Raw genomic sequence first — 144,179 nt, 5'->3', positions numbered from 1 at the left:
GGAAGGTGTTGTTTCACTGAGTAATGGCTTTACTGAGTTTATTTATTTATTTTTTTGGCCAGTCCTGGGCCTTGAACTCAGGGCCTGAGCATTATCCCTGGCTTCTTTTTTAAATTTTTTTTTTTTTGCTCAAGGCTAGCACTCTGTCACTTGAGCCACAGTGCCACTTCTGGCATATATATATATATATGGTGCTGGAGAATCGAACCCAGGGTTCATGTATACGAGGCAAGCACTCTTGCCACTAGGCCATAATCCCAGCCCCTTTACTGAGTTTAATACAACATCTACATATACAGTTCATTTCCCAATGAGGCAAATCGGTCTCATTCTGTGACCACATTGCCCTAAAGTCTAGGAACTCTGAGTCATATATGCTTGCCTCTTAGTGAGGGAGAAATGGGGCTCTTCGTAGTCTTTTTTTTTTTTTTTTTTTTTTTTTTTTTTTGCCAGTCCTGGGCCTTGGACTCAGGGCCTGAGCACTGTCCCTGGCTTCTTCCTGCTCAAGGCTAGCACTCTGCCACTTGAGCCACAGCGCCGCTTCTGGCCGTTTTCTGTATATGTGGTGCTGGGGAATCGAACCTAGGGCCTCGTGTATCCGAGGCAGGCACTCTTGCCACTAGGCTATATCCCCAGCCCCTCTTCGTAGTCTTGAAAAAAAACAAACCACAAAACAAAAATTTATCTAAATTTGATTCCATGGCAGTGAAATACTTTTTGGTTGGTCTACAAATGTGAGGAAGCAATCTTGCTTGTGTATTGTATTCCAGGACCACACTGCTTCAGCCACCGACTTCTTATTGGTCCCATTATAGAGCCGGAGTATTTCCTTAGGCTTGAACAAAAAGAAAGAAAGAAAGAGAATTATTTCTAAGTTGGTTGTACAATTCCCTTCAGATCTCAACTGGATTTTTGCTGGGTTTATACCTGGGGATTTCATAGATTCCAACACCAGAGATCTTACCCTGCCTTGCAGTTTGTCTCTTAGCAACAGATCTCTGCTTTGCCCATTACTCTCATAATAGCAAATGTGTGTGCCCTTAGCTGTATCTCAGTGGGTAGTGTCTTGCCATAGACATGAATTTCAATTATGTTTAGTAAGAAACAACAGAAATTAGAGGAGGAGGCAAAGTAGTGTTCTTTATTTTGTAGGTTCTTACCAAGTCTCCAGTGCATTTCTTTTGTATTACCTTCATGTTGGGGCCCAAAAGTCAGCTCTTTCAGAGGTTAGGAGGAAGAATTATTTGAACTTCGTGGTCCTGAGCTGTTGGCTAGAGGCAGAAAGGGACTTTCCTGTGTGCTATTGCTTTTCTGCTTTCAGACACGTGAGCTGTGATTCAACTTTGTACTTCCAAGCTTAGCAGGGCTTTCTCCTCGCGTATGGTTGCATCATTCTACTCTGGCAATATGTTCAGAGAAAAAGATGTTGTGCTATGACCTGATCATATGTCCATTTCTTAGTAGGCAAAGTTTACTGAAGAAAGAGGGGTGGTAATACACGGTAAAGTAGACTGTAAGCAACAAGTTATCCTTTATTTTAAAAATAATTTAGGACTTTTCAATAAAAAATCTTCAAGACTATGAATGTATGAATTGAAAAATATTATTTGGCTTACAACTTAATCTTTAAAAATTACAAAGCTGGGGCTGGGGATATAGCCTAGCGGCAAGAGTGCCTGCCTCGGATACACGAGGCCCTAGGTTCGATTCCCCAGCACCACATATACAGAAAATGGCCAGAAGCGGCGCTGTGGCTCAAGTGGCAGAGTGCTAGCCTTGAGCGGGAAGAAGCCAGGGACAGTGCTCAGGCCCTGAGTCCAAGGCCCAGGACTGGCAAAAAAAAAAAAAAAAAAAATTACAAAGCGATTGCCAGCAGAATAAGAGTCAGAACAGGAAAACAGTGGAAGAATTTGTTACCATATTCACACTATCAGAAATCCTGTAATACTTAACAAGTTCTAAGCTTTCATCTATGATAGCTTCCAAATATTTAACATATAATGTCTAAATTTCAAAAGTACTTTTAGAGGAATTGAACTCCCTCAGTGTTATATCCATCATTTTCATTTATACATACATTTTCTTCTTATAACAATATGATTTTAAAGTCTAATTTAAAGGTTTATACTATCATTTAGTACATACTCATATTCCCAATCTAGAGAATTCCACTCCAGTCAAGATCTTTTCTGCTAGTTTTGAATTTTCTCATATGAAAGTACTCTGGATTCCCATTATTTTTTTACTTTTAACTACCTTCACCCCACCCTGGCCCTGAACCTCAAATCCAACCCAGATCCTTAAAATAGTCAATATTGGATATTAACTTGAAAGTGTGACTTCAACATACTGCTAAGTTCTTTTTAAAAGAAGTGTTTTATTTCAGAATAATTTTAGGTCTGCAGAATGTTATAAAGACAGCACAGAAGGTCCCTGCATAATTGTTACCCAGTGTCCCCTCATGGTAACAGCAACCTGGGTACATCTGTCAAAACCAGACAATTAACATTGGTATATTGTTATTAACTAAATGCCAGACTCTATGGATTACCAGGTTTCCGCTGATGTTCTTTTTCTATTCTAGGATCCAGTCCAAGATAGCACAGTGCATTTACTTGCTAAATTTTGAAACAAATTATTTTTCAAGTTGTTTCTAGACAAGTTATGACAATTATGAAGACTGTGGGATTTTAATATTTGAGATGAAGTGTTTATTAACAAAAACAACACAAGTTATCAAGAAGCTACAGCGATTATGAGCTTCTCCAGAAAGTCTGTTATTTGTTTGGCATATTTTCGCTATGTACAGATAATTTTATTATATTCTCTACAGGATATAGTTTTCACAGCAATAAGAGTGGAAAGAAGCGCAAGAAATTAAAAGCATTTTAGCTTTCAGTGGAAAACAGTTTAATTCTTCCTAAAATAATTAGTAGTGATAGGAATTTATTCCTATATTATGTGAACATAACTTATTAATTCATTACAAGCTGGATCTAATCATCACAGTCAGAGCCACAAAAACCACGAGAGATCTCACAATCAGATGCTCTAACCAACTTCTCTAAGGGGGAAGGATACTTGCCAACAAAACCCTCTAGGAGGGGCTGGGGATATAGCCTAGTGGCAAGAGTGCCTGCCTCGGATACACGAGGCCCTAGGTTCGATTCCCCAGCACCACATATACAGAAAACGGCCAGAAGCGGCGTTGTGGCTCAAGTGGCAGAGTGCTAGCCTTGAGCGGGAAGAAGCCAGGGACAGTGCTCAGGCCCTGAGTCCAAGGCCCACGACTGGCCAAAAAAAAAAAAAAAAAAAAACCCTCTAGGAGTAATTTGGGAGAAAGTAAAATTTACTTTTCAGTTTTACCTCAAGAAATTTTCAGATCTATGAGGTTATATTTAAGACTTAAAAAAAAGCCAGTTTTGAGTGAAAGCTAAAGGACAGCACCCAGATTCTGAGTTCAAGCCTCAGTATTGGCACAATAAAAAAAAATCATGTACAGGTAGGGAAAGATGGTGGATTAAAAGCCAGACTGGGAAGAAGTCTGTGAGACTTTTATCTCTAATTAAGCAACAAAAAGCCAGGACGTAGGTCTGTGGCTCAACTGGGAGAGCACCAGCCTTGAATAAAAAAGGAAAAGCTTGAGACCTTGAGCTCAAATACTGGCATGCACACACACACACACACACACACACACACACACACACACACACACACAAACACATTTATGTCTGGGAGGCAGGGCAGGATGGCGGATTAGAGGCATCCACTGTTTCAACTTCATGAATGGGAAGAGTCAGCACAGGAAAGACTGCATTGTGAACACAGAAAGAGAAGAAAAGCAGTAGAATCATGTAAGAGGGAGTAGATGGCAGAAAAGCACAGAGAAACTAAGCAAGACAGAAAAAAAGCTGCTGTTATGCCAAGTCACGAAACGACCACCAAGAAGGCCACCGAGACTCAGACATTCCGAAATGCAAAAGCAAGGCTTTATTCAGGCGGGCTGCAACTCGGGCCTCATCCTACCCACCCACACAGGGGAGGTTAGGAGGAAGCCCCGAGCTGCGATTGCACAGGGCTTTTAAAGGCAAAAAACAAAGTTACAGCCATCAGGTGTTCAAGCAAGCAAGATTAGGACACAGGTACAAATCTGGCTTAGGGCTCAAGGCACTCTGGGGGCGGTTAGAGTTAAGCATTCCCAGTGGTTAGAGTTCTCGACTGGCTGGACCCTAATAAGCTTGTCCTGAGTTTGCTCACAGGGCCTGTTCATCTCAGGTTCACGTGGTAAAGTGGGGTTCGCGTGGTAAAGTGGGGCCTGACTTCAAAGTCTGGCCCTTCACTGCAAAGCGTTTCAAGTCTGTCCCCAGCTTCCCAGGAGAGGGAAGCTGAAGTATGAAGATACCATCACAAGACAAAACCAATGGCCCTGGTGACAGCCAATTCTAGCTGCAAGATAATCCAATACCTCCTGCAAGCCTTAAACCCAATGTGGGGATTTGTGAGACTGCCACTCTGGTGTGGAAGGCTAGCCTCAGTGAAAAAAGATATTCTTTCACTCTCCTTATATACCAGAGAGTAACAGGAAGGTCATTTTGGAAGAGGGTCTTTGGTTTTGAAATGGAGATACTCAGGGGCCTAAAAAAATAAGAAAAACACACATGGGTCAGACTTTCTTGGGATATTTTGCCTCCGAGTGGGTGGCAGCCAGTCATGAGAAGTGGTTGAAAAAAGAGAGAGAGTGAGGCATGGACCCTACAGAGAAGTTCAGGCTGCAGGGCTTGGTGCCGACAATGTCAAGTGCTGCCAATGATTGGAGGCCTTATTCTCCTTGGCCAGGAGTGAGTCCCATCACTGGAGGCTCAGAGAAAACAAACCACCAAGCTTAACATTCAGCCTTCAGACCTGCCTCCTGGCTGCATGTGGTGACTGGGTGAATCAGAGCTCTAAAGAAAGATCTTCCAAATTACATGCTTACCTATAGACTCCCTATACCCCCATCTGGCAGGGTCTGAAAGCACTGAGACCTCTCTCTGGAAGCTGCATCCTGGTGTGTATTTGCTGACAGGGCTGAGGTCCCAAGTCTAGACCTTATGAAACATGAAACTTCACAGCCTCCTCTTCCACAAAGGGAGGTGAAATGCTGGACAGGATCTGCAATCATGGAACCCAAAAGGTATAGTAACTCTCTCAGTTCTCTTCCATCCAGTGCAGAATACAGGGCTCTGTTTGCTTCCTCCCACTTTCTGATGCATCCATGGGTCACCCTGGGGCTTGGACACTTTTCCCTGGGGCACAAAGCAGAGGACATGTGAAGGAAGTGGAAACCTGCCCAGCCCATAAGCTATAAAGTTACTTGCAGCCAATAGCAGCTCCTAGTATACATAAAGGGGAAGCCTTTATAGGAAAAGCAACCCAGAAACTGGCAACTGACTTTTCCACAAGAGATTCCAGCTATTTGAGCATTTATCCTCAATATTGCTCCTTGACTTGAGCAATGATGAGGACAAGGCCTGAAGCCCTGAGCACTGGGTGAATACTTGACTACTGAATCATATCTCTCAGTCCAGTTGTGAGAAATAGCATCTCAACACAGCTTTACATGGTCCTGCATGAATACTGAGACTATTTCAACAGCAAGAATACAGGTGAATAAACTTCCAATCAAAGACTTGGCCTTGATTGCATAAGTCCCAATACAGAAACAAGTGATATGAAAAAAACAATGCAAAAGTTAACAACTCTACAATAAAGTACTTGAATGACAGTGATATGGGTGAAATTTCAAGCAATAAACTTCAAATAACAGTAAGAATAATAAGCAAAATATGGGGACATGTAGAAGCACCTGAATGAATTAAAAAAAGATATAGATAAACAACGGAACTCAAATAGATTAAAATAATTATAATCATTAAGTTAAATTAACTTTAATTTGAATAGAATTAAAATAAATAGCTGAATGAAATCAGGAAGATATCACTCTTGGGCATATATCTAAAGGAATGTAAATCAACACAAACGATATATAACTGCATTGTTCACAAAAGTCAAGATGTAGTACAGAATATGAGAGAGGAATTTAATAAATACACAAAAATCCTGAAAAACACCAAATCAAAATCCTGGAAATGAAAGTTTCAATAATCCGAATAAAAACTCAATTGAAAGTCATATTAATAGAATAGAACAAGTTGAAAACAGAGTATCATGGATCAACAAATAAAGTAGAGGTATTTTTTTTAATTTTATTTATTTATTTATTTTTTGGCCAGTCCTGGGCCTTGGACTCAGGGCCTGAGCACTGTCCCTGGCTTCTTCCTGCTCAAGGCTAGCACTCTGTCACCTGAGCCACAGCGCCCCTTCTGGCCGTTTTCCATATATGTGGTGCTGGGGAATCAAACCAAGAGCTTCATGTGTAGGAGGCAAGCACTCTTGCCACTAGGCCATATTCCCAGCCCCAAGTAGAGGTATTTTAATATAGATTAAGTTATCCAGGAGAGATCTACTGAAGGAGAAATAAAAGCCTTTCATGATAAGTAAAAGCTAAAGGAATTCATAACTATTAAATTAACACTGCAGAAGATACTTAAAGGACTTGTATACATAGAGAAAGGTATGTATGACATGAAAGACGAATCCTATTAGACAAGTAGATTAACAAATAAGGATTAGAGGAAAACAAACATCACAAACAAACCCAAAATGTTTCAGTGAATAATATTTATTTATATTATTTTAATAATGTCAATGTTCTCCATTCTACAATCCAAGACCTAGAATGGTGGGCTAGATTAAAAAGCAAGATGTGACCATTTGTTGCCTACAATAAGTTAATGCAATCAAACTCTGGAAATTAGTATGGAAGATTCTCCAAAACCTAAAGATAGACCTACTTTATGACCCTTCTGTAGGCACTTTTTTTTTTCTTTGTAGGTAGTGGGGCTTGAACTCTGGGCCTGGGTGCTGTTCCTGAGCTCTTCAGCTCAAGGCTAGCATTCCACCACTTGAGCCACAGCACCCTTCCGGTTTTCTGGTAGTTAATTGGCCATAGGAGTCTCACGGACTTTCCTGCCTGGCCTGGCATTGAGCCATGATCCTCAGATATCAGCTTCCTAAGTATCTACGATTACAAGTATGAACCACCAGCGACTGGCTTGTTATTTTATTCTTGTTTTGTTTATTCATCTGTATTTTTGTTTTACACCAGTACTTGCACTTGTATTCAGGGCCTCAGAACTTTTTCACTCACAGCTTTCACTCTACCAATTTGAGCCATGCCTTCACCTCCAGATTTCTGCTAGTTGATGGGAGATAAGAGCATCTCAAATTTGTTGTCTCAAGATAATTTCAAATTGTAAACCTCAGACCTAATCCCCTAAGGACCTAGGTTTATAGGCATGAGCCACAAGTGCCCAGTTTGCTATATACCATTTTTGGGCTTATATCTGAAGGGATGTAAATCAACATAGAAGATATATAACTACATGGTTCATAATAGCCAAGCTTTAGGATCAAACTCAGTGCCTAGCAACTGATGAATTGTAAAGAAAATTTTACACACACATGTTGGGGTCTCTCTGGGACCCCTCTCCCCTCTTCTCCAGGGGAGATGCTTGAATTCTAAACTATGAAAGAAGACTCGGCTTTGTCCCTCTGCCAGCGGAAGGCAAAACGTGTTCTAATGGATTGCGCTAAGTGGAGGAGAAATGCCGAGGCCCCCCCCTCCCCAGTCCCCTTACGTGTGGAATGGCAGCGGAGAGAGAGACATCGGGGAGTCAATTCGATGGTCCATGCGCCTCAGCCTCCCTGAGGGCAGGCAGAAGAATTTATTACGGTGACAAAGGCGGAAGGGGAGGGACTTGGGGTGACCAACTGATTAGCTGAGCTGGGCTGCCCATCAGGTGATGTCATGAAACTTCCTCTGTGGGCGGGGGTTACAGCCCCCCAAGAGCTGGGTCTCTATAGAAGTCCCCGCCATGATGGCACGCACGTGTTTGCCCCAGGGGCTGGGGGCTTCTCTTCCTGTTAAGGCCGGAAGGTGGGAGGGGCTCCCTCTCACACTGCCCAGGGCTGGGAGAAGGGCAGCATGAATCCCCAACATCTGCCCTTTTTTTGTTTTTTAAATTATCAGGGGGTGCTGTAAACACATAGCATATGTGGGCATGAGGCAAATGCTGACATAAGATATGTGGGGCCCCTTCCATAAAAGGGGTGAGGGGTAGGTAAGGAGCCATCCATCTGGCTTTGTCCAGAGAAGTCGGAGTCCTTAGCTGGTTTTCGTGCCAAGTGCAGGCATTCCTCTTTTGGCGGTGAGGTAGAGACAGGCTTAAGTTCTGGCATCTCTGGTAGTTCAGAGTAGCTGATAACTTAAACATAAGTGATTAGTAAAACATTTCTTTTTCTCTATAAACATTGAAGCAAAGGTGCTAAACCTTTGCTCTTACTTTTTGAAAACATCTCTATCATGAAACATTGGGGTTGAGTGTCAAAACTCTCAGCTCTGATTTTCTTTCCAACGGGACTCCCCAAGTCTAGCAGCAGGGGGAGAGGAAAGGAAGAAACACGGTGCAAAATTTCTTTAGTTTTTGTGTGACGCTGTGGGCAGTATCGCCATGGCAAAACATTGCGCCATGAGATGCTCAAGAAAGAATCTAGAAAGCAAACAAGGAAAGGAAGCTTGGTTGCCTCCTACCGGCCTCCTGCCGTATGCAGTCAGGCTTTCCATATTCCCATGGAAGAGCAGAAGAAGTCCAACATGGTCCTCATTTTCCTGGAGAGAACAAGAAGAGACATTTCTCCAGAGTGGGTGCTCTGGGTTTAATTTTTCAATCTGGACAAGCATATGCAAGGCTCCATCCCACACTGATTTGGGGATGATTTAAAATTTTTTGATATTTAATATAAGCATAACTATCCTTAATTAATCCTGGGGGCTACCCCCCCTTTTGTTTTTTAAAATTATGACACCAGCGGGCACCAGGCAGGGAGTATGGGTGGAGGTCTCTTCTTCTGTAGCTACTTCCTGCTGAAAGGGGTGGCGTAATCAAGGGCCCCTGATCAGCCTGGCACCATCCAGTGTGGCTGGAAAAAGTTCCCATCATTACCACGAGAATGGTCACTAGGGCCAGAGAGTGCTATGGTCTCCTCTGGCCAACTCCTGCATCTTGGGCATACACAGAAGTTTCCAGGGCTGGGGCCTCCAGGGTTCAGGTCTGTGTTAGGGTCACGGCTATGAACAGCAAATTCCCAGGTGGTGATCTCAGCAAGAGATTTTATTCTGTTAAAAGAAGCTTTTGAAAAGGTCAGGCAAAGTATTGACAAGTTCTCAGAGCTGGTTGGCATGTATGACATAAAATATATCCTGGGCATAAGCCAGAAAAGTTCCATTTGGAGCATAAATCCAATTGTAAAATGAACAGGTAAGGAGGAATGACTGTAAGAAGTGTTTAGTGATAGAAAACCGATTTGGAATAGCCAGTCAAAGGCAAAAAAATTAATATATATACATATATACAACTGGCAGAAAAATGAAAATGGACAGGTATTACCTCTCTCGATTTCCCGGCTCTGATCTGTTTTGAAAGGGCGAGACAAGGCAGCTCCATTTAGGATATGACACCATTCTCCTCTCCATTCCACATTCCCGTCTCCTGGACTGGCTAAGTCCCAGGACTTCCAGCACTTGTTGCGGGGATGGCATTCTCCCATCCGCATTTATGGGTTTTGAACTTGGGGCCTGAGCACTGTCCCTGAGCACTTCTGTTTGAGGCTAGTGCTCTACCACTTGAGCCACGGTGCCGCTTTCAGCATTTTGCTGGTCCTCTTGAGCCAAGCTCTCAATCTGGCTCTTTGCTGGTTAACTTGGTGGTGGAATTTTAGAGAGATTTTTCTTTTGCCTGGGCTGGCTTTGAACTGTATCCAGGGAGTCTTAGTCATATAAGCTCCTTTTTATTTCCAATTGAGCCACAAGGAAAACAACAGAGATAATCCATTTGTTACTTGTTGAGAGCTGACCCAAAACTCCTTGTTAAGGTTTTGTTGTAACACTTAAGAGAACATGAGATTTATCTATGTGCCATAAATCAAATCATATCATTTTAACCTTACTGGCAGGTGGAAGAGAGCATAAATGAATAACAATTAAGAGGGCAAAGGGTCAGGATAATGTAAAAGTCTCAGCTTCCGCGGATCCAAAGTGGCCGTGTCTTCCATCCCGAATCAGCAGGCTTTGTTAGACATGTATGATGGAGGCAGGCAGGAGAGATGGGTTGGATCTGGGCAGGCTGCAGTGGCATCTCTCAGAATCTGGATAGATTGTCACACCTCCTGCTGGGTTGCCTGCAAAATTTCTATACAGACTTGTTGATATTTGAAACTTCCTCAGAATTTTTGGCTTTTATGGGTTGATGCCCTTCTGGTTTAAGCAGGGTAAAAGGATTTTCTTAATCACACAATCCCACATGGTTATCTCTGTGGCCACCAACATAACTATGGTGATTTAACCTGGAGTAACTGTTAGGATAGGACTATTCACATCCTTACAAGGCTCATAAATCATTTGAGCAGCTTCCAATGCAAGGGAGAGAGGGAGAGAGAGAGAGAGAGAGGGAGAGAGAGAGAGAGAGAGAGAGAGAGAGAGAGAGAGAGAGAGAGAGAGACCAAAGGTTCGTTACTAGTGAAATCAGGCAGCTTGGGAACAGACAGCTAGCACACACATTGGACCTGCATCCTAGGAAGCAAAATGTTTAATTTTGGGTCAGGACAATTTAGGTTAATAGTCACATTTGTATGAAACGATTCCAATTTTTTGATCCTGTGAGTTTACGAGAACACAGGAGATCAAAATGGGAAGGTAAAATCTTAATTTATGCCAAAGAATTGTCAGGACTAGATATACACTTGACTTTCAACACACTGAATATAAAGAATAACATACTGGTTTTATATCATTGTACTTATACCACATGCTGTATTATTTGAACCTTTGAGTTTTTCTTAGACATATTTGCTCGCCCCCGAACATTGGGCTGCAAACCTATTGTTCTGCTTTTAAATCTTACCAACAGACAGACATACAGACACACATATATGAACCTTGAGCGCTCTTAAAATTGCTTTTCTGATTGGCCATTTAAGTTTTCTGGAATTCCAGTGGCAAATGGTATTAATTTGCCCATAATAGAACCACGTTGAATTAAAAAAACAAAAAGGAAACCTCTCCTAGTCACCCAATCCCAAGACAAATCTGTGACTCCCAACATGACTATTTTTCAAATCACACCAGATAAGCAAACTTCCATCCATCCAGAAAAAAACTCCTCCAGTTTTTGGTATCTTTGAAGTGGTAATTATAGGAAATCCAACCAAATTACTTATTAAGGTATCAAAACTCTTTGTTTCCCTTTTTAATATTCCGTTTTAGTTTATAATTTGAGGCGTCTCCTTGTTTTAACTTTTACCCATAAGCTATTTGTCAGGAGGGAGAGAAATGCAGCAGCTGCATGGTGGTGGTGGTGGTGGGGGGTTTGAGCTCACAGGCGCAGACTCTAGCCCCGCCCAGCTGTGGCGAAACTGGCAGCTCGGCCCAAAAGCAGTTTTCCGCCGCCGCCGCCTGCACCCACCTTCCCCGATGATGGCCCGCCATTTCCCAAGCACCACTGCGGAACCCAAGCCATCTGCCTCGGGTCCCCAAGCGTGTAGCACCGCCACTTGTGAACCCCAACGGGGGCACCGGTCCAGGTGGCCACAAGCGCCCAGAGCGCTGCCGCCACCCGAGGCCACACAGACCCCAGATCATTCTTCGCACCCATCTGTGACCCATTCGTGACCCGTTTGCAGATGGGGACCCGGAAACGCCAGGTGGGCGGTGACTCCCGGGCGACATGACGGCACCTGATCCGGGTACCCCAGTCGCCAGCGTCACTGCCCTTCCCAGCGCTCCCCCACTCCCCACACCCCCCCACCCCCCGCCTGGCGCAAAGCTGCCATGGCAGGACAACTCTTTCCGGCGTTGCGTCCTGGGACTCACGAAGCCCCGCGAGCCCATGCCTGTTTTCTCTCTATGCGTTTGCCCCCTCTCTGGGCGGGCACTTCCTCCTCTGAAAACCTACTCACTAAGCATAATCTGTGGGGTTGCTGAACCCCAAAATTCCCGGCCGTGCATTCCCGCCTGTGCCCCACATTCGGGTGCCAGATGTTGGGGTCTCTCTGGGACCCCTCTCCCCACTTCTCCAGGGGGAGATGCTTGAATTCTAAACTATGAAAGAAGACTCGGCTTTGTCCCCCTGCCAGCAGAAGGCAAAACGTGTTCTAATGGATTGCGCTAAGTTGGAGAAATGCCGAGGCCCCCCTCCCCGGTCCCCTTATGTGTGGAATGGCAGCGGAGAGAGAGAGACATTGGGGAGGCGATTCGATGGTCCATGTGCCTCAGCCTCCCAGAGGGCGGGCAGAAGAATTTATTACGGTGACAAAGGCGGAAGGGGAGGGACTTGGGGTGACTAACTGATTAGCTGAGCTGGGCTGCCCATCAGGTGATGTCATGAAACTTCCTCTGTGCCCCCCGCAAGAGCTGGGTCTCTGTAGAAGTCCCTGCCATGATGGCACGCACGTGTTCGCCCCAGGGGCTGGGGGCTTCTCTTCCTGTTAAGGCCGGAAGGTGGGAGGAGCTCCCTCCCACACTGCCCAGGGCTGGGGGAAGGGCAGCATGAATCCCCACACACACACACACACACACACACACACACACACACACACACACACACACTGGAATATTATATAGCTATAAAGAAAACAAGTCATGTCATTTTCAGGAAACTGAATGGAAATGGAGATCATTATGTCAAACAAGATAATCCAAACTTAAAATACCAAATATTGCATCTTTTCATTTGTATGTGTAATAAAGATCTAAACACCAAAGATGGACATGCTTATAAAAGGACAACAATATGAGGGATATCAGTGGAAGAATGGAGGGGAAGAGAGGACCTAGAGAACTGAGAGGACTGAAACATGTCATATAAATGATATATACATTATATATGGCACATGTAGTGTGATATATATGTTATATATGGGTATGTACATATAAATGTGTGTATATATATATATATATATATATATATAGTGTATGTGAAGATAAAATTAGGAAACCCACTAGACACTGTTTGAAAAAGAGAGGGAGTGCCAGGCACTGGTGGCTCACACCTTTAACCCTAGCCACTCAGGAGGCTAAGATCTTAGGGTTCCAGTTCAAAGCCAGCCCAGCCAAGAAAGTCTGTGAGGCTCTCATCTCCAATTAACCATGGAAAACTGAAAGTGGAGCTGTGGCTCAAAGTGGTAGAACACTAGCCTTGAGCAAGAAAGGCTCAGTGATAGCACCCAGACTATGAGTTAAAGCCCTACAACCCCCCCCCCCAAAGAGAGAGAAGCAGAGAGAAAGGGCTTCAGAGAATAAAATAGAGGTGTAAACTTATTCAACATACAGTATATACCTCTAAGGAGTTATCACAAAGAACTCCTGTACTAATAATGTATGCTAATAAAAATATAAAAAACTGGTTATGGGAAAAATTTCTTATATGAAGTATTGCATAGGAATCAAACATATTAAGGTAATGATAAAGTAATGATAATTTTTAAAATTATAATAAAAACAAAATCTAAAAAGGTCATTCATTTGAGAATAATACTTTAGGTATTAAAACAAAAGAATTATGAAGAATTTTACATGAAGCCAATTCAATACTTACTCCACCTGGAGAATTATAGGATTTTCTTAAGTATATATTCCTTCTAGTCCCTGCCACAATAATATTTATCTTCAGGTGCTACCATCAATTACAATATAATAGGTAAGATTATCATTAAAGATATACTCTTGTCTTTCTTTCTCCCCATCCCCTCCACCCCCAAATCAAGATTTACCTGTTATTTTATGAACCCTAAAAATGTCAGGGACAGAAAGTAGTGAAGAAGAAATGACAAAATATTTTGCTAGTATTAAAGAGGGAAAAATGTGTTGTCAGCCTAGGTGCCTAACAATCAATGAAAATTTTATATACTGAGTTTTTCATTTAGTAATTTGTTTTCTGGAAAAATAAATATAGTAATTTAGCTTATTAACTGGAAACAAAATAAATATTAATTTAGCACATTATTGCTCCCTGATCACTTGCTCATATATGATAACTTGATTAGTTCACTTTATATATAATTTAAGCATCTTGTTGCCACAGAGTAAATTATGTCAGCCTGTTCTCTGGACCCATGTCAAATGAAATCTCTGCGAAGCTTTTTGACACCATCTAGATCCTTCCCAAAGCAAAGTCTGTCCTCTTTTCTATGTACTCTCAAAATACTTCACTAGTTAATCATTCATATTTCCACATTAATACTTATCGCATCATTTTAAGGATTCCATCCTACTTAACCTATTTAAAAAGTTAGTGCTGTGGGCTGAATTGTGCCCCCATAGGTCATTTTTTTGAAACCTTAACCCCTGCATCTCAGAACGTGACTGTAGCTGGAAAGAGGGCCTGAAAGGGGTCATTCGGTTAAAAATAATGCTGTTAAGGTGGGCTCTAATTAGTAGACTAGGAATCAGAACTGTGAGGCAATAAATTTCTGTTGTTTAAGCCAACCAATCTGGTATTTTGTTTTGACAGTCCTAGCAAGTCTATATAAGTAGGTGAACTTTGATAAGTACTTAAAAAGTGGTAGTAATTGCCAGGTTCCAATAGCTCACACATGTAATTCTACCTACTCAGGAGGCTGAGATCTGAGGATCTCAGTTTGAAAACAACCCCACACAGGAAAGTCCATGAGACTCTCATTTCCAATTATCCACAAAAAGTCCTGGAAGTAGAGCTGTGGCTCAAGTGGTAGAGCACTAGCCTTGATCAAAAAAGCTCAGAGACTGTGCCCAGACCTTCAATTTAAGTCCCAAGACCAACACACACACATCATAGTTATTATGTATAATTGATACTTAACATGTATACACATTTTATATACTAGTACTGGGGCTTGCACTCAGGGCCTCTAGCCCTTGTTGGTTAATTGGGGTTGGAATCTTGCAGACTTTTCTATCCAGAATGGCTTTGAACTGTGATCCCTCAGATCTCAGCTTCCTGAGTAGCTTGGATTATATTTGTTTGTTTGTTTGTTTGTTTTGCCAGTCCTGGGGCTTGGACTCAGGGCCTGAGCACTGTCCCTGGCTTCTTGCGCAAGGCTATCACTCTGCCACTTGAGCCACAGCGCCACTTCTGGCCATTTTCTGTATATGTGGTGCTGGGGAATCGAACCCAGGGCCTCATGTATACGAGGCAAGCACTCTTGCCACTAGGCCATATCCCCAGCCCTGTAGTAGCTTGGATTATAGATGTGAGTCACTGGCCCCTGACTTTATTCAAGAAACTTTGAAATTTTTTTTTATTGATTACAAAGAATTTTATCATGAATGTAATTGATACTCTTGGCTAAGTAATTGTGTTTTACAATTCAACTTTATGAACATTTTATTCAGATAAACAGCATTAGAAAAAACTTTGGATTCAACTAAGTTTAGAAGACAAACATCTCCGAATTTACTTTTTCAATTAATTTTTCATATGTTTCAATTATTTTTCATAATTAATTTGTTTCTCATAAAATAAAGTGAGCTAATAACTATAAGATAAAAGTAACTATATATGTACATATATGTATATATATGTATATATATATATTATTATTTTTTTTACATTCCAGCTGAGTGCTACTGGCTCACACCTGTAATCCTAGCTACTCAGGAGGCTGAGATCTGAGGATCACAGTTGAAAGCCAGCCCAGGCAGAAAAGTCTGTAAGACTTATTTTTTGGGTGGGGGGCTACTAATACAAATGCTTTATCTTTCTCAGGAATGGAAAATACATTCTGACAGCACTTCTCTGAGAAAAGCATTTGTATAAGGAAGCAAGCAAATTTAGAGATACATATTTTTCTACTTGCTACTTTTGCTATTTTCTGAGCTCATGACCATCCCCCGACCTTGGGTAAACTGACCTTTCTGAGTTTCATTATATTATCTCCAATTAACCACCAGAAAACTGGAAGTGGTGCTATGGCTCAAATTGGCAGAGTGCTAGCCTTGACCTAAAGAGTTCAAGGACAGTGCCCAGGCCGAGTTCAAAGCCCACAACAGATAAAAAAAAAAGTCCCCAAAAAATTGAGTCATGAAGTTTTAGGTCTTAAGTCGATGATTTATGGAATGATGGTAAAATACGTAAAATGGAGGCCCTTACAAATGAAAAAAGACAAAAGACCTATGAGAAAGCATTCTTGGTTATGAGAGAAACCCGCTTTGGCTGATTTAAGCAACAAGGAGACTGATAGATGGGAGAATCAGGCTCAGAGGTCTCCTGGGCACCAAACTAGCCAAAAATCATTAACATAACTAGTCAGATAGGAAGCACAGATTTCTAAAACCCCAGCCTACACTGCCCAGCGGGACCCATGGCCTGGCACCAGAAGCGGAGGCCATTACCTGCTTGTTCAGCTGCTGTAGCTTTCCTAAGCAAGGCTCTGTCTCTGATCCAGAATGCAGGGTCTGTAGTAGGAATACCTGGCAGCACTAATATCAAATGGGGATATACAGGAAGCAAAGTAATCTAGGAAACAAAATTCAGGAGGCTTTTGCTTTTATAGTGGGTGGCAGTTCTGCCTCCACATAACTCCAGAGGACAGCATGCCTCTGAAATATGGAACAGGGTGAAGACAGAGGCAGCTGAAGCAACATTGTCAGTAGCAACAGCATCCCAAGGGAAGTGTTGCTTCTCTCATTCTGCTCTCAACAATGCAAAGACTTCCATTCATATTTACCTACTTTTGAAGGCCCTCAAAGCTCTGACTTAATTTTCTACTTTTCTCCCTTTTGTGTGCTTTGTTACAGAACCTTTTGTGGTCCCATCTGCCTGAAGATTTGCTTTTCCTGAGAGTCACATTTACATTTCTCCAATCTCTACCCCAGTGGCATCTAATCAGGCCAGAAAAAGAGCATCTCCTGTCATTTTCTTTCTCCTTATTTAATTTTTTTCAGCACATTTGTCAATACCTGAACATATGGCTTATCTATTATTTTCTCACTACTACATTTCCAGCTTCCCAAGGACAGAGCTTTCTATGTCAATACATGTTATATGAATATTAAGAGCATAAAATGTTAAAAGTCTGAGATGCCAGCGTTCAATAGCCCTTAGTGATATAATGAATGCATTATATTATATTGACCCAGAAACCTTTGCACTTTTTGGTACTGAATAGGAAAATCTCAACACTCAGGAGGTTGAGGCAGGGGGATAAGATGTTTGAGACCAGTCTGGGTTACAACCAAAAGTAAATAAAGTAAAATATGGCTATTAATATTTTACCATGTTATTTCCAAACTATCCTCCAAATTCAACAGATAGTATACAGTGACAGTACATCTTATCCAGATGATAATTTTTTCTCATTTCTTTATTGTTAAAGTGATGTATAGAGGGGTTAATTTCAAATCTCAGTACTACTCAGAATAATAGAATAATAACCTCAAGTGCTGGCTTGAACCACCTGCCCATAAATAATATTTCTAATGCTTACATGTTAATGAGATAAGATTTTAAAATATTATTTTAAATTTAAAAATAAGATTTTACTCATTCTTTACTTCAAAAGTATAGCTACCATTACAACAGAAACATTGCTATTATTAGGAAAATTAAGGTATATATGTTGCACATTCCATATTTCTCTTAGTGTTGCTTTTATAGCCACTGAGGGTTTGTTCCTCAGTAAATAATAAAGTGGTTGTATAATGGAAAAACATTTTGCATGACTGAAATTTTAAAATTAATCAAAAGGAAATAAGAGAAAAAAAATCAACTGGTCAATAATTCTAGCCCCATTTCCAGTGATCCATAGTTACATATGGCTGGTGGCGACTACATTGAGTAGTGCATGGGACATAGTCTCCAGGCCACACCTGACTGTGCAACAGAAGTCTTCTACCCATGGCCATACCCATCCCACACATCCCGTCTCCATTTTGTATTTGAACTGCTATGCAGAGACTGGAGAAGTTTAGTGCTGGATCATGTCATTGGCAGAATTCCAAAGGGAAGGTTTGTGCGCAGCTGTTTCCAGGGTCTCCAGAGTTTCCTTGGCTTTTGCCCTTTGTGGTTGATTGTTCAAGTCATTTAGATTCCATGAGAGAGACTAATGTGTTTGGCGTTTTATTTTTCTGTTGCCTATAATAACATTAAATAAATAAATGGAAGAAAAATCTTAACAAAAAGCTTTCCTTAAAAGGAAGTAGATAAAAGGACATAAGTATGCAGCAGTATTTATGCAAAACAGTGTTGGTTACCTAAAAAAAAAAACGAAATTGTTCAGGACGATATCAACTCTCAACAGAATGGAGCACATTCATATTACAGAACATTCAAATCAGCAAATTAATATAAAAAGAGTATTTATTTGATTGTGGAATGCATTTATGTGAATTGGGGGTGGGGATGAGGGCAGAGCAAAAAACAAGATAGAGGTTCCTAATTGTTTTACGGAGAATTTAATCAGCATGAATTCTCCCAGAATGACATTGATCACACAGCAGGTGTTTGATAAATGCATGTTGATTAATTGATTTAGAATACACCAGCTGTCGTTGAAAGAATGTAATCCACAATCAAACTGCTTGACAGAAGAAAGCCAGGATGGCTTTTAAAATTAGTAACAACATGAAATTCTACAATGCAAATGATCTGGAGATGGTGTTGCTGTTCTTGTTTTCCTTCTTAGATAAGAAGGAAGGGCTTCAGCATTTAAGGCCTAAACATAGGCAATGCATTCTTAAGTCATTTGTTCCCAGTCCTGGGTTAAGTGGAAGAATTTTGGGTTATAGATATCATCTGTGCGGTGATTGTGATGGAGGGAGTAGGGGCTCATATCATCATAAGTACTCTCCCTTGATTCTGGGGACTTTGGCCATTTACCTCTTCTTAGCATCAGTCACTCAATAGTTAAGTTTCACAGGGCTGAAGAGAAAAGTAAAAGAGGACTTCAGAATGTCAGCCTTATTTGAGGTGAAGCTGAATCTATCACTTTACAGAAAGTAGCATATAAAGAATACAAACAGGGATATCATCAGATTACTGTAGGTTATAGAAAAATCTACAGATCAAATGACCTATTTAAAAAAAACAAATAATAAAATCTAGAATGATTTTGTAAATTGCACCATTACAATAGAGGACAGTTCCTCCTCTGGTGGAACAGTGTTTAAAAGATTAATTCCCAGGGCTGGGAATATGGCCAAATGGTAAAGTGCTCATCTCTTATACATGAAGCCCTGGGTTTGATTCCTCAGCACCACATTAAAAAAAAAAGCCCGAAGTGGCACTGTGGCTCAAGTGGTAGAGTGCTAGCCTTGAGCAAAAGGAATCCAGGGACAGTGCTCAGGCCCTGAGTTCAAGCCTCAGGACTAGCAAAGATTAATTCCCTACATAAAACTTCTCAGGTGGAGAGTGTCATCGGAGAGGTGCGTATGTGAGGAAAGGAGGAAGGTGGAAGCAACACTGGAGTGGCTGATCCCAGGGAGGTTCTCTCCAGGCCCCAGTCATCCTAGGGGTGAGTTTTGGAGTGCAGATGACCTTTGAAAGTTAACTCAAATTGAGGTAACATGGCCAGGCTATGTATTCCTGCCCCCAGCCTGTCATTTGATATGAATGAGGGCTGCATCCTGGTAGGGATGTAACTTTAGGAGGGACATTTCCTTGCAGTGCTCCATGGGGGAGCACAGCTGCGAGACAACAGCTGATATTCCAAGCAACAAGAAGATTAAAGCACTGGCCCTGAAGAGAGACTGATGGAGAACAATAGTATGCAGCATAGTAATATAAATCAAATTTTAAACTGGAGATGACTTAGAGACATTTATTATTCCAATCAAAACTTGCAGTCTATCTGATAGTTTATTTTAAAGATTCTAAAACATTACCATAAACTTGTAACATTCTATATCAGTTATCTCCAGTTACATATTTTGGCATAGGAATATAAGTGATTGTGTTGTAGTCATTGTGTAGGGATTTTAATTACAGAACCATTTCTGGAACTCTGGGCTATTGCTTGGCTCGTGGGCTGCTCACTGGCCATTTCTTCCTCATCTTTTCTCATGTCTTCTCCCCATCTCTGGCTTCTGAACTGTACAGTGCTTTGGAAGGCTAGGTCCTCAGAACTTTCTTCTCTTTAAAAAAAAAAAACTTTCATCTTCTAAATATTCTCATCCAGGCTCATAGCTCTAAATATCATGTATACCTTGATGTTTATCTCTTCCCTGAACTCCAGACTGGTATACCCAAATGCTTACTCAACGTCTCTACTAAGCTATCTATATATGCCTCAAACTTACCATGTGCAAACCAAACCCATTATTTCCTCCTACTCTCATCCTTGGCAAAACTACCTCTTCTTACAGTCATCAAAATCTCTGCAAATAGCAGCTCTATGCTCAAGCCAAAAAGCTTGGACTCATTCCTGAGTAAAGAAAATTACAGACATTATGTTAATTTACTAACAAGTACTTAATTATGCAGCTCCACTTTACAGAGCCTTTTAATTTTTCACATAGACATCATGCCTAAAAAAATGAATGTCATTCTTCAGTAATATCAAATACCTAGGCTATCTCAACTGTTTTGTTCAAATAAGAAATAAGGGAGAACACCAATCATTAAGCAAGTAAGTTTAAAACGTATCAGATGGTAATTAATATTGCAGAGTTGGGGGTGAATAGATAGCTCTAAGTAGAAGGGACCAGTTGGTATTTAATCCAGAATGCTCAGGGAAATCCTCTCTGATACAGTGACATATAAACAGAGATTGAAATAAAATGTTTTGTAGAACAAGAATACTTGTGAAATGCTGCAAATGGGTTAAATACTTGTGAAATGCTGCATATGGCCATAGGCAATGCATGGCCTATATGTTTTTGGGTTGTACTGGAGTTTGAACACAGACCACACATGTTAGCCAAGGGATACCACTAGAGCCACAAGCCCAGTCCATTTGCAGTAGTTATTTTCAATTATTTTGGGGACACGTGTTTTTGCCTGGGCCAGCATGGGTTTTGATCCTCCTGTTTATCCTTCTGGTACAGCTTGGATGTGAGTGCACACCACCATACCCAGATGTTGGTTGAGATGGTGTCTCACTTTTCTTTTCTTTTTTTTTTGGCCTGGGCAGGCTTGAACCATGAACCTCTTCATCTCTCTGAGTTGATGGAACCACAGGTGTGAGCCTCTATGTCCTGCTGTTCATGTCTTGACTAAAGCTATTTTTTTTCCAATGCTGGGGCTTGAACTCAGGGCCTGGGCAGTCACTGAGCTTTTTGCTCAAGACTAGCACTCTACTACTTGAGCCACAGCACCTCCTGTGGCCTTTTCTGTTTATGTGGTACTGAGGAATCAAACCCAGGGCTTCCTGCATGCTAGGCAAGCACTCTACCACTAAGGCACATACATTCCCAGCCCTAAAGGTGCTTTTGTGAATAAAGGATAAATACCTGATTGGAGTGGGTTGAGGAGAGATTAGAGAAAGATAAAATGGAAACATAAATATAGATAACTTCTCAGAGACCTTTTGCTGTATCTGAGTGTTTACAAGTGTGGCTGTGAATTTTTTTTGTTTGTTTTTCAAACAGGAAATACAGCAGCATACTTGATAGTAATAAGAATGGCTTAGTATGTAGCACATATAATTTTCTTAGCCTGTTTTGTATTCTTATAACAGAATACTCAAGACTGAGTGCTGTATAAAAGGAAGAGGTTTACTAAGTTTATAGTTTGAGTTGCTGACAGTCAGAGACCAGGTGGCCTTATATCCCGGTCAGCTTCTGATGGGAGAAGGGGCTTCTAGCTACATCAGTCTCTCCCCTCTTTCCCCCTCTTTCCAAGGATTAAATTCAGGACTTCACAGATGCTAGACAAACAATCACTGGGTTATAGTCCCAGCCCTATTTTTTTTACTATTATAGTCCACAGTAGTAAGGCCTGATATGACATATAGAAACATAATCAGTGCAGCTGATTTTATAACAAAAGCATTAAGGAGGCACAGAGCATTATACTACAATTAGAGAAGCATTTAAAAATGAAAAGAAAAAGGATATATTAAGTCTCAAATATAATCCAACACTAATATAGTTTGAATTGGTAGCAGTGCAAGGATAAGCAATTGTGGTTATAGCAGCATTATGTGGGATTACATGGGTAGATTATATGATCAAATTGTTGCCCATAAAAGGGTAATTAATGTTCACTAACTCATTCCACTTAAGTTTTGCATCAGACGTGCTTTGTCCTATAACATATTTGTAGAAGTGATATATACCCCACATAGGAAGACAAGCTTTTTATTTTTTCATTTTATTTATTTACTTATTTATTTTGCCAGTCCTGGGGCTTGAACTCTGGGCCTGGGCACTGTCTCTGGGCTCCTTTTGCTCAAGGCCGGCACTCTACCACTTGAGCCACAGTACCACTTCTCGCTTTTTCTGTGATTAATTGGCAATAAGAGTCTTATGGACTTTCCTGCCAGGGCTGGCTTCAAACTGCAGTTCTCAGATCTCAGCCTCTGGAGTAGCTAGGAGTATAGGTATAAACTACCAGCACCATGAAAGGCAAGATTTTTTTTTTAAAGGATCTGTGGTTTAAGCCTGAGGTTGGCATGTCCTGCAAAAGGGCTGTCCCTTCAGCCTATATTCTGGAAAGAGTGTCCTGGAACAGAATTGTAACCAACATGTACAGTGAATGACTAGTTAATATTTGTTGTCAATCCACAGTAATTTTGGGAGAGATGCTTGTTTTAAAGCATAATATAAAGCCTGATGCCAGTGACTCATGCTTGTAATTCTTGCTATTCAAGAGGCTGAGATCTGAGGTTTGAGGTTCAAAGTCAGCCTGGGCAGGAAAGTCCATGAGACTCTTATCTCCATCTCCAATTAATAACTAAAAAGCCAGAAATATGGCTCAAGTTATAAAGTGCCAGCCTTGAGCAAGAAGCTTGTGATACTACCCAGACCCCAAGTTCATGTCCTAATGGTGGCACAAACAAGACAAAACAAAGCATTATGAAATCTAGCTGTTGTACTGCATAATTTAAAGCCTGTTAACCAACTCCTAAGTAGGCTAAATTGTAGCAGGCATCATTCTAAATGCATAAATTCATTAGAAAGTAAGGTACTCTTGAGGACCTGTAAATTAAAAGAATAATGAAACAAAGTACAAGTTCTTAAAGTGATGCTTTGGCTATAAATAGTAACAAGTAAAAAAATCAATGCAATAAACAAACCTAAAAAATGTAGAAAAGAAAATGGGTAATTACTTAAAGATGGTAAGGAAAACGGAAATACTGAAAAAGCAAAAATTAACTAAGCAATTGAAAAGCAGATATATATATATACACATAATGTTTATATTTATTTGTTTTAAAATATTTCCAAGTTGAGTATAGTGGTTCATGCCTATACTAGTTATTCAGGAGGCTGCAATCAGGAGGACTGTGGTTCCAGGCCAGCACAGGCAAAAAATTTGCCAGACCCCATTTCAACCAACAAGGTAGACATAGTGGTGCATGCCTATTAGCCCAACTTTATTTTTTTATTATTAAATTTTATTGATAAGGTGATGTGCAGAGAGGGTATAGTTACATAATAAGGTAGTGAGTACATTTATTGTCATATTTGTTACACTCTCCATTTTTCTTTCCCTTCCCCAGTTCAGATAAGCATATATACAATATCCAGTGTACCAGAATCATATACAGTGACCACAGGGGGTATGTCAAAGAAAATTCACCTAGTACTTTAAACATTGATGACAGTAAAATCCTCCTGTTTCCATCTCTTGGAGTTCATTTTGCTTAGCTTCATACAATAATCATATGTATGTAGTGGTTGAGCTATTGTGCTCCTGGCAGGTCTATCCTAGACCTTTTTATGTTTATTTAGTAATTGTTTGGTTTTAGAGAGATGATGTAAAGCCGCTGACCAAAACATGTAGAAATACCATTTGAAAAGAACTTTGTTATTTTACAGACATGATCTCTAGTGTTCTCCCCTCCCCCTCCAACAACCACATATCAGGGAGACCATGCGCCTTTGTCCTCTGTGCTCTAGGCTTGTCTCGCTCAATATTATTCGTTCAAGATCTGACCATTTCTCTGTGAATGCCATTATTTTATCATTTCTTTTTTTTGCCGTTAAGATTACCTTTATTTTAAGTACACATTAAACAAGAGATTGATTATCTAAAATCAAATGTAACACTTTTGAAAGAGACATATTCTAAAATAACTGATTTCAATGACAAATTAAAAATTTACTGGGTAGTCTGATTTCTAAGTTTATCTTGCTATTAATTTCATTAAACATATTGACTATTTTTTCAGTAGGCAGAAAATTATGTTTACTTAGAAACTATTTTTTGTTATTATTCAGTAGAATTCATTATGTTACCTAATATGCACAGAATGGACTTTTCTATGAAATTATGTAGGATGTCATGTTATCTTCTCCATATTAATAAACTAATTGTATTTTCATATGTGCAAGTAAACTTTATGAGCAATATTCTTTGTTAGCTCTCTCTACTCTAGTTGCTGCTCACCACACAATCTGAGCCTGTTTCAAGAGTTCTTTTAAAAAAAATGGATTTATATTCACAAGGCTTTTATCCTGTTTGGGTTCTCCAATGCAAACTGAATTTTCTTCCAGGTGAAAGATGTTCCACATCTATTACATTCCTAACGTTTCTCACATGTGTGAATTCTCTTAGGCCTGCTAAAGTGAGTTTTGGTTGAAAGACTTTCTATGTTTACAAGGTTTCTCACCTGTGTGAATTCTATTATCTATGCCAAAGTCTGTCCACATTTGTTGTATTCATAAGGTTTCTCTCCTGTGTGTTCTCTGATGAACATGAAGGTCTGTCCCACTTCTAGGTGAAAGAATTTCCTCATTTGTTACATTCGACCTTGCGGCCCGTGGTCCATCGTTCCTCCTCCAGGCTGGGAATCAGCTGAAATGATCCCAGGGTATCGCAGACACCAGAAATCTAGGCCATACCAGTAATGATATTATTCTCCCATGAGCTCCGCATGCACCTTGGACATGCCATAAATGGTCCTGGGTCTCTGAATACAGAGATCTGGGGTTGGGTTCCGGGGAGACTTCCTCAGATCACCAGTTGGGCTCCTCAAATGACCTGCGGGCACAGCCAACCAGGACACAGAGCCGGGACGCGGAGCCAGGGCGCAGGTGCCGGAACTTGGGAGCCAGGGCGTGGAGCCTGGGCACGGGAGCTGGAGCTCGGGAGCCAGGATGCGGGAGCCAGGAAACAGAGCAAGGACACGGAGCCGGGCCATGAGGTTTGTTTTCATGCGTTCCAGTCATAGGTTTGAACTTGAGGTGTTTTTCTAATGGCTACAGCTCTATTAGTTTTGGCTTGCTGGTGGTTAATTAGAGATAAGAGTCTCATGAACTTTCCTGCCCAGGCTGGTTTTGTTGTGCCAAGTTGCGAGACCACCACCAAGAAGACCACCGAGACTCAGACATTCCGAAATGCAATAGCAAGGCAAGGCTTTATTCAAGCAGGGCCGTGGCCCAGGCCTTGTTCTACCCACCGACACAGCGGAGGTTAGGAGGCAGCCTCGAGCTGTGATTATACAGAGCTTATAAAGGCAAAAGACAAAGTTACAGCAATCAGGTGTTTAAGCAAGCAAGATTACGGGTACAAATCTGATTGGCTCAGGGCTCGAGGTATTCTAGGGGCGGTTAGAGTTAAGCATTCCCAGTCGTTAGAGTTCTCGACTGGCTGGGCCCTAATAAGCTTGTCCTGGGTTTGCTCACAGGGCCTGCTTATCTCAGGTTTACGTGGTAAAGTGGGGTTCGCGTGGTAAAGTGGGGCCTGACTTCAGAGTCTGGCTCTTCTTTTCCCCCCTTCAGTTTGCACCAGGATGCTCCAATTTCAAGCTTTTTGTGTAATACTCTCAGTTTTCCATGGGACATTTATCTCCTGGATTGAGTAGATAGGCCATTACAAGGCAGAGGATCTGAACTGGAAGAGAGAAAAAGAGAGAGAGAGGGAGAGGGCGAGGAAGAGAAAGAGAGAGAGAGGGAGAGGGAGAGGGAGAGGGAGAGAGGGAGAGGGAGAGGGAGAGGGGGAGAGAGGGAGAGAGGGAGAGAGGGAGAGAGAGAGAGCAAGAGAGAGAGCTATTAGCTCAACTTTATGAGAGGCAAAGTTAGGAAGATCACAGTCGAAGGTTAGACCCAGGGGGGAAAAAATCAATATCCTATCTAAACAATACCTAAATCAAAGCTAGGCATTGGTGGCTCACACCTGTAATCCTAGCTACTCAGGCCGAGATCTAAAGATTGCTGTTTGAAGACAGCTGGGGCAGAAAAGTCCCAGTAAGACTATTATCTCCAGTTAACCACTCAAACTAGATGTGGGTGACTTCTCAAAGTGATGGAACACTAGCCTTAAGCAAAAGAGCTCAGGGACAATGCCTAGGCCCTGAGTTCAACTTCCATGACTAACAAAAACAAGAACCTAAGTTAAAAAAAATGTCAGGAAGCTATTCCGATTTTCATAATTTTAAACCATTTCATAATTCTAGAGAAGTCTCTGAAGCAGCATTTCAGAGTACTATCCCACATCAGATTTTAATAAAAGAAGAAAACAATGATATTCCATGACATTTAAGGTGTCTATATATACATATACCTTGGCAAGGAGCAAAGTTCACTTTATTTTTATTATTTTATTTTATTTTTTGCCAGTCCTGGGGCTTGAACTCAAAGTCTAGGTACTATCTCTGAGCTTCTTTTGTTCAAGGCTAGCACTCTACCACTTCAGCCACATTCCCAGCCTCCAAAGTTCACTTTAAAAGTTAATAGTTAGGGGCTAGGAATGTGGTCTATTGGTAGAATGCTCGCCTTGTATGCATGAAGCCCTGGGTTCGATTCCTCAGCTCAACAAGCAGGAAAAGCCAGAAGTGGTGCTGTAGCCTTGAGCAAAAAGGCAGCCATGGACAGTGCTCAGGCCCTGAGTCCCAAGCCCCAGGACTGGCAAAAAAAAAAAAGTTAATATTTATATATACAAGGACTTTTAAAATGAAATGTGCTTTATAGTAGAATTTTCAAAGGAATCTTTGAAGTCATTTTTGCATGTTTATCATTATAGCAATTGTTCTGATCAGCATTTCTGTTGAATGTTTAATATGCCACAGGAATTAACTCATTTTTGAGTCATATAATCCAGCCACAAAACCCTAGTGAGTGCTAACAAAGCACTGCAAGAATCAGAGCACTGGTGGAGGAAATAGGAGTCTAAAGATTGCATATCAGGTATCAGATGACAGTAATGTGAATCCTTCACAATGCTTGTGGGTAGGCCTCAGTGGTATAAGAAGGGAAGTTAATTTGGTGACATAACTATTATGCCATTTCACTGAGTTGTCTAAAGATGTTAAAGGATGATAATTTATGTGGCTTTGCAGTTTTGGTGACTCATCTTCAATTACAAAGAAGATTTTACATATAATTATTAAGCTAGATTTTTTCCTCATTAAAAATCCCATTGACTATTCTCTTAGATAAAAGGAAAAGCTTTTATTGTGGTACCCTTTCTTCCAATTTTAAAGAAAATTCCCTCCCTTCCTTCGTTCCTTCGTTCCTTCCTTCCTTCCTTCCTTCGTTCCTCCTTTCCTCCCTCCTTCCTTTACTCCCTTACTTTCTCTTATGTATCCCAGATTGCCTTTGATCTTGTAACACTCTTACCTCAACCTCCCAGTGTTAGAATTACAGGAGTATATCACCACATCTAGCCTGGAAATACATTTTCTGTCAGAAAAATGAGTTATTGCTTTTTAAACTATATGCTGGCCTTTTTCCAAATTGATTAGCAGTACTTCTGCCCTAGACCTTCCCATCATGACCACTTGGCCCTTTCTCAGCTATCCTTGACTCTCTGTCTCCATCTGGTGCTACTCATCCTAATAAGTCTCAGCAGAAAGATTTCCCTAGACACAGGTAGAAAGACATTGCTGCTAAGACACAACTAGAAAGAAACTGGTGCTATACATTCATACACTCCATGGTAATTTTGTTATCAGATGTACTTTATTTAAAATTAGTTAATACCTATATAATTAACTAGCAATGTAACTGTATCAGTTCTTTTTCTTTCTTTCTTTTGTTGGTGCTGAGGTTTGGATTAAGTGAGTTGGTATTACTTTGATTAAACAACAACAACAAACAAACAAGATGGCTATCAGTGGCTCAGGATTGTAGTTCAAACACTCAGGAGGCTGAGATCTGAGTATCCTGGTTCAAAGTGAACCTGAGCAAGAAAGTCTGAGATTCTTATCTTCCAGAAAACCAGAAGTGGAGCTATGGCTCAAAGTGGTAGAGCATTAGCTTTGAGCAATAAAGCTCAGGAACAGTACCCAAGCCCTGAGTTCAAGCCTCATGATTGACAAAAAAAAAAAAAAAGAAAGAAAGAAAGAAAGAAAGAAAAGTAAGAAAAAACCAAGAAATCTCTTATTTGGGGGAAAAATAAAGAATTTAGTAAAATGATTGAAATTTAAATGAACATATTGTATATGTGTGTGTATATATATATTACATGAAATAACATCTGTAGGTACCAATTATATTGTTTGAAACATGTAATCAAAAGGACTCCTGCTAGGTGCTGGGGGTCCATGTTTATAATCCCAGCTACTCAGGAGGCTGAGATCTGAAGGACTGAAATTTGAACTAGCTGGGGAAGAAAGTCTATGAGACTCCATCTCCAGTTAATTAGCAAAACACAGAGCTGTAAGCCATAATACTGTCCCCTACCTACAAAAACTAATTTACAGTAGTAGCAGGCATAGGAGAACGTGGCCTAGTGGTAGAGTGCTTGCCTAGCATCCATGAAGCCCTGGGTTCCATTCCTCAGTATCACATACACAAAAAAGCCAGAAATGGTACTGTTGGCTCAAGTGATAGAGTGCTAGCCTTGAGCAAAAGAAGCTCAGGAACAGTGCTCAAGTCCTGAGTTCAAGCCCCAGAACTGGAAAAAAAAAAAAAGAAATAGTAGCAGATGTAAACACGTTGGGGACTTTAAATGAAATATATCACCAGAGCTGGTATTGTAGCTTAGTGGTGGAATATTTACCTAGTATGCAAAAGCCCTGGATTTAATACCAGCGATAACATAAAATGACATATATATGAGAAAGGTAGATTTTTCTGAAAGATGATAACTACAAAAAATGATGCAGTAGTTTTAGACTAATATTTTAAGGATGCCATTTTTCTATCAATTAAAGAAATTAGAAAAAATAACAATAAATACAAGTTGGGAGAACTTGACAAAATAATTCTATAATTTCTGATATAATAAACATATAAAAACTGGATATTATATTAATTTAAAAATTAGATAATTGTCAGTTGCTGGTGGCTCATGTTTATGATCCTAGCTATTCCAGAGGCTGAGATCTGAGGATCCCTATATGAAGCCAGCCCAAGCAAGAAAGTCCATGAGACTCTTACCTCCAGTTAACCACAAGAGCCAGAGGTGGAGCGACAGCTCAAGTGGTAGAGTGCTAGCCTTGAGCACAATTCAAGAACAGTGCTGGGGCTGGGAATATGGCCTAGTGGTAGAGTGCTTGCCTTGCATGCATGAAGCCCTGGGTTGGATTCCTCAGTACCACGTACACAGAAAAAGCCGAAACTGGCACTGTGGCTCAAGAGGTAGAGTGCTAGCCTTGATCAAAAAGAAGCCAGGGACAATGCTCAGGCCCTGAGTCCAAGCCCCAGGACTGACAAAAAACAAAACAAAACAATCAAGAACAGTGCTCATGCTAGTTCAAGCCCCAGGGCTGGAAAGAAAGAAAGAAAGAAAGAAAAAGATAATCATTCAAAATAAAGGGTTAGGGTTGTATTCTATATTGTTTTCTATATTCACATTATTTTGTTAGTAAATATTTAAGCAAAATATTTACTTAATATTGCACTTAAGAAAAGTGCAAATTGTGTAGTCTCAGATGGCAAAGGTAATAAAGTTGTTATACTTGGTGAAGCATACTGACTGCTTAGTTACTGATGTGAGTGAAATGGTGTATCTGGCCTGCTCCGTCCAGAGGGTTAATGAGTTACTCTGTCAGACCTTTTGGTCTGCACAAGCATTATTTTTTCATGATAGGAAAATATATTTTAAAACTTGAGTTGAAGTTTTTCAGTATTCAGACTCATATATGTCAATGCTTTTAGTATTTGGGTTCCAGTTACAATTTCATTTAAAACTTTTTGACTTTTTATAATTAGGCAGTTGTCATTTTTCTATCTACTGACAATTATGATTTAGAAGATGAATTAATAAGTGATAAGGCTTTAGCTTCAAGTGAATGGTTGTTCTGACCTCTAAAAGTAGTTGTGAGATCTGCTAAAGATAAGTCATTGAAAAAGTTTCTTGGGAGGAGAGAAGATGGCGCCGTCATGATAGGGAGGCACCCCAACTCGCTCCAACTGAATAGTGAGTTGGGAACTCCAGCACCCAACACCCCATCAAGAATCCAGCAAACTCAACAACCAGAAGCAACAGAGAAACACAGGAAACAAAAAAGAACAAAAAAAGAAGAGCCTATAACCTACACAGAGCTGGAAAATCTCCAGGTACCCTCCCCCACCCGCCGACCCCACCCCGAGCAGGGCCAGGCTAGGAAAGGGGACCTGGTGCCGGCAAACCAACAGCTGAAAAGTCACACCAGGAGCACAGAGTCCAGGCAGCAGGAGCTCCACGGACCCCAGACAGAGTGCAGACCAACCGAGACAGACGACAGCGGCACTGGACTGAACGGCCAGGATCAGACGTAAGCAGCAGGGGAACCCGAGGTGCAGGCGGGGAGAGCTGGGGCTGCCATCACCAAATGACCGATCGCCACATCCCAGCACCACAGCCCCGAAAAGCCCACAGCAGCGTTGGACACACACTCAACCCAGGACCAGTAAGTTCCCCATAACCCCCCTCCAAATGGGAGACCAGCTTTACAGAGACCCAAACCCTACAAAGAAGCTAGAGCTCCCTCCCTCCCCTTCCCTACCCCAAGGGAATAAAGAAGCTCCATAGCTGGCAGCACTAAGACCTCTGGGAGGACGCAGGAACTAACAGAGGCAGAGCAGCGCCAAGGCATTCCCCCCAAAGCCCCAGCAGAGCCACCTGAACCTGGCTGCACCGGCCCCACCTGCTCCCCAGCAGGGGCCCGGGGACCGGTAGGCATTGGAAGCCCCAGGCTAGCTGGTGAGCAACACCAGCACGGCAGGGTCACTTGGGCCAGAACACACGACCCCTCACAGCGGAGGCACAGAGAGTCTGCAGGCACCAACCCGTGCCCGGATACTTGATCCTGCCGGGGCCCACACATACTGCCCCCAGCAAATTCATGAGAGGACACAAGCACCCTCCTACAACTCGGGGCAACACAACCCCAAAGGAAGCACTAGAGTACACACACACTTGCCCCCTGGAGGGCGAGGGTGGGCCAGCATGCTAGCCCTCCAGCAGGAGGACCTCTTGCCCAAACCCCCACGGGAGCGCACAAGTGGGCACAAGTGAGGGTGACCACCTCAGCAACAATTGAGAAGGTCACGCTCACCCATTCAGCAGTAAGGTTCAACAGCCAACTCAAACCCAGAGGCAGGACACAAACAAGTCTTCCACTGACGGACCAGTGGGAACCAGAACAAAGCCAACCCAGGGAAGCTACCCACAGATCTCCAGATGCACAAATCACAAAGAAATATAACAAATTTCATCAAAAGGCAAGCCAACTCGCCAGCTCCAAAAAGCAGTACGACCGAAGAGGAGATGGAGAATAAAAAAACAACTGAGGCTACGATAGCAGAAATGATGGAAAGCCTCAGAAACAAAATCAGAAAACAATTCCAGGACTTTAGAGTGGAAGTCTGGAAGGACCTCCAGGAAGCCAAGAAAGAAATGGAAGCAAAAATGGATACAATGCAAACCTCCATTAAAGAAGACCTTAACATCCTGAGAAGTGAAATGCATGAAAAAATAGATTTAAAATACAACTTTTTAAAGGAAGTAATTTCCATGATCAGAGCTGATCTGGCAACTATAAATAGCTCTCTGACATCCATAAACTCCACACTTGAATCCACAGCACAAAGAATTGACAATATTGAATCCAGAATCTCTCTCTTGAACGATGATGCAGCCTAAAAGGACCAGAAAATTACCACAATCCAAGAAACAGTAAAGCTCCAGGGCAGACTAATTCAGGAGCTAATCCAGTGGACAAAGACAAGAGATATAATCTGTGCATAATTGGAATAGAAGAAGGAGCCGAATACCAGAGCAGAGAGCTTCAACATATTTTCAATAAAGTGATTGAAGAAAGCTTCCCCAATCTCACAAGGGACCCCATCCAGGTAACTGAAGCCTATAGGACGCCGGGCAGACCAGACCCTAGAAAAGCCATGCCCAGGCACATAATAATCAAGACTTCAGATCTCAAGAATAAAGAGCAAATTCTGAATGCAGCCAAAGCAAAGAAAGAAATTTATTTCAATGGGAAGAGGATTCGAATAATAGCAGACCTCTCCACACAAACCTACCACGCGCGAAGAGAATGGAAGAACACCATCCAAGTCCTACAGGCCAACAACTGCCAACCTAGAATAAAATATCCAGCGAAGCTGGAGTTCATATTCGAGGGGAAAACAAGATCTTTCCATAGCAAAGAGGATCTAAAGGAGTATGTGAATAAAAAACCAGCCCTGCAGAGAATTCCAAGAGGGGAACCCCACCCAACAGAAATCGTACAGGACACACAGACAGAAACAGAAAGAAACTACAATAGCCAGAGTCCAACAGAAAGAGCAGCTCACTAAAGACAAAAAAAAAAAAAAGAGGAAACAGCCTAAAAGGAAAATGGAAGGAGAAAAAACACTCTTATCCTTGATCTCTTTGAATATAAATGGTATAAACTCTCCAATAAAGAGGAGCAGAATGGCAGAATGGATCTGCAAACAAAAAGTCACCATCTGTTGTCTACAAGAGACACATCTTACAGCAACTGACAAAAACAGGCTCCGAATGAAAGGATGGAGCAAGATCTTCCAAGCAAACGCACCTACCAAAACGGCAGGAGTAGCCATCCTGATCTCAGACAAGCTGGACTTCTCATTAAAATCAACTCAAAAAGACAAAGAAGGACACTACATTTTAATACAAGGAAAAATCCAGAATCAAGACATCACGGTGATAAATGTATATTCACTGAACATAAGAGGCCCTACATATGTCAAGCAAATTCTCACAGAACTACAGAACAAGATAGACCCAAACACAGTCATAGTGGGTGACTTTAATACCCCACTCTCTCCAAGAGACAGATCCAACACCCAGAGGATTAGAAGGGGAGCTGAGGACCTAAGTAACACCATATCCCAAATGGATCTGACAGATCTATGCAGAATCTTCCACCCTACAGAGACCCAATACACCTTCTTCTCAGCAGCCCATGGATCATACTCTGTGTGGAATGGCTATGCCTTTAAGAGGGACGGTCCAGTTAGCAGGTCCCACCTCCTTTCCGGCTTCAACCGGAAGAGACGCAAACCAGCCCCACCTTCCGTCTCAGCCACGTGTGCCACCATGGCGGCTGGAGACCCCAAAGACCTGGTCCCTGGGGGGCTGTGGTCTCTGCCCATAGAGGAAGTTCTGTGACATCATCCTGATGGACAGTTCACTAGCCAATCCTTAATACCCAGTTAGTCCCTCCTCTTCCTGCCCACCATTACTGTTATATAAACCCCTCCCTTGAATAAAATCCTTTGAGGCTGGTAGTCCATCGGACCAGCTCCCTGAGCTCTTTATGTTTGGCATCTGCTCTTAAACATAAGAGGGATTGGGACCGGGGGTTTCGGCAGCCCTGCCTCAGCTCAGCTTAGCCCGACAGGGACACACTCCACCCCTCCTCCTGGCAGGAGAAGCAGAGCGACTGTCCCTCACAATTGGAGGCTCAGCATCTCCCAGGGGAGACGTGGAGATTGAGCTCAACATAATTGGCGCCCAGTCGCAGGGCGAAAGAACGCACAACCAGTGAATTCGGGGATTTAATAACCCCACAGGCTACGCTGAGTAAGTTGTGTCTCAGGGGTAGGACATGCTCATCCAGATGGGGCAACCGCATAGTCAGTGGAGCGAACCGACTGTTAAGATATTACGGTTCATGCTCCAAAATACCTGATCGAACTTTTGGGATGTTCAACCCGAGGGCTGACAGCGCCAGGTGGGGTGGGACTGCACGGCTTTGCCCGTCCCATGGGAAACCCGCCGTGACACCTGCGCGGTAGAAAAGCACAGAGGGCACAAAAGACAGGCTGGCGATCCAGGTCCCGCAGCGGGCGCGGCAGGGGGGCGCTGGGGATGGCGGCACCCATGGCGATGGCGGTGTCCGCTTCTTGCCTGGCCGCCTGTACTCGCCCCTCCCCTCTTTCCACTGGCGGGGGCCCGGGGCGCGGAGCTTTGCGCGTGCGGCTTTAGGGCCAGCCCTGAGGTGCCAGACTTTGAAGTCAGGCCCCACCACGTGAACCCCATTTTAGAATCGAACCCTGAGCCAATCAGATTTGTACCTGTGTTCTAATCTTGCTTGCACAGCTGATTGTTGTAACCTTGTTCTTTGCCTTTATAAGCCCTGTGTAATCACAGCTCGGGGCTTCCTCCTAACCTCCGCTGTGTCAGTGGGTAGGACGAGGCCCGAGTTGGCAGCTCGTTAAATAAAGCCTTGCCTTGCTTTTGCATTTTGGAGTGTCTGAATCTCAGTGATCTTCTTGGGGGTGGTCTTGCGACTTGGCACAACATTTGGGGTTTCGTCCGGGATAGCCCCAGAGACCCCGAGATCCCAGACTCCGAAGGTAAGAAAACAGCGCTGTTCATTTGTCTTGTCCTGTAATTTGTCTGTTTGTCTGTTTTGCTTTTTGCTTATACTTGTAGGGCACGAGTCAGTTTGGTTTTTGGCTGGAACTGACCAGGAGGGCCTCCTAAACGAGACTCAACCTGCCCACCTTGTACTTGGGTCTGCTCCTTCTGCTTATCTGGCAGGAGGTTGTGGGCCAACTTGGGTCCACTCCTCCTGTACCCTGGCAGGAGGTTGTGGGCCAACTTGGGAGATCTCCAACTCGTAACTCGGGTCCACTCCTTCTGCACCCTTGCAGGAGGTTGTGGGCCAACTCGGGTCCATTCCTTCTGCACCCTTGTAGGAGGTTGTGGGCCAGCTTGGGAGATCTCCAACTCGTAGCTTTTCTTGTTCTCAGGCCTGTGTGTTTTCCTCCTTTTGTATTAATTGTTTTGTTTTTTGTAGCCTTTTGGACTGAACATCTGATCAGAGCTATGGATAACGTTCTATCTAGCCCCCTAGACTTGATCCTAGCTCACTGGAGAGAGGTTAAGGAGATAGCTCAGAACCAAGGTGTGGCCCTTAAGAAGGAAAAGTGGATCACCCTGTGCAAGTCAGAATGGTTCACCTTTGAGGAAATTGAGGGAGCTTTGACATAGGTAAGATCAGGACTTTGCAACGCCTAATCTACAACCCTCGTTCGGGCCATCCAGAGAAATTGTACTCACCTGTCCTCCAGGGAGGAAGCACGGAGGAGGCAATGTTTCCCGCTCCATACTCCCCACCCCAGTTAACTCTGCAAGAGGAGGACTCTGAGGAAAATGTTTCAGCTGTGCCCTCCGCTCCGGAGGGTCCTGCCCAGTCAACTCGCCGGCGCCGACAGCCCAGGACACGGACGCATCAGCCCCAAGTCCAAGTCCTGACCCGCAGCCGCCGTCGGGGTGGATGTAGGGCCAGCCCAAGCCACCCACAGGTGGCAGGGAGTGACCTCACCATGCTGCGCTGTCATCTCTGTGTTGTTTGTAAGTCTAACAGTCTCTTTTGTGTCAAACCTGCATAGCTCATTGGAAAGATGTACAAGTGACAGCCCACAATCAGTCAATCAGTGAGAATGTCCGCAAAAAAGAACTCTAGGGGGACCCCCACCCAGCCTTCTTAAGCAGAAAATTGTTTGGTGCGCTAAAATGTTTTACTAAGACTAAAAAATGAGGCGGGAGAATGCTAAAATCATTTGTTAAAGGTTTTTGTCTTAAAATGTACGGCCGATGCTTATTCAGCGCGCTTTAAGGTCTTTTGAAAATGTGTGTGTGCATGTGTGAGTGTGAACATGTTCAAGACTGCAGTATGATGCAAAACTAAGTTTAAATTCAAAGGTCTTCATGCCATGCAGTAACTGGGACTGAAGGAAAAAAAAAAAAAAAGAGGCTCTTTTGAAACAAGCAGCCCGTAAGCAAAGGGCGGCACCTGGTTTCAGAATGCCTGTGAGCTTCAGTTTTTCCGATGCAGATAAAAGCTAAAGTGTTGTGTTACCGTAGGTAGTTTTGGGCTTGCTCAGGAATAAGGGTATAGCCACCCGACCCTTAGAGCACATCTGAGAAGTTTATGTATTATTTTGTTGCTTACATTTGGATACTAAACACTATACAGCTAATGGTAAGTCTGTATAGCTGAAAGTTAATTTTCAGTTTGCAGTAATCCTCCAGTCCCTTGGTAAAGTAGACTAAGGTTATAGGTTCCTGGCTAGGTAAGGTCAACGCCCCTGAGTCAGCCTGAAGAAATTACAGAAGATGGATGATCTTCACCCATCAGCCCCCCTTTAAAACCGAGGGACTAGAGTTATTTTCGGATACTACTTTTGGCCCTACTGGCCCATGCCTTACCTCTGTATCATCCCCTAGACATGCAAGCCATTCAAATGGCCAGAATGGAGCCATGATTGGCTCCCAAGGTACCAAAAAGAAAAAGGGGGAAATGAGGTGCCAGATTTTGAAGTCAGGCCCCACCATGTGAACCCCATTTTAGAATCGAACCCTGAGCCAATCAGATTTGTACCTATGTTCTAATCTTGCTTGCACAGCTGATTGTAGTAACCTTGTTCTTTGCCTTTATAAGCCCTGTGCAATCACAGCTCGGGGCTCCCTCCTAACCTCCACTGTGTCGGTGGGTAGGACGAGGCCCGAGTTGGCAGCTCGTTAAATAAAGCCTTGCCTTGCTTTTGCATTTTGGAGTGTCTGAATCTTGGTGGTCTTCTTGGGGGTGGTCTTGTGACTTGGTACAACAGCCCGAGCTCTCTCCACCCCTAAAAGAGCCAGCCCCAAACCTACTGGATTGGACTGTGTAACTGTTGGAAAAAGAGACAGGATTTTAGATTTTTTTTTATCAATGCTTGCTAAGTCGGGATAATCTCCTTTCTGCCCCCACCCTTGCTGGTGGGCATGCTGGATTCTTCGAGGCTGGGCGGAGACTCAGTGGCTGGCAGACCTCTGCCGGCTTCACAGCAGCTGGGCAGGGCCAGAAACCAGTCTGTCAGCCCTAGGTTGGTCTGTGAGAAACCCCTCACTGTGGCCCTGCAGGCTTTCCCGTCATTTTCTCTCTGTGTTAAAATAGAGCTTACAGGCAGAGTTGAAACAAGGAAAAGCCCCAGTTCTCCAACTAAAAACGGAGTCTTTGGGGGGCAAACAATTTGTTCTGATACAGCAGTAAGTAAATTGATTGGATTTTCCCACCTCAGAGATACTAGAAATTGGAGGAGTTTTTCTTGATGGTAAAAAAAGTTTGCTTGTCTGATGTGATCTAATTCCTGTGCTACTCTTACAATGTGGAGATAATAAAAAGGCAAGGTGTTAAGGCCAAATCCCTTGTGTTTAAATTCTGGTAAACATGGTTAAAGGTACTTTTATCACAGTTATCTTGGATGTCAATCTAATGATTTGGATACCAAATTCTGTGTAAGACCCCTAACTTAAGTTACATATAATCAGGCAAGTGTTTATAATTTGCTGTGGGGATAAAAGTAAATTCTCATTCACCCCATATGTAGAAAAAATATGGCAAAGCAAGCTAATGGTTCTCACTAATTTATTGGAAAGCTAAATGGATAAGTGTTTCTAAATTTATAATTGTGATTCCTACATTAAGAAAAAATTTTCATTTGAGTTCAGAATCTTTCGGAGGCAAACAAGGCTGAGACAAAGAGTAAAAGTACATTCCTAGATGGAAATTTAAACAACCACAGTGCTAACATTTCGCCAGATCAAAGGTACCATAGCTGTTGGAAGCCACAGAGTTATCTTGGGATTCTATGAGTAGGGAAATCTCTTAAAGTCATCACCCTGCTTGAGCCAAAAGGGCATCAGCCTCCAAAAGCCAGGGCATACTCAGAACAACCAACCAGGATATGCTGGGGAATTTAGATGTCTTTAACCAGTCTGTGCAGAATTTTGCAGGCTATCTTACAGGAGATGTCTCTGAGATCCTACCACAGCCCTGCCAGGGCACAACTCATCTCTCATGCCTGACTCCATCACATGGCATGTTGGGGACAGCTATGCCTTTAAGAGGCCACAGCTGGCTTTAGCTTGTCCCCTCCCCTTCCACCATTAACAGGAAGAGAAGCCCCCAGCCCCTGGGGCAAACATGTGCATGCCATCATGGCGGGGACTTCTACAGAGACCCAGCTCTTGGGGGGCTGTAGCCCCGCCCACAGAGGAAGTTTCATGACATCACCTGATGGGCAGCCCAGCTCAGCTAATCAGTTAGTCACCTCAAGTCCCTCCCCTTCCGCCTTTGTCACCGTAATAAATTCTTCTGCCCGCCCTCTGGGAGGCTGAGGCACATGGACCATTGAATCACCTCCCGATGTCTCTCTCTTTGCCGCCATTCCACACGTAAGGGGACCGGGGAGGGGGCTCTAGGCATTTCTCCTCAACTTAGCGCAATCCATTAGAACACACTTTGCCTTCTGCTGGCAGAGGGACAAAGCCAAGTCTTCTTTCATAGTTTAGAATTCAGGCATCTCCCCTGGAGAAGTGGGGAGATGGGGTCCCAAGAGATCCCGACAATGGCATGGAGCCTGCTAATTTGGGATGAAAGACACAGCCACGGCTAAAGCTGAGACTTTCATACTGCTAACCCTTTGCCCTCAATTGTCATTTATCTGTTCTCTTTTCCACCTGCCAGTAAGATCAAATGATATAATTCAGATTGATGACACATAGATCTCATGTTCTCTAAGTGTTACAACAAAACTTTGACAAATGATTTTTGGTCAGTTCTCAACAAGTTACAAATAGGTTATTTCTGTTGTTTTCCTCGTTGCTTCAATTGGACATAGAAAAGGGCTGTGTCTAAGACTCCTTGGATAGAGTTCAGAGCCAGCCCAGGCAAAAGTAAATCTCTCTAAAACTCCATCTCCCATTTAGCCAGCAAAGAGCCAGACTGAGAGCCTGGCTCAAGAGAACCAGCAAAAGGCTAAAAGCAGCACCTTGGCTCAAGTGGGAGAGCACTAGCCTTGAGCAGAAGTATTCAGGGACAGTACTCAGGCCCTGAGTTCAAACCCTGTGAATGTGGATGGGAGCATGCCATCCCAGCAACAAGCACCTGAACTCCTGGGACTCAGCCAGTCCAGGAAACAGGGATTGTGGAGAGGAGTGAGAGGAGAATGGTGTCATATCCTAAACAGAGTTGCCTTGTCTTGCCCTTTCAAAACTGATCAAAGCCGGGAAATCAAGAGAAATAGTACTTGTCCATTTTCCTTTTTTCTGTCAGATGTATATATGTATATATATTTATTTTTGCCTCTTTTTTTTTTTTTTTGGCCAGTCCTGGGGCTTGGACTCAGGGCCTGAGCACTGTCCCTGGCTTCTTTTTGCTCAAGGCTAGCACTCTGCCACTTGAGCCACAGCACCACTTCTGGCCATTTTCTGTATATGTGGTACTGGGGAATCGAACCCAAGGCCTCATGTATATGAGGCAGGCACTCTTGCCACTAGGCCATATCCCCAGCCCTTGCCTCTTTATTTTTGCCAAACCAGTTCTCTGTTACTAAACACTTCTTTCAGTCATTCCTCCTTCCCTGTTCATTTTACGATTGGGTTTATGCTTCAAATGGAACTTTTCTGGCTTATGGCCAGGGTATGTTCTATGCTATCCATGTTAACTAGCTCTGAAAACTTGTCAGTCCTTTTGCTTGATCTTTTCAAAAGTCCCCTTTAACAGAATAACATCGCTCACTAAAGTCATCACCTGGAAACTTGCGGTTCAAGGCCATCATCTTTTCTATACAGCTGTGCCAAGCTACAGGCTGGCCAGAGGAGACCATGGCACCCTCTGGCCCTAGTGACCATTCTCGTGGTAATGATGGGGACCTTTGCCAACCACACTCGACGGCCCCAGGCAAATCGGGGACCCTTGGCCGCTTTGCCCCCTTTCAGCAGGAAGTAGCTCCAGAAGAAAAGACCTTCGCCCATACTCCCAGCCTGGTGCCCTACTGTGTCATTTAAAAAAAAAAAAAAAAAGAGGGGGAGACAGCCCCCATGACTAGTTAAGGATAGTTATGCTTACATTAAACATCTTAAATTTACAAAAAAAATTTTTTTAATTCTTCCCAAAACAGTGCTGGAAGGAGCCTTGTATGTGCCTTTCCAGATTGGGAAATCAAGCCCGGAGCACTTGCTCTGGAGAAATGTCTTCTTGTTCTCTCCAGGAAAACAAGGACCATGCTGGATTTCTTCTGATCTCTCAAGAGAATATAGAAAGCCTGCCTGCATACAACAGGAGGTAGCGGTAGGAGGCAGCCAGCTTCCTTTCCCTGTTTGCTTTCTAGACTCTTCCTTGAGCATCTCTTGTGGTGCAATATTTCGCTGTGGCATCATCGCCTGCAGTTTTGTACAAAAACTAAAGAAATTTTACACCATGTTTCTTCCTTTCCTCTCCTCCTGCTGCTTGGTTTAGGGGGTCCTGTTGGAGGGAAATAGGAGCTGAGGGTTTTGACACTTTATCTCAATGTTTCATGATAAAAATGTTTTAAAAAGTAAGCCCAAAGGTTTAGCGCCTTGCCCTCAATGTTTATGAGAAAAATGTTCAAAAAATAGGCATTAAAATACTACTTCGCCTCAATGTTTATGAAAAAAATATTTTACTAACTACATGTGTTATCAGATACAGTGTACTACCAGAGTCGCCAGAATTTAAACCTGCTTCTACCTCACCTACCCCCTCCTTTCGTGGAAGAGGCCCCATATATATCCTATCTCAACATTTGCCTTATGCCTACATATGCCATATGTTTACAGCATCCCCTGCTTACTTAAAAAACAAAAGAGAGGAAGATGTGGGGAATGGCTATGCCTTTAAAGGGGACAGCCCAGTTAGCCGGTCCCGCCTCCTTTCCAGCTTCAACCGGAAGAGAAGCAAACCAGCCCCACCCTCCGTCTTGGCCATGTGTGCCACCATGGTGGCCGGAGACCCCAGAGACCCGGTCCCTGGGGGGCTGTGGTCTCTGCCCATAGAGGAAGTTCTGTGACATCATCGTGATGGAGACCCACTAGCCAATTGTTAATACCCAGTTAGTCCCTCCACTTCCTGCCCACCATTACTATTATGTAAACCCCTCCCTTGAATAAAATCCTTTGAGGCTGGTAGTCTATCGGACCAGCTCCCTGAGATCTTCATGTCTGGCGTCTGCTCTTAAATGTAAGAGGGATTAGGACTGGGGGTTTTGGCAGCCCTGCCTCAGCTCAGCTTAGCCCGACAGGGACACGCTCTGCTCCTCCTGCTGGCGGGAGAAGCAGAGCCGACTGTCCCTCACAATTGGAGGCTCGGCATCTCCCAGGGGAGATGTGGAGATTGAGCCCGAAAATACTCCAAAATTGACCATGTCATAGCCCACACAAAGAACCTCAGTAAATACAAAAGTATAGACGTCATCCCATGTATTATATCTGACCACAGTGGACTAAAGGCAACCCTCAATAACAACGGTTACCACAGAGGCTATACACACTCTTGGAGGCTAAACACCACACTGTTATCCAACACTTGGGCCACAGACCAAATTAAAGATGAAATCAACGAATTCATAAGCCACAATGACAATGAAAATACATCACAAAGAAAACTATGGGACACAGCTAAGGCAGTACTGAGGGGCAAGATCATTGCCCTCAGCACTCACATAAAAGAATGGAAGCAGAGCAGCTGAATAACCTCATGATGAAACTAAAACAACTGGAGAAACAAGAAATGATCGAATCTAAAATGACTAGGAGGGAGAGATCACAAAGATTAAAGAAGAGATAAATCTGATTGAAAATAGAAAGACCATTCAACAAATAAGACTAAAAGCTGGTTCTTTGAGAAAATAAATAAAATTGACAGACCCCTCGCAAGACTTACAAAAAAAGAAGAGAAGAGACTCATATACGTAAAATCAGGGACTCCACTGGAAAAATTACAACAAGTACACATGATATTCAAACAATCACAAGGAGCTATTTCCAGAACATCTACTCACTAAAAAACAATAATTTTACAGAAATGGATCAATTCTTAGAGAAGTATAAACTGCCCAAACTGAACCAAGAAGAAATAAATCAACTAAGTAAACCAATAACTTACAGTGAGATACAGGAGGTAATCAAGAACCTCCCAACAAAGAAAAGCCCAGGCCCAGATGGATTCACCAACAAATTCTACAAAACCTTTAGTGAGGAGCTAATACCAATACTCCTCAAACTCTTCCGCAAAATAGAAACAGAGGGAGAAAATTCAAACTCATTCTATGAAGCTAATATCATACTCATTCCCATACAAGGCAAAGACCCAACAAAAAAAGAGAACTACATACCAATATCACTAATGAACACAGATGCAAAGCTCCTCAATAAAATATTAGCTAACAGGATCCAGAAACTAATCAAGAAAATTATACATCATGACCAAGTAGGCTTCATCCCACAGTCACAAAGATGGTTCAACATCCGTAAATCAATCAATGTAATTCACCACATCAACAGAACTAAAATCAAGAATCACATTGTTATCTCAGTCGATGCCCAAAAAGCCTTTGACAAAATACAACATCCATACTTATTACAAGCTCTGGAGAGAACAAGAATAGATAGAACATTCCTCAAGATAATAAAAGCCATATACAACAGACCAACTGTTAACATAGTATTAAATGGAGAGAAACTAAAATCATTCCCCCTAAACTCAGGAACAAGACAAGGATGCCCACTCTCCCCACTTCTTTTCAACATAGTGTTGAAATCCCTAGCCATAGCAATAAGGCAAGAGGAGGACATCAAAGGGATCCACGTTGGCAAGGAAGAAATCAAGCTATCCCTATTCGCAGACGACATGATCTTATATCTGAAGGACCCAAACAACTCAGTCCCCAAACTCCTACACCTAATAAACCATTTTGGCAAAGTAGCAGGATACAAAATCAATCCACAAAAGTCAGCAGCTTTTCTGTACACCAGCAATGTACAAGCAGAAAAGGAAATTATGGAAACAATTCCATTTACAGTAGCCAAAAAAAAAAAATAAATAAAGTACCTAGGGATCAACCTAACCAAGGACGTGATGGACCTATTTAATGAGAACTATAAAAATCTAATAAGGGAAATCAAGACACAAGGAGATGGAAAGGCCTCCCATGCTCATGGGTAGGCAGAATCAATGTAGTGAAAATGGCCATATTGCCCAAATTGTTATACAAATTCAATGCAATCCCTATCAAAATCCCAGCCACATTCTTCACTGAAATAGAGAAAGCAATCCATAAATTCATATGGAACAGCAAAAGACCTAGAATAGCCAAAGCAATTCCAGGCAAAAAAAAGCAGTGCAGGAGGTATCACAATACCAGACTTCAAGCTCTACTATAGAGCCATCATAACAAAAACAGCCTGGTATTGGTATAAAAACAGACCAGAAGACCAATGGATTAGAATTGAAGATCCAGAAATAAAATGGCACTCTTACAGCTAGCTGCTATTCGACAAAGTAGCTAAAGACATACAATGGAATAAACATAGCCTCTTCAACTACTGGTGCTGGGAGAACTGGGCAGCATATGCAGAAAACTCAAAGTAGACCCAAGCCTATCACCATGCACCAAGATCAACTCAAAATGGATCAAGGACCTCAATTCAATATCAGACCTGAATCCTTGAAACTACTGAAGGACAGAGTAGGAAAGACGCTAGAACTTATAGGCACAGGAAGGAACTTCCTGAATATAGTCCCAGGGGCACAACAGATAGGGGAGAGACTCAACAAATGGGACTACTACTAAATAAAAAGTTTCTGCACAGGAGCTGGGGATATGGCCTAGTGGCAAGAGTGCCTGCCTCATATACATGAGGCCCTGGTTTCGATTCCCCAGCACCACATATACAGAAAATAGCCAGAAGTGGCGCTGTGGCTCAGTGGCAGAGTGCTGGCCTTGAGCAAAAAGAAGCCAGGGACAGTGCTCAGGCCCAGAGTCCAAGCCCCAGGACTGGCAAAAAAAAAAAAAAAAAAAAAAGTTTCTGCACAGCTAAGGACATAGCCACCCAAACAGAAAGACAGACAACCATATGGGAAAGGATCTTTACCAGCACAGCAACAGACAAAGGCCTAATATCTGTCATCTACAGAGAACTCAAAAAACTAAGCCCCTCCAAACCCAGTAAACCAATTAGGAAATGGGCAAAGGAGCTAAAGAGAGACTTCACAAGAGAAGAGATAAAAATGGCAAAGAAACATATGAAGAAATGTTCAACATCCCTGGTAGTAAAGGAAATGCAAATAAAAACAACCCTGAGATACCACCTCACACCAGTTAGAATGGCCTATACTCTGAACTCAGGCAACAACAAATGCTGGAGGGGATGCGGGGAAAGAGGAACCCTTCTCCATTGTTGCTGGGAGTGCAAATTAGTACAACCACTTTGGAGAACAGTATGGAGGTTTCTCAAAAAGCTCAATATAGACCTACCCTATGACCCAGCCATACCACTCCTAGGCATCTATCCTGAACAGCAGGTCCCAAGATATCAAAAAGACATTTGCACTTCCATGTTTATCGCTGCATAATTCACAATAGCCAAAATATGGAATCAACTCAGATGCCCCTCCACAGATGAATGGATCCAAAAAATATGGTACCTATACACAATGGAATACTGCATAGAAATTAGGAATGGTGAAATATTGTTATTCGCAGGGAAATGGTCAGAACTTGAACAAATAATGTTGAGGGAGACAAGCCTAGAACACAGAAAACTAAGGGGCATGATCTCCCTGATATATGACTGTTAAGATGGGGTGACAGGGAGACAGCAGAGACCAGGTCTGTGAAACCAAAAACTTCTTTTTTTTTTTTTGGCCAGTCCTGGGGCTTTGGACTCAGGGCCTGAGCACTGTCCCTGGCTTCTTTTTGCTCAAGGCTGGCACTCTGCCACTTGAGCCACAGCGCCACTTCTGGCCATTTTCTGTATATGTGGTGCTGGGAAATGAACCCAGGGCCTCATGTATACGAGGCAAGCACTCTTGCCACAAGGCCATATCCCCAGCCCCCCAAAAACTTCTTGTCAAATGGTATTTCCCACAGGATTGGGTCAGCGACCCAACATTATTTAACTAAAGCCAAACAAGTACTCAACATATAAAGGTCAAAAATTGACCTCTCAGTCGAATCCAACAGCTCAAAAGCTATGTGTGTACGTTCATATAAGACTACTGTCGACATATTGTCTAATGTCGACATTACATTTAAAGCCCTAGGCAAATTTTCTTTGGCGCAGGCCACGTGGCTACTGTATATGTTCTTGACAAATTGTGTATTGTATATATGTCTACCTGACCTAGGGAAGGGAAAGAAAAACAGGGTATAAGATATCACAAGAAATGTACACACTGCCCTACTATGTAACTGTACCCTTTTTGCACAACACCTTGTCAAAAAAATTTTGTTTAATTAATAAATAAATTACAAAAAAAGACTATTGTTGACATATTGTCTACTGTCAACATTACATTTAAACCCCTAGGCGAATTTTCTTTGGTGTAGGCCATGTGGCTACTGTATATGTTCTTGATACACTGTGTCTTATATATATGTCTACCTGACCTAGGGAAGGGAAAGAAAAACAGGGTATAAGATATCACAAGAAATGTACACACTGCCCTACTATGTAACTCTACCCCTTGTACACAACACCTTGTCAAAACTTTTTGTTTAATTAATAAATAAATTTAAAAAAATTTCTTGATCTACTTGGTCATTTGAAACCTTGTCTTTTAAATGTATATTCACTCTGTTCTGCAGAAATACAAAGAACCAACACATTCAAGACTGTTCATAGCAATATTACTGAGTCTTCAAAGTACCAATAATGGATCTGGATGTGGAAACTGCATGTAAAACTGGTGCACACTGAACAGTATATTTTTAGCAAGTTTAAAGTGTAATTATAGTAATGGATTCAGTGAAATGGATTCATCTTTCAAAAGCAGCTCAGTGATATACAAGCAATTTCCATATTAAAGTGCTGATTCTATTCTTACAGTTCTCATTATAATTTTTCCCCAGCTCTTCTAAATCATTTTGTTGTAACCCATGACCATTTTATTGATATAATTGCTCAAATTATCCTTGGTGAAACATTCATGCCCAACATTTAAACTGAGTCACTTTTTATTTCTTTAACAAACTAGCAAAAATTCAGTGGGGCTGGCTGCAAAAACTACAAAAAAAAAAGACAAAACAAAAAAAGAAAGCATGTAAACAAAGGGAAACAGCAGCAACAAAATGCCAGTAATAGGAAAAGCACGTATGGTCATAAAAAAGAGGTTCAGATAAGAGGTATTAAATAAAGTTTTAAAAATCCAAGAATAAATAGTTTTTGATGAGCAAGAACTAATACTAACTCTAAATAAATACTAAAAAGCCACCCAATGAACTTCAACACATGCAACTATACATGTACATATATATGCATATTATATACAACATGTATATTATACATGCATATATATAGTTATTTCATAAAATACATAGATATAAAGATGTTATACATTTACATGTATAATACTTATTTCTTAAAAACACAAATATACAAAAATGCATATAGTCAGTAGGAAGTTAAACTGAAAGTTTCCAGCATTGTATCACTTGAACCATGCTTTTTGATGGCTATTCAGGAGATGGGAGTCTTGCAAAGTTTTCTGCTTGAGCTGGTCTCAAATTGTGATCAATCAAATCTTAGCCTTCTGAGTAGTTAACATGATAGTCCTGAGTCATTGTTGTCCATATCCATTTATATATATATATATATATATATATTTTTTTTTTTTTATAAAACATTACTGGGGCTGGGAACATGGCCTAGTGGCAAGGTGCTTGCCTTGTATACATGAAACCCTGGGTTCGATTCCTCAGCACCACTTGTATAGAAAAGGCCAGAAGTGGCCCTGTGGCTCAAGAGGCAGAGTACTAGCCTTGAGCAAAAAGAAGCCAGGAACAGTGCTCAGGCCCTGAGTTCAAGCCCAGGACTGGCCAAAAAAAAAGTATATATATATAAATATACCAAATGAAGTTAAAAAACAATTAATAGTGGTTATTAGAAATGAAAAGATCAGACAAAAAGTTAAAGATGTACTCTATCATTATTACTGAAGATTTCATATTGCAATGTAACTTATAGGCAATTAATGAAATATGAATGATGGAAACACAAACAGAAAAACATGAACAGTGGAAACACAAAAACAAAAAGTTAATAAATTTCAGATATGATTGCATAACAAAAATTTGAAAATAATAATCATAGCTATTGTAATTAATAAAATGTGGAGATTAAATGTTAACTTTTCAAAATCTAACACATGCCTATAAAAATCAAAATCCATCTATAGTTAATAAAATGCAGACTAATTGTTCACTCTGAAAATAATGCATTTCCTTAAAATAATAAAAAAGTACACTTAAAATATAAAACCCCATTTCTACGAAATTCCTAGTGAGTTATTACATTTTTACAAGGAAAACTGCAATGCTATTTGGAAGATACAAATAGAAACTTAAGCAGGTAAAACACGATTTTTCAATTGGAAAACTAAGTATGAGGTTTTTATTTTCCTTCAAGGTATCTTATAGATTTGATGCAATTCAAATGAAAATATTTTTGGAGACCTTAAAAATAATAAAATTTATAAGAAAAAGCAAAAAAGAAAACATATAAAATACTTTAGGCTGAACACTAGTGGCTCATGCCTGTAATTCTAGCTACTTAGGAGGCTGGGGATCTAAGGATTTTGGTTTAAAGCCAACTCAGGCAGGAAAGTCCTTGAGATTCTCATCTCTCATTAACCACCAAAAAACCAGAAGTGGAGTTGGGGCTAAGCCGTAGAGTGCTAGCCTTAAGAGAAAAAAAAAATCAGGGGTAGCACCCAGGCCTTGAGTTCAAAACGTGCGTGCGTGCCCGTGTGTGTCACACAAACACTGACAAAAAAATGTAAAACATTTATCTCAGATAGTGAAATAGATAGCTATATTTTAAACATTTCTAGTGGTTTTTGCAGGCTCAGCCTTTTTCTCTTTCCAGTGGACTGCCACCTGGTGGCCTCAATTTGCAAATACATTTATTCTTACGAAAGATGCTTAAAGTTGGAGTTGCTTCTTTGGCTTACAATTTTTTTTTTTTTTTGCCAGTCCTAGGGCTTGAACTCAGGGCCTGAGTACTTTCCCTGGCTTCTTTTTTGCTCAAGGCTAGCACTCTGCCACTTGAGCCACAGCGCCCCTTCTGGCCATTTTGTATATATGTGGTGCTGGGGAATCGAACCTAGGGCTTTGTGCACACGAGGCAAGCACTCTGGCCACTAGGCCATATCCCCAGCCCACTTACAATTTTTTTTTGTGTGTGTGTGCCAGTTCTGGGATTAGAGTCAGAGTGCTGTCCTTGAGCCTTTTAGCTAAAAGCTAGCACTCTACCATTTGAGTCACAGCTCCACTTCCAGCTTTTTAATGGTTAATTGGAGCTAAGAGTCTCATAGACACCTTTCCTGGGGTTGGCTTGGAACCATGATACTCTGATCTCAGCCTCCTGAGTAGCTAGAGTTATGAGTGTACCCATCTTTATGGGTAGCTAATACACAAGAAGTGATTGAGTCAGTGTGAACTAAATGATACCATCAAATCTAAAATTCACCTGATGACTGGGTTTGGGAAACATGTAATTACTGAAGCATAATTTTATATGCTTTCACATTTCCATATTTAAAAGCTAAAAGTAAAAATGGAATGCAAAATTGTTGCTCCCGTAAAATAGAAATTGTCACTAGGTGCCAGTGGTTTGTGTCTCAGCCTACTCAGGAGGCTGAGATCTGTGGTTAGCAGTTTGAAGCCTACCAAGGCAAGAAAGTCTGTGAAACTCTTAACTCCATTAAAACTACAAAAAAAAAAAGCCAGAAGTGGAGTTGTGGCTCTTTTTAAAAAATGCTCAGGGACAGTGCCTAGGCTCTGAGTTCAAGCCCCATGACTAGCAAAAAAAAGTTAAGAGACAATAATAAAGTAATGTCTATTTTTTAAACCTATGTTATTAGCATAGAAATAATTCCATGGAAAATTAAATAAGCAACTTGTATAAATGAGAATTACTTTCCTTTGTGAAAGAATAAGATACATGCATTTAAAAATATCTTCCAGAGATAGTGGTTCATACTTGTAATTTGTTAGTTGGAAGGTGGAAGCTGGAAAGTCTCCAGTTTAAGCCAGCTCGGGCAACTTAGGCCCTGTTTCAAAAAAATTCTTTTTAAAAAAGGAGGGGTAAGGATGTTAGCTTGGGGTAGAACACTTGTCTGTGAGGCCCTGGTTCAATCCCCAGTATAGATAAAGCAAGTCTCAAGGCTGATCTTGAAGTGATTATGCTGGTTTTCTTTCGATGGCTCTAAAAATGAGAGTTTTTTTTTAACTTTCTTAATATGAAATTTTATAAAGTTCAATTTTTGATGCACATGTATAACTTTTCTAACAGAAAACAATTAAGATAAAAAAATTTAAATAAATACATGTGTGCTCCTCTGGTATCCCTGAAAATGTTTTATTAAGTCTAAGCCCTAGTTCTAATATCAGAAGAGGGGTTTTGTTTGAGTCTTGAGTTCAATGTCCTGAATTTCAAGTATGACTCTAAAAATCTTGGTGTCCTTTTCCCCAGAACAGTCTAAAAGTGACTAGAACAATTAAGATATGCTGTAGTATCTTTACTAAAAGGATAAAGCCCAAACTAGAGGTCTGTGTAGTGGAGATAACCAATTGACCTTCAGGAAAAAAAAAAAATAGAAATTCAACTTAAAGTTTTTTTTTAAAATACCAGTCCTGGGGCATAAACTCAGGTCCTGAGCTCTGTCCCTGGCTTCTTTTTGCTCAAGGTTAGCACTCTACCTCTTGTGCCACAAGCTCCACTTCTGGCTTTTTCTGTTTATGTGGTGCTGAGGAATTGAACCCAGGGCTTTGTGCATGCTAGGCAAGCACTCCACCACTAAGCCACATTCCCAGCCCCAAATTAAAGGCTTTTAATTGCACTTTTAATTTTGTCATGTTTTGATTCGTTTTGAATTATATAACTGCACTCACATATGTACATAGTTCATAAATAAATATATATATATATATAGAGAGAGAGAGAGAGAGAGAGAGGAATGTTAGCATTTCCCTAGCCTCAGGTCCTCAGCTCCTCCCACTAGCCCCCAGATCCACCCATACCTAAGGAGCCACTCCTACTCACTACCTAACTACTTCCCCTTTACCCCCAGAGAGAGAAGCTGCCACCTGGATAAGATGCAGATGCCATGTAGCTCCCTCTCCCGTGGGAACTATGGCCCCACTAATAAACCTCCTTATGAACCTTCTTCTCCTGCCTGTGATTATCTCTGCATGGTCCTCTGGGATGGCTGATACCTATGCTTTCAAAGAGCAGTATTCAAGCACTTATTTTTGCTACTGTTACATGTGATAAAATAAGTTCAGAGGCCATGAATCTAGGCTACAGCTGCTTCAAAGAGAACTATAACCAGAGTTAAGATACATTAGCTGTCCTCCCCAAAGCCACTAATATAGTAATTAAGTGGAAAAAAATCAGGAAAATGGTGAGGAAGACAAATGGAAGAGCCAATTCAGTAACTAGAAACAGGTAGAAAGAAGAAAAACAAAACAGGAAAATAATTTATATATAACAAAACAATACTGACATGCATGCATGTTGTCAAAAGCAGAGGGTTTATAGCCACCAGTTTAAGGACTTACTGAATGAACTAGACTCTGAGAATGGTGATCTTATCACTTTGAAGTGCTATCACTGAGTCACAGGAAAACACTCAAGAGGTTTTATGAACTGTGAAAAGAGGTCAAGCAATTCCTGGAGATGAGGGAAAATCTGTCAGGGAACTCAGTGATACTGATTGATGGTGTGATCTGGTGTTTTACCAAATACCTCTCAGAGCCGAATGTCAAGCTGCAGAGCCCACCAGCTTCTCAGTTTCCTGTGTTCAGATGTGAAATCATGTGATTTTGAAGCTAAATTAAGAGTGAAATATCGGGCTGGGGATATGGCCTAATGGCAAAAGAGCTTGCCTCGTATACATGAGGCCCTGGGTTCAATTCCCCAGCACCATATATACAGAAAATGGCCAGAAGTGGGCGCTGTAGCTCGGCCAGAAGTGGGCGCTGTAGCTCACGTGGCAGAGTGCTAGCCTTGAGCAAAAGGAAGCCAGGGACAGTGCTCAGGCCTGAGTTCAAGGCCCAGGACTGGCCAAAATAAAAAATAAATAAATAAAGTATTTTTTTTTAAAAAGAGTGAAATGTGCAACTAAAAAGGAATAACATGGTGCTTTTTCTCTTCTGTAAGGACAAAAGCCCTCTATGATAGTGAGTGTGTGAAAGTAATTGAGGCATTTAAATGAAAGATTCAAGGGCATGAAAAATAAACAAATGGAATTAAACATCTTTCCTACATTGTTCAATGAGGAACCAGTTGATATGCCAGGCATTGCACAAGGGAAAATCATTTAGCTGAAAAACATGAGCTAAAAACTAGGTACAACTATGTTTCATCACTTGAATTCTGTAAATATATGTAAGTGCCAGGTGCCAGTGGCTTGTGCTTATAATCCTAGCAACTCAGGAGGCTGAGATATGAGGACTGCAGTTCAAAGCCAGGTGTGGCAGGAAAATCTGTGAGACTTTTATCTCCTTTACTACCCAAAAGGCCGGAAGTGGAGCTATGGCTTAAATGGTAGAGTGCTAACCTAGAGTAAATGAACTCGGTTGACAAGGCCCAAGCCCCGAGTTCATGCCCCAGGCGCGCGCACACGCGCGCGCACACACACACACACACACACACTTTGAGTAGGCATGCATTGAAATATCCATCTTTGTTCAGAACAACTTACTGCTATAAACAATTTTTTTCAAAGTTTATCATTACAAAGACTTGAATGAGCTGTAGATTGACTGAAATAAACCTGGAAAAGTTGTTTTGAGTAGCAACAACATTTATACCAGCTAGCACCATATACTTCCTCAAAGAGAAGCATTTCTAGTTGGTAGCTCATGCTTGAAATCCTAGCTGAGAATTGTAGGGCATGCTCCAGCAGGAAAGTCCGTGAGTTTATCTCCAATTAACCAGAAAAATGCTGAAAGTGGAGGTTTGGCTCAACTGGAAGAGCCTTGAGTGAAAAAGCTAAGGGACAGTGCCCAGTTACTAGCATGAGGGGCTGGGGGAGGGGGAGAAGCAAGCTCTCCTCCTTAGGAGGAGTTAATTAAATTTTTTGAAATATTTCACCAAACATAGCAGGCCAAGATATATGTGTGTGTGTGTGTGTGTGTGTGTGTGTGTGTGTGCGTGTTCCCACACTAGGCCTGGGCCCTGTCACTGAGTGTTTTAGCTCAAGGCTAGAACTCTACCACTTGAGCCAAAGCTGTATTTCTGGCCTTTTGGTGATTAATTGGAGATAAAAGCCTGGGATGGATTTGAACTGTAGTCCTCGGATCTCAGACTCCAGGATTGTAGGAATGAGCCAGAGATGCCCAAGTTTTAAGTTGATAATTTTATATGGCCTGTGAATGGTGTTATAAATATTCGAAGGGTCTTTGAAAGAAGGAAGTTTTCCCAGACCTGCTCTAAGGCATCCATGTGGATCCCTGGCTGGGTAGAAAGCCCCTGATATATCACAGTCTTGCCATTACCTAAATTCTCAAAGTATTGGTCAAAATCTTGCATTTTGTAAAGTTTGAAGTCCGGTTTGTAACTCACATATGGTGAAGGAATGGGGTCCAACAAGGTTTGACAGAACATTCTCCAAGGGAGGAAGAGTTTGTTTATATTCTTAAAAGGAGGGTAGAATTCTCATACAAAGGATCTGTTAAGAGGTTCAATCTTAAAACCTTTGAAAAGGCCTAAGTGACTCCATCTTAAAAATCTAAGCTTGCTCTCCCATAAATCAGGAAGTTACACAGAAAGCCTGCGCAAAACTTTTTTTTGAGAAAAACTGCTGAATGTCTCTAACGGAGAATGTATGTGTTAGACATAAACAGAGATTGAGGTTTAACTTTAGGAATGCGGTTTAGCCCTCTGCTAACAGAGTTAACTATGGCCCTCTGCTAACAAAGTTAACTATAGATAAGATTAGCCTATTTCCCTCTGCTTGCTTAGTGTGATGTATTGTTAATCAAACATATGCCTGACTGTATGGAAGTTTCCCCAGATTGCCTAAGAGTTGTTTGTTTCATGATATAAAAAGACTGCTAGATTTTGACTCGGCACCTCTGAACGTCATCAGCGGAGGTTCGGGCTAGCTCGCAATAAACGACTCTTTGCTGTTTACATCGGTCTCAACCCTTGAGTCATAAACACTTGTGGGAATGAAAACGGTTAGGACTGGAGGGGTTACCACCGTGATCTGAAGCCTCAGATGCCCCATCCCGCCTTCCAAACGCCATTTTAAGCCTTGATTTCCCAGGCACACCCAGAGAGGCTCGGGTCACTAGCCAATCGCCATACTTCTTCTGTCGGCTCTAGTAACGTCAAACCAATAGAAGAAGGGTTACTTTTGCAGTCCTTACTGTTAACTGGCCAATCGAAAACTTTCTTTAAATGGTACTCCCGCCTCTTCCCGGACTTCCCCGCCCTCTCGCACCTCCCTCCCTAGAGCGCAGGCTCCGGAAGCTGACTACACTTCCGGGTGGTAGCCCGAGGCGGCTGCGCACGTTGCCATGGAGACCATTTTACGTTAACTGGTTTGTAGTTTTTTTTTTATAACCCCGGTGGCCTCGTAACTGCGGGGGGCCGCTCTTTCCCCATTCTCTCTGGGTTTCCTGCGGCCGGGAGGCCTCGGCAGGCCCGGAGAGTCTGGCTTAGGGGTCTGCGTCGCCCTGTGGGGGGCGGGGGAGGGGCGTGATGGCTGCGGAAGAGGAGGACGAAGTGGAATGGGTGGTGGAGAGCATCGCCGGGTTCCTGAGAGGCCCAGACTGGTCCATCCCCATCCTGGACTTTGTGGAGCAGAAATGTGAAGGTAAAAAACAACTCCGGAGCCTGAACCGACCACTAGCGGTCTCCCAGCTGCATGGATCTTTGTCGGCCGGGTTTAGAGCTAGTTACAAAGAAGGAATTGAATTCACTGGTGGTTTTCTTGGCAGCTCTGAAAATGGAGACTACCCTCCCTCCTCCTTCTTCGGCTCCCTCCTTCCCAGTGCGTGTTTTCAAAACCTTAGACTTGAATCCTATGTTCCTTCTTTCACCCCAACCCACATATCTCTGGGCAGGTGGACAGTTTGGGAGAGCTTGCGAAGTGTCAGTTTGTTTCCCAGTCCTTTCGGATCCTTAGTATTTGGCCCTGCAGAATCAATCTAGGAAAAGAAAAATTCAGCTACACTAACAGTTGACACAGTTGACACGGTTAAGAGGGTTATGTGGTTACCTCAGTTCGTGGTCTCGTCGTATTCCCATGTTGGGCTCTCTGACTCTTCAGTTATACCAAACTTGGGGAAGGAGGGGCCTGCACCTAACAAATGAAGCATTCTCGGGAAGCATTATAAATGCCCTTGAGGGATGGTCACTGAGGTTTTCTGATTAGCATGCTCTTTGAGTTCCGAAGTCAGTCTTGGAGTTGAATTGGACCCCTTTCATAGAGAAGGAACTAGAAGCTATGTTGTAGGAACTACTGCCCAACCCGTTAATGATTTAGTTTGGCAAGACTTTGAATAATCCATCCATCATTTGAATATGTCGATGTTTATAGCATATGATTAAGATCAGTTGGAAGAGCTGGGATGAGTGGGTACACACTGCAGGGAAACAAAATTCTGTGAAAGAAATACTGCCTAACAGTATACCCAGGATGAGTTGGCCTGCCTGAAAAGGTAATGTATTCCCCAGTTATGATTGATGGAGATCTCACATATGATTCAACCCTCAAATGTTTCCTTCTTCTGAGTCATCGTTTAAGACTTCTTTGAGATTCCATGAACCTGGTAAAGATGAAATTTCCTTTGACCATTTGTCATAGTCAAAATTTAAATACCTGGACTTTCTGTCCTTTCCAGAAGTAATCCTTAAAGAGGCCCCAAAACAACGCAACTTTTAAGAGTTTAAAATGCTATTATGAGACTGGTAAAGCATGTGGAATCCTGACCTCATTTAGAAGAAATTATGTCATCCATTGACTCCATGTGTGCCTCTGAGACTAAACGTTGAATGAAAAAAGAATGGCTTATCATGTTATTCTCAAGTGTCAAAAGTGGCTGCATCTCACTCATAACATACCTGAATTGTGTAAATTTACAGAGAAGCAGATTCTCAGCCTTGTAAACATGTCCTATATAGTGGTTTTAGAATTAACTGGAAACAACCTATATTGAATGTGTGTTCAGTGTTATATAGAGTAAATGCAGGATAGAGGTAATTTGCCAGTGACTACTAGACATATGTTATATAAAACAAATAAATATAGGACATATAAGAAGTAACATGAAGAGTGACACTTGAAGTAATTGTTTATACTTCACAACTTGGTTTGTTAACACATTGTTCTTTATTTATTTTGTTAAATTTTTATTGTCAAACTGAGGTACAGAGAGGTTATACTTTCATAGGTTAGGCATTGGATACATTTCTTGTGCTGTTTGTTACCTCCCCCCCACATTGTTCTTTATTTCAGATAATTAAAAGTTTAGCTTTATACAACTTTGTGAATCAACATTTCAATAAACATAGTATCCTTACGACAAAAGCTGGGGATGGAAAACAGAGCAAAACACAAAGTAGCAGGTGCTATAACAAAGATATGTACATGGTAATAAATAATTAGATCAGGGGCTGGGAATATGGCTTAGCAGTAGAGTACTTGCCTTGAATTCATGAAGCCCTAGGTTTGATTCCTCAGCACCACATAAACAGAAAAATCCAGAAGTGGCACTGTGGCTCAATTGGTAGAGTGTTAGCCTTGAGCAAAAAGAAGCCAGGGACAGTGCGTAGGCTCTGAATCCAAGCCCCAGACTGGCAAAACAAAACGAAGAAACAAAAAACAAAATAACCCCAAATAATTAGATCAGAGAAAGAAATATATCAACCTGGGAGTTAGGAGTGAGTAGCAGGTCATGAAGAATGTGCCTGTGGACAATATCTTGAAGAATCTTTAAGGGAAAGGGAAATAAGCTATGAAGCAAAAATGAAAAGACAGAGGAAAAGTTTGAGCAAAAGATGGAGGGTGTTTGGAGGTATGCCAAATGGCTATTTATTGTTAGAAGGGCAAGATTTGGAATTTACGAGTACTGGGAGATGAGATTGGATTTAATCTTGGAGGGTTTTGCCTACCTTCTAAGGATTTTGCACTTATTCTCTAGGCAATGAACAGTTGCTAAAGTGTCTTAAACAGAAAATTAGAGAAATGAGTTTGCATTTCAGGAAGATTATTCTTGGAGAATGAAAAAAAGTTTATTGTTTATAATTATGTCCCTAGTCTATCCTGATTTCCTAATTAGATATGAGCTTCTTCTGGGAATAGCTCCTCAATCTATTGTTTTATACATAAATTCAGCTGGTATACATTTATCTGGTTTGTATTTATTTTTCATTTATCATTGATGTATGGTAACAATTACCTAATCACTTCTAGTAAAATTTGTATCAGCACAGTTCCTGTACAGTAGAAGGATCTAGAGTCTATTAAAAAAGGACTCAGTATATAACAGTGTTACATTAGAAGCTTATGAAGAGATTGTTGCCTTACATTATTGATCAAAAAATGGCAAATTGGCTAGGCCTGATATTTCTGTAGTCTCAGCTACTGAAGAGGCTACTGAAGAGGTGGGAGGATCACTTGAGCTTACGAGTTCAAGAATAGTCTGAACATCATAGTTCCACTTATAAGGAGTAGATTTTAAATTTGTATTAAATGAATTGATTTGTTTTTACACTGTAATATTTTTCTTATTAATTTAGTTTTTGATGATGAAGAAGAGAGCAAATTGACCTATACAGAGATTCATCAGGAATACAAAGAACTAGTGAGTATTTTTTTCACTGAGTTTTAGAGGTAATTAGGGAAATAATACTGCCATTCTAAGTATAAGCTGTGTATTTTGTTTCATTAAAATTATTTTAATTTCACAAAATCCAGTTAATCCTCACAGTACTACCAGTTGTATAGACTGCATGTTCTATCTCGTTTTAATAGATAGGAAATTATTTTCTACTCTTGAATATAGGGAACATTTTCACAGTATCTTGTATCTTGTATCACAAGAATCTTGTATTTAATCTTTAAGTTTTATTCTTATTTAGCTGATGTTTCCAGTAAAAGTATTAGTTTTCCATAGATAGGTTTGTCTTATTATTCTTAAACATTTCTGCCTATTCAGCACCAGTGGCTTCAGACCTGTAATTCTAGCTACTTAGGAGGCTGAGATCTGAGGATCCCAGTTTGAAGCCAGCCTGTGCTTGTTTACCTCCAATTTACCACCAAAAAGTGGGAAGTAGAACTGTAGCTCAAGTGGTAGAACACTAGCTTTGTGCAAAAAAGCTGAGGGGCACTGTCCAGGCCCTGAGTTCAAGCTCCAAGACCAGCATACACATTAAAAAAAAAATCCTTGGGGTTTAGAGAATTTTACCCCACTAAGCTTCATAATCTTGACTTTTATAATCTCACTCTGATTCTGATATTATGATTCTGACTTCCCTCTTGTAAAAGAAATAAAATTTCGTATGATTCTCTGAAAAAAAACAAACCCACCCAAACCCTTCCTTTTAGTGTGGCAATATTACTGCCATGTAATAAATAATATAATGTACAACAATATTTGTAAAATGGCACTTGGTTATACTTTTCCAGACTTAATAGACAAATTATCATTTAGAATTTTTCTTTGTAAAGTTTAAAAGTTAAACTTTCTTTTTTAGGTTGAAAAACTGTTAGAAAATTACCTCAAGGAAATTGGAATTAATGAAGATCAGTTTCAAGAAGCATGCACTTCTCCTCTTGCAAAGACACATACATCTCAGGTTTTTGCCTTTGTGTTATTCTGTTAATGTACAGTTATATAACAAAAATGACCCTGGTTTCATTTACATTTCTTATATTTGACTAAGTATAATATTTCAGACACAGTGAAAGGTGAAAAGATAATTATCACATCTGAATTCTTCTTTTTTTAGGACAACCTAGAAAAACGATAATTTCAGGGATTAATGAGCTGACAAGATTAAAAATAAACCTTCTGAACTCAGAACTATCATAAGATCACAAGGTTTATCCAGATGACTTTGATTTATGTAGGTCCCCAATAAATCTGGAGTTGTTTCATTTCTAATTTTAAAGATTCACAGTTATATTTCTAAGGGATTTCTTTTCTTGGAAGTTATTGTCTTATTAATTTTGTTGTACTGGGCTGAAATAGATAATATGTGTATATATAAATATTTACTGAGGCTCAGGCTAGTTGATGTTCTAGATACTTGACATGTATTATCTCATATAAGCATCTTGACACCTCTTAAATTTGGCACTGTTTTAACTTTCACCTGTAAATGAGGAAACTAAAGCATAAAGATATTAAGCACTAATCAAGACATGCACAGCCTAGTGAGTAATACATCTAATATATAATCCTATGTAGTATAACTGAGAACAATTGTTCAGAGGTTGAAGATAGAGATATGTTGCTGCTAACCAAGATGCTGTCTCAGAATTTACTTTGATTTCCCATTCTCTACCAAATAACTGTATTTGTAATTCCTTGCCAAAATGATAGGAATTTCTTTGGTGTTAACACAAAGTATGTTTCCAGCCTTAATGTCTAGCCATACTTCTCCAATATATTATATATAATCATATTCCAGGCCACTCAAAAGCATTCATATACTTGGCTTTGTGCATGTTGTGTCTTAACCTAGATATAGGATAGATAATGTATAGACCACTCTCTGACCCAATCCACCATCTCTTCCTTTACCCAAGAGAATCCTCATCAATGTGGCTTAGCAGCTTTGCTGCTTCCTCTACTCAGACCAGAACTCAGTCTATCTCACTAGATCATTTTATATCCATATTTTTGTTGTTCTACATTGAATTATAGTTTCCTACAAGTCAGTCTGTTCTAGATTATAAGTCTTTTGAGATACTTTTAATTTATAATTACTAGTTTAGAAATAAAAACTTACTACTACAATTAACTACTACTACTACTAATTTTAAGAGGTGCCCATGTCTCAAGCCTGTAATCCTAGCTATTCAGGAGGTTGAGATCTGAGGATCATGGTTTGAGGTCAGTCAGGGCAGGAAAGTCCTGAGATTCTTAGCTCCAGTTAAGCAGCAGAAAGCCAATAGTGGAGCTATGAATCAGTGGTAGAGTGCTAGCCTTGAGCAAAAGGCTCAGGAAGTACGGCACAATTTTACTTTTCTTAACTTTTTTTGATTCTCTGTTTCCACAGCCATAAAATTGGGGAGAGTGCCTAATTTGGAAGTTTTTTGTAAAGTTTGAGAGAGCATAATGCCTGGTGTGTATATAAGTGGATCTACTTATCAATGGTAGCAATTTTGGTAGTTAATTGGGAGTATATTGATAGACTAGGGTCATAGGTTCAGTCTCATGACCTGAATCAGCATAGGACTATTATGATTACTGAGAAAACATCTTAAACTGTGTTATTTACTGTTTTGCAGCAATTCAGTTTTCGTTCATGAAAGTCAGAGTGTTGATTCAAGTTGGTTAATATGGGTGTGTAAGAATGAACTGGAAGCTGGGCACCGGTGGCTCATACCTATAATCCTAGCTATTCAGGAAGCTGAGGTCTGAGGATCGAGGTTCAAAGCCACCCTGGGCAGGAAAGGCTGTGAGACTCTTATCTTCAATTAGCCACCAGAAAACTGGAAAAGGTACTGTGACTCAAGTGGTAGAGCACTAGCCTTGAGCTGAAGAGGTCAGGGACAGCGCCCAAGCTGAAGAGGTCAGGGACAGCACCCAAGTGCAGAGTTCAAGTCCCATGACCGACAAAAAAAAAAAAAAAGAGAGAGAGAGAGAGAGAGAAAAGAATGAGCTGGAGAAACAAATTGCTTGTTATGGGTTATTTAGGAGGTAATTTTCATTTTGTTTTGCTTTGGATGATTTGGTTTAGATTTTCAAAACTACTGGCCATCTCTCATTAAACTCTGGACTATTAAAGAAGACTTGCAAAATTCTTCCATCTTGTTTGGTCATCGTTAGACCTAGATCATGTCTTGTTATATACTCTGTATATTAGAGTATATCAGGTGAAGTATTCTAAAAAAGAAAAAAAAATAACACTTTTTAACTAAAGTTTGGAAATTCCTTTAGAAAGAGGAATTTTTAAAAACATTATAGTCTTTAATTTTAATTATAGACTTTAATTATAATTTAAATATAGAGAGGTTTTTTAAAAGTTTTTTATGAATGGGCACTGGGTTTTGTCAAATGCCTTTCTGTTGACATGATGGTATCTTTTTTTTCTGTAATCTATTGATGTTTGTTATATTGAGTGGTTTTCCAAATGTTGAAACAGACTTGTTTACCTGAAATATATCTTATTTGGTTTTGCTTTATAATTGTTTTGTGCATTGGTTGGTATTTTGTTGCATATTTTTCCATCTCTAATTCATGAGAAATACTGACTTTTATTTTTCTTGTAATGTCTTTGATTTGATATTGGGGTAATGCTGGTCTCATACATAAGTTAGTAAGTATTTCTCTGCTTCTGTTTTCTGGAAGAGATGATAAGAAATTGGTATGATTTCTTCTTTAAATGTTTGGTAAAAATTTACCAGCGAACCTATCTTGTTCTGGTGTTTTGTTTTGAATTATTGATAGAACTTTCTTTGTGTTTGTACCAGAGCTTGAACTCAGTGCCACATTCCCTTACCCAACTTAATTGTTCATGGCTAGTGCTGTACACTTCAGCCACACCTCTGGTTCTGGCTGTTTTGGAGATGGAGTCTCAAGGCCTTCTCTGCCCAGGCTGGCTTCAAATTGCAATCCTTAGAGCTCAGACTCCTGAGTAGTTAGTAAGTTTACAGGCATGAGCCACCAGCACCATAACTTTTTTTTTTTTGGTCAGTCATCCCTGAGCTCTTCAGCTCTAGTCTAGCACGCTACCACTTGAGCCATGGTGCCACTTTTGGTTTTCTGGTGGTCAAGTGGAGATAAGAGTCTCATGGACTTTCCTGCCTGACTTGGCTTTGAACCTTGATCCTCAGATCTCAGCCTCCTGAGTAGCTAGGATTACAGGTGTAAGCCACCGGCACTCTATTTTTTTATGATGTTACATGCCCTAGATATTATCTCATCTAAAATAGTTCAGAATTACCCTTTGAATACTTGCTGTCAATAAATTTTCAATACCTTTATAAATGATAATTTATGAAATTAATTGTTGGCCCAAATGTTGTCAGGGTAATAACTACCTCTTCATTAAAAATATATATGTATATTATGTAAATATTATATTATGTATATATTATGTATATATTTTTAGTTTTAAGGCTTGAACTCGGGTCCTAGGTGCTGTCCCTAAGTGGTTTTGCTCAAGGCTAGTGCTCTATGGCTTTGAGCCACAATGCCACTTCTGGGTTTTTCTGTGATTAATTGAAGATAAGAGTCTCAGAGACTGTCCTGCCAGGGGTAGCTTAGAACCACAATCCTCAGATCTCAGCTTCCTGAGTAGTTAGGATTACAGGTATGAGCCACCAGCACCTGATGGCAGTTATTTTTCCCCTATGTCATAGTTTTTTTTTTTTTTCACCAGTGCTGGGGCTTGAATTCAGGACCTGAGCATTCATTGTCCCTGGCTTCTTTTTGCTCAAGGCTAGCACTTTACCTCTTGAACACAGCGCCACTTCTGGCTTTTTCTGTTTATGTGGTACTGAGGAATTGAACCTAGGGCTTCTTGCATGCTAGGCAAGCACTCTACGGGCTAAGCCATATTCCCAGCCCCTCCCCTAGTGACATAGAAAGCAGTGGTTTATTTTACCAATAGAGCCTTAGGCTCAATGAAATACTATATAAATATTGTTGTTATACTAACTTCATAGATGAAGAGATTGAAGCTGATTAAGTGATGTCCAGGGTCACAGAACTGCTGGAGCACAGTGAGACTAGAGACAGGCTTCTGATACCATGTCCTCTTTTCCTTTGCCAATGTGCCAGTCTTTACCAAATTTTATTTGTATAGGAATTACCTATAGAGATTCTCGAGCACTCATAATCCAGAGATTAAAATTTATTATGTCTGAGGAAAAGTGCAGGAATTTTTGTGCGTTTATTAAAAAGGATCAAGAGTTATGGAATGAGCCCTACTTTATAACTTAAATACCAGTTCAATCTCTGCCTGATAGATGCTGTGGTTGATTTTTCCATCAGTAGCAATGACTTTCAAGTGTTAATGATTAGGATAAAATACTTGGTGTTATTAGTAAGTCTAATAAGCCTCAGAAGATAACATAATTAAGGTAGCATAATCCCATAAAGGGGATTCTGATAGACATTGTTAATCAATCACAGAAACTAAAATATTCAGACTTCACCTTTTAGGGAAACTTGTTTGTCATCTTCTGTCCTAGGGCTTTCTAGACAGTATTTATGAATTAAGGGAAAAGAAGCATATCATTCCCCCCTCCCTCCCTTCTTCCTTTTCCCTTCTCCTTCCCCTCTCTTTCCCTCCCTCCTGGGTCTTGTGGCTTAAAGGTCCTGGGCACTGTCTATGACTTTTTTTTGTGTTCGACTGATAATCTATCACTTGAGTCATAGCTCTACTTTCTGCCTTTTGGTGGTTAGTTGGAGATAAAAGTTTTATGGACTTTCCAGCCTGGGCTGGCTTTGAACCTTGATCCTCAGATCTCAGCCTCCTGGGTAGCTAGAATTACAGATGTGAGCCACCTGTTCTTAACTTTTTTTTTCTTTTAGCAGTGGACTCTAGATGTCTATGAGAACTTGTTTTGTACCTTTTTTATGTTTCTTTATACTAGACACATCTGGAATGCGTGCTAGTTACAAGAAGAAAGATTTTTTTCTTCTTTTGAGAAGAGTTCCTTGATGAAATTTTTGTTGGGGTGGTCTCTGACTCTCTGTAACCTCATCATGATTTTGTGTGGTCAGATTTTCCATTAATATCAAGTAAACCTAGACATAAGATTCTAATAAAAATGAGTATTTTCTTTTGGGTTTTTGTGCATTTCAAATCTTCTGTTTCTTTAAATTAGCTTGTAAATTGGTTTGCTCTTGAGTAAGTAACAATCACAATGGTTAAAGTAGCATTAATGCATGTACACCAATGGTAGACACCTTTTTTTCTTAATTTAGTGTACTTCTTAGTTATGATTTTACATAATTTTTTTTTTTTTTGGTCAGTTGTGGGCCTGAACTGTGGATGTGGGTGTTGTCCTTGAGCTCTTCAGTGCAAGGCTGCTGCTCTACCACTTGAACCACAGTGCCACTTTCCGTTTTCTACTGGTTAATTGGAGATAAGAGTCTCATGGCCTTTCCTGCCTGGGCTGTCTTTGAATAGTGATCCTTAGATCTCAGTCTCCTGAGTAGGTAGGATTATAGGCATGAGCCACCAGCATCCAGTATTTTACATAACTCTTACCTCAAACTTTTCCACCTAACTTTCTATACTATAATATTCTCACATTACTTATGGTTCACTACATTTACTTCACAGTCTCCACTTTTGCCATTTAATTCAATTTGGTAGTCAAGTGACAGGTTATAAACCAAATAGATATTTGGCTGCTAACGTATGAAACTGTAACCTCTCTGTATATCACTTTGACAATAAATTTTTTTTTAAAAGATGTTTTGGCTGAAAGACATATCAAGGAAATGAAACGGTAACTAGAAAACTAAGCCAGAATTCTGTATTGTTTTTTTCAGAGTAATTTAGCACTGGTTCATTTGGAATATGTCACCTCTGATACCCAGAGGACTGAGGGCTTGGAGAGTCAGCCTCCTGAGAACTCTATTTAAAGGCTTTCAGAGTAAAATCTTGAACCAACTGATGGTTCACACTTCATCACACACTTGAGAGGCTGAAGGCAGAAGGATTATGAGTTTGAGGTCAGCCTGTGCTACATATAGAGACTGTGTTTCAAAAATAGTTTTTCTTTACATTGTCCACTTGTGTCACTTAGCCACAAGTTGTGGCATTCATGAATGATCTCTTCCAGTGGAGATGATTTGATGTGATTCTTTCCACAGGCTATTTTGCAACCTGTATTGGCAGCAGAAGATTTTACTATCTTCAAAGCAATGATGGTCCAGAAAAACATTGAAATGCAGCTGCAAGCTATTCGAATAATTCAAGAGAGAAATGGTAAAATGTCGATGTTAGAAATCTGTGTGTTGAATGCATCTTTTTTGTTTTGTAAATTTGGCTATTCTGATTTGGATAAGGCCTTAAATGTAGCTGTTTTGCATGCCTTATTTCAAGTTTGTTTTTGGCTGCTGTGAGTAATTTTAAGGGCACAAGCTTTCTGATTCAATGTTTTACATTTCAGAGCTTCTGCCCATCTACTGTATTTATGGAAGTTACTGTTTTTGAGTGGTTATAGTTACTACTGAGAGAAGTAACCATCTTATTCTGTCCTGTATTATCATTGTTAAGATCATAGAAAGAGACAGTAGGCCACAGGCTTTAGAGAACATTGAAATTAGTTGGAAGGAAAAATATGGTACTTATACACAATGGAATACTACATAGCGATTAGGAATGGTGAAATACTGTTATTCGCAGGGAAATGGTCAGAACTCGAACAAATAATGTTGAGTGAGACAAGCCTAGAACACAGAAAACAAAGGGGCATGATCTCCCTGATATATGACTGTTAACAAAGGGAGACGGAGAGACAGTAGAGACCAAGTCTGTGAATACTGTATATGTTCTTGATACATTGTATATTGCATATATGTCAACCTGACCTAGACAAGGGATAGAAAAACAGGTCGTAAGATATCATAAGAAATGTATACACTGCCCTACTATGTAACTGCACCCTCTATGCAAACACCTTGTAAAAAAATTTATGTCCAATTAATAAAAAAAAAAAGAAATTAGTTGGAAGGCTTGAAACACAAATGGCAGTGTTCCTAGTTTTCTAATTGAGTAGGTCTAGGGTGGGAACTGATAATTTGATTCTTTTTTGGTGCCAGTCCTAGGGCTTGAACTCAGGGCCTGGGATCTGTCCTTGAGGGTCTCTGCTCAAGGCTAAAGCTCTACCTCTTGAGCCATAGCTCCACTTCCAGCTTTTTTCGTGCTTAATTGGAGGTAGGGGTTAACAGATTTTCCTGCCTGGGTTGGCTTTGAACTATGATCCTCAATCTCAGCCTTCTGAGCAGCTAGGATTAGAGGCATGAGCTACTGGTGTCTAGTGGTAATTTGCAGTTTTAACAAGTTTCCAGGTGATGCTTAAGCTGCTGGTTTTGGAACGTCTCTTAGAACCACTACACACTGGGCAGCATTAGGTGGAGAAAGATGATTATACTGATCCTCCTTGGCTTTATCTTTTGCCTGTCTCTGGGCTGAAACTCATGGGCTAGCTTTTCCTGCTTTTGTTTCTATCTGTGTGCTTGAACTTCATTAGACATCCTCACTCAAAATAATCAAATTTTAAATTAAGTACTTGTAACTGCACTGTGTCCTTTTCAAACTGGGTTCTCATCTCGGATTCAGATTTCTGGCTCTATTAACATCGTCTTTTGTTTTTCCTTTGTTCAATAGGTTGCTTGCCACTATAGTCTTCACTATATCTTATAAACTCTTAGTTTGGGAGTGGGACCTTATATGAAAGCTATAATTTAGTTGCATTATTTGCTTTAATCTTTTTTTTCTTTTTGGTGGTACTGAGAATTGAACTCAGGGCCTCACTCTTGCTAGGCAGGCTTTTCTACCACTTAAGCCACATCTTCAGTCCCATTTTGTGCTGGTCATTTGTGTTGTGTGTGTGTGTGTGTGTGTGTGTGTGTGTGTGTGTGTGTGTGTGTGTGTGTTGGGAATCAAACTCAGGATGTTTTACTTGCTAGGCAGGTGCTTTGCCACTGAAGTACATCCCAGCCCCTGTACTTTGGTCATTTTTGAGGTAAGATCTTCCTTTATGCCTGGGTTGGTCTGAACTGTGATCCTTTATTTGTGTTTTCCCTTTACACTCAGGATGTCAGACATACAGTACTGTTTCTAACCATTGTGCTTCCCTCAAAATCGGGATACAGGTGCACGCCATTGGTTGAGATGGGAGTCTTTCCAGCTTTTATGCTCAGTTTGTCTTTGAACCATCATCTCCACCTCCCAAGTAGCTAGGATGACCAGTTTGAGCCACTGTGCCTTGCTGTATTACTTGTTCTTAAGGGTGTGGAACATGCAATAGAACTTCTGTTGTTTCGGGGTAAATACAGATGCTGTAGAACCCTTGTTGAGGATTCTCCTTTCTTTTGTCTCATTCGAATAGAGACATATGCAAGAACCACCACCCATCATAAAATCCTAAAATACTTTCTGCAGTAAATATGGTTGTCTGTGCATAGGAAATATTACCACCCTTACCCTGAAGAATGCATGACACAGTGCAGTTACTTTGGTTTAAATAAGTTTGGAAGAACTGTTTGTTCTATAACATTCTTTCCTTAATGTTGCTTTATTCTGACCTGTGGGATAAAAAGGATCAGTTTGATAGTGATCTTGACAGTGAATGGTAGTTTTGCAGTTGGAAACTGCAATGTTAATAAATTTGAAAAAATTTATTCAAATTACTAAAACCTGTGTCAGGTGGATGTTCAAACTGCCAGTACCAGAACACACCAATGAGAATGGCCTAAGCAGTTAGAAATTTTTATCTTACATAACAAGAAATCCAAAAGAAGAGAGAGAAGAAAGATAGGTACAGAGTTGATTAGTTCAGTGGCTCAGTGATATTATTGAGGACCCTGATCCTCTAATCCTAGCTACTTGGGAGGGAGGGATAGATGGATCTTGCTCAGAGGAATGCTCAGGTAAAGTTATCTCATGGCTCTATCTACAAAATAAAGTAAATACAAATGGTTTGGTTGTGGGGAAAGGATGGGGAGTCATGGCTCAAGTGGTTGAGTGCTTGCCTAGCAAATGTGAGTCTCTGCGTTTAATCTCTAGTTACCTCTAAAAAAGAAAAAAACCTTGATGGACACTTCATCTTTATACTCTACCATTCTTAATATCTTCTCTCATGATTATACACTGGCTGTATCCAATGTAGGGTCAACAATATCAAATGGACTATTTTCTTCTCTACATTTCTTTTTGTTAGCAAGACATAGAAGCCTTCTAGAAGATTTCCTTTCAGGTCCTATTGATCAGAGTTGGAGTTAGTTAGCCTTTCTCAAATCATCTGGCAGGAGGAATGAGACCATTATGATTGGTTTAAATAAATCAAGAGTCACTCTGCTGAGAAGGGTGGGTCTAGCCTCTTTAGTGACTGCACACTGGCTTGTATTTGTCAAGGGAGAGTGGTGAATAGTTTAGAATGTTTGCTACTGTCAAACCACAGTGTGTAATAGTTGTTTACATTTAAACATGAACTAACATTTAAGTTTCTGCATAAGCATTTTTAGTACTTATATTCAAGAGGGTTGCTTAATTTAGGTCAAAGGCTAAGTATTGTAGATTAATGACAGTTGTGCTCAAAACAAGTTTTTTGGAAGGTGTTTTTTTCTTCCTTATTTTCTGTGTCCACACTGTTTTTCTTGGGGGTGTTGGGGTGGAGCCAGTCTTAGGGCTTGCGCTTTGGGCCTGGGCCCTGTTCCTGAGCCTCTTTGTGATCAAGTTAGTGCTCTATCACTTGAGCTACAGCACCACTTCTGGCTTTTTTGAGTAGTTTATTGGAGATAAAAGTCTCATGGGGACTTTTTTATTTTTTTTCTCAAATTTTTATTATCAAACTGATGTACAGAGAGGTTACAGTATCATACGTTGGGCATTGGATACATTTCTTGTACTGTTTGTTGCCTTGTCCCTCATGCTCATGGGGACTTTTTTTGCCTGGGCTGGCTTCGAACTGTGATTCTTAGATCTCGGACTCCTGAGTAGCTAGGATTACAAGCATGAGCCACTGGTGTCTGTCTGGTACTGAGTTTTGAACTCAGGTCCTCAGTAGCTATCATGCTGTATTAGGCAACCTACACCTCCACTTCCGGCTTTTTTCTGGTTAATTGAAGATAAGAGTCTCTTGGATTCATCTAGCAGGGCTGAATTTTAACCAGGAGCTTCACATCTCAGCCTCCTGAGTTGCTAGGATTACAGGTGTGAGCTACCAGAGCCTAGCTGGAACTTGACTTTGTGCTAAGCAAATTAAAAAATACTTTGGATCCTTGATTGTTTTTTGTATGTTATAAAAGAATTTGAGAAAAATATAAGAATATTATTTTATATTTTTAAAGTACTTCATGCTGTTGCATCATTTCTCCCTTACTCCTTTCATTCTCCTTAGAAAGATTATCAGGAGAATAATAATTTTATATCTTTGCCTAATGAAGTTGCACTTTCAGATTGGTGAGCTGTATTACATGTCAGTTTCAAGTCATGATATTGTACTATAGTTGTCAAGATGTTACCACTGGGAGAAACTGCTTTATTTTTGCACATGAGTGTGCAATTACTTAAAGTAAAATGTTTAACATAAAATGAGCATATAAGCATGAAAGGGATTAGAATAATAAAACTGGTTGAGGGCAGATCCAAGATCCCATAGTCATATGTGGATAAAGAAATAGAAAGTAAAGTGAAACAACCTTATACAAATGCTGTAGAATGTAATTATCTTAGATATAAACAAAACACTAGACTTCCTGCTTATCAAGAAGATAGAAGCAGGGCTGGGAATATGGCCTAGTGGCAAGAGTGCTTGCCTCCTACACATGAAGCTCTCGGTTCGATTCCCCAGCACCACATATATGGAAAATGGCCAGAAGGGGCACTGTGGCTCAGGTGGCAGAGTGCTAGCCTTGAGCGGGAAAAAGCCAGGGATGGTGCTCAGGCCGAGTCCAAGGCCCAGGACTGGCCAAAAAAAAAAAAAAGAAGATAGAAGCAATACGGTAAATTAGACCAACACTTAAAATTACTTCCTATGAATTTTTATTTGCTTTGGGCCAAAGTTAGAACTGTTGTGGTTTATAATTATTATACCAATAAGTGAACAGATGGCTTAAGGATAGAAATTTTGTTATCCATTTTTCTGTTCCCCTAATGTACTATGTTTTAATACTGTGTTTTTATTGCACATAGTAATCAGGGTCACTTATCAGTAACATTTGTTGTAGTGTGAATGAAGAAGAATATTAAATGCTGTTTTAACAGAATATTATTTTCTTCTGTAAATTCTCTTCCCCCTTAAGAATCATCTTATAAACATGATTGCTGTTTTTCTTTTCTTTCTGTCTTTCTTTTTTTTGTGTGTGTGCCAAAACTGTGGCTTGAACTCAGGCCTCTTATTCTCATTTGACTTTTTTACTCAAGGCTGGTGTTCTACCACTTAAACTATATCCCCACTTCTAGCTTTTCCCTGGTTAATTGGGAATAAGTGTGTCATGGAGTTTTCTGCCCAGGATGGCTCTGGAACTTTGATTCTCAGATCTCAGCCTCCTGAGTAGCTACCATTACAGGAGTGAGCCACCAAATCCTGACTAAAAGCATGATTTAGTTTTTAAGTTCAGCTCAATGATTTCAGTGCTATGTCTTTAGATACTGTATGAATATAGAAGATGTAACCTACATTAATTAATTTTTCCAGATAGCTTTTTTTTTGTGGTGCTAGATCTAATACATGTTAGCTAAGCACCCTGCCATTGAACTACGAGCCCTAATCCTTAATATTATTTTTAATAGCTAACACTATGTAAGGTACTGATATGTATATAAATATAAATATATATATATTTTTTTAAGTGGGAAGGACGATGTAATAATGGATTTGAATTGAGGGCGTCCTGCTTACTGGGCTTGCATACTTGGCTGATACTTCACCATGCTCCCAGCCTGGATTTTTGCTGGTCATTTTGGAGACAGACTCTCATGGATTTTTGTGCATTGCTAGCTTAAAACCATCTCCAGATCTAAGCTTCCTGAGTAGCTACGAGCCACTTGTGCCCAGCCTGAGATCATGGTTATTTTGGTGGGGCTTATGGTCTTATATGACATTTAAACAGATTAGACAATAGTTAAAATGAAAAGAGCTTAGATTTTTTAAAAATTGATAAATTGTAAACTAATTTGTGCTTATTGAACTAGAACAATGAGAGAGAAATGTTTTCAGCTGAGTTGATAGTCTTTTGTGGTGTTTGGTTTTGAACAGGTGTACTACCTGACTGCTTAACTGATGGGTCTGATGTGGTCAGTGACCTTGAACAAGAAGAGATGAAAATCCTGAGAGAAGTTCTTAGGTACTCTTTGATTATTTCTCAATGAGTAACTAGTAGTATACTATGATATATACATATACTCTTTTTTTAACCAGAAAATATTAACCAGTAAAATATCTAGATTCTCTCTGTTTATATATTTGATCATTTTATAACATGTACACACATAATGAATTGCTCTCACTCAAAATACTTTGAAACAAGTATTTCAGATTTTTGATTTTTTCTTTTTTTTAGATTTTACAACATATGATAAATAACTCTTATTGTAGAATAAGCATCCTTAATCAGAAGTCTAAAGATCAGAATCTTCCAGAGACTGAAACTTTTTGAGCATCATACTGGCATGCAAAGATTTTTGCACACTTGACCACTCTGGATATTTAGATTGGGTTGCTTAACATGTATTTTAGGAGTGGTTTGAACTCATGGTTTTGTACTTGCTAGGTAGGCACTCTGCCACACGAGCAATGCCTCTAGTCCTTTTTGCTTTTAGGTTTATTATTTTTGGTGGTACTAGGGTCTATAAAGTCAAGGCCTCATTTGCTAGGTTGGCATGATACCACTGAGCCATGCCTTCAGTCTTCTTTTTCACTGATTTTTTTGTTTTGTTTTGGCAAGTCCTGGGGCTTGCACTCAGGGCCTGAGCACTGTCCCTGGCTTCTTTTTGCTCAAGGCTAGCACTCTACCACTTGAGCCACAGTGCCACTTCTGGCTTTTTCTATATATGTAGTGCTGAGGAATCGAACCCAGGGCTTCATGTATACGAGGTGTAGGCCATATTCCCAGCCATTCACTGATTTTTTTGTGAGCTGGTCCTGGGCCTTGAACTCAGGGCCTGAGTGCTGTCCCTAGTATATATCCTTTTTTTTTTTTTTTTTTTTTTTTGGTTGGTTGTGGGGCTTGAATTCAGTGCCTGGACACTGTCCCAGAGCTCTTTTGCTCAAGGCTAGCACTTGGCCACTTTGAGTCACAGTGGCACTTCAGGTTTTCTGGGAGTTAATTGGAGATAAGAGTCTCATGGACTTTCCTGCTCCAACTGTCTTTGAACTTTGGTCCTCAAATCTTAGCCTCCTGAGTAGCTAGGATTATAGGCATGAGCTACGAACATCTGACTTTTTAAAGCTCCTGTGAGAATGTAATAGGTTTAGAGGAAAGGGATACCTGCTTTCATTTTTGTTACCTGCAGAATAGACTTGGATGGTAGTTAAAAGGATGGGCCTCGTTGGAAACTGACAGGAGTTCTGGAATCTATTGCTTAATTTCATGGGCTTTGAGTGATTGTGGGGAGGGGAGCCAGTGAATCTGGCCTTGTCTGCCGGATCCTACCTTTTCTGGCAGGGAAACATGTTCTCAAGAGACCAGACAGAGTCTTTAACTCATAAGTATTTTTGTTCAACTTGGGCAGTGGTGACATACAACTATAATACTAGTGACTTCAGGAACTAGGACCTGAAGTACTGAGGTTCAAAGCCAGTCTAGGAAGAAGAGTCCTTGACTCTTATTTTTGTTTTATTTGTTTTGTTTTTGTTGCCAGTCCTGGGGAGTGGACTCAGGGCCTGAGCACTGTCCCTGGCTTCTTTTTGCTCAAGGCTAGCACTCTACCACTCGAGCCACAGGCTCCACTTCTGGCTTTTTTCTATATATGTGGTGCTGAGGAATCGAACCCAGGGCTTTATGTATACGAGGCGAGCACTTTACCACTAGGCCATATTCCCAGCCCCGAGTCCTTGACTCTTATCTCCAGCTAACCAGAAAAATGCCAGACTGGAGATATAGCATGGAGCAGGCAAGCCAAATGAGAGCATGAAGCCATGAGTTCAAGCCCCAGTACCATTACTAAAAAAAAAAAGAATTTGGTTCAGAGGACTAGTGAGCTTTGTTATAGTACAGTGAGTTTAGACTTTTCCTAAAAGTTTCGGAGTAGGGTATACTATGTTAGTAGTAAAATTTAGATATGAATGTGTGTTTCTTGAGCTGTTTTCCTAATTCAGATTGCCTCAGTAAGCAGTCTACAGAACTTAATAGGATTTGGCACAAGGCATCAAGAATGCTGTATATAGAGTTAGATGCCATTTGACAAGTCAGGATGAAAGGAGAAACAACTGTTATCAGGAGGGATATAACGCCTCTGTAAAGAGCAGTAATAATAATGGCATTTGCCATTCAGATCTGGGTTTAGGATTCAGCTAGGGTTTTTTCAGCTAGGATTCATTGGTATTTCTTGAAGAAATGGGTAAACCTTTATTTTATGTTACTAGCTATACTACACAGTATTTTGCCTATGCTTCTATTTGATTAGAGTGCAACTGAGTTATTTTCCATTATGTATAAAAAATCTTTGTTCTTTGATCAATTAAGAAAATTTAATTTTCTACCTTATGTTTGCATCTTTCAGAAAATCAAAAGAGGAATATGACCAAGAAGAAGAGAGAAAGAGGACAAAACAGGTACCTGTAGAACATATAAATAAAACAAGCATATTCCATTGTTAATCTCTTCTATTAAGTTTCTAACCTACCCTCTCTTTACTGTTAATATGTACTCTTACAGGAGCTACATAGTTCCTCATAGTGTTCATATTTTATGGTCAGGTCTAGGCATTTATATTCATATTCTTGTCCTGTTTTTGTAGAGAAAGTATATACTTTCTTACAACAGAGTTCACTTTAAACATTTTTTTTTCTGCAGGTGTAGGGCTTGAACTCAGGGCCTGAATGCTGTTGCTGAGCCTTTTTGCTCCAAGGCTAGTGCTCTACCACTTAGAGCCACAGCTCCATTTCTGGTTTTCTGGTGTTTAATTGGAGATGAGAGTCTCACAGACTTTCCTGCCTGTACTTTGTACTGTGATCCTCAGATCTCAGCCCCCTGAGTAGTTAGTTAGGATTACAGTCATGAGCCAGCAGCGTCTGGCTTAAACATTCTTAGAAAGAAAGTAATTCTTGTTGCTGTAGATGTAGCTCAGTAGTAGATAATGTATGGCAAATAATGTTTGTTTTATGTGTGAGGCCCTGGGTTCAATCTCCAGCACTAAAAGAACAGCAGCAACAACATCTCCTGCCACCCTTTCCCTTCACAAAAAAATCCTCAAAACAAAACAAAGCAAAAAGCTAAGAAAACCCAAAACTGAACTTCCTGGTTCATCAAGCTTCCTATTTTTTAAGTTCAATGATAAAGACCAAGACCATCAATTCCAGAAGGTACAATATCAGTAATATTTAAAGGAGTTCCTAATGGAAATCCTAGATTTATTTGTATAGAAGAAGATTATAAAAAATTTTTACTTTACCATTCTCCTTGACCCTTTATTATTCTAACAGACCATGGTAGCTATTTTTAAAGGTTTCCTGCAGGCTTTAACATTGTCAACTAAATTCAGCGTCACATTGCCCGACATACAGTTCTATTGAGAACTATGTCTGTGAATTTATCTTTCCTAAGGGTATATTAAATATGGATCTAGTGGATGTGAGGGAACTAGTATTTGTCTTTTCTTGTCCTCTTTTCTGGCTGCTCTTCTTTCTCTGTTTTCCCATCTACCAGAAGGGCAAAGGAAAGCTAATGTCAGCTCTGTCCAGCATTTAAGGTCATTTCCTTGTTTACTGACATTGTCCTGACATATCCTTGTATCACTCTCATGGCAAAACCTAATGAAGAGCAGAAGAAATTATTTTAGAATTAAGAACTGTTTTCATTGGGTGAATATCTTTAGTCATTGTGGTGAAGTTCTTAGGTACTAATGAAGCTTTTTAAACATAAGGCATAGAAGAGAAACTAGCTTAAAATTATTATGAAAAGATAATAGTTTTTAACCTTCTGATTTATAGGGAGACCATAGTAGGCTTTGTTTTTTCCTCGAAGAAACTTTTTCCAGGTCTTTTATTATGGAAAATTTCAAACATATGAAATAAAGATGGTAATAATAAACCCATGTGTTTATTACTCAGCCAGTATAGCTTGATGATTTATATACAATTATCTAACCTATATGTGATGGGATTTCTTCTATTTTTAAGGAAATATGAAATAGCATTAGTTTACTTTCTTCCAAGATTAATGATTTTGTTGGTTTAGTAAATATACGATTTCATTTTAGAAATGGAAATAAAACAACTTGTGGCTAGTTCAGAGATTTCAAATCAGTGCCATATAGTTTAAGTGAAGAGTACTATAGCCCAGTTATTTTATATCTTTTAAGAGTATTTCTTGTCTTGAAGAACAAAGGTGAAGCCTGGGTTTGGACCTGTTCTGAGTTCTAAATCCTAACCGTACTAGATACCGTTAGCACTGTATGATTGGAAATGAAATGTTTACATACCTCAAAAACTGTGAGCTAGAAAGTACTAGTAACATCTTAAGAATTTAGGGAAAATAGAATCTTTAGTTCATTTTCTAGTCGTGTGTGTGTGTGTGTGTGTGTGTGTGTGTGTGTATGTGTATGTGTGGGGGGAAAGGGGGTGGGGTCCTGGTGCTTGAACTCAGGGACTGGGAGCTGTCTCTTGAGTTTCTTTGCCCAAGGCTAGTGCTCTACCCCTTGAATGACAGTTCCACTTCTGGCATCTTTGGTAGTTAATTGCAGAAAATAGTCTCATGGACTTTGCTCTCAGGGATGGCTTCAAACTGTGGTCCTCAGATCTCAGTCTCTTTTGTAGCTAGGATTACAGGTATAAACCACTGGCACTTGGCCTAATCAGTAATTTCTTAACAACATCTTTGGTTCTTATAAGTAGTGAATTAGTAAAAATTGTTTTATATATTGCTATCATTTTTCATATGGAATCTTGAAGTTATTGGAAGCTGAAGCAGAAGAACCCTCAGTGCATACTGGTGAGACTGCAAAAGCGAGTAATTCCCAAGGAAGGGGCAGACATTCTTCACCCTCACCCCCAGGTAAGCTTGTTGAGGTACACTGACTTCCTCTAATGATGTCTATATAAGTGTGTAGGATATGTTGTACTCACAAATGTATTCAACCTTCAGAAAGCCTGGGCAGTGTCTCTGAAAGAGCTTCTGAAGAGAGTATTATCACCACTTTACTGTGACAGGTTTCACAGTCCAGGTTGCCTTTCATTCCACTGTGCTGAGATTGAGCCCAAAACCTCACACAGGCCACGCAAGTACTCTCCTCCTGAGCTCTACCTCAGTTCCCCATACTTTCACATGAAGCCTACTTGTTAAAGCAGTCAGCAGAGCTCTTTGAGGGAGCCACCACCTGTTGGGCCACAGCTGTAGCATGCAAATGTGTTCACACAACATTTGCTATTCTTTCTCTTGCTCACAATTATATGGTGTTGCTGAAATTGGAAAGATAATATTAAATTATCTTCCCAGTGAATTAAAACATGGCTAGAAATTAAGATTTTTCCAGATGTCTAGTCAGAAATTTTGTCTTTGGAATCAAAATTGATAAGAATCCTTGTAGGAAATGTTAGTGAATGAACTTATTCAGTACAAGGTGTAAATCTCTACTTCTAATATTCTCTGATGTCTTTTCTTTGGTGTTTGTGTGTGTGTGTGTGTGTGTGTGTGTGTGTGTGTGTGTGTGTGTAGGTTAATGGGGTTTGCACTTCACCACAGGAGCCACATACCCAACCATTTGGCTTTCATTAATCCTTTTTTTTGTTTCTTTTATGGGTTAGTTGTGAGGTTTGAATTCACAGCCTGGGCACTGTCCCTGAGTTTTTTTGCTCAAGGCTAGTGTTCTGCCACTTTGAGCCACTGTTCTGCTTCTGGTTTTCTGGTGGTTAACTGAAGATAAGAGTCTCATACTGCCCAGGCTAGCTTCAAACCATGTGCCTCAGATCTCAGCCTCCTGAGTAACTAGGATTCCAAGTGTGAGCCACTAGCACTCAGCTGGCTTTCATTATTCTTTCAAAAAAGTTCTCCCTGGGGCTGGGAATATGGCTTAGTGGTAAAGTGCTCGCCTTGTATACATGAAGCCTGGGTTCGATTCCTCAGCAAGCACCACATATATAGAAAAAGCCAGAAGTGGTGCTGTGGCTCACGTGGTAGAGTGCTGCTAGCCTAGAGCAAAAAGAAGCCAGGAACAGTGCTCAGGCCCTGAGTTCAAGCCCTGGGACTGGCAAAAAAACAACAAAACAAAAAAGTTCTCCCTTTTTGTCTGTGCTGGCCAGGGCCACAATTCTCTTCTTTATGTATACATGAAACGACAGGCATTCACTATTGTACCTCGCTTGAGCTGTGTATATCTTAACCCAGGTAGATGGAGTCTCATGAACTTTCTCCTGATCTCTTATCTCCCCAGTATCTAGGATAAGTGGTGTAAGGCGCATTCCACTGATTATAGGAGACTGGCCTCCTTATGATCTCTTTGCCTCTGTTTCTCAACTGCTAGCATTTCTTTCTTTTTTAAATGCTCTGCCATGCCTCCAGTCCTTTTTGCTTTTCAGTGATCTATCTTGTTTTTGCCTAGTCTGAATTGGAAATATGACCCTATGGTTCCTGTGTATAGGGATTATATACACACACATATATAAAAATTAGAATTGTGTGTTTATATTACATGTAGTATGCATTATATATACTATATACTATTTCCACACAAAATGGATAATATATAATGTGATTATAGTATATGCTGCCATACTTGGGCTTATTCATTTAGATACAGGGTCTTGATAACTTTTTGCTTCCCAAGTAGATAGAACTACAAGAGTGAGATACCAGGCCCCATCCCTTTGCCAAATTTTTTATACTGTTTAAGAAATCAAACATTGCTGACATTAGAATTGATTCATGATTGTGAATTAAGTTCATTTTATTCTTGAATTTCTGTGGTTTTAAATGCCTTTTCTTAAGAACAGGTATGAATGAGATAGATATTATGATTAGGCTTTTTTTTTTTTGGTTACTAGTGTTTGAACTCTGGACCTTGTGATTGGTAGGTATGTGCTCTACTACTGAGTCTCACCCTCAGTTCCCTTGAAATTTTTTTTTATAAAATTTTCTTTATATAGTCATACAAAGGGGCTTGGAATGTAGCTTAGTGGTAGAGTGCTTGCCTAGCATGCATGAAGCCCTGGGTTCGATTCTTCAGCACCAGAAGTGGCGCTGTGGCTCAAGTGGTAGAGTGCTAGCCTTGAGCAAAAAGCAGTCAGGTACAGAGCTCAGGACCTGAGTTTATGCCCCAGGACTGGCAAAATACAAAAAAAAAAAAAAAAGGTCATACAGGCTTTTCAACTCAATGTGTCAATTTATGAGTACAATGAATCTTGATCAGTGTCACCCCTTCCATCATTCTCCTCATCTTCTAGTCTGTACTGGTTATTTTGAGATAGGGTCTTCCTTTTTGCCCAGTCTGTGCCTGGAGTGCAATCTCCTATTACATTTTCCCATTGTAGCTAGGACAACATGCATATACCACCATGCCCAGTTGTGTCTGTTGAGATGAGATGTCACCAATTTCTTTTCCTGGGCTGACCATGAACTTGATTCTCTTGATTTCATCATCTGAGTAGCTGGGATTCCAGGGGTGAACCACTGTACCTGGCTCTTTGTGTGGGCTTTTAAAAACAAGAAATCTGGGGCTGGGTGGGCTGGGAAAATGGCCTAGTGACAAGAGTGCTTGCCTCGTATACATGAAGCCCTGGGTTAGATTTCCCAGCACCACATATATAGAAAACGGCCAGAAGTGGCGCTGTGGCTCAGGTGGCAGAGGGCTAGCCTTGAGCAGGAAGAAGCCAGGGATGGTGCTCAGGCCCTGAGTCCAAGGCCCAGGACTGGCCAAAAAAAAAAAAAAAGAAATCCAAGGAAGCTGAATGATTTGTTCAAAGTGGCTGAATTTGTAAATGGTAAAATTGTGACTTACTTTGGACTTCTGACTGCAGAGCCTATGTTTTTCCATACTTTAGAAGACATTTCTGCTAAATGTGGGGGTCTGCATCTTCATTCATAGCACTTGAGAGGCTGAGGCAGGAGGATTGGGAATTTGAAACCAGTCTAGGCTATTTAGTGAATTCTAGCCCTGTCTGGGCTGCATAGCAAGACCAGGTTGCAAATCAAACCAAATCAAACCCAAGCAAACAAAGGGAATTTTTTCAATTCACATAAGTTTAGTGTTTACCCACTGACTTATTTTTTTTTTTCTGTTGGTTATGGGGATTGAAGTCAGGGCCTGGGTGCTGTCCCTGAGCTGTTTTGCTCCAGGCTTGTGCTGTACTCACTGAGCCCCAGCTCCACTTCTAGTTTTTTTTTGTGTGTGTGTGATTATTTAGAGATAAGAGTCATGGATGTTTCTGCTTGGGCTAGCTTCGAATTGTGGTCCTCAGATCTCAGCCTCCTGAATAGCTAGGATTACAGGCGTGAGCCACAGTGCCTGGCTTTCTTTCTTTTTCTTTTTCTTTTTTTTTTTTTTTGGCCAGTCCTGGGCCTTGGACTCAGGGCCTGAGCACTGTCTCTGGCTTCTTCCCACTCAAGGCCACCTGAGCCACAGCGCCACTTCTGGCCGTTTTCTGTATATGTGGTGCTGGGGAATCGAACCTAGGGCCTCGTGTATCCGAGGCAGGCACTCTTGCCACTAGGCTATATCCCCAGCCCCCTGGCTTTCTTTTTAAAATAAGGAAACAGTTCAGTGTTTTTTTTTGTTTTGTTTTGTTTTTGGCCAGTCCTGTGCGTTGAACTCAGGGCCTGAGCACTGTCCCTGGCTTCTTTTTGCTCAAGGCTAGCACTCTGCCACTTGAGCCACAGCGCCACTTCTGGCCATTTTCTATATATGTGGTGCTGGGGAATTGAACCCAGGGCCTCATGTATACGAGGCAAGCACTCTTGCCACTAGGCCATATCCCCAGCCCCAGTTCAGTGTTTTTAATACAGTTTAGTTTTCAGAGGAGCTTTGAGTTCACAACAGAATTGAGCAGACAGTGCTCTTGCCCCACCAAGTTTTATTTTCTGGTTTGGTATATTGGCACGATCATTAATCCTTTAGACATATGTCCCAGGTTTTGCCCATCCTGCTTTTAATTCTTCACATTATTTTAATTTCCTTGTTTCAGTTTTCTTTCATAGCCCATGCACTTTAAGTGAAAACGATAAGTCTTCTAATCTTGTAATAAAAAAATAGCACAGAGGAGCAATTAGAAGTTAATCATGTCTCTGCACAATCACCAGTTACTGGAAAGACTTGAGTGCTTATGTTATATGTGCTTTTAGGTTCTGCTTGTGTTAGAGATCTTTACATTTTCTACCTGTTAAAAGTTGTTTAAAAAAAAAAACCCTCAAACAAACCAGTAGAAGGGAGGAGCTGAGTGCCAGTGACTAATGCTACCTCAGGAGGCTGAAATGTGGAAGATCATGGTTCAGTGTTGGCAGAAATGTCTTTAAGACTCCATCTTAAAAATAACTGGCAAAAAAAAAAAAAAACTGGCAAATGCCTAGGCCCAGAGTTCAAGCCCCACAACTGACAAAAAAAAAACAACAAACGAAAACCAAACAAAAACCAAAACTGGCAAAATAACTAGTCTTTTCATGATAGTTGAGGCCCTGAGTTCAAATCCTATACAGAAAAATAAAACAAAGGGAAAGAGGAGGCTAAGATAAAATAGAGGGAGTGATTTGGATCAAAGTATAGTATACTATATGTAGGTATGGAAATCTTAGTGCACTATTAAGATGTTAATAAAACATGCAAACCCTTTAAAAAATAATCTTGCTAGCCTTGAGAACAAGAGGCTCAAGGACAGCACCCAGGCCCTGAGTTCAAGCTACAGGACCGACAAAAACAAAAACAACAACAAAACTTTACATTTTCTCTGTATTAGTAGGTTTATAGTTATCTTCAATATGTACTTGCAAACAAAAATCTTTTATATTACTGCTACAAAACAAAAATGTAGCTTAATAGATTTGCAGTCTCTTAGTTTTTACCTGCAAGGAAAAGTATGGAATAGAACCACATTATTAGTAAAGGATTAATGTACTGCTTATTTGGATTGTGTAGCAGCCTTGTTTTATATCACAGGATAGTTTTAATCTGTAAACAGGGTTATGCGTAATGACAGTACTGTGCAAACAGCAGGGGTTCAGTATTTGTTGAAATGTCACTATTCATAACATGAAAAACTGTACCCCATGCTCTTACACTAGACTGATTTTTTTTTTCCTAGTGGCTGATGCAGTGTAAGTACTGAATACGTATGGATTATAAGGGAAAATAGTAATGGAAGATCATTTGAGCCTGTCTTAATAGTTCTTATATTGCCCTAATTGGTTTCATTATCTTATTACTACCAGAAGTGAATTTTGCTCATCAGTCAGCAAGAAAGATGGAACCATTTTCTGACACTTCCTCTTTCACACAAAAAGGCCTGAAGATTCCTGGTTTAGAACATGCTGGCATTGAAGGACCAATAGCAGTAAGTCAAAGTCACCACTTTTAAGAACATAAGGTATTGGAAAGCAAGAATTTAAATAGCCATAGTCTTGGTTCTTGTTATGATTCTGAACTCAAATTTTTATTTATTTATTTTTGAGATAGTGTCTTTCTGTGTATCTCAGGCTGGCTCTGATCTCAAGGTCCTTCTTCCTCAGTCTCCAGAGTGCTGAAATTACATGTGCACCATTCATGCCTAGCTTGAACTGAAGTTAAATTGACCTTAATTGAAGCAGTAGGTACCAATCGAGGATCTAAGTGTCTATGAATTTACTTAGTACCTTCACTTATTTGACTTAGAGTCTGTCAGCACTTGGAGCAGAAGAGCTGAGGCAACGAGAACACTATCTCAAGCAAAAGAGGGATAAATTGCTTTCTATGAGAAAGGATTTAAGGACTAAGCAGATCCAGAATGTGGAACAGAAAGGAAAACCTACTGGCGAGGTAGAGGTATGACTAGGTCTAATATACTATATTTTGTACATCTAAAAGTGGAATTCTCCAAATCCATGTATGTGTAAGAGGACTAGTAAATTGTGCCCATAGATCCATTAATATTAACCACTCTGCTTTGGGAGGTATAACAATAGCTTTATTTCTCTACTTCCCTTGCTATGTTCAGAATGATTAGTGGTCTATCTCACTTGAACTATCTAAAAAAAATGAAATTTAACCCATCTCCGACCTTCATGAAGGCTTTTCTGAAGAGGTTTTTACAGAGATTTAGGGAACCTATATCTATATATTTAGGGGGAGCTGTATTTAGCCTCCTCCACCTTCCTAAAAATGTCCTTAAAATCTGTTCTTTTGAGCAGTTTGTGTAAGGAGTTCTAGATTCACTGCATACTGTAGTCAATTTTTTTCTTTTTCTTTTTTAAGGAAATGCCAGAGAAACCAGAAATGACAGCAGAGGAGAAGCAAACATTACTAAGGAGGCGATTGCTTGCAGAGAAACTTAAAGAAGAAGTTATTAATAAGTAATAATTAAATAGCAAACCAGAAGTCCAAATTTTCTTAAAAATAAATTACTTAATCCACAAACTATTAGTTTGAAGTACATACTTCTGTAAATGCAAATATAAGCACATTATTTTAAATATTTGCAGTAGAAAGGCAATATGGAAGGCTGTTAACTTATTAGTTTAATACAAATTCCATGATGTTTAAAAAGAGAGGGTAAGGAAAGAGACTAATAGTTTATTATTCTAATTTGACACTTAAGTCAGGCATTATATGCTATGTACTAAGATTATAGTTATAAATGAGATTGACTGGGTCCCTGGTTTCATGAGGCTAATAGAAAAGGTCCCAAAAATGGTTAGAAAGGAAAGGCACATGGTTAAAAAGCTGGCTAAACCTCCTTCAGTTAGTGATGTTTTAAGCTGATTGGAAGGGTATATACATGGACAATAGAAGTTTGTAACTCACGACCCCAGGCAGGAGATAAGACCTGCAGAATATGAGTATACAGGGTTAGTATATGAACTTAAGAGGTAGGTGAGATCCTGTAGAACTTTGTACAAAATATATTCATTTAAAATTTTGCTATCATTTTAATGATGCATGCTTGCTACATGGAAACTAGTGTGAGAACCAAGATAGTCATAGGTTTGTCAAGCATGGGGCAATCCAGTCAGAAGAGCAGGTATCCTCAGTATCCCTGGGGAGTGGGAGAATGGAGTCTGTGTTTCCCATTTGAGTCAGGAGATGGAAAACAGATGTGTGGTAGATGTTAAAATATCCGCCCTTCCTATAAAAACCATGATGAAAACAAAACACTAGTAAACCTGTTGAGGGAAATGCTACTAACTAGTGGGTATAGATCTTAAGTCCACTTTTTTCGAGTTTGTTAAAGATAACCAAATCTTTCTTCAAAAACATGTATAACATCTCACATCCATCCTTCTTTTGTTTACAGGATACTCCTGAGGTTAAATTTATAGTTCTATTTTATCTCTGTAAATCTACTTAAAAGATACCGCACTAGCAAATTTGCAAATGTTAGCTACAGTTCCAACCTTCAACAATCAAAAACCCCCCAGTTTTCTGTATTTTTTAGTTTCGTCGCTAGGCAGGCAATAAAAGCTAGCCTGGTTCTGGTGGTCATGCCTATAATCCAAGCTATTCAGGAGGCCGAGATATGAAGACCTAGTTCTGAAGCTAGCTGGGGGCAGGAAAGTTCATGAAACTCTTATATCCAATTAACCACCAAATAGGGCTGGGAAGTAGCTCAGTGGCAAAGTGCTTGCCTTGCAAGTGCAACATCCTGGGTTCAATCCCCAGTTCCAAAAAGAGCCCCCCCCCCCCAAACAAAAACAAAAACGCTGGAAATGTAGCTGTGGCTCATTTGATAAGAGCACTAGCCTTGAGCAAAAAAAAAAAAAAATAAAAGGAGAAAAACGCTCAGGAGTGTCCAGCTCCTGAGTTCAAGCCTCTGGATTGGCACACACACACACACAGACCCCAAAACCTAGTGATTAAAACGTTTCACCTAAATTCTAATTAAAAATAGCTTTTGTATTAGATACTTGGGTGTAGATGTTTAAAAGCTATTTAATGAGTTATGGCTTGAACTAATTTTTTACTGGTGATGTGAAATGAGGATTAAGTTCTTTCTGCATGTGAATATCCAAGTTTTCCAGCACCAGGTGTTAGACACTGTCCTTTCCTCCATTACCTTGGCTCCTTCACTCAAATATCAGCTAAACGCAAGGATTTCTGGATCCTAAATTCTGATCTGTTGATCTTGATGTCTATACTTCTGCTACACTGTATTGTCAAATATAGCTTCATAATAAATATGATAAACCTTTATAATCTGATAAAAACCTTTATTTGCTCAGGGGTAGCCATTTAAGACAGTAGCTAATGTAGAATGTCCCTACTTGTGTTTTCAAAGTGTATTTTGTTCTGTAAGCATATAATCATGACTGTCATACTGTATTTTAAGAAAACATTTCTACCTTAAGGTTCTTATAATGATTACTTAGAAGTTTTAATATTTATGACAGTTCTTCAGAGAACTCTCTCATGGTGCAAGGCTAATCACTTTCTACTGGAACTTACTCATTGCAAGTGAGAAGTGCAGGGCACCAACGATGGTTCACGCCTACAATCCTAGCTACTGAGGAGGATGAGATCTGAGGATTATGGTTTGAAGCCAGCCCAGGCAGGAGTCTGTGACACTATTTCCAATAAACCACTCAAAAAAGCCAGAAGTGGCTCAAGTGGTAGAGGAGACAGTGTGACTAGGCCGAGTTCAAGCCCCAGGACCAATGGTTTCCCAACTGCCCCCCCCCCCCCCAAAAAAAAAGTAGTGAAGTGTTTTAGGACTGGACTTATTTTAGAGGACCCAAGAATCTTTTAGCTCTTATAAATTTGTTCCAAAGTGTATTCATATTGGCCTACTTATGTTATGGAGATATTTTATTATATGAAAATTTTGTGTCGTGGGACTTGAACTCAGAGCTTGAGCACTGTCTCTGGCTTTTTGCTCAAGGCTAGCATTCTACCACTTGAGCCACAGTGCCACTTCTGAAGTGGTTTTTTCTGTTTTATGTGGTGCTAAGGAATCGAACCCAGGACTTCATGCATGCTAGGCTAGCACTCTACCAAGCCACATTCTCAGCCCGGAACATTTTTATTTAGAAGAGAGAATAGCTTTATACTATGGGGAATTGGCACAGAGATTTTATTTGCACAAGGTTTACCTTCTAGAAGTAGTGAAAATTTAAATGCACTCATCAGTTTAGGATGTTCAATGGTTTCTAATACTTCTTTTGTGGATACTTTTATTGGCTTTTAAAGGTAATATAAAATGGACATATCTCAAAATGGAAATGAACATATTTACAACAAACCAACACAAGCATCAATCATGGAATTACAGGGTCACATTTTAATTCCTGAATTTTACAGTTCAGCATTAATATCACCACATGTATACAAATGGTGTAAAACAAGTACAGTGGTATATTTTTAATACAAAATAAACATCTGTTTTATGGAAAAAACTATACTTCATATCTACACAGACAGCCCATCTTTTCCAAACAATAGTCAAAATTAAAATTAACTACAAAATTTCCAAACAGGGGAAACTGCTTCAGTTTAAGCTACTCTGGGAAAATGGACCCATAACACATTACAAAAGGTGATCTAAAGACTATAGCTGGAATTACTATTTTTTAGAATTGTTTTTCCCAATGTGCATTGTTAATTGTAGTTTGGGGACAATTTTTTTTTAATCTCAGCATGATCTCAGATCATAGATGAGCAAACTAACATTAAAATATTTACAGTTAACTTGTTCTAAAAATAAAACCTCTTAACTGTTTGCCTCAATTATTGTAAATTCATTCACGTACATGGAATGTGCTTTTACTCTTAAAAAAGCAGCTTTCATATTACACCCTTTTTGTATATGGGAAAGCTTCATGTGCTGCATGTGATTATGATAACCTAAGTAAGTAGCTTTATGGATCAAAATGGCCTCTAGATGTTAAATGCCATTTGATTCAGCACTATTCCTTTATACTTTAAAACTTGCCCGAAGCTCTCAAGAGCCACAACTTTACTGACAAAATAGAAAGTGTCTTTTTATCTTCCACAAAAGATTGTACTGGTAAGTGGATGGAGACATCCTCTTCTACCCCTTAAGTTTTCAGAGGATCATTTGGAATGGAATACTATTGTACTGTTTCTTAACTGTGGTTATCCCCTAAAAGTGCTGATTTTAAAGTAATATTAGCCCATCCATTCTGAATCCGTGATTTTGTCAAAATACAGTGAAATTTCTGATGTATAGAATTTAACATGTGCTGTTATATAGGGTGTACTTCCCTCCGAATTTCTGTGAAATCTTCAAAGAAATGGTCCCAGTCACTTGATTTCACTTCTATATGACAATTCAATGTTTTCTATTAAAAATTCCTTTTAAAAAGAGGCAACTGATTAAAACACCATGCCAGCACCATTGTATAAGTAATGTTATTGGATTTGCAACTGAAGCTTTAGATTTTTCCTGGTTTGGTTAACCCTCTGGAACAATCCTGCATTGATATTTTATCAACTTTTCCCTCCCCGAAACTGTCCCAAAACCTGAGACTTTCCTTTTTGAGAAGCTATCTCCCATTATTTTTTGACAGCCTGAAAGTCAAAACCCTTAATTACTAGCAAGCAATTAAGTTCCTGGGAAGCCTGGTTTGTTTTCTTACACAACTAAACTCTCCTAGGTGATATACTGTGTGTCTGCTATTCCTTGTATATATTTATAGGTTCAAGTGAGAAAGCTTTCTGATTGAGATTTTCAGCTCATTGAACAGTTGCAGCATTTTAGTAAGATCACATGCTGGGGATCCCCCAGCAAATATTTTATGAACCAAGGCGAGGTCTTTTCCTGGGGGATGTTTCTTCTTCTTCATCTTCCTCTTCGTCATCTGGATAATCCACTAAGCCAACCAAACTCCCCTATTCAAGAATGAAAAAAGTTTCTGTAACATATATAACGTAAAAAATCCTAGCTCATCATGATAAAACAGCTCATTAGAAGGATATAAAGGCTGTTTTACTAAATTACATATGATAAATCACAATGATAAGAACTACTTGAATTATGAATGTGTACACTAGTTGCTGTAACTCAGCACCCATTTTTTAAATTGTTCCTTGAATTTTTATAAGTGAAATTTCAGAACTCAATTCAGCAAAATTTCACTATGGACTGTGTGCCAGTGGCTCCTGCCTATAATCGTAGCTACTTTAGCTGGCACAGACAAATAACTGGAGACTCTTATTTTCCCCACTAACTAGCAAGAAAAGCTGAAACTGAGGATATATCTCCAGGTGGTAGCATTCCAGTCATGAATGAAAAAGCCTACTGAAAAAACTTGAGCACAAGGTTATGAGTTCAAGCCTCCTTAGTGGCACAAAAAAAGCCAAAACCAAAAACAAAACAAAACAAAACAAAACAGGGAAAAGAACTTTTTCCTCCAAATAGGATTAAAAATCTTAACGTATGGAAGCTTGAAGGAAGTTCTGAAACAGTCCATTAGTCTCACTACACAATGAGGTCTCTTTTCACGCATATATATATAGGCTCTCTTCACGCATATATACTTTTGAATAAATGGCGGAAGATAACTCATGAAATAGTTCCTAAAAAGTTGTCACTTAAAATAAGGATGAAATAATTTAGTTTGGACCTTTTGAGTTAATGGAAATTTGGGGAATCTTAAGTTATTTTTTTTTTGAGGGGGAGCTTTTCAGAAAACTGCATACAAAATGATTATGTTCATTTTGAATCAACCTCAAGACAGCTACTGAACACTAGTTCAAACCCTTCAGATCTCTATAGGAACAAATAAATTTAACTCTAGGAGCTTCATACCCATTGAACTTAGGCATCTGACATTAAGACTCCCAGACTATAAATAAAATACTTACCAACTAAAGGCCTCTGAACACCTTAGTCATCAGGAAGTCTACTAAATAAAACATGCTTATAAGAATCCCACTTCTTGCTCAGATAACAAATATCTTTAGATTAGCAGGAGGCAGTAGGGTGGTGTTAATACACAGAGAACATATATGTATTTGGCCTAGAAATCAAAGCCTCACTTGCTAAGCAGGCAAGGCTCTACCTTTTAGGCTACTCTGCTAGTCCCTTTTTGCTTTTTTTTTAAGTTAGGGTCTGGCTTTATGCCTGATGCTGACAAGGAATACAGTCTCGTACTACAGTCATTTGTATTATCCCTTTGTAAGTGAGATGATAGGTGCATACCACCATACATACCCACAAAATAGAAAAGGAATCTTGCGAACTTTAATGCCTGGCTGGCCTTGAACTCTATCATCCCCAGAACGCCGCCATCTCCCTAGTAGCTAGGTTTGAGCCACTGCACCCATCTTAAGAATATGTTGATGGCAGTGTGACTTCAAGTTACAGTGCTGTTTTTTTAATCTATGTGATAGAATGCAAATGTTTTAATGTACCTATATCTCAGTTTCCTCATTTCACTGAAATATTTTAAAAATTAAAAAAATATAAAGCATTTTGATACAGTAATTGGTATGCAGTGTTCAGTAAGTGCTATTAGGTGCCCCTACTGTTACTATAGTTTTAGGCTGAACAGATTTTGAGAGGAGAAAAAAAGAACTGTGGTTAAAAAGCATCAACCTATATATGTTAACATAACTGAGTCATGAATACAAGTTTAAATTGTGGTTAAGACTGTATCATAATGTACAAACATTTCACTCCCAAGTGGTTAAACATCTGAAATGATTTTTTGGCTTTCAACTAACAAATTGTCTTAAGAACTCATTTACACAATTTAGTTTTGAATTTTATTTATATTTTCTGTGTAAATATGCATCACAAACAAATGTACATTTTTTCAAATGTTTACAATAAAAATACAAAATGTTGTAAGTAAAAAGGCCTGTTAGTCTAAACGCATTCTATAAAGTTGATTACATACTTGTTAAATATATGTAGAAACCTGCTATAAAATGTAAGACTTTATACCTATACTTACAAAATCAAGTTCACTTAAAAAAATGCTGTAGGAAGTTTTCAATGTTAATACATCAAGTTCTATTTCATTTAAAAAAAGTCTGTAGTCTACAGTATGAATATGCTATCATACATTTAAGTTCTGTTAAACTAGTAGATCATTTCCTCAAGGTAATTTTTAAAAAGTTATGTTTCTGATAACACTTATTTATGAAAATGATTCAGAACCTTCTCTGTATATGGATTAAGATATGGAAAATTGTTAGGGACTTTTGTACCTTTTGAAAAAAACCACATCTAGATATATACTGTGAATTAGCCTACAGTTTATTTAGGGTCTGCGCAGTAACCCTGAGCTTCTGTGCTCAATGTTAACGCTCTACCACTTGAGCCAGAGTTCCCCTTCCTTAGTATATATATTTTTAAAGCATTATACCTGTATAGACCTGTAAGACAGCTCATGATGACCCCAACTTGTTGGAAGTTGTGCAGATGCATGCACAAATATTGTAACTGAATAAAATCAAACTCTATTTTTATCAACAATGTTTTAGTAACAAAAATTCTTATAGGGCTGGGAATATGGCCTAGTGTTGCCTCATATACATGAAGCCCAGGGTTCGGTTCCCCAGCACCACATATATAGAAAACAGCCAGAAGTGGCGCTGTGGCTCAAATGGCAGAGTGCTAGCCTTGAGCAAAAAGAAGCCAGGGACAGTGCTCAGGCCCAGAGTGCAAGGCCCAGGACTGGCAAAAAAACAAAAAACAAAAACAAAATTCTTATGAAAGTGAATAAAAATTCTAATAAAAGGTGTTTATAAGATTACAATTATGAGTCAGTTAAACTTGAAGAGTAAATAAAATGTTAGCTGTCAATGATAAACTTTTTCTTTCTTGAAATTGTTTTGATTACTCAATAAGCTTTACAGACAGAAAAGGCAAATCCTGTGTGTGTGTGTGGAACTATTTCACATACCTTGGTGGCTGTTACTGATGCAGCCACGTTTGTAGTTTTGGAAGAAGACCCATTAGAACTTGGTGGTGGTGTCTGAGCCACTACGGATTTACTGTTTGTTCCATTAGCAGCACTGGCAGAGTGGGAGAAAGTAAATTTGAAGCTACCAGAAGATGTCCTTTTAGGAAGATTTTCTTTATCTTCACTTTCTTTTGCTAAAGCGAAAGTAAAAAATTTAACCTACATTAATAAATATTGCTAAACCAAAGCATCTGAAACAATTAGAAGCATAAAATACTGCCTTTGTTTTCTGAGTTAAGTATAGTTGTGAAGTTTGTAGTGATACATTTTTATTAGTTAAATTATGTAAGTCTAAGCATTAGAAAGACCTTAAGAATTAGGTAACATTTTTAAGCTGCTCCTATGTTAGAATCCTATACAGCTGTACTTAGTGTTACTTGAAAAGATTTATTAGTGGACTCTTACTGTCTGGACTTTCATTCTTATTTACATTTCTTTACTGCTTGTTAAAACTTAATAGCACCTCCCAGCAAGTCACATTTTATATGCTAAAGATAATAAACACCCCCCTAGTCTTTTATACTCTAAATATTACACGTTCCTTTAACTGTTTCTTTTATGGCATATATGTCTATTCTCTATTAGTATCTGGTCAATTGTAGTCTGAAGTCAATCAGGGAAGGTTATTCCATGAGACTTATATCTACAATTAAAAAGCAAAAACCTGAAAGTGGAGTTGTGGCTGAAGCTTCAGAGTGTGCCAGCCTTAAGCAGAAAAAGCTCAGGGACAGTACCCAGGCTTCTAATTCAAGTCCAGTACTGATGCATACACAAATGGAAAAAACCCAAACTAGAGGAAGTGGCAAATGAGTCTGGAAACAACAGTTTTGAGGAAAATATAGTAAATCAATTAATTTTCTAATACAGGCCATTAGAAAATGTCACATTCAAAATAAGTCCTGATGACTGGGAATGTGGCTTAAGTGGTAGAGTGCTTGCCTAGCATGCATGAAGCCTTGGGTTCAATTCTTCAGTACCATATAAACAGAAAAAGCCAGAAGTGGCACTTTGGCTCAAGTGATAAGAGTGCTAGCCTTGAGCAAGAGCAGCTCAGGGACAGTGTCCAGCCCTGAATTCAAGCCCCAGGACTGGAAAACAAAGTTAAATCCAGAGCTGGACACTGGTGGCTGAAGCTCATAATCCTAGTTACTCAGGAGGCTGAGATCTGGTAATGAAGTTCAAACCAATCAAATCAGAATAGTCTTCAAGACTCTATCTCCAGTTAACTGGCAAAAAGCTAGGGTGGAGACAAGGTTCAAATGGTAAGAGTATCAGCCATAAGCAGAAAAGCCAAGTGGAAAGGTCAAGCAAAGAATGCAAAGCTCTAAGTTCAAGCTCAGGAAAGTCTTTTGGTTCCAACAAATAAATTGCTAATATAAACCAAACTTTCTGCATGTTAACTGGAGGTAAGAGTCTCATGGACTTTTCTGCCTGGTATGGCTTTGAACCACCATCTTCCAGGTCTTAGCTTGCTGAGTAGCTAGGATTATAGGCATGAGCCAATGGTGCCCAGTTTACAACATATGAAATTTTATTAGACACCTAAATGCTATTTGCAGGACAGAATTCCAAAAATGGTAATTCTACAGGTTATAAAAAAATTAAAGTTAACAGTTTTTCTGAAAGATACCAAGAGCTTAATTTATGAAAAAAAATTAAGTACATTTGAAAGCATGGTAATGGCAAATTAAAATTGTTCTTTCCTCTTAAAAAAGTTTTTCTTAATTATTATATCTTTATGCAACTTTTATAACAGCTTTAAACTTTTATGGTTGCATTTTTTAGGGGTGGAGGTGGGGGTGGGGAAGAAGTGCTGAACTTATGGGCTAATGCTCTCACTTGGCTTTTGGCTTCTTCCATCAAAGCTGTTGCTCTACCACTTGAGCCACACACCCACTTAAAGCTCCTTGCTAGTTAGGAGGCTCACTGATGTTTCTGGCTTTGAATCGTGATCATCAGGATTACTCTGTAAGCACCCAGGCTCATAAAGTTACTTCTCTGAGGTTAATTTATCTGTTAGGTAAAGTGTTTTTACAGATCTACATAGTCTTTTAATAGTAACAGAACCCACTACTCACATTTAATAACAGAAATCTCCACTATAACAAAAAATCCCAGTGGATTTTCATATACAAATAAAGACTGCTCAGAGTTTGAGGTTAAGTACTCAATGAAATTTAAATGGTTTGGGTATGGTAGTGCATACCTGTAAATCCCAGCACTTGGGAGGCTGAAGCTGGAGGATTCAAAGTTTAAGGCCAGCCTGACTACAGATTGAAACCTTGTCTCAAAACAAAACAAAATTTCTAAATAAGGCACAAAATTAAGGTCTTTCATGCTGTGTAAAACTATGACCAGACCTGCTTGAAGAACTGAATATTCATTGTAATAAGAGGAGGTACTATACAAAAATTCAGAGTTTTATACCTTTTTTAGTCTCCATAAATTTTTCATAGCTATCAGGGAAATCATCTTCTGGCTTAGATTTTTCAGCTGGTGCCACTTTTCCTTCCTCCTCTTCATCCTCATTAAACCACATTTCTTCATCTTCTTCCAAAGCCTTTGCATCTCTGCGAAATCTGTTACTACGCAATATAGATGGTACACTGTAAGAAATATATCACAGACACTGAGTAATGCTTTCATGATCAGATTATAGTTAAGGGAAAAAGATGTACAGCTAACAGCTGAATTTAAACTATGTATATAGTAAAAGTTCCTCTTATTTATGGATTATTTAATGAGGTTCTGACCAAATAAATTTTAAAAAGTAAAAAAAAAAAAAACCTCTCAAAACCAAAACTTTATAATCCCTATGTATTGCATAGCTCAGTGAATGTCATAGATGGTCCCAGTCAGTCCTGTTTTATTTTCCCTTATATTTATGTGATCAGCTGAGTGTTTCCTTACCTGTAATTTTGTGAAAACATGCCCCATAAAAAGACAAAAGGTAATTTTCCAAGCTAAAAATACATTCAATATGCTTAAGTGAGAAAGTAAAAATTTTTAATTTGATTTAGTGGAAGTTGGGCAGCATTACAAGAAAAATGAATTAAGCATCTCCAGTGTTTGAACAGAGTGTGAAAAAAGATCTAATTTTTGGTGAGCAGTATTAATGTATACATCAGTAATGGTGTGATAATAATGTCATCTACTCCATTTGTAAATTGGTGGTCTCCTTGGAATCATGTAACTGTGGACGCCAAGGATTTATTGTATATCAAATGTCATGACATAAAACATACCCTGAAAACTCACCAAAATAATTTTGGATCTTGTAAACTAAAAGCTCGTCTTCAGTTACCACATAGTAGTTATTCATCATATAACGGATTTGGGATAGGTAAGATAACCTACCCTCTTAAGGAATACTGTGTTATCTAGTGACAGAAAATTACTGGTACACTTCACATATAAGATCTAAACTGTGGGCAATTGTAGACTCAATTTTGTAGGCTACAAATATAATAAACAATACCTGTTCAGTTTCTGATTTTGTCTGTCTTTTTCTTGTTCATATTTAGTCTTCAATCCTTTGAATGTCTGAACATATTCAATTGATTCAAGTGCTTTATAAAAGTTCTCAACTATGTGTGAAGTAAGAGACTTGATATCTTCCTGTATAAGCACAAAATTTATATTTCAAACACAGTACAATGCTTGTTATGGGAAAAAATTTAAAAAATTTTATAGTTCCAAAGCTGATCAAAAAACATTTTTCAAAATCACCTTCCAAAAATAAATGTCCTAGTTTCTTTATACATGCCAGAACTCCACAGAAAACTTGGAAAAAAGGAGAAGCAATTCACTCTGGAGCCCTTTTGTGGGACTATAAAGAACATTTGAAAAGTAAATAAATTTAGTTTATGTCTTCTATCTTTGTCATTCATACAGCATCTTACAATTTAAAAAGCAGTTTACATATAATTTAACTGATAATTCTGTGAAATGAAGTTTTATTATCCCTATTTTACTTAAGAACAAAATCAACACCTCCCTGCAAAAAAAACCAACAAAAACCCAACAAAACAAAACCTCAAATTGAGGTTCTGAAAGGTTGGATGATTTGATTCTAGAACACATAGCTTGTTCAAGGGCAGATGTTACTACTGTTCTATTTTCAACATGCATTATGTAGAAGACTTACTGGTTTAACTGCTATCAAAATGAAATGCCATATCTAAATAAACAATAGATTCCTTTCAACATATTACATATACACATCTGATACCTACTTATTTATCCCTGCAGTAGACTGATATAGTATTTGGAACAAAAAATTATGTTTTGGGATTCAATTAATTCAAACTTTCAAATTTATTTTCAGAGAAATCTAAGACTCAAAGGAATAGGGACATTTGTGAAACTGACTTTTTATTAGTATCTCACTAAAATTTTAAAGAAAAATAACAAATAAAAAGTTCATAACATAAGAAAATCAGGATTCATTAGAACTTTACAACACTATGGACCTGGATGCAGATGCTGAGCTTGTTAACAATGTTCTTTACAGCTCTATTTATGACTTTTGGTAGTTAAACAAGAGACAAGAGTCTCATGGACTTTCCTGCCTGGGCTGGTTTAGGAACCCAATCCTCAGATCTCAGCCTCCTGAGTAGTTAGGATTACAGGTATAGACAACTGGCGCCTGGATTGTTCCTTCTTTCCTAAGATTAAAGACATATTTCTACATTTTCATCTTTTAAAAGACCATATAGTGACCCCCTTAGGAAAACAATCTAAGTTAGCCAAGCAATCTTCATATGGGAATAGCAAGTCACGAGTATAAACTGGATTTGTAAAAGACAAAACTAGAAGATAAAAAAATTAGAACATGAGAATGAAACAAAACAGATAACTAGAAAAGTTTGATTTTATCCGAGATCATCTTATGAAGGACATGTTTTTTTAATTGTCTAAAAGTGAGCTGGGGCACTGGAATGTTCTTAAATAGGAAAATGAATCATTTGACTTGAGTGCTTTGATTTCCTCATCTAAGAAAAATAAGGGAGTTTGAATAATGCATCTAACTTTCTGATCTCTTCCACTTAATTTCAGTATGCCATACCTTGTATGCATCTTATAGCAACATTTACCAAAGGGATTATTTTTTAGTCTTCCCAGTTACTTTATTATCCTTGTAAGAAAACGAAATTAATATGGGTTAAGGAAATAAACATTTTATATTTAGATCACTCACAATTTAAAATATGGGGCTAGGGTTTGGTTCAGTAGTAGAGTATTTGACTATCATGTATTAGGACCTTGATTTGATCCCCATCACTGACTCCAAAAAGAAAAACAAAACATCATGGGCTGGGAACGTGGCTTCATGGTAGAGTGGTTGCCTAGAATGCATGAAGCCCTGGGGTCGATTCCTCAGTACCACATAAACAGAAAAAGCTGGAAGTTGTGCTGTGGCTCAAGTGGTAGAGTACTAGCCTTGAACAAAAGAAGCTCAGGGACAGTGCCCAGGACCTAATTTCAAGCCTAGGACTGGCAAAAAACCCAAAAAACCTAACATCACTGAACTGAAACTATGTGGAAACTATGAATGTGAAAGAGACTGATAGTTAACATTTCAGTTCATTAGGCATAGCTTCTAAAAAAATGTTGAATAAACAAAGTCAGGAGAAAATGAGAATTGAAGAATGAAGAGTTATTTACATGTAATTACCTTTACATATAATCCTTTTCATATAGCTCGTTACATATAATTATGCATATAATTACATAGTTCTTTAATATAAACTTACCACTCTTATAAATTCAAACAACTCAATAACAGCTGAATTTAATAGATTGTACCGAGTTCCATTATCCAGAAGAGCATTTATAACTGGCTCGAAAAGATTTCCCTTGGTGATGTAACGATTATAAAATTCATCTTTAAGGCCAATTATCCGCCTCATAAAGCGAAGAGCACCTAATGAAAAATAATACATGGAATAAGCCAATGAGTTAACCAATATTAATTGTTTTACATGTATCTTGCCATAAAAATGTATAAATGCTGGTAATTCTTAGAGCAGAGCTGATGGATATAGTGAAGACAGTTTACGGTAGTGGGTACCCTGTATTCAAGCCCTACTAGAAACCATATAAAACAAACAGGGCTGGGAATGTGGACTAGTGGTAGAGTGCTTGCCTCGCATACATTAAGCCCTAGGTTCGATTCTGTAGCACCACATATACAGAAAAGGCCAGAAGTGGCACTGTGGCTCAAGTGGCAGAGTGCTAGCCTTGAGCAAAAAGAAGCCAGGGACAGTGCTCAGGCCCTGAGTTCAAGCTCCAGGACTGGCCAAAAACAAAACAAACAAAAAACAACAACAGGGCTGGGGATATGGCCTAGTGGCAAGAGAGCTTGCCTCGTATACATGAGGCCCTGGGTTCGATTCCCCAGCACCACATATACACAGAAAACGGCCAGGAGTGTCGCTGTAGCTCAAGTGGCAGAGTGCTAGCCTTGAGCAAAAGGAAGCCAGGGACAGTGCTCAGGCCCTGAGTCCAAGGCCCAGGACTGGCCAAAACAACAACAACAACAAACAAACAACTACTTAATAAATTTAGCAAATCTTATTAACATTCTTAGGAAACACAAAGGGATCATGGTAAAATTCAATCCTTTATATCTTATTAATATAGCTTGTAACTTTCCTACTTAGTTTAATTTATTCCATAGATAATACTAAGCCAAGGAATCTATTCCAATTTCTAGGTTAGTCTCTTACTTCAACAGTGTTTGAGGATGAAGGTCGTTAAAGGAAGAAGGAAGTTGTACCTCTTACCAATCATCTAAGGTACAAATGTAAGTTAACTGTGACACTATACAGCATGGAAAGAAGTGCTATACTGATTTTGCTCCAGGAGAAGAAGCAATTAACTTATAAACAAGTAATGACAAAAATGTAAGACAATATATTCATACACTATTGATGAATGAATTGATAGGCACACAAAGTTAATCACAAGAACACTACTTATACTGATAAGAATCCTTGGGGAGCTGGGAATATGGCCTAGTGGCAAGAGTGCTTGCCTCATATACATTAAGCCCCAGGTTCGATTCCTCAGCACCACATATACAGATAAGGCCAGAAATGGTGCTGTGGCTCAAGTTGGCAGAGTGCTAGCCTTGAACAAAAAGAAGCCAGGGACAGTGCTCAGGCCCGGACTTCAAGCCCCAGGACTGTCCAAAAAAAAAAAAAAAAAAGAATCCTTGGGCTGGAAATGTGGCTTAGCAGTAGAGTGCTTACCTAGCATTCATGAAGTCCTGGGTTTGATTCCTTAGTACCACATACACAGAAAAAGACAGGAAGTGGCACTGTGGCTCAAGAGGTAGAGTGCTAGCCTTGAGCAAAAAAGAAGCCAGAACTAGTGCTCAGGCCCTGAGTCCCAAGCCCCAGGACTAGAAAAAAAAAAAAAGAATCCTGAAAAATTATAAATACTGGAAATTCATGTATTTTAGTGGGAGAACTCTGCAATCAACCTGCCATGAAAATATCAATGTTTCCAAAATTAATATAACTTAATTCTAATCAAGATGCACCAAATGATTTTTTTTGTGTGGTACTAGAGTTTTGAACTTATGGCCTAGAGCTTATGATGCAGGGCACTCTTAGTGTTGGACAAGCCCAGAGTTTTGCTGTGTATTTTTGAGATTGCCTAGATGCTTTCACCAATGTTAAGTTTCCTGGTACTTAGGTTGATAGTGGCATACCAGCATGCACAGCTCTTCACTGAGATATCACTTATTGCCCAGGCTGGCTTGAACCTTAATCTCCACAATCTCACGTCTCTCCCAAGTAGCAAAGGTATGAGCCACTGGGACCCAGAATGAAATTATTTTAATTGACTAGAACACATATCTAAAAATAACCAAAAATGTTATGGAAGAGAAAAATAAGAACACTAGGGCTCTGTAAGCTTCAGCCCTTCAACAGAAAACACAATGATAGAAGAAATGATACAAGGAGCTGGGGATATGGCCTAGTAGCAAGAATGCTTGCCTCGTATACATGAAGCCCGGGGTTCAATTACCCAGCACCACATACATAGAAAATGGCCAGAAGTGGCACTGGGGCTTAAGTGGTGAGCAGAAAAAAAAGTAGCCAGGGACAGTGCTCAGATCCTGAGTCCAAGCCCCAGGACTGGCAAAAAAAATAAAATAAAATAAAAAATAAATAAATAAGAGAAAAAGAAAAAGAAAAGAAATGATATAAGAATAGTCTATATGAGGCCATACCAACAAAAGGAGAAGCCAGGAGCTGGTGGCTAATGTCTGTAACCCTAGCTACTCAGAAGGCTGAGATATGAGGAGTTTTGTTTGAGGCCAGCCTGCACAGGAAAGTCTGTGAAACTCACATCTCCAATAAAGTACTCAGAAAGAACCAGACATGGCACTATGGCTCATGTGGTAAAGTGCTGGCCTTGAAACAAAGAAGCTCAGGAACAGTGCTAGGCCTTGAGTTCAAGCCCCAAGACCAGCACAAAAATAAAATTAATAAGATTAAAATTAATAAGATTAAAAGTCACTACTAAATGACAGTTTGATGAAGGACATGGAAAAACAGCAGAACTGATTCGACTACCAAAATGCCGAAATGCACACAAGTTAGGCTAGCTGAATCTGAACTTTAAATGTGTATAATATCATGTGGGTGGAGGAACCACTATAAAATGTCCTTTTACCCTTTGAGAAACAAAAGTAAAAGTAGGACTTTTCATAATTTTAATAGCATACATATAGCTAAATAGGCAACTTCAGCTTTTATCTCTACTAAAAATGTTGTTTCTTAAATAATTTTACAAGAATGTCCATTTAAATGTATTACTTACACAAGGCCAGGAAAGTGTGCTTTGAATTCATCAAGACCAAGACTCTTCTTAGCAAGTCCTTATTCATGATATAGTTTTTTATGTGGTATGTGTGATGTTCCACACAAAACGTGAGTAACTCTAAAATTAAGGCAAGTAGCTGTGCTGTTTGGTAATTATCTGTAAAAGAAAGTCATTTCATTAAAATAAATACTACAATACATCACAGAATACAACATACTCTAGAGCAGAAGTTAAATTGTATTTCCTACTTTTATATTAATTTAAAAGACTATAAGGCGTTTATTATTTTATTGAGTAGACTCCCTAGATGCACTGTCAGTTACTTACTAGATATTGTCTAAGAATTTTATTTGTATAAAAAGTTTAGTAATGGCTGGGGATATGGCCTAGTGGCTTAGTGTGCTTGCCTCGTATACATGAGGCCCTAGGTTCAATTCCCCAGCACCACATATACAGAAAATGGCCAGAAGTGGCGCTGTGGCTCAAGTGGCAGAGTGCTAGCCTTGAGCAAGAAGAAGCCAGGGACAGTGCTCGGGCCCTGAGTCCAAGCCCCAGGACTGGCCAAAAAAAAAAAGTTTAGTAATAAGAAAAGCTAAATATAAATCTACACGTGATAAAACCTTCATTGCTTTGAGGGTTTTTTTTTTTGTTAATGTTTCCTAAATAAGTGTTTATTATTAACCTATATAAAAAAGCCCACAGTAAAGAGAAACTCTCTCATTTTGCCTAAAGTTTTAGGACTAATCAAAATTTCTGGAAAAACCAACATGCTTCCCTTTAAACATATTGTTGGCTATTTTCTTTTCTTTTCTTTTTTTCTTTTTTGCCAGTCCTGGGCCTTAAACTCAGGGCCTGAGTACTATCCCTGGCTTCTTTTTGCTCAAGGCTAGCACTCTACCACTTGAGCCACAGCGCCACTTCTGGCCGTTTGTATATATGTGGTGCTGGGGAATCGAACCCAAGGCTTCATGTATAGGAAGCATACACTCTTGCCACCAGGCCATATTCCCAGCTCTGTTGGCTATTTTCAGTATCAAGTAAAAGATATAACTTGAGTGTTCAAAATAATTTTAAACATACATTCATGATACCTAGTGGCCAACTGAAACAAACTACCCATCCTCACCCAAAAAGTTTTGGTCCATGGAAAGGATTTATTTTTTGTGTGTGCTTACACTGGTGGGCTTGAATTCAGGGCCTACAGCTATCATTGGCTTTTTCACTCACAGCTTTTTTAATCACTTGAGTCATGCCTCCAGTTTGGCATTTCCCTGGTTAATTAGGGATGGAATCTCATGAACTTTTCTGCTAAGGCTGGCTTTGAGCCTCAATCCTCCTGAGTAGCTATAAGCTGTGAGCCATTGGTGCCTGGCATTATGAAACGATTTTTGAACTGCTGCCAGAACATCAAATTTTGATGTGATTAAGGAGTTATATGGACAAACACCCTCTATTAAAAATGCTTTAGGGAAGGAAATATGAAACCATGAAGAATTGAAAGAGATATGATGAAACTGATAGAAAAGGCACAGAACATCAGGCCTGTACGTAGGTAAGCAGAGATTAACAGTGTTATGACTTTGATTCAAGAATACTAACTGCATCGGGGGCTGGGGATATGGCCTAGTGGCAAGAGTGCCTGCCTCATATACATGAGGCCCTGGTTTCGATTCCCCAGTACCACATATACAGAAAATGGCCAGAAGTGGCGCTGTGGCTCAAGTGGCAGAGTGCTAGACTTGAGCAAAAAGAAGCCAGGGACAGTGCTCAGGCCCTGAGTCCAAGCCCCAGGACTGGCAAAAAAAAAAAGAATACTAAGTGCAATGTCAGACACTAAGATGAGTACCTAACAGATCTTAGTGTGCTAAATTAAAAATTTTTAAAGCCAAGTGTAGTGGTACACACCAGTAATCACAACACATGGGAGGTAGAGATAAGAGTATCCTTAAATTTGAAGCCAACCTGGGCTCCAGATACTGTCTCAAAAAAACCCAACCAAATCCTCAATTTACAGACAATGCTTCCTGAAAACAGTCAGTAAAACAAGCCACAAATTTACAGAATTTGTACTTACCAGGACAAATTGTATTGTTTCTGTTAGATCCATCTATATCATCTAATAAAAAAAATTAAACTATTTCAGTAATAATCTTACACCATCTCCCTAATAGCTTGTAATGTATAAAATACATGGTCAACCAGTCTTCTTTGATCTTCATAACATCATTAAGAGTTGGTTATTTTGGTCAAATATGATACATCTATTTGCAATGAATTGGGCACAGATGTGGAAGTATTTTGGTAAAAATTGAGATTATAATTAGAAGGCTAATACATTTTTTTGAAATTTCAGATAGAAAACAATTTTTATTCTCATTTACTACACATGCTTCCTATTTTAGTTAAGTAATATTCTTTGTGTTCAAGGAATACTACTACAGGAACTATTAATACTCGTGATACATCTTTAACAGTTTTCCTACTTATCCAACAATTAGGGTATGTCTTTGAATAGCACATTTAAAACAAAACAAAGGAATTTTTAAAACTTGAAAACACGTTAACAATGTTTTCTAAAGAAACTGTTATCATTTTTAAGTTACCTTACATTAATTACAAAGAAGAGGATGTCACTGTTACATTTCCACACATTTTTACATATACTCTAGTCATCCACTCTATCACTTTCCCTTCCCAAACAATTCCAGAACATTTCCTTGTTCAATTTTCATAGTTACAATTTTTGAGTGTTTTTTTCTTTTCTTTTAGATGCCAGTCCTGGGGTTTGAACTCAGGGCCTGGGCACTGTCCCCGAGCTTTTGTGCTCAAAGCTAGTGCTCTACCACTTGAGCCAGAGTTCTACTTCCAATTCTTTGGAAGTTCATTGGAGTTTCATGCTCAGGCTGGTTTTGGACCTCAGATCTATTAGCCTCCTTAGAAGCTAGGATTTTAAGTATGAGCCACTGGCACCTGGTTGTTTGACTTTTAATAAGAAATAAAATTACTAAGAAAATTTCCCATGGCATATATAGGCAAATCTTCATAGGGAAATACAAAAATATGTATCAAAACATCATGTATTAACAGCAAAATAAATCTAGGAACAAATGTACATTAGAAGCAAGCTAAACTGCAGGATATTAATTCATGTAAGAAAATATTATACAAAACTGCAGATTTTGAATACTTTAAAGGGATGCCAGGGAAGAGTATAGGGTATATATCAGGTGGGAATGAGAATGTGAAAAAAATACATACAAAGCTGTATGTGTATTTTTTAACTAAAAAAATTAGGGGCTGACAATGTGGTTTAGTGGTAGAATGCTTGACTAGTATGCATGAAGCCCTGGGTTTGACTCTTCAGTACCACATAAACAGAAAAGGCTGGAAGTGACCCTGTGGCTCAGGTGGTAGAGTGCCAGCCTTGAGCAAAAGCAGCTCAGGGACAGTGCCCAGGCCCTGAGTTCAAGCACAAGGACTGACAAAAAAATAAAAAGTATGGCAAGTTAATTTTTAATAAAGCCAAAGGAGTATAGGTAGCTATTATACAATTATGTACATATTTGTGTATGCTTTATTTTAAAATGAACATTAGACATTTATTAACTTTAATTTCATGAATGGATCCATTCTGCAATAAAATCTTTTGGAAGATACTTCAGTATCTACTCAACTTTGAATTTTCAAACATAGTTTAAGTTAATACACTAAAGTTCAGTTATTTTAATTGCTGTATTGTATTCCAGCATACAAATAAATACACTTGGGTTTCCTACCAGAAATAATGTAATAACATTCCTTTGTTGGGTATTCAAATGTACAAACACTTCTCAGAGTATATAATCAGCAATAAATTGATATTATACAGGTGTGCATACCTACATCACAACAGTTTCATACGTACTGCCTTAGTTTCTCTTGATTATCAACATTTTCAGACAGTAGCTAATGTTCTAGTATGCATCCACATTTCTGATTTTACCGAGTTGTATATTTTTCAGTAACTTGTTTAAGCAAGCATGTATTATGATAATACAAACACTGCAAACTGATAAAATTTAATAGTTATATATATGGCAAAGTTGAATATAGTAAAATACCACTTAAAATTACTGCATAATTAGATACACAACTATGGATATCTGGATGACTCTGTTCAGAATGTTTCAAAAGTAAACTTAGGTATCCATTTCAATTCAATAGAAATTGAAGTAGAATTTATAGTTCATAAATTACTGGTGTATAACATGTAAAATGCAATTATTTAATACATAGAAAGCCCTCTCTATACTGGTATGTGTTTGTGAGTTTCTATAGCACTCCCTTCCAAATACAATCAGAAACAACAACAACAAAAAATCATGATTTGTAATGCAGTTTCAAATTTGGAGTAGTCATACCAAACACCAAGTAGAAAGTCTATTACTTTCAGTATTCTTTCACATCTTTGTAAACAGAAATAATAAGCATAAAGGTGAACACTTACCCTTTTCACCTTTGTCTTCTGAAGTATTGGTCAAAAGTGGTGCAGTGAGGACATGCATACAATGGTTGTAGAAGAAATTTAGAAACTCACTCTTTTCAGTTTTCTAAACCAAACAAAAAAAAAAGAATACTTATTATCTTCTAAAGTATAAAAGCATCCTAAGAATTAGCAATGTACGTCATAAACCAAAAACAGGTACTTTGTGAAAACAAAAAGCTAGCTATACATTATGAAAAAATGAGAAATTTAAATATATTCATTTTTTCTACAGAAATGCAAATTGTCTATTTCTTACTGTATATTAAATAAAAATGAGCAAGAAAAAGATTACACAGCATCATAAATGTTTTGCCAAGGATATTTACAACAAGTTTATTTCAAAGATGGTGGTAATATGAAATGCAAAAGAACCAACCAATTAATTTTACAACATTGTGACTACAATTAATAGCAATTCATTACAAACCCGAAAATTGCTGAAATTAGGCTTTGTGTTTTTACCACGAATAAATGATAAGTATGTGAAGAAAAACAAAAGGCAGAGAAAACAAAGGAATCAGAATAACACGTACCATAATCATCACAGTTGGTTGTTCCTCATTGCAGTGTAATGATTTTTGTCAAATAATGCAACAAAGAACTTTATAAAGACTACTTAAATCTGCTTTTGTAAATTTTTTAATAGTGCACTGGACATTGCAGTTTATATAGTTCTCAAGTTTGGTTATTTTCAATTAATTTTTAGTTTAGTTCTTTCCTTTAAAAATTTTTAAGTTTTTATTGTAGCTATGAAGGTGACGTATGGATGGGTTGAAAGTTATATAAGTCAGGTGATAAGTACATACCTTTTTGGACGTCACTCCTTCCATCACTGTAACTTAAAAAAACAAACAAACAAAAACAAAAAACAAAAAACCCCACAAACAATTAGGCTATGTAATGCCAAGTTAACTACTTAAAGTTTGGAATCCCAGATTTTATTATCTATCTGAATTTGAATAACTACTCAAATAGGCCACTACATAGAAAAATGAAATTTTAATTTGTTCTATAAAAATTAGAATTTATTTTGGAAATTTAGAAAGTTATGCTTTGGGGTTTTTGTTTGTTTGTTTTCTTTTTGTTGGTTGTGGGGTTTGAAATCTGGGCCTGGTTGCTGTTCCTGACCTACCAGTTTTCTGGTGGTTATTTCTTGCCCAGGCTGGCTTTGAACCATGCCAGATCTCAGTAACTAGGATTATAGGTGTGAGTCACTGGTGCCCAGTGCATGCCTTGTTTTTGCTTAGATTATAAAAATTTATACACAAATTAACAATTGAAAAACAATGTATACATTCTCTGTAAGAATTTTTTGTTTCGTCAGTGGTAGGGTTTGAGCTCAGGACAGGGTTTGAGCACTGACCCTGAGCTTTTTCACTCAAGGCTAGTGCTCTATGAGCCACAGCACCACTTCTGGCTTTTTCTGTGATTAATTGGAAATAAGAATCTCAGAAAATTTCCTGCCAGGGTTGGCTTTGAATTGTGATCCTCAGAACTCAGCCTTCTGTATAACTAGGATTATAGGTATGAGCCACTGGCATTTGGCTTCTGTAAGGAAGGAAAAATACCTTTATATATTGAGATAATCATTACTAATATACTGGAATTTTTCTTAAAATTTTTATGACTACAGCTAAGAACTTTCATTGTATGGTCAATTTACTATGTTATTTATCATGTTAAAGCATAGAGTCCAGTAGAGTTCAATTACACTCATATATATATATATGTATATATATATAAATTTTTAGGAAGTTAATATACAGAAGTCAAGAACCATAAGTGGAAATTTCTAATATTTTATTAAGTTTTTAGGAAGACTGAGGGTGATGGAACATGGTTATAATCTTGGCTACTGAACAGAAAGAGATTGGGATGCTTTTGATCCTTAGACCAGCCCTTGGCAAAAATGTGAACTCATATCCAAACAATACCAAAAGCAAAAAAAAGTTTTTGTGTATGGCCTAAGAGTACACCTGCCTAGCAATCAGAGGCCCTGAATTAAAATCCTACTACTGCTAAAAAATATTCCCCTCAAACAACAACAACAACAAAAAAACCCAGAAAGAAAAAAGGCTTAACTGATCACAATTTATACAATGTGTATTTACTGTCAAATGATTTAATCCAGGAATACTAATTCTGATGAAAAAATTTGATTCTTAAAATTCTATTACAAAACTATCCTAAAACTGAGTAAACAAAAACATTTTTTATCTTTGAGTAATTTCTTACATTACTTGTGGCCAGCATGTTCTCTGGGTCAATTAAAGTCCGAAGAAGTCCCATTAACTGGACTGCACCTCCTAGTTCAGGATCAGAGTCACAGATCATTTGTTCAATTACCACATTAATGAGAAGGATATCCTACAAGAAAACATTTTCCTGTTAGAAATGGTTTTGGATATAAGACAAACACCAAATGAAAACAAAATCAGAATCATACAGAGAAAAAAAAATAGAAAAAATAAGAGCTTAAACTGTTTTTTAAGGCTCAAAAAAATTAGAGAAAAAGAAAATGAAACATTTTCCCACCCCCCCAACCCCACAAAAAAATAAACAACAAACAACAACAAAAACCACCAAAAACCACCAAAAACCCACCCAAAAGGAAATAAAAAGCAGAGCAAGCACAGCTTACAGGGAAGTGGAAAAGAGAATCATCAGTGACTCTTCCTCATTTTAGGTTTGAGCCTCAGGCTTAAATTTAGAGGTTTAGACAAGCAAGATCCAATATCATTTGATCCTAAGGCAGATTTTTTTCTCAGCCTCTACATATAAAATTCTTCTCTAGCTCAGGGCTGAGGGTGTAGGTCAGTGGCAGTGTACTTGCTTATGTATAAAACCCTGGGTTTGGTATCCACCACTGCAAATAAACAAAACCAACCAAACAAATAAAACCCTATAATAGATTTACTTAAATACTATACGGCATCCTCCAAGTTATGATTTTTTTTCAACAAATCAACTGTTGCATTCATCTGTCCAAATCACAACTGATCAGAATTTTTATATTCCATAATTCTGATTATGATTTCTTCAAAGTATTATTTACAAACAACATACTAAAGGCAATTCACAGAGAACAACATTATTACTTACATCATCACTCTGCTGGGCTTCTTGCATCACAAATTCTCGAACCATCGATGGACTAAATTCTACCAGATAAGAAAATATATCGGTAGCAGCTGATCTAACTTGCAAATCGTCCATGCCCTGATAAAAGGAAAGCTAAGTTATTCAGAGACAGCTAACAAAAACTGTTACTGCAATACTTCTTTCTTTTTCAAATCCATTTATTTCTCAAATTTTTGCATTAAGATATGGAACTGACGAGAGGATCTTGCTCATCAGTATCTTAGCCTGTGAATGCCCTAGGCTTGGCATCCCTAGTACCAGGAGAAAATGGACTGTATCCAAAATACGTTAATCTCTTCAGCTGAGGGGCATGGATCATAGAATATTTGCCAGGTAAGTGCAACATGCATACATACAAAATGTATAGTATGCTCACCTTTCTGTCCCTTTCTTTTTATTATGTTTTGGGGATAGCTGGCATCTAAGTTTCTACTGGTTTTTACACATAGAAATATTTTACAGATGAGGGATCTTGGAAGAAAAAACCCTCAGCATAGAATAATGAATAAAAAGCACTTGCTTCTTTTTTTGGTTTAAAAAATTATTTCTTTTCATGAATGATTATGTTTACTCAGTGTTTTTATCATTTAAAAATAAATAAATTTTCAGACAGTATGTACCAATAGATAAAACTCATGTAACTGAAATCCGAAAACCATACCCTTATCTCCTATTGCACCACCAGCCCATGAAATCCAATCTGTCTTCATCCCTCTTACAGTTCTATTGGTTTCCCTGAAACACAATATCCTCCCAGAATGATACCAGTCTTTAAAAAATAATGAGATTTTTATTCACTTAAAGCCATGTTATATACAAATGTTACATATTGATATTACAAATTAGTATACCTGACTATTGGAATTCTTGTGGTAACAGTATCAGGTGAATAATAAACTAAAATATGGAATTCTATACTTTCCCACACACAATATAAACCTATCGCAAATCCACAATTTCAAAAGCATGAAAAGACATAATTACCATGACAATTTCAAGAGCAGGAAGAATTCCTAGTTTTGCTAAAGTTTTGAAAAATGCATCCCTGTTTTGAGGTTGCAATGTCTGAGAAAATGCACAAAATTCCTTGAAAAAATTAACCTATAATATAAAAAATTATAGTTAGAAACTGATAAATAAGAAAATAAACATAGGACTCTAGGCATTCACACACAGTGAGACCAAAGGAGGATACTCTTAGGAGAGCAATACCAATGCCTATGTGCTTCTGATCTTATAAAAATAACATCAAAATTAACTCCAGGAAATGGAAACACACACACATTATTATCTGCAATTAATTGTGGAATTTATCCTTCTAAGGGATCGCTGATCTTTTCATAGTATTTTGGCTCCTCAAAATTTACATTGAGGGGCTAGGGATATGGCTTAGTGGCAAGAGTGCTTGCCTCTTATACATGAAGCCCTGGGTTCAATTCCCCAGCACCACATATACAGAAAACAGCCAGAAGTGGCGCTGTGGCTCAAGTAGGCAGAGTGCTAACCTTGAGCAAAAAGAAGCCAGGGACAGTGCTCAGGCCGTGAGTCCAAGGCCCAGGACTGGCAGGAAAAAAAAAAAATTACATTGGACACCCTATTAAGCCAGAAAGCTGATATTAGAAACTAGTTCCAAAGTTGGTGCTGGAAGCTCATGCCTGCGAATTCAAGCTATTCAAGAGGCTGAGACTTAAATATCAGATCTAGCGAAACCTAGTTCAGTCAGGAAAGTTTGTGAGTCTCTTATCTCCAACTCATCAGTAAACTCTAGGAAACTAAAAAAAAAAAAATTATCTAGCTTAAAACACTCATTTTGCAAATCAGAAAACTGAGTAGGTTCTTAATAACTACATCACACATGACTTATGTCTCAGGTCACCCTTTTTTTTTTTGGCCAGTCCTGGGGCTTGGACTCAGGGCCTGAGCACTGTCCCTGGCTTCTTTTTGCTCAAAGCTGCTCTAGCACTCTGCCACTTGAGCCACAGCGCCACTTCTGGCCGTTTTCTGTGTATGTGGTGCTGAGGAATTGAACCCAGGGCCTCATGTATATGAGGCAAGCACTCTTGCCACTAGGCCATATACCCAGCCCAAGTCAGCCATTTTTCATTAGCTTATAAACATCCAAATCTGTTTGAGGGAATGAGGAAACATTTGGTAACAAGTTATCACTATTCTTTTCTGTAATATGATTTATATCTTAGAAAAGTTAAACACACTAAAAAATTTCTAAGAATTCATTTCTCATTCACTTACTTAAATCTTTTTTTAAAAGTATCTTTGTTATGAAAGTACCTATAACTATAAAATATATGAGCTTAGGGGCTGGGAATGTGGCTTAGTGGTGGTAGAGTGCTTGCCTAGCATGCATGAAACCCTGGGTTCGATTCCTCAGCACCACATACATGGAAAAAGCCAGAAGTAGCATTGTGGCTCAAGTGGTACAGTGCTAGTCTTGAGCAAAAAGAAGCAAGGGACAGTGCTCAGGCCTTGAGTTTAAGTCCTAGGATTGGCAAAAAAAAAAAGTTGAGTTTATAAATCTGTCTTTACATGAGCCCTCTGATTTCAGGATTTATAAGGCATTCAAATTCCACCTCACATACACATTCCAACATACATACTTCAGAACATTTTAAGAACTTTCTAAATGTATAAAAACATTTTTTAGAAACTGAATAGCTTACCAATTCACGCCGTTTATCATCATCTGTAGCCTCATCTGTTAATTGTGCAAAAACTTCAGACAAAAACTTCTCATCTTCCTACATAAGAATTATTAAATTTTAATCAACACTTAGTTATGTTCACTTATAAAAAAGATTAAAATTCAGTAACACTTTCATCATAAACAAATGTGCAGGTCATATTTATGCTGTCAGTTCCCAAAACTTGATTATACTTTTCATTTCTAGTAACAAATATATTAACATATATTTAACTTTATAAGCCTCACTATAAAGAACTGATTGAGGGCTGGGGACATAGTTCAAGAGGCAGCTTGAATGACCATCATGCAAAGTTGAGTTCAAACTCTAGTGTTGTCCAAAACTCTCCCAATAAACAACAAAAAAATCTTCAATCGTAGGTATTCAGGAGGCCAAGAGATCAAGAAGAGATTCAAAGCTAGCGTGGAGAGGAAACTCTTGCTAATCACTACTTCTAAAATAACCAACACAAAGTAGGGATGGAGGCATGGCTCAGGTGGTTGAAAAAAAAAAGGCTATCTTCATAGGAAAAATACCAACTCAATGATAAATATAATTTCCCACTTAATATATAGCAGAGAATTGGTGGCTCATGCCTATAAATAATACTAGCTATTCAGGAGGTTGAGATCTGAAGTGTGGTCTGAAGCCAGCTCTGGCAGGAAACTCCTTGAGACTCTTAAGCCGAAAGTGGCTCAAGTGGCAGAGTGCTAGCCATGAGTCAAAGAAGCTTGGGGAAAGTGTCCAGGCCCTGAGTTCAAGCCCCGGGACTGGCAAAAAAAAAAAAAAAAAAAAGCTTCTATTAAATTACAAGATTAAATATATTAAGTTCTTCAGAACATTTGACAAAGAATCACACCATAACAGTTTTAATTGCATAAACTGCTTTGTTGAACAGCAACTCCTTTGTAAAACTAAAGATAATTAAAAACAAAAAAATTAAAAACCAAATTAAAATTAAAGAACCAAACAACTGTTCCTTACAGGTATGCTCTAAGGTTTACTTCTTAATGATGGATGGGTTAGTGAGAATGTATGTAATGTCTTAAAAAAAATTTAAGATTCTTGCCCTCCATCATTTCTGATCTTGGGAGAATTATATATTCCAAAAAAAAAATACGTAGCTGTTTATATGGAAATAACAACACTTTATTGGCTTCAAAGAATTCAATTGGCAGTGGGCCTCTGGTGATTATATGTCTATAATCCTAGCTACTCTGGAGGTTGAGATTTGAGGATTGGATGAGGCCCTGGGACTCTTATAATTAACCAGCAAAATGCTGGAAGTAGAGACACCTCAATTAGTAGAGCCCTCATCTTGAGGGAGAAAAAAGCCAAGCAAAAAAAAGCCAAGCAACAGTTGAGCCCCCGAGCTCAACCCCCAGTACAAAAGAGTGTACAAAACATGTGTATCTAATTCTAGGCACAACTGCTTAATTTGAAATTAGGTAGAAGATTCAGGTTAACTATTCCCAAGTACTTTTTGTTTTTTTGTTGCCAGTCCTGGGGCTTGGACTCAGGGCCTGAGCACTGTCTGTCCCTGGCTTCTTTTTGCTCAAGGCTAGCACTCTACCTCTTGGGCCACAGCACCACTTCTGTCTTTTTCTGTTTATGTGGTGCTGAATAATTGAACCCAGGGCTTCCTGCATGCTAGGCAAGCACTCTATCACTAAGCCACATTCTCTGCCCCCCCCACCCAAGTACTTTTTATAATTTTGCCCTACTTTTAGTCCAGTTAGATAAAATGTATACGTTTTCACTTACCTCATTCAGTCATGTGACAGTGTATTAAATTCATCTTAAAAGCAAAAGGTATGCATGTCACATGGACAGAAAAACAATGTTTGGAAACACCTAATACCTAGCCACAAATTTATACACAGAATTGTAGAAGTGGATTTTAGGAAATGAGCCACGGGCACCTGCTCACTTTTTTGGGTTTTTTTTGTTTTGTTTTGCCAGTCCTTGGACTTGAACTCAGGGCCCGAGCACTGTCCCTGTCCTTTTGCTCAAGGTTAGCTCAAGGTAGCTTGTGGCTACCACTTGAGCCACAGCACCATTTCCGGCTTTTTCTATATATAGAGTGCTGAGGAATCAAACCCAAGGCTTCATGTATATGAGGCAAGCAATTTACCACTAGGCCACATTCCCAGCCCTGACTTTTGTTTTTGACGCTAGTTATGGGTCTAAACTTGGTCCTGGGTATTGTACCATAGTGTTTTCACTCAATTGAGGCCAGTATTTTACCATCTGAGTCACAGTTCTACTTCTGGCTTTTTGCTGACTAACTATTGGTCACTCTTTTAATTTCTTCCCTTGTCATACGTTTTTGAAAATATAACTCAGCTTACAGTGTTTGGCTGGTTTAAAAAAAGGACTACAGGGCTGGGGATATAGCCTAGTGGCAAGAGTGCCTGCCTCGGATACACGAGGCCCTAGGTTCGATTCCCCAGCACCACATATACAGAAAACAGCCAAAAGTGGCGCTGTGGCTCAAGTGGCAGAGTGCTAGCCTTGAGCGGGAAGAAGCCAGGGACAGTGCTCAGGCCCTGAGTCCAAGGCCCAGGACTGGCCAAAAAATAAAAATAAAATAAAATAAAATTAAAAAAAGGACTACAAGGTTTTTTTTTTTTTTTTTTTTTTTAAAGTCGTACTTGAAAACAACCAACCAAGCACTAGTGGCTTGTGCCAGTAATCCTAGCTACTCTGGAGGCTGAGATCTGAGAACTGTGGTTCAAAGTGAGCCTGGACAGGAAAGTGTGTTACTACTGCGGCCCAAGTGGTAAAGTGTTAGATTTAAGCTAAAAAGCCCAGGGACAGCCCTAAGAAGTTCATGCCCCAGGACTGGCACAAAAAAAGGAAAAAAAAAAAAAAAAGGCTGTGTGAAGGGCTGGGGATATGGCCTAGTGGCAAGAGAGTTTGCCTCGTATACATGAGGCCCTGGGTTCGATTCCCCAGCACCACATATACAGAAAACGGCCAGAAGTGGCGCTGTGGCTCAAGTGGCAGAGTGCTAGCCTTGAGCAAAAGGAAGCCAGGGACAATGCTCAGGCCCTGAGTCCAAGGCCCAGGACTGGCCAAAAAAAAAAAAAGGCTGTGTGTGTGTGTGTGTGTGTGTACACACACACACATACATACAGTGAAAAACAGTCATGTGAAAGCTACCTTTGACAGTCTGATACTGGATCCTTTACATCAGCTAGAATATGTCTACTTTCTTTAAACTTTATCATAATAGCTTGAGACTGTAATTGTTTTTCTATCATTAAGTAAATAGCATCCTATAATATAGAGCATGGTTAAAAAAAAAGCTGGGTGTGATGGTGTATACAGCACTCAAGAGGCTGAGTAGGATGGTTGTAAGTTTGAGGCCAGCAGGGAGCACGTAGCAAGACCCTACATCAGATTAACAAATAAGGCCCATATTTTATAAAAGGAACCTAATATGTATATTTAACCTCTTTTTACATTCATTACTGGTGAATAATGAAAAACTAGTAAGACTCTATCATAATTAAAATTTTAATTGAGGCATTTTAAAAGGTATAAATGTATTTTAAAAATAAGCTTATTTAAAAAATTATGTTTATGTAAATACTTGTGCTGGTCCTAGAACGTGAACTCAGGGCCTGGGCACTGTCCCCTGAGCATTTTTGCTCAAGGCTAGTGCTCTACCTCTTGAGCCACACAGCTCCTCCTCTGGCTTTTTTGGTGTTTAGTTGGCTGGCTTCAGAATCATCATCCTTAAGATCTTAGCCTCCAGTTTAGCTGGGATTACAGGTGTGAGTTGCCAGTGACCGGCATTAAGTACCTTTTATGAGAAAAAACTATTTGATCCAAAACTAAAAATCAAGAAGAGTTCTCTCTCTCTCTCCTTTTTGCAAATGTCTTTAATACTAAACAGAAAACTACATTCTCTTATTTTCTTTGGTATTCAATTTGTTGTGATAAGCTGTTTGGCTGAAGTGTATGAAAAAAACCTATTTTCACAAGGATATGAACCTAGAAAAGATAAGATCTTGGAATTCTCTGAAAAGGTTTCAAGAATCTCTAGGGGCCCACATAATACACTGTGAGAAGCAGCACCTCAATAAATATATAGTAGTTGCTCAAAAAACTGAGTAACATATGAAAATAATAATGGCAGCCTTGTAGGGAACTAAGTACAGTCTAACAACAAGCAGTATACAATTTTATAAAGCATTATTACTATAGTGTTTGGGTCAAAAGAAGTAACATGAGAAACAATACAAAACTTTTTTTTTTTACAGTTAAACATATTTAATAGTAATACTAAAATAATCATTCCATTTCTTCACTGCTGAAGCCATGAATGTCTTTTGTAATCAGTTATTTTTTTATCATGCAGAAAAATACAAAACTTATTTTACAGTTCAAAGAGAATAAAATCAACATCATGTGGCCAACAATTCAATTATTATTTCCTGCCAATTACTGAGCGTTTCCCAATTACCGGCTACTCAGGAGGCAGAGATCAGGAGAATCATGGTTTATGGCCAACCTGGGCATAAAGTTATCTATATAGATCCCTTCTCAACAAGCCAAATGTGGTGGCACATATCTGTAAAATTAGTTATGTAGGAGGACTTAGGTAGTAGAATCATAGGAGGCTGATCCCAGGCAAAAGTGTGCAAGTTCATCCAAAAAAATAACTGAAGCGCACCTGCCTAGCCAGCATAAGGCCTCAAGTTTAAACCCCAGTACTGGCCCTCTTAAACCCTTAAAAATACAAAAGGCTGCCAGGCTCATCTTAACCAATGGTTGGACATAGTGGTGCACACCTGTTACCTCAGCATAAACAGGAGGATCATGGCCTAGGCATAAAGCATGACCCTATCTTGAAAAGGACCAACACAAAAAGGGCTGAAGTGGCTGAAGTGGTAGACAGCTTGCCTAGCAAACACAAGATTTTTAGTTCAAACCCCAGTACCACAAAAAAGTTGAAAAATTATTCTTCACAAAGCAGTAAACTGAAGTTATATTTTGTATGTTCAATAGTACATTTTTAAAGTAAATAAATCATTTTGAACACTACATCAAACTATGGAATAGAATTGTGACGCTTACCTGCAACATGCTGACTATCTCAACTTTGTTGAAGAAAATAAAAGATGTTAGAGTAGAAAGAAAATTCTCTTCAAAAACTGATGGTGTAGGTAAAATGATGTCCTGAATATACTGTACCCTGTAAGTCTGATGTATTTTTTGTCTTAGTTCAGAGTCTGTTATTGGTATAACTTCTTTAAACTTTGCAGTTTTGGTCAAGAATTCTCTATGTCTTTTTGGCTGAGCCAAAGCAGGGTCATATTCAAGGCATCCCACAACATCCATGATACACTCATCAGAAAACATCACCTCAAAAAGAGTTGCCTTATTTAGGAATAATATTCCTCTAATAATTTCATACAGATGATGTAAACCTTCAGTGTTTTCTAGGTTCTCACAAGCTTGGAATAGCTGCAGTAGTTTTTTAATATAGCCTTCATTTTCCAAGGCTAAGGCCAACTTTTCCCTACGAATAGGTGAGGAAAGAACTGAGGTAACTAAGTCAGCAATCTCTTCAAGTTTATTGAGTTCACAGGTGGGCAGGTCAATCAGATGACTAGTTTCAGGCATTTCTTCAAATCGTTCTTCTTCTGATTCATCAATGAGGTCTTGTGTGACTTCTACTGATGGGTCTTTACCTTGAACCTAGAAACAGTACAGCTGATAACCTCAGAATACAAAATACTCAACACACTGGAAATAAAATAACTGACCATTGAATTAATACTAATAATATAGTCACTGCTAATTAAATGTGTTGGTGGGGATGTTATACACCAAGATTAGAGTAATTTATTGTAGTATTAAGTAACTGATTACAGATATTCCACCTACAAACTCCCAAACTATAATATCAGGTTAACTGATCTTTAATACTACGAATTCTTGCTTCAGCTGATATGTGGAAGGTTACTCTCTTATTTCCACTCCCAAATCTCTGTTTCTGTTATTCATGCCATAATCATGCCAGTCAAGTTATTTCCGATTCTGTCATTTTTGAGATGAGTTCTTTGTCTCAGTAAAGTTAGATACATTGGAAATATTTTGTAAACAAAAAAGGTATAGTTATTGCATGGAATTGTCAAAAGCCAGAATTCTTAGTATGCTACTCTTCCCATTCTGCAATGATCTTAGAAATATTAAAATTCTCTATCAGCTTAGTCCCTAAGTGGGCCTAAGGAGCAGAGTTCCTTCCCATCTAAAACTGGACACATTATGGATAAAATAGACAAAAACCAACTCAATCTAGAACTACAAAGTAAAATATAATTTACAGTTCTCTAGAATACCACACATATTAGTAAGAATAAACTCAATGTATACTCAACAATAACAAATTTTACAAAATAAATTATTGAATTGTGCAGTAAATGTTGAATTAGTATTGGTAGACTAGCAAATTAGTCTAGGAACTTAATGGTCTTTCCAAAAGGGGAAAATTTTGCATAAAACACAGGAAAAAATGGAGAGGAGAATGTATAGAAGGCACAGGAACAAACAATTGGGCAATACAATAAAGGACAAACAATGTTAACAAGAAACTCTTATGCCAATTATACCAGATGCTTAAAAGGGTGAAATCATGTTTACTGTCTCAGAATGGACTAGGGCATAGGAGAGGCATTGCTCTGGGGGACATTTTGTCATACAATACGAAAAAGTCTGAGTCTTACAATCAATTACTAGTATTTACTTATTAGGTTATACCTATTTCCATACTATGATATAGTAAAACCATGCTATTAATTCAATTACTTCAATGAACAAAAATCTTGTATTGATAGTGATGGTCAAATGTACTGGGAAATTTCATTAAAGCCTATTTATTTATTTATTTATTTATTTTTTGCCAGTCCTGGGCTTGGACTCAGGGCCTGAGCACAGTACCTGGCTTCTTTTTGCTCAAGGCTAGCACTCTGCCACTTGAGCCACAGCGCCACTTCTGGCCATTTTCTGTATATGTGGTGCTGGTGAATATAACCCAGGGCCTCATGTATACGAGGCAAGCACTCTTGCCACTAGGCCATATCCCCAGCCCCTCATTAAAGCCTCTTGAAGATTTAATGCCAACAGAAAATAATTGGGCTATGCTGCGTACTTGGTGGCCAGTGCTGGGTGAGTATTGCAACTAGAAGCCAGCTGGGGGCAGACAAATCCGTAAAGACTCTTATCTCTAGTTAACCAGCAAAAAAAAGGTGTAACTGGAGCTGTGGCCCAAGTAGAGCAACATTCTTGAGCAGAAAAGGCCAACCAAGAATTTGAGGCTCTGAGTTTAAGCCCTAGTACGAGAGACATAAGACACAAAAATCCAACCAACCAACCCTCCCTCTCACTTAATAAGACAAGCAAACAAAACATGACTGGTCCAAGAAGAACTGGATTTTGTCAATTGCTGGTTCATTTCTATGCTAAATTGTTGAGTACCAATATATTATGTTACATACCATACTGCAATAGATCAAGGACAGAAATGAGCCATCAAATTAGTAGAAAAATATAAAACATATGTGAAGGCTTTATAAAAGATTAGTTATCGGGGCTGGGGATATGGCCTAGTGGCAAGAATGCTTGCCTCACATACATGAGGCCCTGGGTTCGATTCCTCAGCACCACATATACAGAAAATGGCCAGAAGTGGCGCTGTGGCTAAAGTGGCAGAGTGCTAGCCTTGAGCAAAAAAGAAGCCAGGGACAGTGCTCAGGCCCTGAGTTCACAGCCTAGGACTGGCCAAAAAAAAAGATTAGTTATCTACCCAATCCACACAAGCTTCTTCAACTTTCAGGCATATTCATAGTGATATTACTGTCATATAAATGAAACAGACAAATATGATCATTTTGGTTCAATAAAGGCTTGTCAAAGTGATAAACCTTGCCTAAAGAAAGGTGTGGCTTTTGCCTAGTTCTTGAAAGGTAACATCTCCACATGGAATATCTTGTCTTGCAGGAATGACTCTTTACCTGGGAACCTTAGGCTAATCCAATTATTCCATGCTGTTTTTTTTATGGGGGCTTGGACTACAACTTAACATCTAATCTAAAGATGCAGGCAACTAAAGGCCAACATCAACCAAGATTACATTTCTGATCTCCAATGAAAACCTTGGACACAAATGTTTGGCTAAGCTGGTTTGGTTAGTAATATTAACCATGTACGCTGTTACTCATCATTGCTGAATAAAATATCATCTGTATGACTCTATGAGGAATTACAACTAGAAACCTAAACTCGGGGCTGGGGATATGGCCTAGTGGCAAGAGTGCTTGCCTCGTATACATGAAGCCCTGGGTTCGATTCCCCAGCACCACATATATAGAAAATGGCCAGAAGTGGCGCTGTGGCTCAAGTGGCAGAGTGCTAGCCTTGAGCAAAAAGAAGCCAGGGACAGTGCTCAGGCCCTGAGTCCAAGCCCCAGGACTGACAAAAAAAAAAAAAAAAAAGAAAGAAACCTAAACTCTCTGGAACCCTGTCCCATTTGGTGATTCTCATCTGCATCTTTTCACTGTAATGAACTGTAACCAACTAGTTTTGATGAGTTGAGTCTTTCCAGTGAATTACTCAACCTGAGAATGGTCTTGGGGACATCCTGATCGACCTAAGTAAAAACAGTAAGAGACAAATTTCAACAAAAATTTCTATAAAAATCTATGAATTCTGCTGATCAATAATGTGTATTAATAATGCTCCAGTAACATGATGAATACTAAGACATGAGTCAGGAAAGATATAGACCATCTGCTTCCAGTTAGGAAAAGATCCATGTCTACATGTCATAAGGAATAGATTCGTATTAAATTTTCTTGAACCATTTTATTACACTGGTACTATTATTGGGAGAACTAAAGGGGAAGACATTGTGGTTAGATCCACATAACTAAAAAAATCTATTACTTTAATAACTGCAACCAATGTTTCATACTAACACAAGATGCTAAGCTTCCTATACTATGTGAATTTAAGCAGCTCTTTAAAGTACACCGTAAGTGTACTTTTTTTCTAAAATAAAAATCTTAAGAAAAATAAGCTACCCGAGTTATTACATATCCTGCTACACTAAAACTTCCATGTAATTGAAGTCATGAGTACTTTTGATAATTAGTATCGGGCACATGGTATCTAGAAACTACATAAACACATGATCAAATATTAGGGGAAAAAAGAAATCTGGATGCTTGAATATAATCTTGTAATCTTTCATTTTTAAAAAAGTTCTTGCTATTCTTCTATATCCTATTTATTATGCTAGCAAAATCTAACGTGGTAAAATAATTATGATAAAGTTGGCTTTTAGTTTTGAATTTTTAAGTGAAAGAATTGGTTGCAGATATATAAGAGTTTAGGGACGGGTATGTAACATAGTAGCAGAGTGCTTGCCTAGTTTACATGGGACTCTGGTTTTCTAGCATAGGTTATCAAAATTTCATACTTATGTATTAGTTTTCCACATTCAAATACACACTACTGAAGTAGGAAGAAAAAAAAAACAAGTGTAAAAGCATAAATTAAATATAAAAAGAATCTTACCTGACAAATTTTTTCCCAGATCTCATCACAGCCAGCTTTTTCCTGAAAACTTAGAGCCAAATCATAGTTCTCAGCTTCTGACCAAACAATTAATGTATCCTATTAAAAAATAAAAAAGTATCACCACAACAGAAAAGATATATCTAGAAAATACAGAGAATAGGGGCTGGGGATATGGCCTAGTGGCAAGAGCGCTTGCCTCCTATACTTGAAGCCCTGGGTTCGATTCCCCAGCACCACAAATACAGAAAATGGCCAGAAGTGGCGCTGTGACTCAAGTGGCAGAGTGCTAGCCTTGAGCAAAAAGAAGCCAGGGACAGTGCTCAGGCCCTGAGTCCAAGGCCCAGGACTGGCAAAAAAACAACAAAAAAAATTTTAAAAAAATACAGAGAATAGGTTAACAAGTGACAAAAATGACAAAAGCATTCTGGTAAGCACAAGCAACAGTCACTGATACTGCAAAGCTATACAGCAATTTAAAACTTTAGTAATTATTGGCAATAAAACACAAGGTTTGATACTAAAAATGACAATCAGCAATTTTCTAAACCAAATATATTATAAATATATTACACATATTTCAATATATTATGCTACACATTATATACTATACATATGTTATAAATACACATAATATACATTAAATATATTTGTACACATTTATAATATAAAGAAGCTCATAGGTCTTTGCTTACATTGCCAAGATAATGCTTAAGAACTAGCTATTTGTGGTCAAAATTACAATGCAGACATTCCAACCACCTCTATAGTTGTTTTAATAAAGTCACGTTATCCTTTCTTTTTAGTCAGTTGTCAACGAATCACAAGTAGGCTAGTATCTGAAAATAAGCTACAATTTAATTACTTTCAGGATGTTGATCTTAGAAGATACACTATAATGGTGAAAGGAAGGTAAACATTTGATTGACAGTTCAGATTGTAGAAATACTAACCCAAAGTTTATTTTTTGTAGAATTTCCTCCTCAAGTGTATCCCTCCTAAAAAGTTATACTTTCAGGAAAAGGTTATAACCCCCAGTCTTAGAAATGTTTTATATTTGGGGCTGGGAATATGGCCTAGTGGCAAGAGTGCTTGCCTCTTATACATGAAGCCCTGGGTTCCTTTCCCCAGCACCACATATATAGAAAACGGCCAGAAGTGGCACTGTGGCTCAAGTAGTAGAGTGCCAGCCTTGAGCAAAAAGAAGCCGGGGACAGTGCTCAGGCCCTGAGTCCAAGGCCCAGGACTGGCAAAAAAAAAGAAAAGAAAAAAAGAAATGTTTATATTTATTTCAAAATACAGGTTTAAATACTAAAAGCATTATGCAAATGAACGATTTTTAGGTCAAAGAGTCATATTTAAAATTATTTCTTCCATTTTAAAATGAAAAGATGCATTTAAACTCAACCTTAGTCTATACAATATCTTGTAATATGCTTTAATAATTATTCACCTGACTAGCACTTACACATATCATGACCTGACATTCAGAAATATAAAAAAATACTCTAAATTAATAACACCAAAGTTGTAAAAAGGAAACATTTCAGTACTCTTTAGTTCAAGCCAGCAAATAAAAAGTACCTTCTAATTAATATAGGCTTCAGATTAATACTTATTTTCTGTAAAATCAGATTAAGAATAGCTAGAATTTTGTGTTATCTTCTTCTTGGCTATTCTTGACAGATACATTTTTCACTAAGTTTATCACTGTAAATTTTACCAGGCTCTTCAGTTGCTCTCACCACAAATGAAAATAGAGCTGTTTTTACGAACAAAATTTTACTAAGAAACTCCATGTACAGAAAAATATAAAACATTGAACAAGTCTCCAAGTTGGCTTCAAAGGAGCTTCATAAGCACTGGCCTCCAAAGATTTTTTTGATTGTGCATTTTAATTTACAGTGTATTCTATAAATGAGTTAGTAAAGTAATGCTTCATAAACACACTGAAATGTCAAAGAATTATATGACAGCAAAACAATTAAAATATTTAACCATAACAGCTCCATATTAATAGTTAACATTTTAAGACCTAATATATTTTAGGGCATAACATACCGATTAATATCAATAAATACAAATCTATTTTTAATTAAATTTTTTTCCAGTGTGGGAACTTGAACTCAGAGCCTAGGCACTGTCTTTGAGCTTTTTTTCTCAAACCTAGCATTCTACCATAGCTCTACTTCCTGCTTTTTAGTGGTGATAAAGAGTCTCACACTTTCCTGCCCAGCTGACTTTGAACCATGATTCTCAGATCTCATCCTCCTGAATAGCTGAGACACTGGTACTCAACTCACAAGTCTAATTTATAATGATCCCTCCAGCTACTCAACTTTTTACAAGAACTAATACCTTTCCCTCACATGGCTAACAGCTACAAAAAACACTCTGACCAATGACTTCATTTGCACTTAGTTTCAACCCTTTTTAAAGTATTTTTCCATTGTTAGGCTATAGTAATCCACAATGAAAATGTTATTTTCTCCTCAGAATGCCAAATATCTTTTTAAATTTTATTTTTACTAGTCATGGGGCATGATCTCAGGGCCTGGGCTCTGTCCCTGAGTTTCTTTTGCTCAAGGCTAGCACTCTACCACTTGAGCCACAGTGCCACTTCTGGCTTTTTCTGTATATGTGGTACTGAGGAATGGAACCCAGGGCCTCATGCATGCTAGGCATGCACTCTATCACTAGGCCACATTCCCAGCCTGCCCCTTTTATCTTTTTATTCACTCACCTCTGAGTTACTAAACATTAACAAAAAATATTCTGATAAAAGTACAGACCCAGACCAGGTTACCATGTCTAGCTATTCAGGAGGCTGAAATCTGAGGATCACAGTTCTAGGCCAGTTCCACTAAAAATTTTAGCCCCCAAACGGTTCTTATCTCCATTTTAACCACCAGTGCTAGTCTTTTTTCCCCCAGGTCCAAGAGCTTTTATTTTATTTACAGCTTTTTATTCTATAAATTTTTTTTTTTTTGCCAGTCTTAGGGCTTGAACTCAGGCCCTGAGCACTGTCCCTGGCTTCTTTTTGCTCAAGGCTAGCACTCTGCCACTTGAGTCACAGTGCCACTTCTGGCCTTTTCTATACATGTGGGGCTGGGGAATTGAACCCAGAGCTTCATGTATACGTGGCAAGCACTCTTGCCACTAGGCCATATTCCCAGCCCCCTGGTGCTAGTCTTGAGTAAAAAGCTCAGAGACAGTGCCCAGGTCCTGAGTTCAAGTCCCAGAAACAAAAGCACCAAAACAAACAAAAACAAAAAACGAGACCCTGACTTCTTGTGTCCATTTCAGAGATCAAAAGTATTACAGAATGGAATATAAAAGCCTTCACAATGGCATCCAAAGCCCTTTCTATTTTGTCTCTAAGACAATGTCCAGATAAAGAATGAAACATAAATTAAGGCAATAGAGTGCTCTTTTCCATAATTTCTTGTTTTATGTTTACCTGTTCATAACCTAACATTCATTCTTTCAATTCAGTCAAAATCCCAGAAACTAATAGGAAAGTCCTTTCTCAATGCAAAGAGGAATGACCTTGGGAAATGGTTAATAATATAGATTCTCAAGGCTATCTCAAGGACCTGGTCTTGTGTAAGGTTCAAGAATCCATATTTAAACTCCTTCCCCCCCCCCCCTCCAGCTTGAAGTTTTAATTCAGGGCTGTGTGATTGCTTGGAGGCACTCTACTGACCTTTTTGTGTGTGTCATTTTTGGGATAGGATCTTGTTTTTATGTCTGGGTAGGCCAAGACTACAATCTTCTTTGTGTTCTCACCACTGGGTGTATCCATTGGTTGATATAGTGCCTTTCAAATATTTCACATGGGCAGCCTTGAATTTGATTCCATTTCTCTGCCTATGAATTAGCTAGGATTAAAGATATAGGCCTCAAGTAGCCATCTGCAGTTAATTCTTCTGATAAGTCAAATTTAAGAAAGGACTTCAGGGGCTAGGAATATGGCCTAGTGGCAAGAGCGCTTGCCTTGCATACATGAAGCCCAGGGTTCGATTCCCCAGCACCACATATATATATAGAAAATGGCCAGAAGTGGCACTGTGGCTCAAGTGGCAGAGTGCTAGCCTTGAGCAAAAAAACCAAAACAAACCAGGGACAGTGTTCAGGCCCTGAGTCCAAGCCCCAGGACTGGCCAAAATAAATAAATAAATAAATAAATAAAATTTAAAAAGGACTTTAATGTATCTTTAGTTAAAATGTGGTAAAACTTGTCATCATTGAAGGGACATATTCTAACTGTGTGACCAATCTCACCCCATCTTTTCCATTCTGACCTTTCATTGCTCAGAAGTGTCAATTCCAATGATCAAAGTTTCAAGGAGGAGGGCTGGGGATATAGCCTAGTGGCAAGAGTGCCTGCCTCGGATACACGAGGCCCTAGGTTCGGTTCCCCAGCACCACATATACAGAAAACGGCCAGAAGCGGCGCTGTGGCTCAAGTGGCAGAGTGCTAGCCTTGAGCAAAAAGGAAGCCAGGGACAGTGCTCAGGCCCTGAGTCCAAGGCCCAGGACTGGCCAAAAAAAAACAACAAAAAAAAAAACAACAACAAAGTTTCAAGGAGGAAGAATATAGTATAAAAATATTTAAGACAGAATTAAAAAGCAGGCAGTAATGCTTATGCATGTAATCCTACCTAGTTAGGAGGCTGAGATCTGAGGATCATGGTTCAAAGCCAGATCGGGGAGGAAAGGTGGTTGAGACTCTTACCTCCAGTTAACTACCAGAAAAAAACAGAAGTGGCACTGTGGCTCAAAGTGGTAGAGTGCTAGCCTTGAGCAAGAGAGCTCAGGGACAGCATTTAGGCCTTGTTCAAGCCTCACAACCCTGGGCGGGGGGGGGGGGGGGGGGGGGGGCTGGTCTCACATACAAACTATGATCTCAATAATGTAAGCTTCTTGAATTACAGGTCTAAACAAAGAAGTCTGTGAGACTCTTACCTCTAATAAACGACCAAAAACTGGAAGTGGAGTTGTGGCTCAAATGGTAGAATGCTAGCCTTGATTACAAAAGATCAGGCACAGAGCCCAGGCTCTGGGGCCAACCCCAGTACTGGCACAAACAAAAAATATAATAAAAGGTGTCAAATGGCAGGGTCTCCTACAAATTCATGACATATATCCAACAACCAAGCTCAGTTTTTTACATCAGTCTCTTTTTGAACAAAGTATATTTTCAACAGTAAGTTTGTTACACTATCTGCCCATTTGTGCATAGCAAATAGGTTCATCTCTCTGAGATATTTTTAATGTCTCTGTTTAAATAGATGTTTTCAAGATAGATGGGCTTGAAACTAAGAGCTCCCTAAGTTTTTTGCTCAAGGCTCATGTTCTACACTTGAGCCACAGTTCTACTTTCAGCTTTCTGGTGAATAACTTAAGATAAAACTGTCACGGACTTCCCTGCCCGGGCTGGCTTTAAATCATGATCCTCAGATCTCAGCTTCCTGAATAGCTAGGATTACAAGTGTAAGCTACCAGTGCCTAATGGATATTTTCCGTTGTATACTATAAACAGCCGAAAGCCTAATGTTCTTAATCCACATCTAAACTGTACCACATACGGCATTTAAAACTTGGTGTATAATACCTTGAGGAAAGGTTCTCCAGTTTTAAATAATTTTCATAGGCATCTGTGACATTTAAAAAGATTTGCAAGTCAATGGATTATCTTTCAGTTTTCCCCCTTAATATTGACCTACATTAATGTGAATTAACTTCAGAGTCAGAGATTCTACTATTACCTTGACTAACCTTATCTTTGCCCCTAACGACTCTAAATAAATCTCAGTAGACAGAGATAAAGTTTTCCAAAGGGGAGGGGGCAGAAATATATCAATACATATATGTGTGGCACACACACACACTCTCTCTCTCATCCCCTCACACAAAATACTAGCAAATTTATTTTTTTTTGTCTTTTCTTTTTTGGTATTGGGGATCGAACCCAGGACATTGCACTTGCTAGGCAAGCGCTTTGCCACTGAGCTACAACCCAGCCTAGCAAATTTATAAAATTAATCTGCAAGTTCAAAATCAATTTAAGTCTCACAATGAGTAAGACTATGCAAATAATGCATCTATCCCTCTAGTACAGTCATTCCTTTCCTTGACAAACTTCTTTGGAAGGAGATTTATAAATGAGATAGGCAGTATGTTTATTTCAAAAGTAAAGTTTACAGTTGAAATTGTTTCCAGAAGAGTGTAAAGGGGCAAGAAAAGAGGAATAGAGGTAAGATTGATGAGGGTATATTGTTAAGATATGTGGAAATGTAACAATGGAATCCTCCACTGTATAATGCAAATTAAAAGACAAAAAACAAAATGAGGTTTGAGTATAGTGGTTCCTGTCTATAATCCCAGCACCCTGGGACTGTCTCAAAAAACACAACAAAAGATTTAAGTTCAGAGAATATTTGCTTCAAATTATGTTGTCAGAAATTCACTTAACCAAAAAGCTTAAGAATGTTCAAGTTTGGGGTTGGGAGTATGGCCTAGTGGCAAGAGTGCTTGCCTCCTATACATGAAGCTCTCGGTTCGATTCCCCAGCACCACATATATGGAAAACGGCCAAAAGGGGCGCTGTGGCTCAGGTGGCAGAGTGCTAGCCTTGAGCGGGAAGAAGCCAGGGACAGTGCTCAGGCCCTGAGTCCAAGGCCCAGGACTGGCCAAAATAAATAAATAAATAATAAAAAATAAAATGTCGCTGGCCCCAGCACAGAGGCCCTAGGTGTGGGCTGCCATAAAAAAAAAAAAAAAAGAATGTTCAAGTTTGAACTCCTTTGGTCTGTTATATTGTTATATATGAATGTAGGCAAAATCTACAAGAACACAAATTTTTGAACAAGTTGATTCCTTATTTCTTACTCTGCAACATTGTAAACTAAGTGCCTATTTAGGGTGATCCCCATTGTATTCCCTAAAATTCCTCCTGCTCCAAATCCTCACTTGGCCCATTTTTTTCCCAACTACTCTTCTCCTCTTGCATCTGAACTACAGAGAGAGCATTATAAATTTATGATGTCAACACGCAAAATTGTGTAAATCTCTATATATTTTATATATATTCACTAGTTTATTTCAAACATTAGGATTGAACTCACAACATTCTAAATTCTCCAGTTAAGAGATAAAGCTGGGAGGGGGGAATGAGGGAGGAGGTAACAAACAGTACAAGAAATGTATCCAATGGCTAACGCATGAAACTGTAACCTCTCTGTACCTCAGTCTAACAATAAAAATTTAATTAAAAAAAAAAGAGATAAAGCTGGATACTGGTAGCTCCTGCCTATATCGTAGCTATTCAGGAAGCTGAGCTCTGAGGATTAAGGTTTGAACCCAGCCCATGTGAGACTCTCTTCTTCGGTTAAATACTAAAAGCCCAGAGTGGAGGTGTGGCTCAAGTGCTAGCGTGCCAGCTTTGAGCGAAAAACCTAAGGGACAGAGCACTTGGCCAGAGTTCAAGCCCTAGCACCAATATGTATGTGTATACACACACACACACACACACACAAATACAGGTGTCATGGTGTAGTGTAGAAGTAAAGCACTTCCTTAGCATGTATAAGATGCCAGGTTCAATCCCCAGGGTTGCAAAAACAAAAAAACTTAATTATTTCTGGGTGCTGGTAGATCACACCTGTAATCCTAGCTACTCAGTAGGCTCAGATCTAAGGACTGCAGTTCAAAGCCAGCCAGGCCAGGAAAGTTTGTGAGACTCTAACTGCCCATCAACCACCAGAAAACTGGAAGTAGAGCTATGGCTCAAAGTGGTAGACAGCCTTGGGCAGAAAAACTCAGGGGCAGTGCCTCAGCGCTGAGTTCAAGTCCCAGGACCAACAAACAAAACAAAACAAACAAAACCTCCCTGTATCATTATAACCCAAACCTAGAATCTTTGAAATCTTTTAAATATAATTTTATTATTTTTCATTATGTGGTACTGAGGAATCAAACCCAGGGCCTCATGCATGCTAGGCAAGCATTCTACCACTAAATTACATTCCCAACCTAAAATCTTAATGCTTCAGAATGTAAAATAATCATTTGTCAACTGGCCCCAACTTACTGAAATGTTGTTCTGTTAGTTTGAAAGAGAACAGATTTTGAGATTGGCTGATAAGCATGCCCAGTCAATTTTATCTTTAAAATACACTCTAAATCCATCCACCACTTCTAACTGTACTAAACTAAACCATAGGAATCTCTTAAGCCTTCTATTTACTGTCTCCCCCCAATTCCATATACGTCTATTAGTAAGATTTAGAATACAACCTTCCTCTGCTAAAATGTCACAAACTTTCAAACTGCATTTAAGGGGCTGGGGATATGGCCTAGTGGCAAGAGTGCTTGCCTCCTATACATGAGGCCCTGGGTTCAATTCCCCAGCACCACATATATAGAAAATGGCCAGAAGTGGCGCTGTGGCTCAAATGGTAGAGTGCTAGCCTTGAGCAAAAAGAAGCCAGGGACGGTGCTCAGGCCCTGAGTCCAAGCCCCAGGACTGGTCAAAAAAAAAATCCAAATTTCAAACAGGAACCAGTCCATCAGCAGCATCCAATCAGGTGTTACTGGACAAAAGGATAAATATCAATAGTCCTACAGGTTATTTTAAGCTTTATTCTTTAATTTATACCTACTTTAAAGAGGGTCCCATCTGGCAACTAAAAATTCATTTGATAATCACTACCTCTAATAATCATAAAATTTATCATTTAGTTCCCAACCACTTCAAAGCCTAAATGAAAAAAAAACTGCAAGGTATAGAATAGTATATATTTTGCTATTATTTTTGTCAATCTAAGTGAGAAAATATATGCTTGTTTATATTTGCATACCTCTTAGACGATATGTAAGAAACTGGTAAGGAGGGTGGTCTGTTGACAGAGTTTAGAGTGAAAAAGAAACAGTATTTTTATATTTCTGTGTGTGTGCATGTGCACATGCATGCACTTGCTGGTGCTGGTGCTTGGAAACTGTCCCTGAACTTTTTCGTTCAAGGCTAGCACTCTACCACTTCACACCACAGGGCCACTTCTGGATTTCTGGTGGTTAATTGGAGATAAAGAGTCTCAGGGACTTTCCTGCCTGGGCTGGTTTTGAGTCATGATTCTCAGATCTCAGCCTGCTGAGTAGCTAGGATTACTGGCATCCGGCCTGAACCCTCTTTTATCTTAAATTTGTTTGTTGGGGTTATTTTTGCCAGTCCTGGGGCTTGAACTCAGGGCCTGGGCACTGTCCATAAGTTTCTTTTTTTGCTCTAGGTTAGTGTTCTACCACTTGAGCCACAGTGCCACCTCCAGCCTTTTCTGTTTATGTGGTACTGAATAACTGAACCCAAGGCTTCATGCATGCTAGGCAAGCACTCTACTATTAAGCCACATTCCCAGCCCTGAACCCTCTTTTTTATATTTAATCATTCACCTACTATTCTACTACATTCTTGAAAATGTACTGGAGCTCTATTCCTGTTTTTCAAGGTCATACCAGGCTTTCATTTTTTGAATTTGAATTATCATAATAGGTCTTGTTATCCAAAACTTTTCTGCTTTGACCTATCCCCCTCATTTATTTCTCACACTGGTTTCACATAGTATCACTTTCATCATTTTAGGAGCCTAGAAAAACCAACAATAACTCCCTTGTGCTTGGTAAATCAAGCTTTCAAATAAGAAACTTCTACAAATAGGCTCAATACTTTCTGCAGCAGGTATATTATTTTCTTCCTTATTAATAGTTTCTTCAACAACCACCACCCCTAAGACTAAAGTTTTTCTTAATGATTCTACCCACTATGGTTCTCTCTCAACTCTCATTTTCTACTGCCTAAGGCTGTGGAATAAGTTTGCCCTTCATATGGTATTTTGTATGGTTTTATGCCTTAATTGCTTCTTTGTAAATGTTTTCATGGGTTAAAAACATGACTTATTATTCTATAGTTATTTCAGGTGGGGTATTTTGTCTAATAAAAATATATTTTCTCCTAAACCCAATTAAAACACACATGTGCTAAATACAATACATTTTTATTCTAGATTTGCATTGCTAACAGTAATTTGATTAAGATTAGTGGAACTAATTTTAAATAACTTAAAATTCTGACATACACAGAAAGGCACCTCATTTCATACAATGTTATATAATCATTCTCTTCTCTTTTCAATGTATTTGTTTCAGTACTTAAGTTTTGGGGATCAGGCTTTTAGCACAGCTCAAGCAGTAGGCAAAACATTTCCCTGGCAGGCACAGAGGCCTCAAGTTCTAATCAAGGTAGGTTGAATGCCAAATTACTGATTATCTAAATAAAGGTCGTTTATTGATTCCCAATGCCTTCTTCCCAACTGTGTACAGCAGTGAAGGATTGAGATTCAAATTCATTCTGGGTAGAGAAACCCAAGAGACTCTTATTACCAGTTAACCAACAAGAAGCTGGAAATTGAAGCATGGCTCAAGTGGTAGAGGGACAGCTGTGAGCAAAAAAGCTGAGAGCTTGAGGTTCTGGGTTCAATTCCTGGTATGTACATACATGTATGAGTGTGCATGTACACACACAAAACCCATGAGCACACAAAAAAGCAATATATTCAGAAATCTCACCTTTGCAAGAAAGTACAAATTAAGATTTTGGCGAAAATACGAAAGATGATTACAAAGAAATTAAATTTGGACATAACCCCTAAATGGTGACTTCTATTAGAAAAGTGTTTCATACACACATAAATAGTTCAATATGTCATATATCACAATAATGTAAAGAAAAAGACTAGGTCTATATTGATAATAAATCGCCAGAAAAATTAGTTTAAAAAAATGTAAGTTTCAGAATACACTGAGTACCATATCAACTGTGTAGTTTAAAAACACAGACTGCATTTTTATGGACATATACAAATACAGAAAATGTATAAAAATATGTTCAGAAAAATAAATTTCTGACTATGGTAACCTATAGGATGGACAGTTTATGGACAAAATGGAATGAACACAAAGTGGACTTTAACTATCAATAACTTTGAACAACACAAAAAATGTAAAACAAACATGATATGGCCTAATTTTAACATCATTAAATCTGGTTTTAATGATACCCATTATATTATGTTCTATACTTTTCAATTTAGACATATTTCAGAATAAAAATGGTAACAGTCACAGAAAAAAGGTCAAAGCACTGTATTTCCATATTATTTAGGCACATTAAAAAACAACATAAATTTTCTCTCCCAAAATAAGGCAGTAAGAACAAAGATGTTATATCACTGGCAATGTACACAACTGTGACAAATCCATTAATTATATAAAAGTATAAATACAACATTAAAAGAAAAAAACTTAAGTGCTACTATTGCAAACCAACCCCTTTGTGTCAAATGACCAAGTCCCATGCCACAAACAAGATGTCTTTGTTATTTAAAGTATCCTTTTGAACTTTCTTTTATGTTATTTTCTTCAAATGTGACTCAGAATAAAAATTTTAGCTAAGGGTATACAAATGATATAGTTAAAATAAAGCTAATTACTACATATTACTTTAATATAAAGAGTGGCTCAGTTCAAAGGTAACAAATTACTGCTAACATAAAAACTTTGACATTTCAGTTTAAACCTTTTTTTTTATTCTGGAAGGGAAATATACATCACCCGTAACTTTTTTACCAAACTTTCCTGTCAGGAAAACAGACTACTACTTTTAGGATCACAGTTGAAGCCTTTCAAATGAAAGATAAACATCTACTTGCCTGCTGTTTCTGATATGCAGTGTTTGGATTTATCTTTGATTCCAAAAGTAGCGATCCTGAAAGATTAAAAAGTAATGTAAGTCTCAAACAAAACAGCAGCAAACTCTGAGTTAGTTCTCATGTCTCTTCATCCAGTTGAACATTTGAGGCAGTAGAAGGTATTAAAATTCGCGATTTCTTCCAGATCTAGGCTTCATATTTAATTTAGATTTAAATTTCGATTTTATCCTATCCCCCCATCGATATGCCCTAAGGGAAAAAAAAAGAAATGAAATGAAAACTTTAAGGTCTCTAAACGACCACTTCAAGCCTAGCTTTCTTTTGTTGTTTTACTGCATTTCCTCCCCCCCACCCTTTTCTATTTGGTACCGTTCCTGGGGCTTGAACTAAGGGCCTGGGATCCATCCCTGAGCTAGTTATGATCAAGCCTAGTGCTCTACTACTTGGGCCACAGCGCCACTTCCAGCTTTTTGGTGTTTAACTGAAGATAAGCCTCTCAAAGACTTTCCTGCCCGACTGGCTTCCAACTGTGAACCACAGATCTCAGCCTCCTGAGTAGCTAGAATTACAGATATGAGTCACCGGTGCCAGGCTTCCATTAAAAAAAAAGAAAAACTTCAAAAATATTTCACAGTACTCTTAAAATAAATCAACGAAAATGAGTTTATCATTTGCTTTGGATCATTTGCAAATGGGTGTCCTAACTTGTTTAGATTGTAAGGTATCCTCTACAATAAAAAGCAGCCTGGAGGCATCAAGACGAATGAAGTGCTACTGCGAGCATGTACTGTGGCAACGGCCCGCAATAAGCCCAAGAAAAGGTGCCTTTTTGGTTTTCTCCAGCACCTGCTGACTTTAAACAGTGAGGCCCATTGCCAAAATCCGTGTGGGGGGGGGAGGGTAGGGCGAGATCACTCCGGACCTCTACAAAGGAGGACAGACTGGAGAGGAAGGGGTCAAATTCTTAAGAGGGCCGGGGGGCGGAGGAACAGAGGACCCGCGTCTGACCGAGGTTGTGAAGCCTATAAGTTTTTTTTTTTCCTTTTAAAAAAAAATCACACAGGAGGGCATACTCCAGACAACCGCGCTGTCCCCGGAGGTGGTTGAGAGTAACAGGGGCCCAGGACCTAAACCTCAGCCTGTACCCGAAAACGCGAGACTCGGACTCCTTATCCCACCGTCCCGACCACCTTACCGTCAGACTCTGCCCGGACCAGCAGCGACATCCCCTTTAGCTCCTCCACGTAGGTGGAGGAGACGTGCCCGGTGCCTCGGTCGTCCCACTGCCGGTCTTCGTTCAGGGTATAGACCTTTACTCGTCGCCGTGTGTCCGACATGGTGGCTGCGGTGCCCGCCGCTCCGGCCGCCGCCTCCCCGCTTGCCCCGTCGGTGCACCTCACTCTCGAGAGACTACTGCGGAGGCGGAGGCGGCGGCGGTGGCGGCGGCGGCGGAGGCGGTGGTGGTGCTGCTGGTGGCGGCGGCGGCGGCGGCAGCGTCTCTGGAGAGGTCCGAGTTCACCATGGCTCCAAAGGTTCGGCCGCGAGAAGGGGTGACAAGAGCCACCGAGACCCCTCCGCTGGGAGTCCCCGCCAACCCTCAGTTCACCCCCCGCACACACCCACCCGCCCCTCCCTGTGCCCCCCAAGAGCTCGCTCGCTCTCCCGCCGCCGCCGCCGCCGCCGCCGCGGTAACACTACAGGCCCGCCATCTTGTAACCCGACTCTCGGTGCCTTTCTCTTCCTCCTCCAGCAACCTCGCACGGGCTGGCCTAGCAGGGGCTACGGCGGCCGATGAGTCCAACGCGCGGCCCTACTTGCTCCGCACGCGCTTCCGGAACCTGAAGGCTCGGCGCACTCGCGAGAAGTAGCACGAGATTCAGGAGGGAGGGTCTAAACAGGACTTCTCCCACACTCGGCCTACCTCCCGGAGCCGTTGGGCGGGAAGTTCTCGCGAGCTTCCCCGGTTTTGCTGTGAGACGGCGAGAGCCCGGTGGCCGTACGGCATTTGGAGGGTTGCTTTTGGAACCTCGTAGAGTGACGGGCGCCGGAAGCCAGTTCGGGGAGCGGGAGCGGGGATGGGGGTGGTAGGGGGAGAGAAAAAGTCAACCTGAGAAATAGGAATCCTCTAAGAGGATTATCCTGAAGAGAGACCCGTGAGGAAATGTTAGTACTCCTTCACGGAAACTCACCCTGGGTCAGCCTCGGGGGCTGGGGGAGAAGAAAACCAAACCTCGTCCTGTGAAGACGAAAGAACGTCGAGCTCCTTTAGCTGAAGCGGAGCCCACTAAAAATCGTTACAGAACCGGTTACGGTTGAGCCTCTGTCCAGGAACTAGGCCATGGACCGAGACCTCGGGGCGACTTGAATGTCCCTCCTAACTGGTGTGTGGACTATTTCCTATTTCCAACTGGTGTGTGGACTATTTCCTATTTCCCGCCAAAGCATTTTACCGTTAGACCCGTAGTAGCCGGCCACTGAAAGTAGTTTCCGTCTCGTGAAAACACAGCGCGCGCGCGTGTATAACGTGGGAGTCTTGAGGTGAGCTCAGGGAAGTCTGCCTTCCTAACCCCCGTCCACCGTGCAGCTGTTTTGCCCTCTTGGGGGTGTTTTGGGGCGGGGGAGAGGCATTTCCTGAGTTCACTGTCTTGGGCGCTGGATAGGCGAAGGAAGAATTGTCCCTTGCATTCACCTTGTTATTCGTTGCTCAGCGGGCACAAGTCACACACAGGGCCGCCCCAGCCTTGTGGGTTTCAACCCCCTTTTTCGTTCTTTGATAGTCCCTCAGCTGGTTGAGTTGCGCATTCTTTATGTACAACTCGTCATTCAGGCCAGAGAGGTGAAAAGCCGGCCCGGCAGGGTGCAAGCTGACCCTGCGGTGCATTTTGGGACTTGTAGTGAGTCTTTATCATTGGGCTTGTTAAAACGTGCTTATGTTTTGACTAGATGAGTCATGTGTGAACACTTCACCAGTACACGAAGAGATGGAACGGTGCCTTAGAGCAGGCGCACGATAAAGACAATTTCTAATTTCGAAAATTAGATTCATTGTTTTTCTTTATAGGGGACCTCAGGAAATGTATTTGAATTTTTATAACAGGCACTGTAGAGATATTGAGGCTAGAAAAAATACTTCCATCCTGTAGAGGTCAGATAAATTTTAGACAACTTTTGAGCAGGAGTTTTCCAACTACACTCCTTAAAACAGCCACCTTGTTTCTCAAGAGAGCAGACCTTGGGAAGACTCTGGAAGAGCTGGCTTTGCCTTAGTGTAGGGAATTCATGGATGCAAGTAGAGTGAGCTCCAGGTATAAGTGTATTCCTTGATTCCATAGATTAGTCACAACAGTGGGAGATGCAGTGACAGGAGACCAGAGCAGGTATCTCTAAAACACCAGGCCAACTGCTTGCCTCCAGTCTTGAGAGGAGAACTGCATTTGTACCACAATCACATTTTCCTAAGTGCCCCCTCCCAAGCAAGCCCCTGCACTGAGAGGCAACTATACCACTTGAGCCACTCTCATCTTTAATTTTTCAGGTAGGGTTATTCATATTTTGTCAGGCCTGAGACCACAGTCTTCTGCCTCTGCCTTCCAACTAGGTGGGATTACCATGTGTTAATATCACATGAGGCCTATCTTTGAGATAGCATCTCAGAGTTTGCCCTTGTCAATCAATGATCCTATCTCCAATTCCAGACTAGCTGGGATTGCAAATGTATGATACACAGTCTGGTTTGATAACTAGGGGGTTGGTTCCAGGACTTTTGTGGATACCCAAATCTGTATGTGAAACAGCATATATTTACATATAACCTAGTAATCGTCTAGTATAAATCTTTAGATTATTAATTACTATTGAAATACAAATGCTATTTAAGTAGTTTAGGGAATAGTGACAATGCCTACTTATTCTGTTATGCCAAGTCGGGAAACGACCACCAAGAAGGCCACAGAGACTCAGACATTTCGAAATGCAAAAGCAAGGCTTTATTCAGGCAGGCTGCAACTCGGGCCTCGTCCTACCCACCGACACACGACACAGCGGAGGTTAGGAGGAAGCCCAAACTGCAATTGCACAGGGCTTATTTTTGTTGTTGTTGTTTGCAAATGCTTTTTACTTGTCAATAACAAAGCAGACCAACAGCAGATTTATATAACTCCATAGTTGTTTATTTTGAAAACAATCTTTTCTGAAATATCCTTATAATTTGAGGTGAGCTAATTGATGGTAAACCAAAGTTACCTGTTTGCCTGGAAGTTACTAAATGCTGATGAAAGAATAGTTACCAACATATCATTACAGTACACCAACCTAATGGGACCCTGCAATTTTTAAAACTTCATGGCTGGTCAATTTTGGTTGGACACTTGAGTTGCATGTGTATGGAAAACATTCTCTCCACTGACTGAAGGTAACCTGCATACAAGTGTACTTCCAATATAGAATTCAATTCTTAAAGGCAAAGTGGCTCAAATTGGAGCAAATAAGCTGACTCCCATGAAATAAACTAAATACATAGCAACAAGTAGTAAGAATACTAAAGATTTATTCCACCAGTCTTCCTCTTATTTTGTGTTGTTATTTTGTATTTTGAGGCATGTTATAGCCCAGGCTGGCCTTGAACTTATCCTCCTGCGTCAGCCTCCCTAGTGCTGGATTTACAGGCACCACTATGCTTTGCATCTTAAACATACAAGTATGCTCTATGAGTAAACTGAGTTAAAACATTTCTGAGAGCAGAGGAGCTGCTATCAGTAGAGCTATTGTGACACTACAAGAGCCCAGGTCAGCAAGGTACAAGGTAAGCAGTAGCACTGGGCAGTGCTAGGCATGCAACATGCCAGGTAGACCACACTGTCCAGGTCTTCCTGAGCTCAGGTCATTATTACCTCACAGGGTTGTATTTTTTTCTTCCCTATTTCCTTGTTCCACTGTTTTGTAATCAGGAGAAAACAAGTCAATTAACTTCATGGGTAAATAAAACTAATTTGTCACCTACAATTATGTTTAAGCTAAGAGTAAGTCAGCTGAAGAAACAACAGGGGCTGGGGCTAAGGAAAGCTTCACTTAGGCACAGGACTAGTGGGCAAGTTGTTGGCTTGACTGTAGGCAGTGCTAACCTAGTGGGCCTTCTCTAGGAAGGCCTTGCAACACCGGAGGCACTACTGATACACCAGCTCGAAGTTGGAGTTGTTTCCATAATAGGGATCTTCAATAATGAGTTGTTTTTGTGGATCATAGCTCCCAAGTAGTTCAATTTTAGCTTTGCAGCTTTTAACTTGATTACTTTTCCTATTCAAATCTCTCAGATTGCTTTCATCCATACACAGCATGTAGTCGAATGTAGCAAAGTCTTCTTTGGTGACCTGTCAGGCAATGTGACTCATGGGGATGCCATGCTTCCTCATGCAGCTCTGCCCTCGATAGTCAGGGGGATTTCCCACTTCATATGTGGATGTGGCCGCACTGTCTATCCTCCAATTATCTGAAACATTTTCGTCAGTTTTCTAAAAACTGCTTCTGCGATGGGTGAACGGCAAATGTTACCTAGACACAGGAATAGTACGGATTTGGGACTCTGTTCCACCATCTTCCTGGGTGGTTGCTTGCACCTTGCACAGGGCTTATAAAGGCAAAAAAGTTACAGCAATCAGGTGTTCAAGCAAGCAAGATTACGGGTACAAATCTGATTGGCTCAGGGCTCGAGGCATTCTGGGGGTGGTTAAAGTTATGCATTTCCAGGCGGTTAGAGTTCTTGACCGGCTTGGGCCCTAATAAGCTCATAGTTTAAACAGACAACAAAACAGGGGCTGCCTGAAAATGGGGTTTACTTTAACTCTTCATTCCCTCCTTCATTCCCCCCTTCTGATAGGTTTTCGTGGTTTTCCTTATTAGTTTGATTCTCACTGAGAATCGGTAGGGATAGGTTGGTATTGTGCCCGCAATACCTTAAGTTGTCGGTGGCGCTTTACTCAGTTGGTAGCGGGTGTGGCTCAGGAGGAGGTCCAGTCTCATAAAGGGCCTTTAGCTTGAGCCAGATCTCTTGGTGGACTTACTATAGGGCTCTGAGGGGGCGATAAAAGCTCATAACAAATGCGATTGCAAGTTAGGAATAACATTTAGATGACATCACACAAGTCCCTTAGCCCTGCAGATACAGGTACAGATAAACATAGTTATACACCAAAGCTCTAATTCTGACCCTATTTATATTATAGCCAATTTGATTACATACCAACTTAACTCATATGCTCTAATTTTAAGACATACTGATACCATTTGTTACATACTCAAACTTTCTAGGGATTGTCTTTCTCACTTTTTTTTTTTGGCCAGTCCTGGGCCTTGGACCAGGCCTGAGCACCATCCATGGCTTCTTCCCGCTCAAGGCCAGCACTCATGAGCCAACTATTCTAGAGTTGATTTCTCCAGTTTCCAGTTCCTCCAAGTGCCTAAGGTTGGCCAATGGCATCTGCAACATAAACCCCCAGGAGGGCTCTGTGAAGATGCCCCTGGCAGTTTAAATCTCTGTCCAGTTACCTTGGTACCTGGCACACCTGATGGCAGTTACCTCCCTCTCTTCTGAGGTCACACCCTAATCCATCTGGACACATTTTAATACTCTTGGACATACCTCCCACTCCAGGCATTGCCTGGAAGTGACTCTCCAGCCTGTCATACATGCTTTGAATTTAGCAGCAGGCCGGTCAGCTTGAAAATTTCTTACAATATCCAATTTTCTTAGAGCTAGTTAACTCCAGTCAACTCAAGAATGTCCCCCCCAAAATTTGTTGTAGCAGATCCAAAGCACTTTTCAGCAGAAATCAGAAATCAGCTGCATGTGATAAGAGTCCCATCTGAAGATGTAGATTCTTCCAGATGACTGTTAGACTCTCCTTGGTCCTCACTCAAATGCAATGGGCAGGGGCTGTGATGTCAGGTATCAGTGGCTCCCAGTGGTTCCAGTAGAATGTCACACCTGGGTTACCTGCAACTTTCTCCATAGACTGGTTAGAGAAGCTTAACCTAAATTAACTTAAAGCCTAACTTTAGTCAAATTTCCTAGTATTTTCCTGATTCCTTCTTAAGCACACTAGCTTTTGCAGGCTGGCAAATTACTGGAAGTCAAGACAGCTTTAGGCAATCAATGGCCTTTGGGTCATTTTGCCAGGGCAATAAGTTTGAATCAGATATTAAGACTAGGATTTTTTTTTTAAGCCAACATAGGCGGCTTGGCCTGTAACCATTTCTCACAGGTGCAGTCTCTGTATACTGTTACCTCTGTTTTCCATGCCTCTAGTTTATCCTGCCTCATCTTCCCAAAAACAACTCTGGTCCCTTGGTCCTAAAAGGGGAGGCTGATGGGCGAAGATCATCCATCTTCTATAACTTCTTCAGGCAGACTCAGGGGCGTTGACCTTACCTAGCCAGGAACCTATAACCTTAGTCTACTTTACCAAGGGACTGCAGGATCAGATATCCATTAGGAGCTTTACTCCAAACTGGAAATTACTTTCAACATTTTAACTTTCAACTATACAGACTTCTTTTTGGGCTACCTCAGTGTAGCCTTTTAACATTCTAGTTTATGAAAGCTTTTTCCTGACTGGGGAACTGATTTCTGATGACCTAAAAAATGCCTACATTACTTTTGCAGGCCTTTAACAGATCTCAGGAAGGACACAATCTCAGGTCTACAAACTTTCTTTCCTGAACAAATGTATCAGCTTAAAATTCTCACTGCCAGTCAGGACTTGCGGGGGTTGGGATTTTAAACTATCCTCTCATTTTACACTTACTACCCACTATCACAGATGACTGGCAAGTTCCTGCCCAGTAGACAGACATGGGTATTAGAAAGGCATTCTTACGAACTATTTTTCTAGGACTTCCCGGCTTTGATTAACTTTTGAAAGGCCAAACAGGAGTGACTCTAGGATCTGACACCATCTCTGCCATCCAAGCAGTGGCTTACTGCCTCTGGATGCTCCACCACTTTCGTCCCAGGAGGAGTGACTTTTCACTGGACTTGGACTCAGGGCCTGAGTGCTGTCCCTCAGCTCTCCAGCTCAAGACTAGCACCCTACCACCTTTGAGCTCCACACAACTCCATTCCCAGCACTCTGCTGGCTGATTAGAGACAAGTCTCTCACGGGGACCTTTCTCTGCCTGAGCTGGCTTCGAACCACAGATTTCAGATCAATGGGTCTTATAAGAGGCCACTTTACTCCAATTAAAAACAATAAGGTGGCCCACACAGAAGTAGTTTTTAAGCATGCTCTTAACTGGAACTTATTAAGGGCCAATGTTAGATCTTGACAAACTTGTAGGAATCACCTTTCCTCTGTGGGCCTGCTGGAAACTGCTACAAAAAACCTACAGGAAAACTGAAGTGGCAATTAAACATTTTGGTATCCATAATTCTCCTTTTCTCACTTTGCAATAATTATTTAGGACAATTTTACTTCCAAATTTCAAATTTCTTATCTAGAAATGTATTCTTGATTTCCAAAGCCTTTTTTTACTAACCTCTGCTTTAACACTAACACTTTGGCTTTTATCTGCATTGAAAAAACTCTGAATCTTACAGGCATTCTGAAACCAGGTGCTGCCCTTTGCCTATGGGCTGCTTGTTTCAAAAGAGCCTCTCTTTTTTTTTTTTGGCTAGTCCTGGGCCTTGGACTCAGGGCCTGAGCACTGTCCCTGGCTTCTTCCCGCTCAAGGCTAGCACTCTGCCACTTGAGCCACAGCGCCGCTTCTGGCCGTTTTCTGTATATGTGGTGCTGGGGAATCGAACCTAGGGCCTCGTGTATCCGAGGCAGGCACTCTTGCCACTAGGCTATATCCCCAGCCCTCTCTCTCTGCCATTTTCCAGTGGCAAGAGGTATTCAATCTTACTCCTGCAACACCCAAATTTTAAGACAAAACCTTTAACAAATGATTTTAGCATTCTCCAGTCTCATTTTCCAGGGCTTGGTAGTCTTAGTAAACATTTTAGCACACCAAATAATTTTCTGCTTAAGAAGGCTGGGTGGGGGTCCCCCAGAGTCACAGGGTGATCCACTTTTCCTTCTTAAGGGCCACACTCTGCTTCTGAGCTATCACCTTAACCTCCCTCCAGTGAGCTAGGATCAAGTCTAGGGGGCTAGATGGAGGTTTCCATGATAGAACGTTACCCATAGCTCTGATCAGATGTTCAGTCCAGAAGGCTACAGAAAACAAAACAATTATAATACAAAAGGAGGAAAACACACAGGCAAGAACAAGAAGAGCCCACAACCTCCTGCAAGGATGCAGAAGGAGTAGACTTAAGTTGAAGGCGGTGCTCTAGGGGTCCCCCTTCAAGGGTGGAGAGTCTGGGGTGTCCCTCAGTCTCCCCAGGATTGCTGAGTAAGCGTGTCCGCTTCGACAACCCCTTCAAGAAATAAGAAAAAGCAAAACAGACAAACAGACACATTACAGGACAAGACAAATGAACAGGGCTGTTTTCTTACTTTTGGAGTGTGGGGTCTTGGGGGTCTCTGGGGCTATCCGGGACGAGCCCCCAAGTGTTATGCCAAGTCGCAAAACGACCACCAAGAAGGCCAATGAGACTCAGACATTCCGAAATGCAAAAGCAAGGCTTTATTCAGGCGGGCTGCAACTCAGGCCTCGTCCTACCCACCGACACAGTGGAGGTTAGGAGGAAGCCCCAAACTGCGATTGCACAGGGCTTATAAAGGCAAAAAAGTTACAGCAATCAGGTGTTCAAGCAAGCAAGATTACGGGTACAAATCTGATTGGCTTAGGGCTCAAGGCATTCTGGGGGCGGTTAAAGTTAAGCATTCCTAGGCGGTTAGAGTTCTTGACCGGCTGGGCCCTAATAAGCTTGCCCTGGGTTTGCTCATAGTTTAAACAGACAACAAAACAGGGGCTGCCTGAAAATGGGGTTTACTTTAACTCTTCATTCCCTCCTTCAATTCATATATATGAAGTCTTTTGAATATTATCCATCTAAGGCTAATTAAATGCATGAATGCTGATGCTTTGATTTGGAGTGCCAATGGCAATCCTTTCTTGGCATCTGCTTCTCTGAGGATCAGAACTCATGGGTGGTGGACTGACTGGAGAAAGAGGCAGTAAGATCAGACTTGGGGGAATGGTTTTACTCGATCTGTCACAGAGGACTTCCAGAAGCTCAAGACTTCACCAGTGGTGGTCTAGAAACACATATCAAAAGAAATCCATGTTGCGTAGGCGCAACAATTCACTTTTGAAAGATACAGGGTAAAATAATGCTCAACTAAGGTAAATAATTCTTTTCATACTGCAAATGAGAAGATGAAGGCACTTCACAGTTACAGCTAAACTTGGGAGCCAGGGGCTCTTACTTCCTTCACTGGAATAGCAGAGTTGGGATTTGATGAACGCTCAGCCTAAGCCTCTGTGAAGGCCTGGTTGGGAAATGTATGAGGCTTTCGAAACACGGATGGGTGTCCTTTAGGGTTTTAGTTTTTATATACTTCCAGACCCCCAGAGCTTGCAGAAATAACTCATAACTCCTAGGAAGTGTAAGCATTTCCCTCATTTCAGTTCTGATTTTCTCTATGGCTGTTAAGTCATAGGTTGAAAACTCAGGATAACCTATGTGGGTACTGCTGGGCCTGAAAAAGGAGGCAGTATTACATACTAAGGAATAGGAATCAGAATATACTGTGAAGTCAGAAAGGCACATTTGGGAATGGATTTTGAAAGTACTGAAAGCTGAAACAGACTAAATAATACTTCATTGACTATGGTTCTCTTTTTTGTGTGTGGGGGGGTTTGATACTTAAACCTAGCAACAACTCCAGAGGGTGGGGCAAACTTACTCCATATTTAGCTCTTTGAAGCATGTAAAAACTGATACCTAAGGCGGAAATGAGCTCCCCCCACAGCAACTCTTAGCTTGTGGAGAAGATAGCTATGTATACTAGTATACTGATGTGTTACTGCCTATTAGTCCAAATTGTTTTGTTGCTTTTTTAGGGGGAGGGGCAGTACTAGCAGAACTCAGCACTTTGCCTTTGTTAGGTACATGCTTTCCACTTGTACTGTGCCCCCAACCTATTTTGCATTAATTTTTTTGATAGGGTCCCACATTTTTTTATGTCAGCCAGCCTTGGATTGCAGTCCTACTTCTGCCTCTCATGTGGCTGAAATGACAGACTTCTACCACCAGAGATGGAGTCTTGTTAATTTTGCTTGGGTTAGCTTTGAACCATGATCCTCACAATCTCTACCTCCCAAGTGTCTGTGTCTGTGTAAGCTTATTATCGGGCACTGTAATCAAGTCATTTTTTTAGTGAAGAAAGCCTTGGAAATGAGAATTGAGGAAACAGTGTAGGGAGAAGATGGTATGAGTATGTCTTGAATTCTTTCAAGTGTAAGGTCCACCCTAGGGAGGGCCCCATGCAGATGCCCCCCCAGCTTGTTTAAGTCTGTGCCCAGTACCTGCATTACCTAGGTAACTGGCACACCTAGAGGCAGTTACCTCCCCCTTCTCTGAGGTCACATCCAGTCCACCTGGCCATACCTCCTGCTCCTGCCCTAGATAAGGCATGGCCCTTTGGTGGTTCAGCCCTTCTCTCCAACCATGCATTATCTTGGCCAGAGGCCAACAGTTCAGGAATAAACTTTTCTCCCTTGCCTGAATACTTTATGGTGTTCTCCTTTCCAAGGCTTGTGAAAAGAGGCAGCTTTGGTAGCAAGGCACATTATCAGGATGGTATGACTTGGAGTTTTAGCAAGCAAGCAAGCAAGAAGACAAGGGAGAGAGAGGAGAGAGAGAGAACGAAAGAGAGAGAGAGAGAGAGAGAGAGAGAGAGAGAGAGAAGAGAAGAGAGAAGAGAGAGAGATCTCCCCAAAGTCAAGTGTCCTCGGCTTTGGAGGTGACCAGGCCCTGGGCCTGAGTAGTTCTCTGGCATCATACCAGAGTGACAGAGAACCTGAAGAGCAGTTTCATTCACCGGAGTATAGAAGTGGGACGTGGTGCTGAAGGTCAGCAATGGCATTGGTGAAAAGTCTCGTGTGGCATCTCACAGCAGTTCAGTTTATAGAAAAGGGGCCATCAGGACTGGGGATACGCCTCAGGAAAAAAGGAGAAAAACAGGAATTCCACTGGTCCTGACTCAAAGCCTTTCCCGAGGTCACAGCACCATATGGAAGGCTTGTTAAAGTATTAACGGAGAACACCATATGGTATTCAGGCAAGAGAGAAAAGTTTATTCCCAAACTGCTGGCCTGTGACCAAGATGATGCTTGGTTGGAGGGAAGGGCTAAACCACCAAAGGGACATGCCTTATTCAGGGCAGGGGCAGGAGATATGGCTAGGTGGATTGGGTGTGACCTCAGAGAAGGGGGAGGTAACTGGTGGTTTACCTAGGTAATGCACATACTGGGAGCAGATTTAAACAGGCGGGGGGCATCTGCATAGAGCCCTCCTGGAGTGGACCTTTCACCAAGGAGCTACAATTATTGGTGTATACACTTTTGCTATAAGCAGGTTTTTTTTTTTGATTTGTTTTTGGTTGCCAATCCTGGGGCTTGAACTCAGGGCCTGGACCGTGTCTCTGAGATTTTTTGTGCTCAAGGCTAACACTCTACCACTTGAGCCAGCGGGCCATGTCTTGCTTTTTCTGGGTAGTTTCCTGAAGATAAAAAGTCTCATGGACTTTTCTGCTTGGGTTTGGAACTGCGATCCTCAGATCTCAGCCTCCTAAGTAGGATTACAGCTGTGAGCCACTGATACTAGGCTCATAAGCAGCTTTGTAACAATTTTAAAACTTTTTTTTTGGTGCCAGTCCCAGGGCTTGAACTGGGGGCCTTAGCACTGTCCCTGGCTTCTTGTTGCTCAAGGCTAACTCAACCACTTGAGCCACAGTGCCACCTCTGGCTTTTTCTATGTATGTGGTGCTGAGGAATTGAACCCAGGGCTTCATGTATGGGAGACAAGCATTCTACCACTAGGCCATATTCCCAGCCCCCAATTTTAAACTTTTTATAGATGGTCTGCAAATGTTTCCCACTCCCTTTAAAGCACAGCACATTGATTAGGACCTTCAGAGCTACTCAGAGCAAGTGTTGCTTCTTGTTTTGTTCTAGGCTTTTATGTCCATGTTTCCAGTGTTAGGTGTATACTTGTTTTTAATAACTCATACCATGTAGTAAGTTTAAGAGATATCCTAATTCTTTAAACTCTAGGAATTAAATTTTATATGCTACATGTTCTGCATATAGTGATATAGCTTTTCTCTTTTTAAAGCTATAATTTGTTCCTTCTGCATACAGTGATATGGTTATTCCCTCAATTTTTAAAAAGACATATTATTATATAAATTATGATTACATATTTTCTTGCTTGGCCTTATTTTCAGCATCTTATAGCTACCAGACTTTGGTAACTGTATTTTTTTCTTTTGTCAGTTGTGGAACTCAGGTCCTTGGCACTGTCCCTGAGCTCTTTAGCTCAAAGCTAGCACTCTACCAGTTGAGCCACAGCTCCACTTCCAGTTTTCTGGTGGTTAACTGGAAATAAGAGTCTCATGGACTTTGCTGCTGGGCTGGCAAGGGCCACCAGTACCCTGTTGCATTAAATTTTATAGCCACAATATAAAAGAACTATTTATAGCCAATTACTTAATTTTGGTTTCATGAAACATGGAGTACTTTCCAACGCGTCCCATCTGTTGTAGAACAAAGTTTAGGGTTCAAACTCTGCAAAAAAAACCCTTCTTTTTAGT

At 39.7% G+C, this 144,179-nt stretch overlaps 2 protein-coding genes, 1 long non-coding RNA gene and 1 pseudogene across 6 annotated transcripts; 2 read left to right on the top strand and 2 right to left on the bottom strand.

The window, feature by feature from the left end:
• The first annotated feature begins 54,212 nt into the window (after nucleotides 1–54,212).
• Cfap36 (cilia and flagella associated protein 36) lies at nucleotides 54,213–82,825 on the top strand. Of its 3 annotated transcripts, none has more exons than XM_048352897.1 (10): nucleotides 54,216–54,546; nucleotides 57,474–57,538; nucleotides 58,431–58,532; nucleotides 64,739–64,853; nucleotides 70,852–70,939; nucleotides 73,317–73,368; nucleotides 75,706–75,808; nucleotides 81,170–81,288; nucleotides 81,606–81,755; nucleotides 82,185–82,825. In XM_048352897.1, exons 1-10 carry the CDS (start codon nucleotides 54,432–54,434, stop codon nucleotides 82,284–82,286), a joined length of 1,011 nt encoding a protein of 336 aa, XP_048208854.1. In that variant the 5' UTR covers nucleotides 54,216–54,431; the 3' UTR covers nucleotides 82,287–82,825. The 3 variants fall into 3 exon arrangements, with proteins under 3 accessions (XP_048208855.1, XP_048208854.1, XP_048208853.1); XM_048352896.1 differs by having other exon boundaries at nucleotides 54,218–54,546; nucleotides 81,167–81,288; XM_048352898.1 differs by lacking the exon at nucleotides 81,606–81,755 and having other exon boundaries at nucleotides 54,213–54,546; nucleotides 81,167–81,288.
• A 2,682-nt stretch (nucleotides 82,826–85,507) lies between these two features.
• Nucleotides 85,508–132,038, bottom strand: Ppp4r3b (protein phosphatase 4 regulatory subunit 3B). 2 transcript variants are annotated; one of them, XM_048352893.1, is made up of 16 exons: nucleotides 131,615–132,038; nucleotides 130,420–130,475; nucleotides 118,655–118,753; nucleotides 114,152–114,775; nucleotides 109,043–109,120; nucleotides 107,349–107,465; nucleotides 106,326–106,442; nucleotides 105,459–105,590; nucleotides 103,185–103,287; nucleotides 100,773–100,814; nucleotides 98,696–98,854; nucleotides 95,614–95,783; nucleotides 93,336–93,475; nucleotides 92,285–92,463; nucleotides 89,798–89,991; nucleotides 85,508–86,774 (listed from the first exon to the last, which is right to left on the bottom strand). In XM_048352893.1, exons 1-16 carry the CDS (start codon nucleotides 131,754–131,756, stop codon nucleotides 86,679–86,681), a joined length of 2,448 nt encoding a protein of 815 aa, XP_048208850.1. In that variant the 5' UTR covers nucleotides 131,757–132,038; the 3' UTR covers nucleotides 85,508–86,678. The 2 variants fall into 2 exon arrangements, with proteins under 2 accessions (XP_048208850.1, XP_048208851.1); XM_048352894.1 differs by having other exon boundaries at nucleotides 92,285–92,442.
• On the top strand, nucleotides 124,394–142,095 carry LOC125356433. Its single transcript, XR_007211896.1, has 4 exons — nucleotides 124,394–124,405; nucleotides 132,350–132,351; nucleotides 133,713–133,724; nucleotides 141,992–142,095. It is a non-coding gene; the product is annotated as an uncharacterized LOC125356433 (long non-coding RNA).
• On the bottom strand, nucleotides 135,540–136,009 carry LOC125356432 (annotated as a pseudogene).
• Nucleotides 142,096–144,179: the final 2,084 nt, after the last annotated feature.

Source organism: Perognathus longimembris, chromosome 8 (genome assembly GCF_023159225.1).
Source record: "Perognathus longimembris pacificus isolate PPM17 chromosome 8, ASM2315922v1, whole genome shotgun sequence".
NCBI lineage: Eukaryota > Metazoa > Chordata > Mammalia > Rodentia > Heteromyidae > Perognathus > Perognathus longimembris.
The sequence above is the reverse complement of the archived record's forward strand: the minus strand, read 5'-3'. Positions and strand labels throughout refer to the sequence as shown.

Excerpts from the sequence above, each read along its gene's own strand:
- Cfap36 (XM_048352896.1), top strand. The coding sequence starts at position 54,432 with ATGGCTGCGGAAGAGGAGGACGAAGTGGAATGGGTGGTGGAGAGCATC. Across the intron at positions 54,547-57,473 it reads TGTGGAGCAGAAATGTGAAG|TTTTTGATGATGAAGAAGAG; the intron begins GTAAAAAACAAC and ends TTATTAATTTAG. Across the intron at positions 75,809-81,166 it reads TTCTTCACCCTCACCCCCAG|AAGTGAATTTTGCTCATCAG; the intron begins GTAAGCTTGTTG and ends TATTACTACCAG.
- Ppp4r3b (XM_048352893.1), bottom strand. The coding sequence starts at position 131,756 with ATGTCGGACACACGGCGACGAGTAAAGGTCTATACCCTGAACGAAGAC. Across the intron at positions 114,776-118,654 it reads TCTGGGAAAAAATTTGTCAG|GTTCAAGGTAAAGACCCATC; the intron begins GTAAGATTCTTT and ends TACTGTTTCTAG. Across the intron at positions 105,591-106,325 it reads AAGCCCAGCAGAGTGATGAT|GATATCCTTCTCATTAATGT; the intron begins GTAAGTAATAAT and ends GTTTTCTTGTAG.